This window comes from Eretmochelys imbricata, chromosome 9 (genome assembly GCF_965152235.1).
Source record: "Eretmochelys imbricata isolate rEreImb1 chromosome 9, rEreImb1.hap1, whole genome shotgun sequence".
NCBI lineage: Eukaryota > Metazoa > Chordata > Testudines > Cheloniidae > Eretmochelys > Eretmochelys imbricata.
The window spans coordinates 59,415,496-59,556,988 of record NC_135580.1 but is presented as its reverse complement, the minus strand read 5'-3'; the positions used below and the strand labels follow the sequence as shown (position 1 = coordinate 59,556,988).

General features: G+C 55.3%; 1 protein-coding gene across 2 annotated transcripts; it reads left to right on the top strand.

The window, feature by feature from the left end:
- Window positions 1-28,003: 28,003 nt before the first annotated feature.
- TSC22D3 (TSC22 domain family member 3) lies at window positions 28,004-78,013 on the top strand. 2 transcript variants are annotated; one of them, XM_077826578.1, is made up of 3 exons: window positions 28,004-28,453; window positions 75,776-75,827; window positions 76,725-78,013. In XM_077826578.1, exons 1-3 carry the CDS (start codon window positions 28,140-28,142, stop codon window positions 76,968-76,970), a joined length of 612 nt encoding a protein of 203 aa, XP_077682704.1. In that variant the 5' UTR covers window positions 28,004-28,139; the 3' UTR covers window positions 76,971-78,013. The 2 variants fall into 2 exon arrangements, with proteins under 2 accessions (XP_077682704.1, XP_077682705.1); XM_077826579.1 differs by lacking the exon at window positions 28,004-28,453 and adding an exon at window positions 75,354-75,647.
- Window positions 78,014-141,493: the final 63,480 nt, after the last annotated feature.

The following is a 141,493-nucleotide window of genomic DNA, read 5'->3' as shown; positions in this document are numbered from 1 at the left end:
TAAAGCGCTGTGGCCCAAGGAGAGGAACAACCCAGGAGACAGCCTTTCACTTGAAAGCAAGTGTCCTGTCACCATTTTGTCTCCTGTCCTGATATCACTTTCTTTAGCCACAAGCTCTCTCATGGATAAAACAGGAGAGCTTTGGTTGGGCCTGGAAGGCTGCTGGGAAGAGATGGGGTGAAGAGAGGCTGTGGGTGATGTAAGTGCCTAAGTGACATGGGAGGCCAAGTCCCTGAGCGTCAAGGGGACTTGCTCTGGACTAGGGTGGCAAAGGTTCAGGACTCAGTTAGAAACCAGGGCAGAGAGGGTCCTGGCTAGTAACACTACCCGCACTCAGACACAAAGGGTTTCAATTTTGGCTGTGTTTGGAGTGGAGCAGAGAGAGAAGCATCACAGCCAAACCCTTTTTCACTCCACATTCCTACCCAAGGGGAGACTTTGAGTCCTTTTGGGATTTCAGGAACATTGGACAGTGTCATCCCAACAGAAAGCAGAAACCCAAGAGGCGGAGGAGAGATTCATGGTCTGGTTACCACGAGTCAGCCTAACTGCACATGGAATCCAGACCAGAGAGCCACAAGGACAATGGGACCAGCCTTGGTGTGGGTACTTTATACGAACACCCCTGTTTGTTTATTTTGCTATTTTGTTTTAAACCAGCCACCAACCCATCAAAGACTAAGCCTAAATCTAGGCAGGCGTTGGGAGGTAGCACAGGGTGGAGGCAAGAGTCAGGGTCAGAGTCAGGCTGGGACCGGAGACCAGGCAAATTCTGGAGTCACAGCAGACCAAAATCTTTGTGGTTGCCCAGACACCTTCCTGGACAACCCCTAGAGTTATGTAGGATGCTAGGCCAATCAGAGGGCTGAAGAGTACTGTCACTCTTGCTCTCTGGCATGGTACTTTCTGATGCACCTACTCTTCACAGTGCTCCCTGGCTATAGCTTTGCATGATCTCCTAGTGGCACTGTGGGAGCAGCAGCTATCACAGACCCAGGTTCCAGACCACACGCTGTTCTACCACCCAGCTCTAGTCTTGATTTCAAGTCTTTAGTTACAAAAGGTCAGTTAACAGCTAAGACCTCCCACATGCTGCTGCAGATGCTCTATTGAAATGTAAAGCTATCCTCCAGACTGCCAAAAGAGGTTGAAAATGCTATAGAAGATCTGCCCTTTGAGCTTTTTTCTTCAAAGACTGATAGTGTCACACATGCCAAAGGACTCATGTACCTATTCTGGCTACCATTTACTTGCTATGTCTTTGGAATGCACCAAACAGATCATCTGAGCTTGCATTTCTCACACAACCACCAATGGTCCATAAAGGACTCAGTCATCAGATCTGTACTGCACTGATGGGGTGCCCCCCTGATTTGTTGGCAAAGAAGTCCAACAAGAAATGCAAGACCTTCTGTTCCAGGGAGGGCAGAGTCCCAGTGTTCCAGTTCTCAAGGGAACACTTTCCTAATTCCTTGCCCTATTCTAAATTTATTCACCAATCCCCTTGATCCTAAAAGTATTAAGGAAAATCAAGCAGGACAAAGCTCATGTCATTCTGGTGCTCCAGCTTGGCCCACACAGTATTGTTACCTAGCTCTTAGGAGTCTATCTGTGTCCCCTCCAATCATTTCACTTCTGCTTCTGGACCTCATCAATCAGAGGAACAGGTCCATCCTTCACCCATCATTACATCTCACAGTGAGGTGACTGTCTGGTTAACAGTCTTGGGAAGATTTTGTTCCATAGGTGTGCAGAAGATTTGAGTTCAAATTAGAAAACACTGCCCAGGTATGCTGTGAAATGGAAGCATGTTCCTGTGTGGTCATCTCAGCACAATCTTTCTCGAGCAAAAGGCTTCGATTCCTGACATCCTTGAATATTGGCATTTTTTGCAAACCTCTGGCATGCCAATACATTCACTGTAGGTTCACCTGCGTGCTAATTCGATGCATCATCCACACCACTACAAGACTACACCATTTTATTCTCATCTGCTGATGAGCAAGGTTTTAAAGGAATTTATCAGTTTTTCCTCTAATTCAAAAACCTCCTCTATCAGGGGATTTCAGTGTGGTCCTTGCCAGGTTGAAGGGTCCTCCGTTTGAACCATTGGCTTCATGTTTACTCCTTCATCTATTTCTTGTAGCAGTTACACCAGTATGCAGAGTCAATAAACTCTGATGGCTGGACCACTATACATAATCTGCCACAGGAGCTCTATCAAAGTTGGGTGATGCACCACAGAAAACTCTCTTGCTCCAGATTTGCAGCTTTGGGGGTTGGTTTTTATTTGCGTACTACTCCTGCCTCACCCTTGCAGACCGTCTGAGATAACAGAAGCCAACTGACTCCGGACTGATGGAAGGCTCGAAAGACAAGATCATCCTGAACACTGGAGGAGTCAGAGATGAGATGTACTGCAGGACCCTCCAAGCCCACCTGGGGGCCAAGCTGTGCAGCTCTAACCCCCACACTTTCACCCTGTACAATTACAGCCTTAGCACCAAAGAATTCCTTCACAGGGCGCCCAGCTCTTTGTCTAGGAGGTGAGCTATTATAGGACCAACACTCCCACTGCCCTGTAAACACCTGCAGGTCCATCTTAGAAGAGGAGCTGGCTTTCTGGGAGATGAGTGATGCGTAGCTGGCACCATGCTGCTGGGTTAAGTTGAACAACTAAGAGCCAGCCAGAGTGGTTCAGTGCCTGGCATGAGAATGAGCCTGTTGCAGTCCAGATGGAAAGAAGGGATTTTGGGTGGCAGCCAAAGATCTGGCCTACCTTTGAAAAGACCTAATCTCCCCCATAGTAATTTCCCCCTACTGTTACTCACATCTTCTTGTCAACTGTTTGAAATGGGCACTCTCATTACCACTACAAAAGTGATTTTTCCTCCCTTGGTATCCTACTGTTAATTGAATGGTCTCATTAGACTGATCTCCCACTTGGTAAGGCAACTCCCATCTTTTCATGTGCTGTGTATTTATACCTGCTACTGTATTTTCCACTCCATGCATCTGATGAAGTGGGTTTTAGCCCACGAAAACTTATGCCCAAATAAATTTGTTAGTCTCCAAGGTGCCACAAGGACTCCTCGTTGTTTTTTTTCAGTCTGTGAAAGAAGCTTATTGGAACATCTCTGAGGGTGAGATATTACCTGTAATCACTTTCTTAATTTACGAGGCTTAGACTTGCATGTTTTTGCTTTATTTTGCTTGGTGACTTACTTTGTTCTGTCTGTTATTACTTGAAACCACTTAAATCCTACTTTTTAGAATTAATAAAATCACTTTTATTTATTAATAGACCCAGAGTAAATGATTAACCGAATTTATTTGGAGTTTGGATCCCGTTGGGAACTGGGTGTCTGGGTGCTGGAGACAAGTAACCTGCTGAGCTGTTTTCAGATAAGTCTGCAGCTTTGGGGGTGTGGACCCGACCTTGGGTCTGTGTTGCAGCAGACTAGCGTGTCTGGCTCAACAAAGCAGGGTTCTGGAAGTCCCAGGCTGGCAGGGAAAACAGACTCAGAGGTAATTTCAGCACGTCAGATGACAGTCCCAAGGGAATCTCTGTAACCGAACCCGTCACAGAACATTTTAGAGGCCAATTATAATAACAACAATTTGCATTTCTGTCCTGCCTCCTTTATGGAAACTCCTCGTTTATGGAGAGAGCCTCTCTACACACCGCATATTCCCATTTTGCAGCTGGAGAATCCAAGGCACCAAGAACCACTGACTGGGCATGGTCACACAAATCTCCTGTGTCTCCCCAACAACAACCCCACCCTTCTCCCCTAAAAACCCTCCTGAGCCATGGGAGACACGCACACCCGTATTCTAGCAGAGTGCTGCACTCCCACGCTTTCATGCACGCGTACACACACACATGTAATTCTTTACCTCCAGACAAGCAGATGTCATCTTGATTCAACCTTCTACAACCTTCTAATGATGGATAGGGGGCCTGAGAAAGGCAACTAAAACAACAAATCTCTCATTACTTTTCAAATTCTTCTGCTAAAGCTGTTGATAGTCCCCAAACCCTTCCCCTCCCCCCGACCTCAGCAAATTAACCCTTCCAAAATAGACACATTCATGAGCCCAGAGATAAAGCAACAGTGCCCAGGATGTTCTTGGGGGGCTGATTTCCAAAGGAGATGGTATTTACAAGACACTGCAGGGGATCCCCTGGGTGCAGCTGGAGAACTGTGGGATGGGCACTTGGTGGGGTTGAGATGGATAAGTTGCGCCCTCCATTTTGAAAAACATGTCAGTTCTGACTCCACCATGCTACAGCCCTAGGTCCTGGGACCCCAGAGTTTAGCGGTGCTGTCAGAGGGAACAGAGCAAGCAACTAGAAAAGGGCTTGAAAGTAAGCATCTAAAACAAATACAATTAACTGGCTGTGCTTACCAAAGAGTGCAGCTGCAGGTGTGTGTTGATCTCCAGTGCCTGAAGGTGCCTGAGACAGGAATTTGTGGATGATCTGGTGGTTATTTTGTATCTAGGAAAAGAAGAGGGAAGAAATGCACAATATGAATGACACGGCACATGCCCCTTCCACAGGCAAGGGTCCAGGAAAATGAAAGCACATGGCCAGGGCTTGGAAACATCCAGTACGTGCCCACATGCGGTACCGGCACCTCTCTGAGGTTACTGCCTTGTTCCCCACAGTCTCAACTTTCATTTTTTTAAAAAAGTCTTCAGGTCTTATGGTTGTCGAGAAGAAGCTTAAAAACCCAATCTGAGTGTAACTGACACAGAAACGAGCCAGCAAACAGCCTGGAAAAACAGCTCTGTGAGATGTGAACTGCCCCATTCCTCTCCACGAGGGGTGAGTCCACGTGCCTAGAGATGATCATTTAAACATCAGCCATGTCCCTGTTTCACTGGTCATGTGTAGAAAGGGAAGCAGAAATCTCAGATCTCCACAATTTGCAGTGAGCCCTGTCTCATTTCTATGCTAGAAGCGGGTGGCGTCCGGAAGATACCATCACTTATTTTCCCCTCACTCTAGCAGGGGCCAAACTCCCAGGAGCCTAGCAGAGCCCAGGGCCTCTCCTTGGCAGACCAAGCAGCCCATGCTACCATATTACGAATAGCGGCACAAGCTACTGGAAGCAGCAATTCATTTTGGCAATTCACTTGGGTGGCACCTATTTGTGGGCGGAGCGTGGAAGGGTCCGACCACCTCCCCCCACTCTGCCCCTGACCGTGGCCCATCTATTTACTGTGGGGTATTATAATAGTCCTGTAAAGGACAGCACAGTTCTTATACCCTGAGGTCAGCTCATGAAGAGCAGCTGGCTGGGGCGGATGTGGAGTAAGACAGGTGATGCTCGTGGGCAGAGGAAAACATTTTGAAGAGTTTGCAGCTGCACTCCTGTCTCCTTTGGTGGTAGGCTCACACCCACATTTGGTCAATCGGTCTGAGTTCAAGAGGCTCCTGGATTCCTGGCTGACAGTGAGCTCTCCCGTCTCAGCAACCTCAACCTACACTTCCTCCTGCCTCTGGCTGGCTAGGAGACTCTATCCCATTCTGGCAGAGGATGACCTGGCCTCAGATTTTCATGCCTTCATCACCTCTTGGCTGGACTTCAGCAGCATGATATATTTGTCCATGAAGCCTTTTGCAGTTAAGAAACTCCAGCTAGTGAGAACACTGCAGCGTGTCTCCTCAGCAACACAGGCTACTGTGAGCACATCACACCTGTTGTCCACTCACTATCCTGGCTTCCAATAGAATACAGAATCAAGTTCAAGGTCTTGGTCTTTATCTTCAAGGTGCTCCACGGCCTGGGCCCTAGGGTGTCTAAAAGAGTCTAAAGATCCGGGATGAGACTGTGGTCAATAAAGTGGAACTCTCTGCAATAACAGTAAAGTTTGTCTGTGCAGGAGACAGAACTTTCTCTGGATTTGGTCCAAGACCATGGAATGAATTCCCCTAGGAATGAAGGACCACCCCAAACCTCCCCACCTTCGGCTCCTAGTACCTGGGGCATTTCTTTGACCTGCCTTCTCTAACGTAAATACAGAGCATCATCCGTATTATGTAGTCCTGCTTTGAGTGCAAGGGACTGGTCTAGATGACCTCTCAAGGTCATTTGCAGTCCTAGACTTCTATGATTCTATGCATATTTTTTTTAAAAAAAACTACCAAAAGAAGACACTCCACTGCACACACTTCTCTTGGGGAGAGGATGAGAGAACAAACAACATGTGACAGATGCTAGTCACACTACTTACTCATACTGCATAACTGGAAGGTGCTTGGATATTGTGGTGGTGAGAGCGGTATAAGAACCTACAGAGAATAGAATACAATAGAATCTCTAAAAAGACAGCCTGGGTTGGGGAATCAGGCCTCTGAAAGACAGAATAAACAGGAGGAGACAACAAGCCATGTTCACCCCAGAGGTAGCTCCACCAATGTCAGTGAAGTTACATGGGGGAAAGACAGTCCCCAAGACGTTCTATAGCCAAAGCAGAGGTTACCTGGTAGTGCTGGGTGAAATGAACAAGGCGAACAGGCAGTGACCAAATGGGGACAGAGCATGTCCCCTGGGTGCTCAGTGTGTGGGCTTAGAAAGGTGGTCTGGGATGGGGATGGATGACAACACCCATCAGCCCTGCAGTCGCCATGCAGTGCTAGCCAGGTACACCCAACTCATGCACAAGGCATGGCCAGACGTGCTGCAAGCACTGCCCATTGTGCCCATACAGGTTGTGGAGCATCTTCAGATGAGCCCACTGGAGAAACACTCTTCAGAGGAACAGGGACAGTTCACATCCCTGAAAAACAAGGGGAGACAAGGAGGGCTCCCCTATGAGAGCAAAGAAAGGTGCTGGGGACAGCTCATCTCCTCCTGGATGTTGTCATCCTTCATTTCCCTTCACAGGAGATGCCTAGAACTTGTTCTGCACTTGTTCTGTGGCGAAGTGGGACTATTCTTAATCTTTTCTCTGAATATTGTGGGGGTGCCTCAGTTTCTCCTATGCAGTTCTTAAGTATCTAGGTGGTAGGATAAGGGTGTATGATCATTGCAGAGCCCTAGAGGGCAGGTGTGTGCAGGGGTCTGGACACTGAGAATAGCCAACACCCTGTTTCCTGGCAACTGATGGCCTGGGCCTTTCCCCCCTGCAAGGTGAGAGCTAAAGGGTTGGAGAACAAAAGAATCAGGTGACCTGCTGGCCCGGGAAAGGGACAAAGAGGAGGAGGGGCTGGAAAAAGTTTCAGTTGGGGCTGGCTGGGGACGAGGAGTGAAGTGCAGACGTGGTTCTCTGGCTCACTGCCCCCCAAAATGGACCCGGCTGAGGGGTCCTGTTCTCTGTACCTACAAGCTCTGTTTTAGACCATGTTCCTGTCGTCTAATAAACCTCTGTTTTACTGGCTGGCTGAGAGTCACGTCTGACTGCGGAATTGGGGTGTAGGATCCACTGGCTTCCCCAGGAGCCCGCCTGGGTGGACTCGCTGTGGGAAGCGCACGGAGGCGCAGAGGATGCTGAATGCTCCGAGGTCAGACCCAGGAAGGTGGAAGCCGTGTGAGCTTTTTGCCCTGAAGACAGTCTGCTCACAGAAAGGAGACTTCACCAGAGTCCTGACTGGCTTCATAGGGAGCAGTTCCAGAGCATCGCCCAGGGACTCCGTGACAAGCTGCACATGGAGATGCAACTGAGAACTGGCTATCTCCACTGCTCAGTCCTTCTGCACAGAGAGATGGCATCAGAGGGATATTGCAAACTCTGTGGACTAAAAGGGGCCTCAGGATCATGCTGCCCTCCATGTCCCTGTTTCCCTATCAGAAGACGACAATGTCTGGCTGGGTATTGGGAGTTTGCCCAGGATCTCAAGAGAGGAAAGCAGGGCAGCCCCCCCCTATTGCCAGAAGGATGTGAAGAGAGGCCAATATCTGCTGAAGGCAGAGCTCAGGTCCCTGCAATAAGTGACAGATACAGGGCCCTGCTAGCTGTTGTTGTGAACTGTTGGGTTATGCAGCCAAACGCCAGTTGGAGGGATTGGCTCTCTGAAATAAATAGCCAGGCCTCTTTCCCAGAAGATGGTTATTTCCCATGTCTCCTGTTGTGTGGGAGAGGGAGTGTGACACTCGGCTTTTCATCCCAATTCGAGATGGGAGGAGGTTTTTATTTATTTATTTATTTATTTATGAAATCGTATCATTTTTTGTGAGTTGAAAAATCTGTTCTCCAAACAGCTCTGAAAATAACTTTTGGGAACCCTAATGGGCCAAAGTCACCCTGTGATAGCGGAGCATCTCCACACCTGGCTAATGGGAACGAGTAGCTCAGACAGGTCAGCTCCTTTCCTGGGGAGTGGCTCTGAGCCAGCAAGGACACGGGCCTCCGCACTGCTTTTCTGGCCAAAACATCAGACATGAAGCTCACTCCCACAATGTCTAGCTGGAAGAAAGCCAGGAAGTTACGCGATGGACTCTTCTATGAAGAGTTTGTTATTATGTCTCTCAGTCTGTAACAGGGAGCAGGGTTTAACCCTGGCTGGCTGGATGGCTGGAGGGATGACCCAGCCTCTTAGCAGAACCCTGCAGAACCAAAGCTGCTGAGCGAGTTCTGCTGACTCCCTGGGGCAGGGGCAGTTTGTTATCCCCAGCAGGGTATTAGAGGTGGGTGTGACTCTCTGGTACCAGGAACTAGAGGCAGGGAGGGCCTGCAGGGAACCCTAAGACCAACCGGGACTGAGGAGAAAGCTCAGATTGAGGGCCATGTTCATTTCCTATTATTAGTGTGACCAATAAAGCCCCACCCGACCCAACACAGGACTGAGCATGCACTTACACAGCAGCTGTATACTCTATTTGGAGAAGGGCAGGAATGTCATCTGCTCACACGCCTTCCCAGGGACACCAGCCAAAGCTGAAACCAGCCAAAGCTGATTCCTTTCCCTACAGAGCTTGCCTTCCTACAGCATGGATAAATCCTTCTCCCAGCTGAGAGCACCAGGGGAGGCAACGCAGTCAGACTCCCCTCAAGCTCCTGCTGCCTCTACAAGCATAGACTGAGAGCTCTGCTGTGGTCCATTGCTAACCCTGCCACTGACCCCCTGCAGCCTGGGAAAACCACTGATGCCTCTTTGTGTGTCACTTTCCCCAGCTCTACATTGGATGTCATTCGCATCACACCAGTTGGGAGAGGGGAGATCCCTGTGGGAGCTTCAGGCAAAGGGGATACATCAATGAATTCTGCTAGGGATCTCATTATGCCAACCTCATTAACATGGGTGGTTAGGATCAGGTGGGGATGGGCACCAGCATAAACCCTGAGAGAGAAATGGAGCGTGTGCACATCTCACAAAAGTAGGGTCACAGCCAGCCTGGCTGTAAAGCACTGATGGGGGTTGGGTGAACAATACTCTGCTAGACATGAGGGAGGCTTGGTAGTTTAGTCTAGGCTGGAGAATCCATATTATGATTTTATTTTACCTGTATCCATTTATGTCCAATACTTCGCCTTGAACTCTCTGATCTATTAGATGATCGTATACTTGCTTTGGCTAGAGAGGAATGAAAGTGTTGTGAGTTAAGCGGAGCAATGATCCGAGGTGTAACTGGTATTAGAGTGTGCTCCTTCCTTACGAGCAGCAAATCTGTGACTGGGGGCTGGATGCTCCAGGCAGATGCCTGCGGGAGGGAGTTGGGCCTGCGAGACCTAGAGAGGAGGGCATGTGTTGCCGTGGCCAGTGGAGTGGGGAGCTGACCCATGGCAGGTATAGACAAGGCTCCCTCTTATAAGGGCAGGTGTAGCCAGGTGCCCAACTGCCCTGGGAATTGTCACATGCTCCCACGCCGGCTCTGCTGATGCTCCTCAAACACAACCTGCTATCTCACGCCAGGACTCCCCTGCACCCTACAGGCCTGCTAATCCCTCCTCATTCCTGACCTGCTGGCCTTGTGCTTAGCAGCTTCCCCCCAGAGTTACCCCCCCCTTGACTGCGGGTGTGTGATGGGCACCAGGAACTGAGACCTCCAGCTGCACACACAACCATTTCCTCTCCAGAGGGTTTCACAGGCAATAGGGAATTCCTCTTTCTCACCTAGCCGGGAGCTGGAGCCTGGGCTGAGGAAGACAGGACCCGGTGCCATCTGCCCTTCCCCTGCCCCTGCTGGCCATCCCTCCTGCTGCAGCCCCATGTGTGCATCAGTGCCATTCAGCTCACGACTAGCACAGCACTTCACATGCTACACAGCCACCTCCCCTGGGACGGCTCTGGGGGGTGCGGGAGCAGTGTTTCAGGCAGGGTGTGCCAGGCTTGCAGAGGGAGATGCAACAATGGCACAAGGGCCTGGCACAGTGTGCTGGGTGCAGGTGCTGTGCGGTGGGTCAGGAAACCCCATGCCCATGGGCTGGGCAGCAAGCACCACGTTGAGGCGGTGGCTACGCTGCCCCAGCACAGCAGCTGTCACGACCTCCGTGGGGCAGCACCGGGGGCGGGCACCCCCTCCAGCCCCACATTCTGCTTTCCCACAGGGGGCGGAAAGGGCTCAGTTGCCATGGCAATGCCACAGTGCCCAGCGCTGGAAAGCTCCTTTCCCGGAGGAGAGAGATGGGCTCGTTCAGGGCAGTGCCCAGGGACTGGGGCTCAGCTGCCAGGCTTCCTCCTCTCATTCCCTGTGGCCCGTCATCGCCCCAGGAGTTTTCAGCGCCAGATGGGGACAGGGACCCCCAACCAGCTGCAGGGAGACACCGAATAAAGCCCGAAGAGCTCAGCCTGCACGGGGCATGACAGCTCCACACAGCCTCAGGGCGAAGGCACTCCGTGCCCTCTGAATCACAGTGAGATTTGGGCCCCGAGCTCTGCCCTGCCTCTGCTGAAACCCTCCTGAGGCTGAACATCCCGGGGGCCCTGTGCATGTGTGAGTGACCCAGGGCTTTGCAGTGTCATTCTCCCAGCTGGGGGGCCAGGCCTGCTTTCGTGGGAGTGCCTATTAATTAAAGGTGATCGCTCAATGAGATGAGTTGGGGGGTCTCAGGCCAGACCCTAGACACAAGTATCTGCCCAAATGCATCACCAAATGGCCCCCACTTGGGCCGTCCCAGCAGAGAGGCCAAGGGCTAAATGGGTCACAGAGACGGAACTCCCTTCTCCGCCCTGCAGCTACCCCTCTGGGGCAGGCCTGCGGCTCAGTGGCGGGCGATGGGCCAGGGGAAGCTGGCCCTGCCAGTGCCTGTGCTGTGTGTGAGTGATGTATGAGTACAGGATTTCAGGCTCCCAGGGAGTAGGTAGTGCCAGTGGTGGGGGAAGTTAGTGTTCCTGGACAATTTCCAGGGACGCAGACAACATTATCCAGGTCGTCACAAACATTCCAGCCCCACCTCGCCCAGACTAGCTGTGGGACAGGAGACTGGACCTCAATAATCAGCTTTGCCTGAGAACATTGCCCAGGCAAGAAGTCCAGCTCCAGCCCTCCTGCTGCTGGGGAAAGGAGGGTGCTGGGTTCTGCTCCTGTTTGGGGGCTCAGCATTTCACACCTATCTGATGAGCCAAAGTGTCACCCAGCTACTAGTAGTGTAAGGATAAGGCCTTTGTGTGCAGCCATATTGTAAGGCTTGTAGCTATATTGTGAGGCCTAAAACCTAAGACCTTTGTCTGCAGCCAGATTAAAAGTGCAGCAGCCATTAGCTGAGAAGCAGGACATCAAATCCTCACATTCCGTCTAAACTACATTAAAACAATGTAATATCAGACTGTTAAGAAGGAGACCCCATCCTAATGGCACCCACTATCACCGGATAAAGAAACAGATCTTAAGATGGTTAAAGAAAATGTAGTTTGATAGCATCCTGTCTGGCAAGAAATCACTTATCAATAGTGGTGGTTGTGAAATCCTCATTTCTTTATTGTTTTGTCATTATGGTCCCCACTTCCCTATTGTTTATCTGTATGGTCTCTGTCTGGTTCTTTGATGGTTTCTGTCTGTTACATATTAATTTTGCTAGGTGTAAATTAATTAAGGTGGTGGGGTAGGATTGGTTAGAGAGTTTTGTTACACTGTGTTAGGATTGGTTAGTAAAATTTTAGTAAAATGATTGGTTAACATATAGCTAAGCAGGACTCAAGTTTGACTATATAAACTGGGGTCCAAAAGGAAGTTCTTTGGGAACTAAGTCCAGGACACAGCCCCAAAGATCAGAGCTGCCAGACCTCAACACTCTGCCAATGACACCGTGCAGAAATTGGAGTCCCCCAGATGGACCTGATCCTGACTGGCCAGCAGGGAAAAGTTCATCTCTCTTATTGGGAGTAGTGAGCACTGTATGTGTAACATGTGCAGTCTGTTTTGGTAACTGTTAATAAATAGAGGATAAGGCTATTACTGTGTAAGGCTCTTTCACTGGTAAAGGTCTTGCAAACCCGCAGAAGGTTACGCTTGAGCCCTGGGAACAGGGTAAGGGTGTGTGCCCTAGAGTGTAAGGTTACGCCTGAGCTCTAGGAACTGGCATAGACGCCGACTTCTACTGGTGCCAGTGGGTGCTTGACCCCTGTATGCTCCCGGCCCCTCCCCGACTCCACCCCTGCCCTGCCCCTCCTGCCCCCATTCCAACCCCTTCCCCAAAGTCCCTGCCCCAACTGCGCCCCCTCCCTGCCCCTATTCCGACTCCTTCCCCAAATCCCCGGCCCTGCCTCTTCCCCTGAGCATGTCACATTCCTGCTCCTCCCCCATCCCTCCCGGAGCTTGCTACAGCTGTTTTGGCGGTGGCAAGCCCTGGGAGGTAGGCAGAGGAGCCGGGACACAGCGTGCTCAGGGGAGGGTGAGGAGGCGGAGGCGGAGGGGAGGTGGGGTGGGGAGCTTGGCTGCTGGTGGGTGTAGAGCACCCACTAATTTTTCCCTGGGGGTGCTCCAGCCCCAGAGCACCCACAGAGTCGGCGCCTATGGGAACTGGGTAAAGGTGGGTGCCCCTAGAGTGTGTGAGTATTACAGAGAATTTTGTGCGGGTAACAGTAGGCAGTGTCTTCTCTTCTCTCCTCTCCCGGGCTTCTGGCTCTGCAGGGAGGGGAGGGGAACAGTGACTCAGCTCAGCTCTGTGTGATTTTTCCATGCAGTTTCCCCAGGGCTGGCTCGGGCCCCTCATAGTCACACGTCACCCGCAGAAAGCTGGGCTAATCCTCAATCTGCTGCAACTCACCGTTTGTTTGATTTGAAACAGGATCAAGCAAATGTATTGACCTCTCTGCCTTCTCAGGAGCAGTGTCTCCAGCAAGTGGGGAGATCCAGTGCCTTGGAGGCTAGTAGGTTCTCCCCTGGCGGTGCTGGCTCCTCAGGGCTGAGACCGGTCAAGTCGCACACTGAGCATAGTGAAGCAGCTGTGGCTGAGATGCACACAGAGCCAGGCACGACTGCGAGCGTGGTGCTGGTTTCCCCACGCTCCCTTATCAAGGTGGCACAGCCCCACTGTACCCCTAAACTAAGCATTTCTCCAGCACTTCCCTTGTCTGGAGCTCAGTGCCCTTTGCAAGGGTATCTGTTACCGAAGTGAGGTGCCAGGGCTGCACAGAGAGTCAGTGGCAGGGCTTCCTTGGCTCGAGGGTTCCTACACGGAATTAATACATTTATTATGAATAGTTTGTTCCTGCTCTGTTTCTATTTTTGCCGCCTTGGGGGCCTGCTCCTCACAGGCCTCTGTGCCAAGGCATTGCTACACCACGTTATGGAGCATACAAAAGCAGCAGCTAAGGGCTCAGTGCAGGGTTGGCCCAGACCTTCAAAGTTATTTAGGCTCGTAACTTGAACCAGGTGGACATTAGGGGCCTAAATACCTTTGAGAGCCTGGCTATCTGTGCCTGGTTTCCAGCTTGCCTGAGTGATTTCCCCAGAGAGGAGTGGGTAGGAGTGTCGGGCTCTGATGGACCCTCCTCTTTGCAATGCTCCACCCCAGGGGGGTTCCGGTCACTCACAAGCAGCTGGTTGGTTGCCTCAAAGTGCTGCTGTCTGAGCAGAAACTATTGTGGGGCTCGAGGCTGGCTCAGGCCCCTACCCCAGATCTGCTCCATTTCCCAGGAAAAGAAAATCTGCCTTCACTGAGCCCGCTGTTCTCCCAGCCTGGGATCACTCTCAGTCAGAGTCTGCCCACAGAACTACCGAGCCAAGCCTGGTACCATTCCAGCCCCTGGTCGCTCACTGCCTCCTGCGGTGTGGAGTGATACAGACACTGTCACCTTATGTGTAGTACCCACATTGGCCTGTAGGAGGCAGTAGGCCGCATGCTAGAGCATGCAGGGGCCCAGATTTATAGTGGCTCTTCGATAGCTTTGCTCCCAGGCGCTGAGGAGGGTGACCGGGGGGCGGGGGAGGTGGCAGAAGCAGGTGGGTGGGGTGCTCCCTCTGGTTCCCCATGTCCATTTCCCCAGGCTGCTGATCACTACACGAGCTCCCTGCCCAACATCAGGTCACATGCAAGGTCCCTGCACTGAGCTTCAAGGGCCTCAATGGCAGGGACCCCTGAACCCCCTCTTCCACTGGAGATGGCGGAGCAGGGGCAGTTGCTGCGGGGGATGAACATGTGCTGAGCAGGGTCCCCAGCTTGCCCTGCCCACCCTCTCCATCTCTGCAACGGGGGAAGAGGTGACAGCTGCATCCGGAGCTGCTGATGGGAAGTAAGGCCCTACGAGACCTGAGCCAGGGTATTTCCTGAGGCATGGCTGGGCCAGGGCCAGTGCTGCCCTTTACATGAGCACCCCCAGCCACTGTGTGCATCTCGCTCCATTGCCAAGCCTGGGGTGTGGGGCACGCAGGGTAAAACACTGCCCTTATTGCTGTGAGCACTGGCAGTCTCTCCTGGCTGCAGCCCGGGGCCAGGGCAAGGCAGGCATCAGTGCAGTGAGCTGGGGGGCTGGGGGAAGCAGGAGCTGGGCCCTGGAAGAGCCAGGTGGGCCCTTCCCCCTGAGATGAGCATGGAGGACTCTGATTCACACAGCTACTGGTTCCCCCATACCGAGTGCCCCCAGCCGCTCCTCCTCATCTCCTGCCTCTGCCAAAGCTTCCCGGAGGTCACCCATGCCTGCCCTGGGCTCACCTTACCCAGGGCCTCCTGGAACCTGGGGCTAGCCCTGCGTACAGCCTCCCCTGCTGCCTGGGTGGGCAAGAAGGGTCACTCACTCCCCAGGGCCACTCGGTGCATGGGTCCCTGCTGAGGCTGCCAGCAGCTATTGCCTGTGGGAGGGCACCCCAGCTCCTCCCCCATGGGCTGCCCAGCAGTCCCCCAAGGTCACTGCCTCCCCTGGAGGTGGGTGGACCCCTGCCCAGTGCCCCTGTCTGCTGGCTTGACAGCTATATTGCCCTCAGGCGCGAGGCTGGGGACAGGGCTGCTGCCGCGAGGCGACAGACGAACACAAGGTCTCTGGGACCTTGCCATAAATATCAGAGGTCTCCAGGGATGGGGAAGAAGGAGCCCACTCTCCCAAAGACCCTGCAGGCCTGGTACCACCCAGGCAGGTCCCAGCCATGCACCTGGGTGGGCTCAGGCACAGGGCTGAGCGCTCTGTGCCACACTGGCTGGGATGGCCCTGAGTGAGAGCGGCAGGAGGCTGAGGGGCTGTGATGGACCCACAGGTGGGAGGCTCCCGGGGGAGGACCTGGGGGAACTTGGTGGGCTGGGCTCATCCCCGTACCACTCACCCCAAGTGAGACCCCGTTGCCGATGGCTGGGCCTGTGGAACTGGCTTAGGACAGGAGTGGGCAGCTTGCTGGGAGAGGTGGCGGGGAGCAGTCAGCGCCGTGGGAGTGTTTCGGTGGCAGGAAGTGCCGGGTACCCAGCTCCGGTGCTCCAACGTCTCGGGACAGCAGAGCTCCATCCCACCTCTGTCGCTGACCTGACTCTGTCCTGCTCCCCCCTGTGCAATGCCTTGGCCCACTGGCATCACCACAATCAGAATTGGGCCCATTGGGCAGGGACATTTGAGGGCTGATCCTGATGACATGCTCCTGGGATAAATCCAGAATGGAGCACCCCAGGTCAGTGGCATGGCCCTGGAGTGCCCCTGAGTGCAGCCTTTGGCCCTAAACTTCTATGGCTTTGACGAGCTCCAGTCTCCCTGTTGCTGATCTCCCAATATGCCCCTACTCCCAGGGACCAATGGAGCTGCCTGGGAGGACAGCCAGAGCCACTGCGGGTGCTGGGGCATCAACAGGCCCTGGGCATGAATGGCACAAAGGCTCAGGAGAGGTGAACTCGTCTTGCCAAGGCAGCAGGCCCTGGCATAATTCCAGTGCAGGGGAGAGAGCTCTCCCATTCTGCCATTTCTGGCAGCACACAAGGCCTGGGCAGTTATCCCGCCCGCTCCTGGCGGGGGCTGATGGATGACGTCAGATGCCTCCTGTGCCCAGAAGGCTGGAGGAGTAGGCAGCAGAGACAGGTGCCTCTAAATATCACGCTACTGACGGCTCCAGTTAATATTAGCAGCCAGTGCAGGCAAAGAGGGGGTTTTCCTGCTTCGCAGCATTGCTAGGATGGGCTCCCCCAGAGCAGATGGCACCATTACACAAACCACACAACAGACGCCCACTGTAAGGGGAGAGCCATGCAGTGGGGATGGGCCAGAAATGCAGTTCCCTCTTGATGCCTGGGGCTGCCGGATCCTTGTACACTCATTGCAGATGTGGGGTGGGTGGGGGTCAACTCCTCAGGCCAGTCCCAATCCCAGCCCGGCCCAGGGAGCTGCTGGGTGTGTGTGGGGGATCACTCTGGATTTACACTGAGGAAGTTGAAAGCAGGATCTGGTTCAAAGGGGATGCCTTAAACACCCCCCTTGTCCTCACAACACCTTGCCCTGCCATTCCAGAGAGGGCTCCCTGCTGATGGGTGACCCACAGTCAATGGGATGAGCCCTGTGTAGTGCCCTTCACCATAAAGAAGAGCCAGGACTGAGCTGTGATGCATAGAAAGGGGCTGTGTCCTGAGGCTGCTGAACACACACAGGCCCTGTCATTCCTCCAGCACCCAGCTCCCAGCCTGGCATCACCACACTCAGCAGGTCCGGAGCGCGCTGGGGCCTAACGCTACCAACCCGAACCAAACAGCCCTGGGCTGAATGCTTGGGGCCAGGCCTAGAGCTCACTTCTGTGGGGTGGGGGTGAAACTCTCAAGGCGCCCAGAACCCTGAGCCAATGTTACCCCCTTGCCTCAGCAAGAGAGAGCTTTGCTGGAGCTTAACCTGTGTGTCAGATCCCTGCCACGCCTGTCTCTCCACCTCCCCAGCAAACTCCTTGAGACTCTGCCAGGCTTCACCATGCCTTGCAGGGACCAGTCAGCAAAGCCCAGTGCCCGAGCTCCTCCAAGACGTCTGTCTCTCTGCAGCGCCAGCCCCATCACTGGACACTCACAGGAATTCCTATGGCCACTGCACAGCCTCTTAGTCTAGCTGCGAACCCCCGTGGTACTTTAATATACAGCACTGTGACTGTTTATAGTAAAACTAAGAACACGTTTATTAACCAAGGGCAGAGATGTCAGTGATACTGGGCTGGTTACAAACAAAAGCAACACAGCTCACTTTTTAGTAACTGACCCTTAACTCCAGCAAGCTACAGTTTGCCTCAGCAGCGTTCTCACTCATCCAGCTACCAGCAATTCCAGCCCCTCAGGTGGGAGGATCCACCATTCCCAGACCCAGGGGGCGCTGATCCCTTTGTCCCATCAGCGATCAGGAGGCCCTATCCTGCCCTGGTATTGCCTAGCAAACCTTTGAAATAGATCCTTTGAAAAGTAACCCCATACAGAGCTACTCTCCCCTACAGCTTGTTCTTTGCGGTGCAGGCGTCAAACCCCTTCTTCAGCATCTCGTCAATTGGCTTGATCACTTTGTTTATCTTAAATGCAAATGTCCCTTCACAGTCCTTTGCTTGTGATCAAGCCCTGCTGTTGTCTCATCCACCTGTCAGCTCAAGCCAGGCAGGCAAGTAAATCCATAGCCCTTTGTCTAGGCCAGGCTTGTTGATCGACTGTTGTAAGAAGATATTTCCACACATACATAACTCTTTGTACACTCCCTGTACATACACCATGCCATGCTATTCATGACCGGCGTGTGACCCGTTCATATGATACCTTACCAGGCACTGTCTGGCTACGTATTCTGACAGCAGTGTGCTGGGTGCGCCCTTTGCCCACTGGCATAAAGGGGCTTCTAGAGGGGCAGTGGATCCAGGCAGTCAGGGAGCAAAGCCTGTGAAGGGCAGGGTCTCAGGAGCTGCTGAACCAGAATGGACCCAGGCCCCACAACAGAGACACAGCCATTGTGCTGTATGGCCTCTGCCACTCCAACTGCACCCCCACCACAGCTCGGCCCTTTGCGCTGGGGCTGCACTCCTGTCGCTGGTCGGGGCGGTGGCCCCTCTAGCCAAAGTGACTTGCACCAGCACGAGACCTCAGATTTCAGGCCGAAAAAGTGTCACACTGACAGTGGTGCAGGGCATCTGCACACAGGGCGTGTGTGGGTGCAGCTACAGCAGCGTAAACACAGCCAGACCCAGAGTCTCTGTGAGTCAGGCCCAGATCCTCAAAGATATTTAGGTGCCTAACTCCCATTGGGTGAGGCACCTAAATACCTTTTTGGATCTGGCTCTTACTTCCTCCCCCCCGACAAGCTCATCAGCCTTTCACCTGCATCCTCATCCCACTGCCACAGTGGTGAGCTGGAACCGGTTCTTAAATTTAGAAGCCCTTTTAGAACCGGTTGTCCCTCGCGGGACAACCAGTTCTAAAAGGGCTTCTAAATTGAACAACCAGCCAAAAGTGGCTCCTTAGGTGCCATCTCCGTGGGTGCTCGGGGGCTGAAGCACCCACGGGGAAAATTTGGTGGTTGCAGAGCACACACCGGCAGCGCCCTGCCCCGTGCCCGGCCCCAGTTCACTTCACCTCCACTCCGCCTCCGTCTCCTCCCCTGAATGCACCGCCCCGCTCTGCTTCTCTGCCCCCCCAGGTCCTGGCTTCCCATGAATCAGCTGTTCGCGCAGGAAGCCTGGGAGGGCTGAGAAGCAGGAGGTGGCTTTGCGCTCAGGCCCAGGGAGGCGGAGGCGGAGTGGAGGTGAGCTGGGGCAGGCGCAAGGAGGGCCGCCCGCGCTGCAGCAGGTAACCTGGGGGGGCGCACAGGGGAACCACTTCCCCCCCCAGCTCACCTCCACCTCCCTGGACCTGAGTGCGAAGCCACCGCCTGCTTCTCAGCCCTCCCCGGCTTCCCGTGCGAACAGCTGATTCGCGGGAAGCCGGGGGCGGAGGGGGGTGGAGAAGCAGAGCGGGGGCGGCGCGTTCAGGGGAGGAGGCGGAGGCGGAGCGGAGGTGAGTTGGGGCCGGGCGCGGGGCGGGGAGCTGCCGGTGGGGGCTCTGCACCCACCAAATTCTCCCCGTGGGGGCTCCAGCCCCGGAGCACCCAGGGAGTCGGTGCCTAAGGTGCCACTTTTGATGTGATTGGTGGGGGGAACAGCTGCTCCCCCTGCTCCCCCCCAGCTACGCTCCCCTGCCCCTAGGAGCCAGAGGGACCTGCTGGATGCTTCCTGGGAGCTGCCCCAGGTAAGCACCGCCGGGACTCCCCACCTTGGCCCCCAGCAGGTCCCTCTGGCTCTTAGGGTGCAGTGGGCACCCACTACGGTTGCCCAGGAGACCCTCCTGCCTGGTTCTGGGGGCAGTCAGAGGACAGGGGAGGGGGGTTGATGGGGCAAGGGTCCCAGGGGGGTGTCAAGGAACACAGGGGTTGGATGTGGCAGGAGTCCCGGGGGGCAGGGCAGGACCCCTCGTGGGGTGAGGAGGGAACTGGTTGTTAAGATTTTGGCAGCTCATCACTGCACTGCCACCTAGGCCAGAGCAGGGCACCGAGTCTCTCAGCTATTCCAGGCATCAGACGTTGTGTCTCCATCACTGCAGGGAAAGCAGGGACTCCTGAACTCCAGGCGTGGCAGAGCAGGGCCGCGGCTGCAGGAACAAAGCTCTCATGCAGGCCTCACTCTCTCTTACCCACTCACACAAGAAATCAGTGCCAGGACCCAGGCCATTGCTGTAGCCACTGAACCATGCTACCTCTACCTGGTATCACGCCTCCAACACCATATCTCACAGAACACACATGCAGGTGGCTTCTAACGTGGCACTGGACCGGATCCTATTATTTGTTTGCAATTGAGCCCATTAGTCTGATTGGAAATCCCCACCAGATGTGATGGTGAGAGTCACCAAAGTGTTTGGACTAACAATTCTCAGACTACCGGTTGTTGGTGAATTCTTTGTGGGTGTTGGTGAATTCTTTATTTCCTGCACATGAGCCTGCGAAGAGTTAACAATGCTTAGAAGGGGGGCCAATTAATCTAATAGGCCACACCTGAGGGGAATTAAACTGGCTAAGCAGCCCCCCATTGGGAATAGAGCCCAGCTGAGAAGGAGCAGGCAGGGTTATAATAAAGCCAGGGTTCTGGCAGCAGATGGGGGGTTGTTGTAATGTGGAGGTTTGTAGTCACTTTCTGGGCTTTAGAGAGAATGGAAGAAACCCTGGGAGAGAGGAGAAGCTGCGGGACCCTGCGCCTGAGGGAATGGCATACTCAGTAGGAGAAAAATTTGAAGGTGCATAGGGAAATAGAAATAGGACTTGGGAACAAGCAGACCATGGGTGCAAGTTTCCCCCTTCCAGGCTATCCAAGTCCTAGGACACATCACTGAAGTTATTCCAACAGAGCCACACAGTTACTTGGGGGGAGCATAGCTGTGTTTTCTCCAGCTTGTTTCACATAGAGCTATACCTCCCTGGGCCAGGCTTGGAGGGTGACATGACAGCAAATTCACTGATGATTTAGGGCCAGATGTTCAGCTATTGTAAATCACCATAAACTCCGCTCTGCGTGTCCCTCAGGATTAATGTCTGATGATGGAGCAGAATCTAGACCTTATGATTGGGATTTTTTGAATTTCAGTTTTTCTATTAATTTTTTTCATTAAAAATAAAATGTTTATTGATCTCCCCCCCCCCCCAAAAAAATAACTTTCAATTAAAAATTTCACCAGTTTCTATGGGGTTTTGATACCCTGTAGAGCTGGTGGGAAAATTTCAAGTTTTGAAAAAAAATAATCAAAATGTTAAAAAACAGCAGCAGCAACAACAAAAAAACAGTATACTTGCTGAGCTGGGGGTGTAGAAGGGGGTATCTGAACTATTTTACTGGTTTTTGATCAGCTCTGCTTGCAAGTCCATGTTTCAGATAAGGAGGTAAGAGTAGAAGACCACAATAGTCCCTTCTGGACCTATAATCGATGAAGCAATTACTGGTGTATGGTGGTGTTACAGTGCAGTGATGTGGCCAGGGCTGCATTCATAAGGGAACAGCAGAGGCTGAGGATGCAGAAGTTGCTGGCAGTGCACTCTGACTTGCTGCCCAAGATCAGCTGTCGGAGCAAAATGGTGCTACACCTCGATCGGCTCTGTGCTTGCCACCCCATCAGCTCCAGGGCTGCAGATGCAGTGTGAGTGCCTGGGCAGTAATGGCGGCTCCTGTCTCTTCTGCCTCATGTCTGAGTGAGGGTCTGTCTACACTGCCATCAGAGATGTGACTGCAGCACGTGTAGATAGACCTAAGCTACCTTGGATCTAGGTAGCACCAGTAACACTAGCGATGAAGTCATGGCAGCATGGGCTAGCCACCCAAGTACATACTCAGGATCCCAGAAAGCCTGGGACAGCCTGTGGCTTTAGCTTCACTTCTCTTCTTGGAGCTAATGAGGTGAAAGCTAGCTCAGGAATATCCACGGGTGCTGCAGTCACCCCTCTGAGGCAGTGTAGACAGGCTCATCCCTGCTATTGCTGGAGCCTCAGGTCATTATATGTAAGTGTCCTCACATTTTGCTGAAGCATCCAAACTAGGTTCTTACTGGCCTATTTGTGACGCTAACTCCACGGCTCCAGCAAGGGACTCCTGTTGGCCTGCCAGACACAGCGTTGGGAGAGCCTAGCCCAGCTTCCCCTCCAGGCCAGCATAATGTCCCAAGTCTGCACCATCATCACAATGATGTGGCAACATGGTGTCATGGCAGCAGAAGGCAGAACATACTGTGCCTGGAGGCGATAACCCCATGTTCCAGGTATGCTGAACGTTCCTGCTATGCCCAGTCCCAGTGGGGGACTTGACTGCGTCGCTCCCACCCTGCAGATATTCTGTGCCGCTTGCCATGACCTGGAGGCTCCAGGATCATCCCATCAAAATCAGGCGTCTCCCACGTAACTCAAGGTGAGGGGCAGTCCTGGGGAGCTGCCAAGGGAGCCATGGATGTGGGGTTGCACTGGGGAGGTGATGGGGTTTGAGGCATTTCTTAAGGGGAGTGGAGAACAATAGAGACAGAAAAGAAAGGGGAACACACTGGCCACTCTCAGTAAGCCCCGTCCACCTGAGAGCAGCCGCACGGTTACAAACCCTCCCCATTGCCACCTGAACCTGTCCTACTCTCAGATCCAGGACAATGTCATATCAGCTCTCTCCCCAAGGTGGCAGCAGCCTCCCAGAACTTCTGCAGGGAATTTGCCTCTGTCCGACACTGGTAAGAACAAGGTGCTCCCTGTGGCCAGAGGGGACCATGCCAGGCTATATACATAGGACATCCCAGAGCAAGTGACCTGAGCAGCGCACAGCCCTAGCCAGGGGCAGTAAATCAGCACCTCTCTCCCCTGTTCCCCCTGCATGACTCTCACAGGCCATTTCCCCTGGTTACAGGAACTGCTTTCCAATGGGAATTAAGATAAAACCACTCGGCTGCTTGTTCTGCTTGGAAGGCCCAGTTTGCCAGCAGCAGACTGGGCAATGTGTTCTCAGCACACCCCAGCGCCACGCTCCACATGCAGAATAGGCCCAGGTGGGAGAGAGCAGGGGAGGTGACCCTGAGTTCCTCCAGCATCAGGACCTATGCAGAGACAGCCACCAGCTTCACTTTATCTAGTGGAACCAAGCTGTCACATCCTGAGTGTGAGTGATGACATGACGTTGCCTCTCATGGAGCTGAAGCACAGATGGGAATTTGTGGGGCAGTGGGCTTTATTTTTTGCAGATGCAAATTCATGTTTAGTCCAGCCTGAGATTCCAGCCTCCCATTGCTATTCCCTGAGCTCCATAGCACCTGAACAGCCCAGCAGGGGGAATGGGACACTGGGATCTGAATCTAAATAGACAAGACAGACCCAGGGATGTGGGTGTGTGTGTGTGTTCCACAGGTGCCTGACCCTGTGTGTGTATGGGAATACATAGAATCATAGAGCTGGCAGCAACCTCGAGAAGTCATCTAGTCCAGTCCCCTACGCTCATGGCAGGACTAAGTATTATCTAGACCATCCCTGACAGTGTTTGCCCTGCCTGTTCCTTCTCAGCTGAGCTCTATTCCCACTAAACATATATAGATTGATTACTTTGTGCGTGTGGGTGTAGACAACTAAGACCATGCATGCCAGGGTTCTCCTACCCATTCCGGCCAGGTTTGAGAACACCTGTTCCCCCACACACCCCAGCCTGCAGAGCAGGGAAGACAATCAGGCAGGGTTAAACTTTCATTTACTAGTGCTTTTCTCTCTCTGTGTCCCCCAAACAGTGCATCTGAGGAACATGGCAGGCAGACACCACAAGCAGAGTGTACTTGCTGTACTGGGAGTCACCACAGGAGGTGGGGGAGGGACTGCATGCAAGAATGAGTCTGTACGCGCCCCTAGACAAATGTGTGGCTGTGCATGTGAATGGGTCTTTGTACTGTGTATATATTGGGGAGGTGGGGGGTTGAAAGACTGAATATTTCTATGCTACTTAATGTGGATGGGGTTGGATATTGCTGTGAGTGTGTGAGTATATGAGGGGGCCGTGTGTGTGAATGGGTATGTAGGGTGCATGTATGGCCATGTATTTAAGTGGGTATATATGGTAAATGTATGGCAATGCATATGAATAGCTGTATAGGGTACATGGCTGGCTCTGGGTGTAGATTAATGGATTTCAAGGCCAAAAGGACCATTAGATCATCTAGTTTGACCTCCAGCATCACACAGGCCAGAGAATTGAACCCAATTGTTCCTGTGAGGCTCCCCATAACTTGTGTTTGGCTAAAGGAGATCCTGCAGAAAAGCCTCCAGGCTGGCTCTGAAGACAGCAGGAGCTGGAAAAAGCACCACTTCCCTGAGGAGTTTGTTGCAACGTTAATTACCTTCACTGTTAAAAAGTAGTGTCTTGTTTCTAATTTGAATTTGTCCGGCTTTGAATTTTAGCCATTGGTTCTTGTTCTACCTTTTCCCACTCGCTTAAAGACCCCTTTAGCATCCAGTGTATTCGCCTGACAAAGTTCTTTATACACCATAGTCAAGTGATCTTGATCTTTTTAGAATGCTAATAGATTGAGCCTTTAAGTCTCTCACTATCCAGCATTTTCTCCAACCCCTTGAATCATTTTTGTGGCTCTTCTCCGCATACCAAAACTGGACACAGCATTCCAGTTTCAGTTGCACCAGTGCCACATACAGAGGTAAAATCACCTCCCTGCTCCTACTCCCCTATTTGTATATCCCAAGATCACTTTAGGACTCTGTGCCACAGCATCACACTGGGAACTTGTGTTCAGTTTCTTCTCCTGTATGACTCCTAAATCCTGCTTTCCAGCAACACAACCACTCATCCTGTAGGAATGGTTTCCATTCTTTGGTCCTGGAGATTTGACCTTGCATTAGGCTGTATTAAGAGATATTATGTTTGAATAGGCCCTAGTTATCCAGAACGCTCTGTGCAACTGCCATGTCCTCATCATTGTTCCCTGCTCCGCCAATCTCTGGGTCAGTCACAAATGTTATTAGCAGAGATTGTACATTTACTTCCAGAATAGTCTTGGGCCTATACCTCTCCCTGCAACCCCATAGAAGCACCCTCATTTGATGATGATTCCTTATTGATAGCTACTTTTTGAGATCTGTCCATTAGCCAGCTCTTAATCAATTTTACATGTGTTTTATTGCTAGTTTTTTCATCAAAATGTCATGAAGTACTAAGTCAAATACCTTGCAAAAGTCTAAGTTCATTACATCTACTGGGTTACCTCTATCATCCAGACTTGTTATCTCATCACAGAATGAAATCAGGTTTGTCTGACAAGATGTATTCTCCATGAAACCATGCTAAGTGGCATTAATTATAGTCCCATCCTTCAATTCTTTATTGATTGGATCCCATATCAGCTCTGCCATTATTTTGCCTGGGGCTGATGTCAGGCTACAGGCTAAGTGTCCTATAGTTACCTGGGTCCTCCTGCATGCTCCTTTTTTAATATTGACACAACGTAAGCACTTTCCCAAGTCAGAATTTCCCCCATATTCTAAGTTTTATTAAAAATTAACATCAGAGACCAGAGGTCCCCTCTGGCAACCCTGTGAGGACTGCTTATCCCTAGCAGATATTGTTTAACATCCTCCTTAGTTACTAATGGACTGGAAAGTATATCATCATCCTCATGTGATATCAGTACATTGTCCTCCCTCTTTCCAAATGCAGAACAGAAATATTTATTGAACACTTCTGCCTTTTCTTTATCATTTGTACAGGTCCTAGCACAATGGCATCCTGTCCCACAACCAGGACTCCTAGCCACTATAGTAATACAAAGAATTTGTTTATTATTAACAATTTTACCATAATGATCTAATAATTGGCCTATACCATTTCTAGGATTTCTTTTGTTCATGATATTCTTTTTAAAATCCCTCTTATTGTCCTTAACCCTGACAGCCATGGATTTTTCCCTGATATCTGTAGCTTCCCTTATCAATTTTCTATACTGCATAACTTTCAGCTTATATTGATTGCTGTCTACTTTTTTTTTTCTATTTGTTGTATATAGTTTTATATTCCTAATTGCTGCCTTCACTTCCCCCCTTAACCAGGATGGGCTTTGAAACAAAAAGTCATCTTCTTTCATGATTATGAAATTATGGCTTTTTGGCCATCTAATAAGCTCCTCTTAAACAATTTGCCCTCCCATTTTCATTCATATTTTTCTGTCTAAATATTTCCCCTCAATCAATTTTGCTCCAAATTTTCCTCAGCATTGGGAAATTAGCCCTTAATAAGCACCAAGTGCTTATAGTGGTTAGGACTGTCTTCTATTTTCACATAAGAAATCTAATCACAGCATGATCAATGGTCCCTAAGTAACCACCAGTAACTTTCAGTTCAGTGATCAGTTCATGCTTATCCCTCATGGTGAGATCCTATTGAGTTACTCCATGCTGGGTGCAATGAGTTTGGTGTTAGAAAATCATCTCTAACTTTTAGAAACTCCAATTATGTTTTACTACCAGCCAAGAAACCTCCAGCATGTCTCTCAGACTGGAGTCGTCCATGATCACAAAATTTCAGGCCCACACATTACAGATTGGTGCTTAAGGAACAACACATCCTGTCCTTTAGAGTCAGTGGTCATTCCAATCCTGGCTTTTCAATAATGCCAATTATAGCTATATTCCCTCAGCAACGATAATTTCCAATTATTCTTTCCTGTTACCTAGACTCTTATCACTGTATATAAGCAATTAAAAGATGTCTATTCTTCACCTTTGCCACCTTGGTTCAGTATATTCACAACACCCTGAGTTTGGTTCCATTTGTTCCACATTTGCCCCCTTAGCCTCCTTCTATTACATCATTAGTTTAACCCCCTCCTGGTTTCTCCAGCTAGTCTCCAGCCAGATTACCAACCCCGCATTCTGAGATGCGGGCAGTCCTGTTCGTTCAATCCTGTCCCACTGGAATATGCCCCAGTGTTCCACCAAACCAGAACTTTCACCTTCACACCAGCCTCTTGGCCAGTGGTTCACCTCCAGCATGTTCTGCCTTCTGCTCCTGGGACCAGAAGAATGACCGAGATCACTTGGACTTTCCTCTTCTTCAGCTCCCCTTTGAGATCCCTGAAGTCTCTGGTATCTGTGGAGTTCCCTGTGATGCCCTCTTACTGGTTCCAATGTGCATCACCCTGGTGGAGACTTGCCAGTCACTTGCAGAAACGCACCCAATCTTACAGTGACTCTTGTGTCTTTACTCCAGGGAACATCACACCCTTCTGCTGTCCTTGTGTCTCTTGCTGAATTCTCTGTCTATTCTTCTTAACATGGTCCCCAAGGATTGCCTGTCTGCCTAGGGGGTTCCAGGACCTCTCTTGGGCATCCTTGTGGTATAACAGAAGTAGCTGCCCTCTGAGCCCCGCAGTTCTCCATTCTCGGTCGCTGTGTGGCGGTGATTTCACACTTGTAGCCAAGTTCTCTTTCCTCTGGTGATTACAAGCGGGCAGGGAGGGGCGGGGAAGTGGCTGGGGGCAGGGAGGGTGTGCCTGTTTGTATGTGAAGTGTGAATTCCCCCTCTGTACCGCGAAGGCGAGACACCCCGCTCCGCGCTGTTACAGTCACTTCCCTGCACAGGGACCAGGGTGGCATTCGCCGCCGCTGGGAGCCTGTCGGTGCCAGGCACGGGGGGGGGGGTGTCCCAGAACCCCCTCCCTGCTGCCATGCCAACCTGGCTCCATGCAGAGCAGGAGGGACCGTGTCTTCCGGCAGCACCCGGAATGTCTAGCACGCAGCCTGGGGCGGCAGAGGCTGGCGGGCAAGGGCGGGGGGGTGTTTGCCTGGAGGGAGGGGCTGCCCCGGCCAAGGGGAGGCGGGCAGACGGCAGAGCTCAGCCCCATAGATGCGCTGTGTGCCGAGGAAGCCCGGAACCGCCCTGCCTGCTGCCCACCCCTCGTGGGGGCGCTGCCCCGCTCCGCCGGCAGGGCAGGGCGTGGGGGCTCGGCGCAGGGGTTGCCCTGTGCCCCGGCGGAGCTGTCCTTCCCTGCTCCCGGGCGCCCGGCCAGCGGGACTCCCGGCGGGGTGTGCGGGGGGAGGGCTCTCCGGGTGGAGGCGCCTTCGCCAATCAGCTGCCCGGGCGCGGGAGCCGCTCCCGCGGCGAGGCTGGGCGTGTGCACTGGGCTGACTGGAGCCGGGCGCTGATCAGCCGCTGTGGCTATTTTCCTCCCGTGGCGCTCGGGGCAGCAGCGGAGCGGCGCAGGGCCACTGGGGAAGCGCAGCGGGCTCGGGCGCCCAGGGAGCCGCTCCGGGCGGCGGGTGGACGGCCGCGGCCGGCTGGGTGCCCGCGATGGCCGCAGAGGAGTGCCGCTCGCCCGTGGGGCTGGACTGCTGCAGCTGCTGCCTGGACCTGGCCAACCGCAGCGGCCTGGAGGAGGGGGCCGGGGGCGAGAACAACAACCTGGGCAGCCCCACGGTGAGCAACTTCCGGCAGCTGCGGGCGCAGCTAGTGTGCGAGAACCTGAACGCCGACAAGCTGAGCAGCATCATGCGGCAGGACTCGCTGGAGCCCGTGGTGCGGGACCCCTGCTACCTGCTCAACCAGGGCATCTGCAACAGCAACATCGACCAGACCCTGCTCTCCATCCTGCTCCTCTTCCACAGGTGAGGCCGGGCGGGGCGCGCCGGGGTCCCTTCTTTGGCTGGCTAGGACGCACCGCTCCTCCCGGGGTGGGGCCCAAGGAAGCCCTGGGCCCACCGAGATTGGGGACCGCGGGCTTTGGTACATCTCCAGGGCACGGCCTGCCTCGTTAGGCACCTGCATACCTTTCAGAAAGTGCCTCTCCGTGGCCGGTGTCCGCTGAGCTGTCTCGGATCGGGGGCAGGAGCTGATTCAGCGCCCCCAGCCTGGGCTTAGCACCGTGGAAATCACTTCGGGCGGGGGGAACCGCCCAGCAGTGGGGAGGCAGCTGTCCTGGCGAGCCCGGGTTGGGGCTGAGAGTGGCGGATCTGGGCCCAGGGGTGTGAGTTGTTCACTCCGTGTTGTTAGTCGGTCCCTGGGGTGGATGCCCGGCAGCCTGGCTGCTGGGAGCGCTGGGGCATTGCGTGTATGCAGCCTCGGGTTGAGGTTACTGTCCTGCTCCCCCCTACGCACTGGCCACCTGTGTGATTCCCAGGACATGGTGCGCCTGCCTCCAGTCATGCTGCCAGGCCCACCCTGCTCCTCCGAGCTGGGCTTGGCTCTCGGACCCGCCGCTCCATGCAGGCTGCCGCTAGCCCTATCCTAAACCTCCCCTGCGCCGCGCCTCATCACCTGCTGGGGGAGGGGGAACTGAGGCACAGGGGGCGACCGCGGGAGTGAGTGGCAGAGTTGGGGGGAGAACCCAGGAGCCCAGGCTATCCCTGGCCTGCTCTGGTAACTCGCCTGCAGCCTGTCTCTGTGCTCTCTCTGTTCTCTTCTGAAGTGGGTTATATCCCAGGAAAGCTTATGCCCAAATAAATGTGTTAGTCTTAAGGTGCTACAAGGACTCCTCCTTGTTTTCTCTGTGATCCCTGATCAAACCGCCTTGGCCAGAGTGATGTTTCTGGGGTTTGAAAGGCGAATTCCCAGGGGGCTGTGGATCCAGCTGTAGTAACTGTGTCAACCCTGAGCAAAGGTGTTTTACGGCCAGCCTGTGCGCTCCGGGGCACCGGCCTGTTGGTCTGTGATCAGGGCTTCTTGGCTGCGCAGAGATGGGGCTGACCAAGTCCCCTCCCTGTATGCGTATGGGTGCCCTGCACAACCGCATCACTGCTGCACCAGCGCAGTCACGTCACAACCCTAGGAGTTTCCTCTGGTCCCATTCACCCGAGAACTGGGTGGCACCTCTGGCCGAGATGATCCTCAGAGACTGGTGTGAGAGAGGAAAATAGCTGGGGGCCGGGGGCGACACTGGGCGGGCTGTGGCTGTTTTGCAGGCTGTGTCTGAAGCCCTAGGGAAGGTGATCTGTCGTGGGGAGGTGGGGGGCAGCATTCCCTGCTATCTCTCTCTGCCAGGGGTGGGGGGAGAGCTATCTGCCCTGACTCAGCACTTCCCTCGTGGAGCATTAGCTCTTTAACCCTCCTGTGCCGGAGTTGGTTTCCTTTATACAGTCTGAGGCACAGGTAGGGCCGGTATTTGTCCGAGGTCCCAGCTGGAGACAGAGCTGGGCTGGCTCCATCAGGCCAGGCTTCTGTAACATTCCTGGGGATCTCACCTGAAGGAAAAAGGAATCAGGGCTGAACCACCTGCTTTGCTGTGTCCCCAGGGGGTGTTTAGGGGTGGACTGGTGGTGCAAGTGTGTGACATGGTGGCGTGTGGGGGGTGTTACAGCTTCCCCTGGAACCCGACAGGCCTGCTCACACCCTCATTAGCAGCTGTGTTAAGGGGGGCCTGGCTTTGTGTTCATTATAAGGTCTGGGGGATGTTCCCCTCCCACAGCAACCTGTTGTGGGTAAGTCAGAGTTGGGCAATATGCACATCTGTGCTCCCGCACACCAGCATCTGGGTAGCAGCTCTCCCTGCCTCTGCAGCAACCTCCCCCCCACGCCTGCTTACATCTGCATGCATGTGCATTCCTGCATGCACACTTACAGGTACACACACACGCAACCTGGCATGCAGGGTTACAGGCTTGCACAAACACGTGTGTAAGCTTGTATCTTCATATGCACATGTCAATGTACATACGGGTGCACTGGGACACACGTGCCTGCACAACACACGCAAGCAGCCATGTGCAAAGCTGCACGTGCACATGCATGTTTCCACCTCAAACCAGTGTGCACGTGGCTCCTCATGCCTGCGCCAGTGCAGGACCAACATCTCGCTGCTGCCTGGTGGGGTTGACGGGGTTGGCAGCCAGTCAGAGGCTGAGGCAGGCTGCTTGTTCAGAGCCACCCTAGTGGAGTCCCTCTTCCTGGGGCTTACATAAGTGGGGCTAGCACTCAGGTGGCAAAGGCAGGAGCTGGGCTGGGAGCCAAGGCGAGAGGCATTCCTGCCCACGCCCTAATGACCATGCCTGCGGGAGGCAGGAGCTGCCTCTCCTCCATCACAAAACCAATCAAGAGGAAAACGGCAGGGAGAAGAGTGAGTTCTCTCTCCCGGGGGAAACCGCCATCCCATAAACCTGTGGGCATTCTGGCTGGGGAAGGGAAATGAGACACTGCCTGGGCCCTTGGTCCTGGCGGGGCTCAGTGTAGCCCCACCATGTAAGAAGCAGGGTCTGGGCAGTGCCAGCAGCTCCTGGCATCACCCTCCTCACACTGAATATTGCTTCTACTCACTCTGCTTCATGCTCACTGCTGTTTAGATGGGAGGATGGTTGGTGGTTACTACAGGACATGCCTAGGAGCAGGACTCCTGGGTTCCATTGCTGCTCACTTACCAGCAGCCTTGGTCCAGTCCCTTATCCTCACAATACCTCAGCTTCCTCTTCTCTAACACTGGGATGATGATCTTGACTCCTCTCCCAGGGGGCTGCGAGGCTCAGTTTGTTCCTGTGTGCAGCATGTGGATGGCAGGACAAAGCATTCCTAGTGTGCACTGCCTCTCTGACCAGGCTAACATGCCGCTAACATGCCCCTGCATCATCTGAGCCAAGAAGGCTCCCTGCTGCACGCCACCCCGTTGTTCTGTGGGCACCTGGGGGTGATGTGCTTGAACAGGACGGGAACTGCCTGCATGGAGTTGAGGCCCAGTGCCTGGTGCATCGCCCTTGGGGATCTAGAACTGTGCAGAGGCCCAATATCTTTGTTTGTGGCTGTTCTGCTTCAGCCTGAACTTTCTCCTCCTGGCTAATGAGCCCAGAGAACTGAGAGCCAGTAGCGTGGCAGGGCTGCCTCGGGGGGTGCTGGGTGAGGGCGCGTTGATAAACCACCTGCTAGGGACACACTAGAGTTGAGGCCCACCTCCGTGGCACCTTTGCTCCCTAGAAGCACTGGATGGGTTTATGGCCTTTGGTAATGAGGATTAATTCCCATCCCGGCAGGGGACAAGAAGGCCTGTCAGCAGCAGAATATCCAGGATGATCAGTAAGGTTTATGGATACACGACACCCACCCTTGGGTAAACTCGGGCAGGAGACAAGGTGGGTGGTGCTCGCCACAGGCACAGGAGTCAGTCGAAGTGGAGTGGAGGGGCTTGAGCAGTGGAGCTGGGATCCAGACCGTGGGGGAGGGGTTGGATCAGCTTGGGATGGAGAGAGCCCCTGCAACTGTGTCTGGAGTGGGGCAGTTCAGTTCTAAGTGTCTGCCCCCATCCATGCTCAGGACACACACACCCCCCACCCCACCCCGCTTTGTACAGCGCTCCCAGCCTGGCGCTGGGATGGCTCTGCGCAGGCCTCTCAGCCCAGATTCTCAAAGGGAGTCTGGCTTCTTCTGGCATTGATTTCAGTGGAAGTTAGGGCCTCAATGAAATCTCTTTGAGCATCGGGGCCTACCAGCCTGGGAGGTGCTGGCCAGGCCTCATCGCTCTGTCCTGGGAGTGTTGCTTCCAGGCGTGTTGCACAGCCTACTGCATATGCACACTTTCCTCAGCTGCATAGCCCGGCTGGGGGGAAGGCAGGCCTTCACACCTCCGCCAAGCAGATGGGAAACCCTCCTGCCTGGAGAGTAAGCAGGGAACCCTGATTTGTTTCACGCCCATGTGCACAGGTGTGTCAGTGAGGGCACGAGGCTGTTCCCTGGCCTGTGGCTCTGAGAATGCAGGAGAAGGGAGCTCAGCAGCCAGTCGCTTCCCTGGTTGTGTGGCTCACCCCAGGATCACACATCCCAGACCCAGCTGAGTCTGACTACGTAGGCAGCAGCATGGAGGAGTGGAGGGGCAGCATCACCCCTTGAGACACTTATGACCACGTGACTGGCGGTGGACAGTGGAGTCTTGGCCCAGCTCTGACCATTGGCTCTCTGTGAGTTGTTTCAGGTGTTTTGGGGTGAAGGGTTTAAGCTGGAGCCTGGGCGGCGGCATGGAGCTGGAAATGGGGTCCCCAGGCCAGCCCTAAGCCCCACACGCTCTTGTCACAAGCCAAGCTAGTGTTTAGCACTTCTTCCCCCAGCCCCTCCGCACAGCATTGGGCTGCTGTGCCCTTTTTACAGGGGTGGGCAAGTGACCTGAGACTGCCTTTGGCCCAGCGCGTGCCCCCACCAGCTCTGCACCTCTAGAGCTCAAGGACTCTGGCAGGCCTGATCGGCTTCCCCTGGCTCTCGCAGAGGCCTGGATGTGCTGTGGCTGGTTCCACTGTCTTGGCTTCTGGCTCCCACCCCAGAGCCAGGCTCTGGGCTTGGCTCTCTGAGGGCCCTGGATCCGCTCAGAGCTGTTGCGACACCCTGTTCTCGCTCCAGCTTCTTAGAGTAATTAATGCCACCTGGGCCTTTTGTAAGGAGCTAAGGGGTTGCAATGCAGCAAGAAGCAAGTGGATGCCAGTTTGGGGGCTGCGCACACACAGTCCTCCTGTCCTGGTGCAGGGAGGGGAGTCCTTGGGGAGACGTCCATCCCAGCAGGATTGTGTGATCGGCTCTGGGCAATATGGAACCCGAAGGATAATGAGAAATGTGAGGGAATTGAGAGAGGAGCAACAAGAATGATCCAGGGGACAGAGGGACTGGAGCAGAAACCTGAAAAGAGCTAAATGCCTCAAACATGTCAAATCAGCCAGGGAGCATGAGCAGGTGTAGGTGAGTGTCTTCAGAGAAGCGGAGCATGTGAAGGTAGAGGTGCTGCCTGGTGAATCCATGGGGCTGTAATAGGATAAAGCTGTGCGGAAGAAATTGAGGTGGGGGCCAGAGTTAGATTGTGGAACTGTCTCCCAAGATCAGGGGTGGAGGCCTCCTCACTGGAGACCATACACTCTGCCCTGAACAGAGCCTGGATGATAGACTGCAGGAGAGACATAACAGGGCGTTGACATCTCCTGAGCCTAGCTTGCAGCTAAGATATAATCATTGTGTGGAGCCATTAGCCCTTAGGTCACTGGCGTTTTCCAGCCCGCCAGCCCTGTGCTAGATTAGGGCGCATTCAGTGCACATCCGCAGTCTCCAAAGGGCCGAACTGTCCATTCATGCAGCAGCACATGGGGTGCCAGTGGGCTGGGGCATCAGGTGCTCCCCTGATGTGCTCACTGGGTGGCCAGCTTTTGCAGGGTAGCTGCACCACTTGCTCCCATCGCTTTTCTGCACCTTGGGTCCTACTGAGGGAAGAATGCAGGAGGAGATGGGCAGGGGTAGCAGCGTTTAAAGGGCAGCATAGAGCTGTTAGGACTGGGACAGCTACAGCAAGCACATTCCAGGAAGGCATTGGGGGGTTGGCGAACACGTGTGTGGGGATGAGCTGGAGTCTGCTGCGTTCAGTGAGCGGCGGCTGCTCCTGTTTGCTACCGAACGGCAGGAGTCTCTCCTGGCCTTGGAAAGACCCTGCGCCTCCCTACCCTGCTCCCTAAACCCAGCCCCGCCACTGCTGCGCTCCCGGTAGCCCGGCACAGCCAGCCCCGCTCCCGCCTCTGATCCGGCTCAGCGCCCGCTGGCAGCGGCAGCGCGGAGAGGATCGCGGGGAGCGGGGCTGGCTAGGGCCGTGCCCAGCCCGTGTGCAGCGCGGGCAGGGCTGGTTCGGGGCGGTGCCAGGCCGGGCTTCCAGACTCCAGAGATGCCAGCCCCGCCCCCCCGGCTCGTGCAGGGGCCTCTTCGGTAGGGCCCGGCTGCTGGGGCTGGGCGGGGCTCCGGGCACGTGGGGCGCCAGGCGCGGAGGCTTCTTATTCAACAGGGCGGCCCCTGCCGGAGCCAGGCGCTGATTGGTGGAGGTCGGGCTGCCGGCCGGGGAGGGCGGCACGTGTACAGCATGCGGGGGCGGGGGAGGGGAGCGCTGAGGGGCGGGGCCGGCCAGTGACAGGCAGCTGGTGCTGGGGGGATGTCAACCATGGTTAGCGCTGTACAGACCCCTCCAGAGCCCGCTGCACCTAACAGCACTGTGTGCATGCTGTGCACGCGCCGCCACCCGCTGCACGGAGCGGAGCACACCGAACATGAGCAGCACACGCCACACCCATGGCACACATAACACAAACCACAGTGCAAACACCCCTCCACCCAACACATTATATAGCATCATGCACTGCACATTCAACACTGCACACGACATACACACAGTTCCATGCATTGCACATGCTACCCATTACATGTGCCACGTTGCACAAAACTGCACGTTCTATGCTACACAGTGTGCCACAACGTGCAGACCCCAGTGCGCACCCAGCACAATCCACTCTGCCCATGCAACCGTACCACCTACTGTACGGTATAAAACACTGCACCAAGATACAGGAGCAACTCAGGCTATGCCAAACAACACACTGCACAGTGTAAAAACTACACATACCACATCCTGCACCCACCAGGCAACACGAAACTCTGGACAGGACTGTAGAGACATGCGTGCACACACCCAGGATTTCAGTACACACATCGCACTCTGTACAACAGACCAAAGCCAGGCCTGCATTCCACCAGCAGCCAATAGCCCTGTCATTGCAGCGATTCCATACGTATGCATCTCATGGGGCTCATCGCTGGTGGCACCTCTTCCTGGCCAAGCTCTGGTCAGGCATTGCGCCCTCCTCTGGCGACGCTGCAGCCCCTCTCGCTCCAGGAACCGCAGCCTCCTCTGTGTGACGCTGCTCACTCTGGTTGGGTCACCATACGTGTTCCCTCCTTCCAGGGTATCTTGACAAACAGGATCAGGCAGTCTTTCTGCTCACCACCCCATCAGTGCCCCTTCATCAGCAGCTGGTAGGGGGACCCAGACCCGTCCTCTACCCCCGGTCCCGGCTCAGGGGCCCTCTCATTGGCAGCCAGATTTGAGCTACTCCAGACCTTGCTGCTTTTCCCCTGAGCCTTGCCTACTACTCTGGCTCTCCTCCTTCTCTGGACTCGGCAAGCCACACTCCCTCCTCCCAGGGATCGTAGGATACTTGCCTCTAGCCCCAGGCACCCCTCCTTTCTCCCAGGGAGTGACTGGAGACTCCTTCCCTCCAGCCCCTTCTGTTGCCAGCTTCCTGGCTTGTATAGGCCCTGCCTGTTCCTGCCCAGCTGAGCCTGTTCTTCAATCCCTGCTCCCTGACTCCTTCCCCATGTGCAGTCTGGGCAGTTAATTGGCCCCCGTAGCCATCTTAGCCCCTTCAGGCCTTGCGTGGGGCGAACACCCTGTCACAATGCTCACTAAAGCAATGATGGCCCAAGGCACAGCGGGCGTGTGAGACACCTGGCTGGGGAATCTGCCACTTGTCCTTTAAATTGCCCGGGCTGCTGCAGGGGGCACCTAGTGCTCTGCTCCATAGTCCCATTTTCCTGGCCAGCGCTCTCTGGATGGAGATGCCCCTCATAGCTGGCAGAGTTGGGGCTAAGAGCCAGGCCCCTGGGTAACGGTGAAGAGCTGATCCTGGTTACCTAGAGGTGTGCACTGAGCCCGGCTGTTCCCCAGATCTGGGTTCTGATCTGGCCCATTATAGTCAGACGACTCCCTGTCCTTTTGCTTAGATGGTTCTAACAATGCGTGATTCACCCTAGGGCTGGCATACACCCCCCAAACTGCAGGCTGTATGCTAACGGCACGCTGTGTGCACAGCCCCCTGACACCTCGTGTCCGTATGCCTTCCTGGGGCACTGAACCTATCGTGCTGTGAGGGGGAGTTCCCCGGAATAACCCAACTTCCTGTAAGGAACCCCCATCCTAGCAGGACGGGAGGAGTGTTAAAGGGCCAGCACTGTATTTGTTTTATACTTGGAAACCTTACAAAGGCCATTTGTCTCCCACCCCAGCCTGGCATTTTCCTCTGCCAGGATTCAGCTGGTTAGAATGCTGCACTCCTCCCAGCGTAACCCCAACCACTGGGGGTGTGGTGCCTGGGGATCCACGCAACAGCTCCACCAGAGAACCCCACCAACCCCAGGCATGATAGTGGGCACCTAGAGCCGTAACCACTGTGGATCCCTCTGCGGAGGTGAGACCCAGGGCGTGCAGCCAGAAGGCAGAGCGGCACGGACACCTAGGGGGGAAGAGTGATGCAGCTGTGTGCCCCTCTGCACTTGAGCAAAAAAACGACCTTTGCACACCATCCAGGGGGACAAGGGGGCTGCTATAAAGCTTTTATTGGCCCAGATCACCTGGAGGAGCTGTGAGCAAGCCATGCTGGCTAAAGTCACCCTGTCTATTTATACTACCCCTATCAAGACTGTATCTGAGCACACACAGCCATTAACTAACTTATCACCACACCACCCACGCAGCTCGCCCAAGGTCCCCCAAGGAGCCAGGAATGATCACCTCACAGCCTGTGCTGGGACATAGGGACAGCCTTGTTCTCAGGTGGCCACCCTGCCTCTCCCATGCTGGGTTCCTTGTGTGCAGTTGGTCATTGTGTATTTAGATGTGTATGGGGGGCGGAGGGGGAAGGGATGAGTACACCCAGTGCGTGGGCCCAGCACATGGAGGAAATACATTGAACTAAACTAATAGCCCCTCCCTGCACCACATTGCATGGGTAACCTAGTGACGGGCGGAAGGAGAGCCTGGCACCAGACTCCACCTGGCTGCAAACTTGGGCCCTACTGTGCCCATGCCCTGCAGCTGGAAGGCTGGCCTTGGGGCTAAAGCACTGGGCTGCCATTCAAGAGCCCCAGGTGCAACTCTGGCTCTGCCACTGACTTCCCCAGTGAGTCCCTTCCCACTCTGTGCTCAGCGCCCCATGTGTTGGACATGAGAAGAAGCTGCTTCCCCTGGTGGTGGGTGCTGCGGGCTGGTCAGTGATGTCTGTGGAGAGTTCGGTCATAGAGCCATGGGGGGTTGCAGAAATGCCTAGAGGCTCATGCTGCTCTGTGGGAGCTTGGGAGGTGATGAAGCTGAGCCCTTCTGTGGGGGGCAGTGCTATGGATTCTGGTTGTATCCTCTCCGGGCACTTTGCCCGCACTAATGAACCTTGCTTTGCTGGGTGGGCGACCTGTGGCTGACATTCGGTGTCTGGAGGTCCCAGGCCGACAGCTGTCTTTGTCGCTCACTTGCTGTGAGGCCATGGCTGAGTCACATTCAGCTCCTGCGCCATGGGCACCCCAGGGTAGGGTAAGGGTGCTTTGAGATCCCTAAGTGGACAGGTGTTGGGGGGGGGGGGGACACATCATTCTACTCAGGTTTCACACAAGGAAATGGAGACCCAGAGAGGAAGTGACTGCGATGTGTATGGGGGCATACAGTTCTGTTTCCTTATCAGCTGTGGCAGAAATCCCATCACAAAACTACTGCTGTTTGCCCATTGCCATGGTCTCTGCAGGCTGCCCCTACAGCTGCAAGGACCCATGGAAGAGGGGAATGGAGCTTTGCCAGGACTTGCGCCCCGAGACAGCAGCATGCTAAGGAACTGCAGGGAGCACCGTGCAGAGTGGGGGAGTTGTCTCTGCTGCCCCAACCCACCCCTGAGCAATGAGAGGTCCTGAACTGAGCTCCTGGGGAGCACAGGTCCCCTTCAGCTGTGCCCAGAACACGCCGGACGAAAGAGCCCCCCAAGTCTGTCTGTATGTGCTGGAGACATCATGGGCCTAATTCTCCACTGCTTGCATCTCATGTGTAATGCCAGGTGGGTGTCAGTGCTGCACAGGGCTTCGTTTCCATTTTACGATGGTGCAGGGCACTGGGAAATCCGGTTCAATACATCTAGGCCCCCCTGGCTCTCAGACTCAGTGAAGATTAATAAGAACTGGTATTTCACCTTTCCATTCCGGTAGGGTCTGGTGCTCCCTCTCAGAATTGGGACCCTATGTGCCAGGCACTGTACAAACACAGATGAAGTTCTGGCAAAGACACTGCAGAGGTCCACCAGAGAGCATGCAGAGCCAAATTCCCACCCTGGCCCATTGTTCCTTTGGCCTTTCTCTGTCTAGTTTACAGGGTTGCTTGTTGCACTTAAAGAAAATGGCTCTGGGATGCAAATCCAGGTGACATTGGTGTAAAAGGAGATCTGCCCCTCCCCCAGATTTGCATGGATGGTGCAGATTTAGGACAAGCCTATGTGATTTTTGGGGAGACATTTGTATAAAGTCAAGCTCCGGCCAGTTTGCTTTAGCTCTACTGAAAATATCCCGGAGGAAAACGGCACTGCCCAGGCCTCACGCATCAGGTTCACAGCCAAAAGGGACTTCACATACAGGGGCCCTCTTGCTTTAACACTTCTTTGTCTATGCAGTCCCTTGGCAAGTCAGGGGTGGGTGGGCTAGAGCCAGGCACAATGCAGATGCCAGTAATATCAGCATCTCTGAGTCCTGGCAATACACCACAGGACTTGGCAGGTACGCTCCCTGTCCGGGTGCCCCCCACCCCAGCTCTGACCTGTAGCTTCCATGCTGTCCTAGGTGTTCCGCCCAGCTCTGCTGATGTCCCTAAATCCTCACCTGCAGCTCCCGCCCCCCACTATTCCAGCCCTGGCTCCCCACATACAGCTTGGCTTACAACCCTCAATCCTGATCTTCTGCATCCCCTGCTACTACAGTGCTGGGCTCCCCCATGAAGCTCTGCTGATGCCCCTCAGTCCCAGTTCCCTCCAAACCCTGGCCCATGCCAGTCCTCAGCAGAGGTTGCTGCCCCTGCTCAAGCATGTGGACAAACTGGCAGTTGTAAACTCAGGCGAATGGGATGACATTCGTCAGCGTTTGCAGAGGCTGCGGCCGTGCTAAGTGTTGCTATTAGTACAGGATTTCCATGCTGCTCCCCAGAGAGCTGCCACTCCTCCCAAGTCTGTCATCCTGTGTCCTGCCAACAGGGCCTGCAGCATGTTAGAGCCCTGCACTGCCTGGGACTGGTGGTGCTGTGAGAGCTTCCTAGGAGGGTGTGCCAACCCACAGCTCCACCTCCGCCCCGATGGGTCTAGAACAACACCACCACTCAGCACATCCCCTCCATAGGTGGGAGTCTGCTACAGGTCGCTGCCTCTTACAGAGGGGGAAACTGAGGTATGGGGTGGGCAAAGGAACACATGGAAGGTTGCAGATCAGTGGTGGAGCCAGGAACAGAGCCAAGTAAAGCCGGCTGCCAGCCCTGTGCTTTAACTCCTAGACCATGCCTGGAAAACTTTTACTGTGGTGCTGCAAGCTATGGCGCAGCTTGGAAATCGTAACATGTTGCCCACCCGCACAGCTGAGACCCCTCAGCGGCAGGCCAGCTTCCGGGGGATTAGGAATTGCAGTGTCACTGAGGCTATGAATAGGGTCTAGCGTGAGCAGCGAGTGAGCCGTGGCAGCAGCCGGGTGGGGGATGTGGCTATAGATGGATCACCTTGTGCTGAGGAGTGGGAAAGTGCCGCCCCATTTGGGATGGATGTGGCTGGTACAGGCGAGTGCTAGCTAATAAATGAGTGGTCGTGTGTTAGCGCAGCTTGTCACCCATGATAGCCACTGCCACCGCCCCTGGTGCTCATCTGTTATCCTGTGAAAGAACCAGGCCCCAGGCTCGCTTGGCAAGGGGAGAGGACTCTGCCCAGGAGGGCAGCGGGTGCTGGGCGTGCCGAGAACAGTTCATCTCTCTGACTTCCCGGGGACTTTGCAACTGTTTGGTTTGGCCTGTGTTGGAGGCAGGCCCCGCACAGTGGAGCTGGGCTGTGGATTGGGTACAGAGCTGCCTTCTGGGTCTAGGCATTGGCTCAGTCCCTTCTGCGTGGGCGTGGGGGTTGCTGCTAGATAGGCACAAGCTGCCCTGGTGTTGACTCCCACCTGGTACGGGGCAGGGAAGGTCCCAGACAGCATCTTTGCCTCTCCCCTCTGGGGATCCCCTCCCTGCACGTGCACCCCGGGAACGCCCTGGTCACCATGGAGGAGAGCTGGCTGCACTCCCTGGATCTGGGGCCCACTGTGCAGGGGCAAGCAGCTGCCCGGCCCTGGGAACAACAAAGGACCATTTGAACAGCGTGGGCCATGAACCAAGGATGGGGACGAGGTGGGGGAGGGAGATAGAGAAACTGAGACAGGCTGGCAAATGTCAGGGCCTAGACAGGGAGCCCAGGGTGTTCTGGAGAGCAGCGTGGGCAGGGCAAACCCTGTCAGGCACAGGAGGGGAAGGGTGGGGGGAGGGCATTGGCTGGGGGCTCTGGAGACTTGGGGTTGATTCCTGGCTCTGCCTCCAGGCTCCCTGTGTGATCTTGAGCCCATTACCTGTGTTGCTCTGGGCCCCAGTCCCATCTGTGCAAGGGGGAGAATGCGGCTTCCAATGCCCGGGGCTGGGTGACTGGGAAAGTCTCCCATGGGCATCAAGTGTCCTTCAACGGCTCGAATCCAGCCCCTGCTCGGGTCCTTCAAGGGAGGCCCAGGACTTGCACGCCCAAGGTGTCCAGGCTGGGAGCGACGCTCACTTCCCCGTTTTCAAGGAGCACTTTCTGTCAGTGGCAGTACACGTGTGTGCAAATGTGCTCTCCCCCAACTGCGCACGCACGCAGCCCTGGACACACAGTCACACGTAGGCACGCCCAGGGAGGCTCCCCAAAGGACAGCATGCAGCCTGTGGTCCGAGCTTTCCCACCCAGCCAGTAGCAGGCATGACTGCACCTGCTCGGTCCCAGACACGTCAGGTCACAGGAGGCTGCTCTGGCAGGACGCACCAGAGATCTGAACACTTTGGCAAACCCTATGTGCCTATAAGAAACCCTTCCATGTTTGTTGGGGTTCCCCCTGACTAGTCAGCAGCGGGGGTGCTAGTCAGTACAGTGCCTTCTCTGAGCAGCTCTGTAACGTCCATGAACGCTGCTGAAAGTGCCGGCCCCTGTTGTGACCATGGTCGCAAAGCGCCTGAGGGCGCCAGCTTTCCTGCCTGGGCTCTGAGCGTGGTTGTGCAAAGAGCCTTTGACTTTTGGGGGGTGTGGGTGTATGTATGCGTGCATGCACTCGCTAGTGCTCACACCTGCAGGTGGAGTCTGTGGAGGGGCTGGGGGAACCGTTCTCCGTGAACAGTTGACAGGCTGAAGGCCCCCCCGTTGCTCTGCTGAGTTATCTGCAAGCAGGTTGCATGGTTTGTAAGTTTCTCCTCTCTCCTCAGCTAGGAGAGGAACAGGCTGGGTGGGGAACTGCAGCTAGTGGCATTTCTGTGATGAGGCTGCTGGTCGTGGTTGGCCATAGGTTGTTGCTTAGGGCCGCTGGTGTGGACTAAGAAGCTCCCTTTCTCTCTTTGTGATCTACCTGCTCCTAGCCCATTGATAAACCTGTTGTAGATAAATCATTGTGTGCGGGCTTCTGATGGGGTCGCCTGCAAACTTCTCTGCCCTGCTCTGGGGAAATCTCACTGTCTTCATGTGAATGTTTGTGAATGAACAAACACCAGAGACTATGGACAACAGCGAGGGAAACTGGCAAGGTTCCTCACTTGGCAATTCACGGATACTTTGTGCTGCCTGCTCCTGGCTCTAGTGGGAGAGAGACCTGTATGCAGGGTGCATGGTGCGTGCATGTGTCATTGTAGTTGTGCTGGTGCGGGTGTGTTTATGTACATGCCATGTGAATGGTGGGTGTGTATGACGGAGATGGGTGTGCAGGGCACATGTGTATCGTTCTGGTGCTGCTCCTGCAGAAGTGTTGCTCTCCCTGAGGGGCATAGTAGGTAATAAAAGGCCCAGGAGAACAGGCAGCTGTCTAGAGAACAAATAAGACCTTCCTTTATGAGTGTGTTCTATTCTGGAGATCAGAGGAGCCTCCACAGCGTTTGTTCATTAGTCATTGTTCCATGTCCAAGCAGGCGCTTGGAAAATTGCAAATCTGACAACTTCCCGCATTCACAAATCCAGCCCCAAGGAGGAGCTATGGGTAGAAAACCAAAAGCCGGTCTCTTTCCGCCCTGTGCCCCTGCATCTCAAGCTGCTGTGCTAGTACATCTGATTGCCTTTCATTGGAGCCGTGGGGGCTCGGGTTTCTGGAGCAAGTCCTCTTTTGGCAGGATTACCCTTTAATCCTGCCTTTATACAGCTTGTGATCTGTCTGGGTCATCACCCATCCTGGAGCCTGCGGCATGGCCCAGAGCTGCATACCTCCTGGGCTGCCGCCCCGCAGGACACTCACCATGTGTGTGTACACGCGCAAGAGTTATTAAAAGGCTGCACGCTGTCCCCGGGCCGTAGCTCGCTGGTCGGCACGGAGGTATATTTGTGCGAGTAGCACGTTGCTGGACGCAGGACAGAAGTTTGTCATTCTCTCTCTCTAAATATATTTCAGGGGATTTTGCTGTCCCGGTAAATGATGACCCAGGGTGGGGCAGTTGAGGGAAATTACTCCACAGGCAGCTCTGAACAGCACAAATCCTGGGGCCGCATGCTGAGCCCCTCGCTCATTTTTTTGCTCTGGGCGGACTCCCGCTGCATTCAGTGAGTGCTTGAACCTGAGGCGGGATACAACATTTGCCCTTTGTTTGGGGGTCCCCCAGCCGTTTAAAACACTCGCCTTCGACTGGCAGCCCTGACCTGACCAGAGTCCGTCTTGCTGTCTAGCGGGAGCCTGGAAAGCCGGTTTCCCTCCTGCATTCGTGCTGGCGTGAGGGGGCGTCTATGTCATGCTCCGTGGTTTCAGTGTTAAGTGTAGCGTTCGCCCTGCAACCTTGTGAGTGGAGGGGAAGCTGTTCGTGGGGTGCTCTGACACCGGGACACCCAGGGGTCTCTTGGCAGCTGGATGTTCACCAGTGGCAGGAGGCTTAGAAATGCCAGCGCTCGTTAAACCCGTTAGTGTGATAACCCGGCAGCGAGTGCTTTAGAGCTGTTTAGGACATTGCCCAGGTTGGGGACTGGAGCTTTATGGGGCAGCAGGGATAGAGCTGCAATCCTCTCACTCCAGAAGCTTGAGCAAGGAGAGACTCCCCATTTGCAGCCAGGGCTTGACACATGGTTGTGCAGAACCGATTGTACCCAGCAGAGGGCAGCGGTGCACACACCCTTGTCCAATACAGTTGACCATTTATGGGAAGAAATGCGCCTCGCTGGGTGACATCTGGGAACACGATGCCGAGCGGCTAGACGCAGTGCAAGGCAGCGGGGGCCAGCAGCCCGCCCCATGTGGGCTGGACCGTGGCTCTTTGCCAAGCTTGGGGCTTTCCAACAGACGCTACAGGTACAAGCCCAGCAGATGGCTTGTTGTGTTGTGTTGTTAAATGTCAGCAAGGGAAGAGTTTTAACTCAGTGTCCCAGCTTAAAATACCCAGGATTCTTTGCAAAGGCCAAGCAGGATATTAATAACCGGCTCAGCCCTGGTGCATGCAAAAGGGAAGTTTGTGCGTATCCTTGGCCGACCTCTTGCAAGGAGACTCAGCTGAGCGGGCCAGGACAATGGCCTGCGGCTCTGTCGATAGATCACAGAGCCACCTCCAATTCTGGCCAAGCTCGCTGAAGTGCCTCCAGAGGCTCAGCCTGATGGAGCCCTCAGGTGCTGGGATGAATCTCTTAGCCTGGCTCAGATTGGGCTGGAGAGGTCCTGGGAACAGGCTTTCAGACAACAAGTGAGGCTTTGATGCTGCCCAGTGGCTGGTAGCTGCCATATTGAATCAGACTGTCTCCAGCCAGTGTGGAGTCGCCATGTCTTGCACGCACTGCTGCATGGGGGGAGCCAGAGCTGAGCCTCTTGCATGCTTCATTCCTTATTTGTCCCCGCTTCTCCCTGCACAAAGGGGATTGCTGGCCACGCTGGGTGACTCATCCCCATGCTGGCAGCGGTCCAGGAAGCAGTGAGCCAGACGTTATGCAACGGGAGGACTCGTTAACAACACACCACTGGAAATACACCACTTATGAAGCGGCATGCTCCGCCCTCACACCTGCCGTGAGCCCTTCCATCCTGCTGGCCACTAGGTGCCAAGATGCACCACCTGATGCCTGGAGAGCCTCCAGGATTTGGAATCAGTGTGCTTAGCCACCCAGGGGGAGGGTCTCTTCCAGCAGGCCTCTGACCAGCGAGAGCAGTGGGCATGGCAGCGGGCGCAGGGAGGCAATCCTGAGTGCCCCTGATTAGCACTCTCTCTGCTTGGTGTGCAGCCTGTGAGGGCCCTAGTGAAACACGTCTGGTACTGGGCTGATGTCCTGGTCCGAATGAGTGTCTGCTGGTTCTGGAGAGCTTGCCACTGGGTGCAGGGGGCAGTTCCCAAACTAGAGGCCCAGGCTGGGATTCAGGGGCATCAGTGGGTGTGGGGAGCCAAGGATGAAATAGTGGGGCAAGAGAGGGAGCTGTGGGGTTCAGGAACAATGACAGAGCTGTGTGTATGGGTACCCAGGGGTGGGAACTGCAGGTTGGGATTGAGAGTGTCAGCAGAACAGTGGGGGAGCCCAAGTCTGGAGGAGCAGGGGCTGTGGATCGGGATTGAGGGGCACCAGCAGAGCTGTCTGCTTTTCCGTCCCTTTCTTTGTACAGCCTGGCACTACTGCTCCTGTCTCACAGGCACCGATCTTTGCCAGACTGACTAAGAACCCCAGAGCCGCACGAAGCTGCTGCTGGTGCTTTGTGCTTGGCCATAACCTTTGAAGCATCAACAGAGGAAAGAAAGGTTTCAGAGTAGCAGCCGTGTTAGTCTGTATTCGCAAAAAGAAAAGGAGGACTTGTGGCACCTTAGAGACTAACCAATTTATTTGCGCATAAGCTTTCGTGAGCTACATCCAATGCATCCAATGAAGTGAGCTGTAGTTCATGAAAGCTTATGCTCAAATAAATTGGTTAGTCTCTAAGGTGCCACTAGTACTCCTTTTCATTTTAGAGGAAAGAAAAGAGATGGAATTTAAGGGTTTGCTTGAAAGCTGGCTGGCGTGGGCTGGGAACGCAGCAACCTGGGTTTGATCAGTGGTTTCAGTTCCCTGTTCTCTCCCCGTGCTGGCAGCTTCCTGGCCTCTCTCTTCTCATTATATAACATGCTACCCCTCAATTAATGGCACGACTGCTCCCTGCACGCTGCAGAACAGCAGCTGCCGGCGCTAAGCGTGGCTCTGTGCCTTTGGCTTACTAGTGCAAATTGCCTGGTGGTTCCTTCCTGGGGCACCAAGGGCCCTGCCTGGGGAATGGCTTCCTCTGGGGCATGTCTTCCCTCTGGGGCAAACCAAACAGCTGAGAACCGGCCCTCTGCCACAGCCAAAAGGCCTCAGGCTGCTTGGCTAGCGTCTGCTCTGTCCTAGCCCGGGGGCAACACGGGCGTTTCCCCATCACCATGCGGGGCAGGAACCTACCTAGGAATTACTGGGCCTGTAGCCTAGGGCGTGAGCAGCATGGACAGTGCTGGGAGTTTGGATTTGACCTGAGTAACAGCAGGGGGCAGTGCTCGTTCCTCATCCAAGCCTCTCCTAACATGCCACTGCCTCTCTGGATCTGACCAGGCCAGGGGGAGGCGGGTTGGACCGGCCCCCCACCTTGGCTCCCCTGCCACTGCCCCATCTGAGAACCCCTGCTCAGTGCTCCAGGAGAAGGGCCCTGCCAGTGCGGGCGAGTGACTCGCTGAGCATCTGCTCCCATTCGTGCCCCAGCATCCCACTGGGAACAAGCAAACACCCAGTTACCCCTTGGATCCTAGGCTTTCCGTGACCCCCTTGGGCTGCAGGGAGCTCAGGCCTGGGACATCCTCCGGGGAATTGCCCAGGCTTAGCTTAATTTAATTTCCTCCCCATGTTGCTGACCAGCTGTTATTTGCATAAGGCCCTGTCCCTGGTGGGTCGTGGCCAGTGGGGATTGAACCTGGGACCTCCAGATCGGAATGAAGGAGGCAGAGGGGGAGGGCTGGCGAAAGCCCCCATCTCAGCGTGTGACACTCTTGTGTGGAGCAGCTCTGACCTTCCCTGTTCTCGTTACATGAGATGACCCCGGTCCGGTGCGCCACTCTCCAGGACAGTGACCTTCGAAAGCAGCCCGTTCTGTTCCAAGAGTGAGATGCCCGGAGTGGCGAGGAGGGTTCTGGGCAGGGTGATCCCAGGAATCTAGGGCTTGCCGTGTTCCAACAGGCAGCTGGGCATTGTGGCGGGCAGCGAGGTGGGGCAGGGCATGCTGGGGGTGCCTGGCTGAACAGTCTTGGCCGTGGGATCCCATGGGTTGTGGCCATGCTGCCAGCAGGGCTGGGAGCCCCACTGCTGACTGTGGCTCGGGGGGACATGCCCCATTGTGCTCTGGCACCATCAACCAGCGCTGCAGTGCCTGGAGGGGGGCCGCCCGCATGAGACATCAGGGACCTGCTGAGTAGGGCTCACTGGCAGAGCGTGTGCCTGACCCCTGGTCCCCTCACCCGTGGCCTACCTTAGTCCCCAGGGCCCTGGAGAGGCCCCAGCAACAGGGACCCTTTCCCAAAGCTCCTGGCTCTGTCCCACTTTGCCCTCCTACGCAGTGCCAGGCCCTTTCTTGAGGCCCTGGGATGAGATTCTGATTCTGTCTGAGTTTGGGCCAAAGGATCGGGTTGGTTCTGATCAGAGCCCCAGGGGTTTGCGACGTTCTGGTCTGGGGTCCCACTGCGGCCAGTATAGAGATTTTGGTATCAAGTTGTGACCCGGATCTGAGCCGCCCTGGGGGCTGGGGTCCGGCGCTCTGCTGCAGGCTCATCTTCTGGCCGGGCCAGTCGGCCTGTCGCTAGGGCCACAGTAGGAATCAGGGCCTAGGTGTCGATGAGCCTTGGAGGATCTGGGCCTAGATGCCACACCCCTCACCCTGTGGTGCATGCCCAGGACAAACCCTCTGCCATGGGACCCAGCAGCCTCCTCCCATGTGGGATCCCTGATCCTAGGACCGGCTCTCACATGGCAGGACAGGATCCAGTCAGTTGCCTTGGGAGTCCAGTAGATGCAGGCTCAGGCTGGCAGGCGGGCGTGAAACGGCTGTGTGCTAGCAGGGCCATTAACATGCATAGCATGCCCTTCCGTCCCCACCAGGATGCTGTCGGGGGAAGGGGGGGGGAAGGAGGCTGAGGTATGGGGGGCTTCCTACACAGCACCAAGAAAAGGGAAAGAGCTGAGGAGGGGAGGGGGGGTGCTGTGGGGGGAGGGCTCTGGCTGGCACAGCCACTCACCCACACCCTCTGGAGACCTAGTCCTGGAACCTGCCACCTCTCCCAGCCACAGGGGCAGCAGGGACCCCCCCTGCCCAGCAGGGGGCAGCGCGTGCATGGGGGGGGCAGGGGGGCCACTGGGAAAGTGGAAAGCAAGAGAGCAAAGCCGCAGCTCTGTGCAGGCCTGTTCTGCGCGCACATGCCAGAAAACACAGAACTGGGAGTACTGCCAAGTGCTTTATCAAAGGAAGCAGCCTGCCCAACAGCTGGAGAGGGGAGCCTGCCAGCTGTCTCGCTCCCCCTCCCACAGCCTTTCAAACACAACAGGTTGGAGAAGCCCCGGGTCTGCGGTTGGTGCCAGCCCCTTGCGATCCGCTGAGGCCGTTGGTGAGAGCGAGGCTGCCAGACTAGCAGCCCCCGCCAGCCTTGCCTGCCACAGAGCTGCCTCTGTTCCGCCGGGCAGGCGGGGGCCCTTGGCAGCCTCCCGAAGCGCATGGATGCTCTCCAGGGAGTTGCTAGACTCCCCTTGCCTGCAGCGGTGCCTGTTGCTTCAGCCATTGCATGGGTGGGGAGGGGGTGTCATTTCTCCTCCCCCAGGCCTGTACGAAGAGCTACTGAGGGCTCCTTAGCTGGATGGGTTTGCTGGTTTGTGTGTGCCACAGCTGCTTCATCACAGCTGTAAGAGATGTTGGGTAATTAGTTAATTAATTTCAATTTGTTTCTTGAATCCCCGGGGGACAAGAGAGCATCACAACCTGGGTTACGGGCACTAGCTCTCCCCATGACTGCTCTGGGTTGGAGAGGCTCCTGGCCTCACTGCAACTCTCAGCAGGAGTGCTGGGGAGTAGGGGGCTCAGATTCCCCAGCCCTGCCCCTTTGCCTATATTCCCACTGAGCTTCCGGAGGCAGCTGAGCAGCACAGCCATGGGGAAGGCTGTCGGCCTGGGATTTGCAGAGGGGCGAGGAGCAGTTTCCAGGGTCTGGTGAGACTTGGACAGACAGCTGACCCAAGTCGCAGCCCGGAGTCTTCCCAATCACCGGAGCAGATGGGGTGCTGCGGGCCTGTGGCAAATGCAAAGCGCCCCCTTGCATCTCACCCGGCTGCTGCAGGCTCCAGAGTTGATGCCAGTCTCCAGGGGTTGTGTGGACACAAAGAGTTGGAGGCATTTTTGAAAATCCCACACCTATCTGGCCCAGACCTATCTGCAGCTTCAGGTGCGTATATCTCTTTAGAAGTGTGGCCCTAAGTGCCTTGCGTTAACAGCACCGCGTTGTGCATGGATGTCGTGCCCCGCGTGGACGCCGCACCCCGCCTGGCCTGCGTGTCTAGGCAGTTTCACTTCCCTACTCTCAGGCATTAGCACAGAGCCGCAGGTCCAGCTGCAGCACTGCCAGAGGTTTTCGTTAGCAGGGGCTCTGGGCTGGAAGTGGGGTTTGGACATGGTCGGGCTGTGCCCCACTGCAGGGATAGGAACACCTCTGGAATTCAGCTCCTGGCTGGACTTGCAGGAGGATCAGGATCAGGCCCTGAATTTGGCAGAGGCGTGAGGGACTCAGCCATGGTATACACTAGGAATTTACATCAGTGTACCTACGACTCTCAGGGGAGTGAAAAATCCACCCCCCCCCACCCACCTAGAAACAGGCTGTACCCACTTGCCCTCCAAGGACAAGTCATGCCTGACTAACCTAATTGCCTTCTATGATGAGATAACTGGCCCTGTGGATGAGGGGAAAGCAGTGGATGTGCTATTCCTTGACTTTAGCAAAGCTTTTGATATGGTCTCCCACAGTATTCTTGCCAGCAAGTTAAAGAAGTATGGGCTGGATGAATGGACTATAAAGTGGATAGAAAGTTGGCTAGATCGTCAGGCTCAACGGGTAGTGATCAATGGCTCCATGTCTAGTTGGCAGCCAGTATCAAGCGGAGTGCCCCAAGGGTCGGTCGTGGTGCCGGTTTTGTTCAATATCTTCATTAATGATCTGGAGGATGGTGTGGATTGCACCGTCAGCAGATTTGCAGATGACACTAAACTGGGAGGAGTGGTAGATACGCTGGAGGGTCGGGATAGGATACAGGGGGACCTAGACAAATTAGAGAAAATTAAAGAAATCTGACGAGGTTCAACAAGGACAAGTGCAGAGTCCTGCAGTTAGGACAGAAGAATCCCATGCACCTCTACAGACTAGGGACCAAATGACTAGGCAGCAGTTCTGCCGAAAAGGACCTAAGGGTTACAGTGGAGGAGAAGCTGGATATGAGTCAACAGTGTGCCCTTGTTGCCAAGAAGGCCAATGGCATTTTGGGCTGTATAAGTAGGGGCATTGCCAGCAGATCGAGGGACGTGATTGTTCCCCTCTATTCGGCCTTGATGAAGCCTCACCTGGAGTAGTGTGTCCAGTTTTGGGCCCCACATTACAAGAAGGATGTGGAAAAATTGGAAAGAGTCCAGCGGAGGGCAACAAAAATGATTAGGGGACTGGAACACATGACTTATGAGGAGAGGCTGAGGGAACTGGGATTGTTTAGTCTGCGGAAGAGAAGAATGAGGGGGGATTTGATAGCTGCTTTCAACTACCTGAAAGGGGGTTCCGAAGAGGATGGATCTAGACTGTTTTCAGTGGTAGCAGATGACAGAAGGAGGAGTAATGGTCTCTGGTTGCAGTAAGTGGAGGTTTAGGTTGGATATTACGAACACTATTTCACTAGGAGGGTGGTGAAACACTGGAATGCGTTACCTAGGGAGGTGGTGGAATCTCCTTCCTTAGAAAAAAGAAAAGGAGTATTTGTGCGGATACAGACTAACACGGATGCTACTCCTTCCTCAGAGGTTTTCAAGGTCAGGCTTGACAAAGCCCTGGCTGGGATGATTTAGTTGGGGATTGGTCCTGCTTTGAGCAGGGGGTTAGAATAGATGAACTCCTGAGGTCTCTTCCAACACTGATATTCTATGATTCTTCCCCCTGGTGTAAACAGTGCTAGGGCAATGGAATAATTATTCCATCAACCTGAGTACCGCCTCTTGGAGAGGTGGAATATCTACAGTGGTGGGTAAGTGTAGACGAACCCTGAGTCTCGCACGAGAATTGTCAGCTGGATCTCTAGCCTAGTGTCCTGTTCTGACAGTGCCCATCTCCAGCTGCTTCAGAGGAAGGTACCTGATGCCCGGCATCAGGCCATTGTGGGAGAAGTTGCCCCAGGCCAAGTTCCCTCTGGACCCCTGTGGGGATGGGTCTGTCTGTCTTGAGGCAGGACAATTTGATCCCTCCCCTGGCTCTTGTTGGGATCCTTCCTGTTGCAGGCAGCCCCACTGCGGGCAGGTGAGCAGGAGCCAGCCTCAGGCTGGTGCTTGCGGCTGTGGCTGAGGAGCCCTGAGGCCCATTGGCAGTGGATAACACATGGCTGATGAGTGGAGATACCAGGCCTGGCTTGGCTCCTGCACCAGCCCCTCGGATACCTGCTGGGAAGCAGTCGCAACAGGCTGAGCACCAAGCAGTGCCAAATCATCGGTAAACAGCCCCTCCAGGACACACTGGCCCTTCAGACGAGGAAACGACAGCCAGCTGGCTTGCAGCTGGCATCCCGGCGTTCTCCCAGCATCCGGCGCCATGAGGCCATGCGCCATGCTTCTCTGCTCGGGCCTGGGCACTGGGCACACAGCCCACACCTGCACTGCAGGGGAAGCCAGGCTGCTGTTGTGCTTGGGGTGAGCTCTCCTTCACACTGGCACCAAACCTGGGCCCTGTCCTGCTGGCTGCTGATGGAGGCCCAGCCTCGTGCAGGGTTGGGAGTGCTGATACTGCCGGTGGGGGGGCTCCCCCTTGCAGTCTGGGCCTGTGGGGGTCAGATGTCTGGGAAGCTGTGGGACAGGAGGCTTGTATCTGGGTGGGATGTCGTGGCCTCGGAACGGTGAGCAGATTCGCCGTTTGGAATCCCTGCCCTTCCGGATCATGTGCCCTGGGACCCTGGGGGCTGCTCTGCCCAGCTTGGGCCAGGGGAGCTCCTGCTTGCTTGGCCCTGCTCAGTCCCATCCACTGATCAGCTCTCTCAGGACACCCTTGAGGTGGGGATGGAAGAATTGTCTAGTGGTTATAACAGGGGGCTGGGAGTCAGGACTCCTGGGTTCCATTTCATGCTCTGCTGCTGCCTCAGTGTGGAGCCTTGGGCGAGTCATGAATTCAGCCCAGGTCAGCGGTGCCTGCACATGGGTCTAAGTGTGAGGGAGGCAGAAGGTGTGATGTTTGCATGGGGGGCTGGAGGGGACGGTGAAGCAGCAAAAGCAGCTGGCAGAAGGGGTCAGATGCACTCTGGAGCCTCCCACGCGTTACGGATCCTTTCTGCACATCCCTTGGCAACGTCGTCTCCCCGGGGCTCCATTAGATTCCCCAGGCAGCCTGCATGCCTCCCCTCCCCCATCCCCTCTGCCTCTCGTGGGGGTTCCCAGGGGGGCATCAATGACAGGCCGAAATCCCACTCTTTCAACGTGCTCCCCGTCCTGGTTTGAATTGTTGCAGGACTTTCTGGGTCATAGCACCCTGCAAAGAGAGCAGGGGAGTGCAGCATGGCCCGTGCAGCCAGGGGGGGATCCTGTCACATGGGGGGATCCTTCCCCGCAGTGCATTCCCCAGGGCTGTGGCAGTGCTGATGTTCCCCTCGATGGTCGGGGGATGGGATAATGGCATGACCAGTCAGGTGTTTTAACCATGGTAAGGCAGGGCCCTCGCCCCCCTGCCCCAGCCGCTACAGGGCGTAGGCTCGTTGCGGCTGGGTCAGGGTTCTGTGTGCATTTGTGGCGATTTTCTCCTACTCCAGCTGCTGGTACAGCCTGTGCTAGGGCCAGGGACCAGAGAAGGACTGGACCCACTCCAGTCCGCTCCTACATGCTTTCTAGGATTCAGCAGCAATATTCCTTAGCTCCATCTTGTCCCATTGCTCCATAGTTCCATCCCCACAGATCGCTCTGAACGGCCCTCTTTGGGCTTCCCCCCTGCCCTGCAGGGCTAGGAGCTGAGTTGTCCCCTCATCAGCACTGAATTCCAGCCACCACTGGCTCGCCCACTTTCCTGCAGCCTTTGTGGTCCTTCTCTGGGCCTGGCTCGTACCCAGCATGTTCTGGCTGCTGCAATCTTCATTCATTACTAGCTAATAATACCACCTTGTCCCCTCCGTGACTCACTGCTGGGCTGAGCTGGTCATGCTCCAGCAACTTGCTGGCAGCAAGCCCGCTTACGGGGTGTGTTACGGTCACCCACAGCCCCTAAGGTGGGGGGCATCATGCTGGGTGCTGCATAGGTCTGGGGAGAGCCACTCTCTACACAGGGAGCTTCCAATCTAATAATGAGATGGAGGAAGGTTTACTGGTCCCGTTTTACAGCCCAGGGAGCTCAAGTGACTTCCCCAGGGCCATAAAGGAAATCTGCCCCAGAGGGAGGGCCTGAACCTAAGACTCGTGGGTCCCACCCCAGTGCCCAGATCTCACCATCTTCATTGACCCCCACACTCCACTGCCATCTCGTTCTCTGCCTGCCGTGAGCTCTCCAACCCACTCTGGCCAGCCAGGCTACAGGCTGCACCATTTCAGGCCATTAAAGGGGAAGTTTTCTTTGGTGGCTTTCCACTCCCCTCCTCTGTGACCCTTTTAAGCTGAAGATTTTGCCTCACTGAGCAGCCAGCATTTGCTTGGCTTAAATTCTTTCCTTTATTGCTCTCCAGTGGCTCAGAGGAAATGCAATAAACATTTCCCATGCCTTGGCCCCTCCAGAGGACCTTCCTGCCATTGAACCGAGCCCTAGGAGGGGAACAACCCAGAGCTGCTACCATGAAGCATTTAAAAGGGCCTCAAGGCAGTGAGGATCCTGCTTAGTGCATCCTTCACCCTGTGGAAAGTTACCATGTCTCCCGGCAGATCCCCCAAAATACCCATGGATCTTGGGGGAGCTGCAGGGCTAGGGCATGGAGCCCTTGGCCTTTTCCATGGAGGGCAGAGAAGTGCTCCTGCACTTGCTGCATTAGAGGCATGCGTGCGTGTACGTGCACGTATCTGTGTACAGGCCTGTGCGTACGCCTGTGTTGGTTAACTAACTTGGCCTGAGGTTTGGGCTTTATCTGTATTATTTTCTCTTACAAGTGAAGCGCGTGGTCTCTGCAGCCGCCTCTGAGATCTGGCTCATTAGGGAGGCCTTTTCTGTTCTGGCGAGAATGACAATCGGCGTCAGGCTTGCGTTCTATTCCATCTCAGCTGGTGTTATTGTTCCCAGAATAACTACAAAGTGCCCCAAATGAGCGTGAACGGGCCTCGGCTGACAAATCCAGTCAGGTTTGACACTGCAGACGTGGGCGTGAATTTGTGTTCGCTTCACAAAGCATTTGCAAAGTGACTTCTAGCTCGTCTGTCTGTCCTGCCTCATCTAATCTGTCACCATGGCACCTCGGTGCTGATAACGCAGGCCGGGTGCGCTCTGTGGGAGGCACACCGGCAACCTGCTGCTCACCAGACAGAACCAATTCCACAGCCACTCACTTTTTAGGGAGAGGAAAGCAAGGGGTCCCCATAACCTGTGCACAGGGGCAGTGCCCCCCTGCCAGCGATTGCTGTACCCCAGGAACATGAGGTCTTTGCTGGGAAAGCTGTTTCCCTATGGGGGAAGAGAGAGGGACAGACTCTCAGGGACAGTGGGCAGCATGGGGCATGCGTGGCCAGCTGTCCCCTTGTCTGTGGCAGGAAGGAGACATCTGTGCCTCAAGGCAAGGACTTTGCCCTGGGTGTATTTCCCCGAGGGGCCTGTTTGCATGGAGCCATACAGCACTGATGCATCAGACTCACCATACAGCGTAACTACAGCAGGGTGTCCATTGGACTTGTCCTAACAAATGAGTGATGCTTAGGAATGGCATGGTTCCTCTCCCAAAATGTCACAGCTCCAGCCAGGGCACAACTCAGGCGCTGCTGCTCCCACGGGATGGCCTGCTTGCCCTGGAGCGCAAGGAAAATCGCTATTAGCTCTCGGCAGTACAGGTGCTATGACACACACTCAAACCATTCTGATTCCCTCTGGCTGAGATCAGTAGCACATCACAGTGCTGCCTCTGTCTCTGGTATTTGCCTGTGCTGGAAACTTTTGCATCTGAGCACATGCAGCCTGAGCCCCATGCTGGGAGATGGGACTTTTCTCAGGATGATACACCTGGGATGTCCATGGGGTGACTCCTGGAGCCGGAGATGGAAGCTTTGACTGCTCAGCTGCCCGGCTGAGATGGCAGCCAGGGGCCAGGCAGTGTGTGGTGTTGGCCAGGGGATCCGGGCAGGAGGCCTCCAGAGCAGCAGGTCGGAAGAAGGAGAGAGGCCTAGGAGTGGGGACAGTTCCAGGAGCAGCGAATGATGGGCTGAAGCCAAGATGTGTGTGTCCTTTAAAGCAACCATGCTGCTGTGTGCTAAGAAGCCCAGCAGGCAGGGGGAGGGCGAGTGTGCTGGAGCACACAGTGGGATGATGGTGCTGGCCCTGTGTGCCCATCTGCTGGGCAGAATGTGGGGGTGTAAGCAGCAGTGGGGTGCAGCGAGTGCAGAGCTGTGGGTGGGAAAGATGAGGGACTGGATCAGAGTTGTTCTAAGCAAAAGGGAGCCAGCAAGGGGCCCGTGGGGGGTTGGAGTGATGGGAGAGGAGCACGACGTTTGCGCAGCCCACAGGGGGCTCGGGCAGTGGCCCTCTCCACTAAGATCAGACCTCTTGGGCCATGCTGGATGTTTTCTTTTCTGGTCCCCAGTGCAAACTCCCCTCCCCGAGTCCTGCCCAGGGCTCCTTCTCTGAGCCTAGCCACAGAGGGGCCCTTCTCCCCAGGGGCTGAGCACTCTGCCTGCGCGGTGCACCCAGCAAGCGTCCAATGCTGCGTGCTGAGCTGGGCTCCAGGCCTAGCCAGGGGGCCACCAGGGCTGAGCCAGGCTTGGTTGCCAGTGAACGGAGGCTCCAAAGGGCCCTGTGCAGCTCCTCCAGCACGCAGGGGGCCGTGTTCAGAGAGCAGCCTCCAGCCCCAGCTTCCCTTTGCTCTTCTCCTTTACTGATGCCCCTGGTGCTGTCTGAGAAGCTGACAGGAGAAGGCCAGAGGAGAGTGGGAACCAGCCTTTGGCTGTCTTAGGAGCAGCAGGGTTTGATCCCAGCTGTGTCCTGGGAGGAAGGCGCTTCCAGGGTGCAGAGTAGAGACTCTCAAGGGGGGTGAGGAAGGGCCCCTAGCCTCCTTGCTCTCCTTTCTCCGTCTTTGCCCTCTTGAGGCATCAGCTGCCGTGCTGGGATGGGAGTTCTCCTAGCATCAAGGCTACCCACTCAGGGCCACACCTCCCCCTGGGCACGAGGACCCAGCAGCGCCTCAGCTCTGATCCAAGCCCTGGTTCCGTTCTCTCTGATCGCAGGGCCCCAGGCCAGGAACACTGGGAAGAAGCAGTTGGAAAGCAAGAGAGAAGGCGACTGTTCTCTTGCCCCAGGGCTGAAGCTGAGGGCCAGGAAGGGCTTCCCCTATGTGGGGGGCACAGTTGAGGGTTTCTGGGTGTTGCACACCCTCTTCTGAAGCACCCGGCACCGCCAGGGGCTGGGCTAGCTGAGCCGGCTCCTAGCTAGTGCAATCTGGCCTCTCTCCCTGGGACTGCACAGTCCTACCTGGCAGCAGCAGATGCTGTGCCCACTGCCAGGCAGGGTCTCCACATGACATGTGTCGGGGAGCAGCTGACCTCACCTGCCTCTCTCTGCTCATACCTTGCTGCACAAACACAGCCTGACACATGTCATTCTGTACCCTCTCCCCGTGCCTTTGCTGCCCTGTGCGGGTCATGGGCCAGGCTGTCCCGGCAGGGCTCGCGATCACGCTGCATTTGTCAGTTCTCAGATATCTCCCACCCCCCAGGTATCACCCTGTAGGCTCCATGAGAGGGAAGCTGGGACTGGGAAACCTCCCCATTGACTACCCCAGAAGGCTTCTGGGGGTGGGGAAAGTCAAGGGGAAGAATGAGGAGCTCTTCCCTCAGCCTACGGTAGTACGGTCCTGCCTTTCTCATCCCTCCTGCCTCAAAGCCTTCTCTGTCTTATGGAAGATTGTATTTATCCTTATTGGTGAATATGAAAGTACCCCACATAGGAAGAAATAATCAGTTGCACACATACAACATGGGAAATGACTGCATAGGAAGGAGTACTGCAGAAAGGGATCTGGGGGTCAGAGAAGATCGCAAACTAAATATGAGTCAACAGTGCAACACTTGCAAAAAAAAAAAAAAAAAAAAAAAGGGGCAATCCATTCTGGGATGTAATAGTAGGAGTGTTGTAAGCAAGACAGGGGAAGTAATTCTTCCACCTTACTCCGCAATGATTAGGCCTCAAATAGAGTAAATTGGGGATTGGCCCTGCTTTGAGCAGGGGGTTGGACTAGATGACCTCCCGAGGCCCCTTCCAACCCGGATATTCTATGATTCTATGATTCTAAGAGTATTGTGTCCAGGTCTGGGCACTGCGCTTCAGGAAAGATGTGGACAAATTGGAGAAAGTGCAGAGCAGAACAACAAAAATGACGAAAGATCTAGAAAACATGGCCTCTGAAGAAAGCTTGAAAAACTGTGTTTGTTTTGCCTGGAGAATAGAAGACTGAGGGGGGACATAACAGTCTTCAAGTCAGTGAAAAGTTATTATAGAGAGGAGGGTGATAAATTGTTCTCCTTAACCTTTGGACCGGACAAGAAGCAATGGGCTTAAATTGCAGGGAAGGAGGTTTAGGTCGGCCATTAGTTAAAACTTCCTAATTGTCAGGGTGGTTAAACACTAGAACATATTGCCTAGGGAGGTTGTGAATTTCTGTCACTGGAGGTTGTTAAGAGCAGGTTAGACAAACACCCATTAATGGTCTAGAACCTAGACGCTAGATAATACTTAGCCCTGTCTCAGTGCAGGGGCCTGGACTAGATGACCGAGCGACGTCCCTTCCAGCCCTACACTTCTGTGGTTCTATGCTGCTGCCACCCCTAGGGGAGAGTGAATCAAATACAATGTATAGTGTCATTCCTGCAAATATGGCCAGGGGTTACCCATCCAACTGCAGCCGAGCTACACACAAGACGTCAACTCCCTGCATTCCCAGGGAGAGCTCAACCCCTGCTAGGCCCCAGGCCCCACCCAACCTCTTCCTGGCCCCGCCCTGCCTCCCCGCATTGCCTCTTCCTGCCCCTGCCCCGCAGCATCTCCTGCACGCCATCTCCTGCACGCACGCCACTGAACAGCTGATCGTGGTGGATGGAAGGGCTGGGGGGAGGGGGAGGAGCTGATCCACAGGGCTGCTGGTAGGTGCTAAGCACCCACTATTTTTTTCCGGTGGGTGCTCCAGCCGCAGAGCACCCACAGAGACAGTGCCTATGCGGGGCACAGTATCATGGCAGTTAGACTGGAGGCTTGTAGTCAGGACTCCTGGGTTCTATCCCTGGCTCTAGTTGTTAGAGCCGGGGGGTGGGTGCCAAGGCTTCTGGGTTCTACTCCCAGATCTAGGAGGGAGTGGGGTGTAGTGGGTTAGAGCAGGCAGGCCTGGAAGTCAGAACTCCTGGCTTCTATTTCTGGCTCTGCCACTGAATCTGTGTGACCTCAAGGAGGTCACAGCCCCTGTCCGTGCCTCAGTTTTCCCATCAGTAACATGGAGCTAGAGACGAACCCCCTTTGCAGTATTGTTTCTGCACTCATACAGGGAGTCTCTGCTAGGGGCTGGCGGGGCCGGGGGTCTCTGGGAGCTGCAATAGGATGGATCTGGGCAGAACGACATAGAGTGGGTGCTGTGAGACTCAGAATGGGATATGGTTGTTCTTGTTGCGGGATCTGCCTGGCTTTGTGCTTTTGTTTCATCACAGGCCAGGGAGGGTTCCCAGCCATCCCGAACTCTGTGAGATCAGCCTCGCTGCCCTGCAATGCCAGGTCCTCTTGGGAGGGGGCAGGTGCTGCGTGCTGCCCACAGGAGCAGGCAGCTCATCGCTGATCATCACAGCCTCCCTGCCCTCCCCTGAGCCAGAGTGGTCAGAATCAAGAGTGGGGGGCCCCTTAGGGTGAGAGGCACAGGCTGTGTGGCCGGGTCTGTACCATAGCGCTTTGAAGTGTTCCCCTGGCATGACCTAGCTGCGAAGTGCCTGGCCTTGCAGCCTGCTCTGTGATATTCTGCCAGCCGGGGGCAGCTCTTGGGAGTTGTTTTTTGAAAGTAGTTTCCTTGGGCTGGGTTTGAGGTTAAAAATAAAAATGCAAATTGTGCCCCATACAAGATCCTGCCTGGGGGGAACAGCCAGGCATTGACCTGCCTACCCCGCCAGTTGCTGGCAGAGCTACAAGCTGCTGAAAGCCAAGGGTCATGTTGGGAGGTGCCAGGGAACCTAATACTCTGCACTGCTGTCCCAGTGTGCTGGGTGGCTGGGTGCTGAGAGCTTCTGCCATTGGCTCCAGGGGAGCTGAGAACGCTCGGTCCCGGCTGGGGAATCCAAGAGATCTCCCCACAGTCCAGGAGTTGCTCCCTGGGCCAGGCATCAAGCCAGCCCCATTGAGATCCCTGCGGAGGGGCATTCACAGAAAGCAGGGCAGCCCGGTCGAGGGCGAGGTCACCGAGCATGGGTGTGAAGCTGGTGGCCCCACGAGGGCATTTTATGTAACCTCCAGGATGTAATCCTCCATGGCTGAGGACTCCGATGTGCTCCAAGCAGCTGTGTCTTGGGAGTGTGTAACCAGGAGCGCTGCATTCCCTGCGACGGCGGCTCCGGCCCAGCAGCAGGGCTGGCCACACAATCCGCAGAGGAGAGGCTGCAGCTGGCAGAGGCAGAGTCTCCCACATGCGGCACTCGATGAATGTGGCTCAGAGGTGTGGGGGTGCTGTGGGGGATGGACTCCCCCAGCCCCCGGCTGGTATTATCCCAGCATGCCATGCTCTCACTAGCCCAAGCCAAAGCCAGACCCTCTTGTTACTGTCCATCCCTGAACACAAGAACGGCCATACTGGGTCAGACCAAAGGTCCATCTAGCCCAGTATCCTGTCTCCCTACAGCAGCCAGTTCCAGGTGCTTTAGGACAAATGAATACAACAGGCAATCAAGTGATCCATCCCCGTCCTCCACTCCCAGCTTCTGGCAGTCAGAGGCTAGGGACACCCAGAGCATGAGGCTGGATCCCTGCCAATCCTGGCTAATAGCCATTGCTGGCCCCATCCTCCAGGAATTCATCTGTTTTTTTTTTTTTTAACCCAGTTATAGTTTTGGCCTCACAATGTCCCCTGACAGTGAGTTCCACGGGGTGACTGTGCATGGGATAAAGCACTTCCTCTCACTTGTTTGAAGCCTGCTGCCTGTTAATCTCATCGGTTGACCCCTGTGGGCAGCAGTGGATCCTGGGAGTTGCTGGCTCCCTATTCAAAACTGTATCCCCGTTAGTAACAGAGGCTTGTTCTGCCTGATCCCTCTCTCCAGGGCCAATCTCACCTTCCGCAGTGCAGGGACCCTTTCCTGCAACAGCTGGGGCAGGGGAATATCTCTCTCCTCCACCAGCACTATTTGCAGGGCAGCGGTACCCGGTTTGCCTGGCGTGGGGGGGGGCAGCGGTGCCCGGGTTTGCCTGGTGTGGGGGGCAGTGGTGTCTGGGGTTTGCCTGGCTCAGGGAGGGGGGGCACGGGTGCCCTGGGTTTGTCTGGTGTGCGGGGGGCAGGTTTCTGTGCAGTGATCACTCCCTTGTTGGCTCATCAGTCATAGCCCCTGCCTGTGTCACGGCTTGATGGATAGCTGGTCCGGGATGGCCCTGCTCCCAATGGCATCAGGCCAGTGCTCATTAACGGTGATTCATTTCACTACAGTGACTGGCACTGATACTGAGGTGTTTACACTGACCCTGTCCCTGACAGCGACACCTTTACACACAACAGGAGCAGGGCAAATAAGAGGGGAATGCAGCTGGCCAGGTGACCAGCCCACTGGTGTCAGCTCCTACTGGAGCTGGGGGCATAGGACAAGGGAGACCATACCCAGCAGTGGCCAGGCTGGGCTTCTGTGACTCCTGGCGCCTATGCCTATGAGCGCCTATGAGACAGCTGCAGTCCTCTGCAAGAATTGCTGGCCTGCTTTTCCTGCACAGCCTGGGAGTGGGGTCTCGGCCTAGCAGCGGGGAGGCAGGGGGGAGATGGTGGCTCCTAGGAGCTAGGGGAGGGAGGAGGGACCTGTGGTTGAAGCGGGGGGTCGGGGAGACGTCTTAATCAAGCCCTTGGAGGGGGCTGGGATTTGGAGATGAGAGAGGGCTGAGACTGGGGTTGGTTCCCCCCATCCAGGCCCCCAGTGTCAGGCTGGGCTGGGCACCCCAAGGGCACCAGCCACAACGCCTGCCTCCCACTGGGGCAGGCCTGAAACAGTCAGATTTCTTGGGCCAGTGGAGCACATGGCTCATTCTCCGGGCAGTAGCCGGGAAGGAAAGAAATGTGCGACTGGACAAGCCCCTGGGCTTGGTAACACATCTCAGTGCCGGGGCCCCCTGAGCCCCAAGTTTCACTTCCCAGACTGCTTCTCAGGTGATGGGCTGTTTCAGTCCCCTCAGCAGCAGGGCCTAGTGGATAGAGCAGTGGACCCAAGAAGAGTGGATTCTATTTCAGCTCTGCCACTTGGAGTGAGTCGCTTTGCCTCACCCAGGGGCTCAGACGGTGCCTCAGTTTCCCCATCTGCCACATGGGGATAATGATCCTGGCCTCCTTTGTAAAGTGTGTTGAGATCTCCTGATGCCAGGGCTGATGATTACAGGTGCAGTGTCCTTGTGGGCACTGTGGATGGGTCTGGGTGAGGGGGTTTGTCTGGGGCGGTGACATTGACTCCCTCTGCTTGCTCTGGTCCCACTGTGGCAGGCAGGGAGTCCAGGGCTGGCAGTGGTACTTGCTCCCGCCCTGAAGCTTCCTGTGTGAGGAAGCTGCTACCTCGGGCTCCCCTCCTGTTCTCTGCCCTGACCACAGCACAGGGAAACCGCGCAGACCACAGGGAGAGACCGGCCGGGCAGCACTCAGCAAAGTGGAATGGCTCTATTATCCAGCCATGAATAAGCAGCTAATTAAACAGCATCACATGCTCCTTCCCAGGGTGCCCGGGCTGTGGACAGCAGCAGCCGAGCAGCTATTTAGCTATACCCCACAGAGCGGGGCCACATGAGATTCCTCCTGTTAATAAGCATACGGGAGGAATGGGCAGTTTAAAACATTTGCTGCTGAATTCCCCCATCCCTCCCCAAGCCCCAGGAGAGGGTCAGGGCAGGGCAAGCAGAACCTCCCTGCAGGGGGCTCTCTGTTTCTCAAGGGTCCCTTTGTGGGTCCCCCTGAGCCCAGCAGCACTGCCCCATACTCAGCCACAAAGGAGCTCCCAGTCTGGCTTGCAGGTCCTGTCCCTCTGTGATGGCCAGGTGTGGGGCGCAGTCAGCAGCTGCCCCAGGCTGGATCCAGAGGGAGTCTCCACAGGTGGAGGGGTGGGGTTCCCCAGCCCTCATTTGGGTTGGACCACTGACACGATGGGCTGGTGTTTACATCGTCCAGGTGTGGGGGAGACAGGCTGTAGGTAGATGGATTGTAGCTCCCTTTGGATCAGGTGGGAAAAGCCCATTGCTTAGGTGGGAATCTCAGGATCCTTATCTCCATGTTCCAGATGGGGAAACTGAGGCACAGCAAGGGGCTGCAACTGGACCAAGGTCACCCAACAGGCCAGCAGCAGGGCCGGGAATAGAACCCAGGTCTTCGGACTCCCCGTATGGTGCTCTAGGCACTACGCACTGCCACTAGTAGAGTAGACAGGATTTGCGTTTGTAACCACTCGCATACAAAGCACAACCCTTTCCACTGCTCCAAATAGCAAAAGCCCCAGACACCCATGTAGACAGGAGCAGTGACACCCCACCCCAGGTACCCCACATCCAGGAACAGTGACCCCGATGTCCTTGTGCGCACACAGCAGCCTGGTGCATACATCAGTGCAGCCTGTAGGCCAGGAGCTCTCCCTGTCTAGTGGGTGAAAGAACACCACCTCCCCCGCCCCGCCCTTTGGCAGCTCCCTGACACCCTTCCCCACCCCCCTCCCCAACACACACACACTCCACCTGGCCTCCTGGTGCTAGCTGCTGAGTGTATTGGCTCCAAACCCGGCCGCCATGTTGTGTTTGGCGTGGATAGCTGAGCCGACAGGCCAAGGATCACGCCACTAGCCTGCAGGGCGGCCCCAGCCAAAGGCCCAATAAAGCTCGTTTTAAATTAACACAAATGTTATTGACATTTTCGCTAGCGTGGCCTCATGAGACTGGACTGGAAGCCCAGCTCCCAGCAAACACCATGGCCTCCTGAGCAGCCCAGGGCTAGGCAGAGAGCCTGGGCACCTAGGGAACAGGAAGGGCTGCAGGGATCTATTTATGGAACTGTTGTCACAAAGCTCCAGTCTGCTGGGGAAAGCATTTGAGGGGGCAGCGCTCATCTGCGTTCTGCACCAGCCTCCCTGCTCTGCCCCGTCTGCGCTGGCTGCGTGGGAAACGACAGGCCGCTCACCTCCCTGCTTCCACAGGCAGCTTGTTCACGTTCCTTGCCACGTGGCCAAGCAAACAAGCCGCCAGACCTGCGGCATGGCCCAAATCCCAGAGCCGGGGAGACCTGCACGAGAGGTGCTCAGGGTAGGAAAAGGCACATGGCTTGTCTACAGGAGACTGAGTAACCTCTGCAGCTCCCCTCCCCACCTGCCCCGCTCCCCACCTGCTTTAGAAGGTAGCTCAGGATCACTATCCCCCACATTACAGGTGGGAACAGCGAGACAGAGAAAGGAAGGGACTTGGCTAAGGTCAGTGGCGGAGTCAGGAATAGAACCCAGGTGTCCTAGTTCCCAGCAGTGCCAAACACACTATCAGGAAGCAAAGGTTCTGGTCTGTTCTTACTGTGGCCAAACAGTGTCATCCGTCCTTAGCGCCTTGTGTCCAAGCGTCTTGCTTGTTACTGTGTTTGGGCCACCAGCCCGGCCTGTCGCAGCAGCACTGCTTGTGAGTCCAGTGGTGTCCGTCGCCAGCCACGCTGCTCATCTGGGCGAAGCGTTGCGCCCAGCAGACTCTATCTGGACAGTGAGGGGTGCTCAGGGGTGGAGCTAATGCTGGTGGTTTGTCTCAGGCAGAAGCAGCCATGGTCTCTGGGCTCTCGGGTAGTTTGCTGGAAACAGGCCATATCACAGCAGAGCAGGAAACTCCTCAGCAGAGGGGGAATCGGGTAATCTCCCCTGAGCCTGCCAGAGTCCTTTGCTTTGTGCAGTATGCCCCCCCCCCCCCCGAACACTGCCCCCTGCCCATGTGTCTCCACCCTGGTCTGGTGGGAAGGGAATTGAGTCCCTGGGGCCTATTCAGCCCTGGACCTCTCTGCTGGGACTGGCAGGCAGCACAGGGGCCAGCTGTGAGTTTAATTAATAGGAGCCCTGTTTCCTTTGTTGATTGAACAAGGGGGCTTAGAAACGGAGACATGAGGAATAATAAAGAAAGGGAGAGAAGAGCCCTCGATACTGGTCCCTGAGTGCTTTACAAAGGTGGCTCTCATTCCCCAAGGTATCAGTGAGGAAATTGAGGCACAGAGAGCCAGGGTCAGGAACAAAGCCCCTCTGCCAGCCTAGTGCTCTATCCGCTGCACAACCCGTGCCCACCTCTCTCTTATGGAGCAATGCTGGCTAAGGACTCATAGCCTGAAGTCTAGACACTTCTGAGTGCATGGCTGAGCGGCAGAGCTGGGAAGGAACGGAGGAGAAAATCCTGGTGCAGTGCTGGGGTTTGTTAAGGTATAAAGTGAATTACAGGGAAAATTGCTTTCAATGCTGGAAATCTTTCTCCCCTCTCCCTGCTCCAGGAGCAGCGCCCCCGCTGCTGTGCTCAGCCACGCATAGGGCATGATGATGGTCTGGGGGCCCCATCTGGCTCTTCCTAAGCACTGTTGCAGCAGGACATTATTGTCTGGACTCTCCTGCTCCTCTGCTGTCAGAATGTTTCAGGTTTACACCGTTTTCAAGCGGCCGAGGAGGAATTATGCCCTGGTGCAGACAAAAGCAGAGGGAGGCTGGCTGTGCCAGATGGGTGATCCCGGAATAAATGCCAGGACTGCAGTGAGCCCGAGCTCTGGGTTCCGGGCAGCATCGACCTCCTTGTCCCCTAGCTGCCCGCATGTGCTGTGCCATGGAAAGCGAGCTGCAAGCAGTGCTCTGGGGCGAACCCAGCGAGGCAGCCATGCCCTTAGTGCTGCTCACGGAGGAGCTGATGGTCCAGTGAGAAGCCTGGCCAGCAGTTGGTGCTGGGCATCACCCCACCCAAACCCATGCCCCAGACATGAGTCTGAACTGCATGTTCCTGCAGCGGGGCTGGGATGTCCAGAGACCACCAGTGTCCCCTGAGGCATCTGGCTGGAGCAGGAGCAGGCGGCCAGGAAACCCACTGAGAACTTATTCCAGGAAGGGGGCCAGGTCTCAGCTAGAGAAGCCAGATGGGGGGCACATCTCTAACCAGATCTCATGAACTTCCCACATCACTGGGTTACAGCAGAGACGAGCATAAACCAAACCCCAAGCTGTGGGGAGGCTCCAATCTGGGGATGGGGAAAGCAAATTGAACACCTAGCACACCTAGCAGTGCTGGGTTCCCAGCCTGTAGCACCTAGGGGTGCCCCGTTTAACTAGCGGTGTGGTTCCAGTTAACACACACTCACTCACACAAGCTGAACTGCTATGAGCCAGGTTTAACGCAACATTGGAGCAGTTACACAGGGCTTTGCTCTGGTTTTGTTAAATCGGTCTCACTGTTAGGGAAGTGCAGCGTGCGGACCGGGCCTGGGACACTTTGCCCTCCTGCCTGGTGTGGCTGGTTCTCTGGCCTGAGCCTTCCAATGAGCATAAAACAATGGGGCAAGTGAAGCAGCAGCTTTCTGAGCCTGAGGCTCTCCCAGGAGCAGGGCAGTTCGCTGTGTCCAAGAGCATGGGGCCCAGAGACCTGTAGCAGAGACAGCTGTGAAACAGACCCCTCCTGACTTCAGAGCATAGGCCGCAGTGGGCTCCTGAAATGGACGTTGATTGGATTCTTCTCAGCCACAGCCAATGTCACGATCAGGGTGTGTCGCCAGGGAAGGGTGGGGTGCAGATCCCAGAAGGGATGTGCCCATGAGGTACTTGCTGTTTGCCACCGAGGGGGTGGGCTAGTCGAGCTGGCAATGGTACATCGACGATGGTGCCTACCAAGGAACATTGCACCACGTGTGACATCTGGATACGGGGGTGAAAGACAGCAGGATGGTGACTCCAACACTGGGGACAAAAAGGGTAGGCAGTGGACAGGGTGCTTAGGTCTGGGAGGGCATCATGATGGACGTGACTCTGATCCCCGGCTGGGACTGGCTTTTCCACCACCCAGGACCCTGTGCTCCCCAGCTCTGGCCCGGGATTGTTTCTGACAGGCTGACTGCAGCCTCCCTAACCCCTCGGGTGTTAACAGAACCCGGGAGGTCGGCCTGTCTTCCACTGCTGATGTCGATCGGCTGACACAGGAGCCAGCTTAGGTTGGCTACGAAGCGTGGAAGCCAGGAGCAGAAAAGGATCAAATATTCTTGGGGGGGGGGGTGGAAAAGGCTCTGGGGCGGCACGTAAGACCCTGCCTCCCTGTGATGCCCAGGCCTGGTCACTACAGCGGGCTGCTGCAGACAGAGAGTGTCTTCTCCCTGAGCCAGTGTGGAGGCGGCCTGTGGTATTGGTGCTGGCCCGGCTGGGCAGGTGGCTCACTGCACTGGGAGGGGGGATGTGATGGCAGAGGGCCGCGTGGCCCAGAGTGATAGGGCAGCGGCAGTGGAGTTGCGCCGGTGTATGTCAGAGGTGACACCTGCCCGTGCCTTGCCCTCCCGCCGGCAAAGCTGCTTTTGCTTGGTTTCCTGGCTGCTTTCTCTCATGCTGGGGATGTTTTTCTTTTTCTCGGGTGCCGAATGATCTTGTGACAGGGGAAAGCCAAGAAACATGGCTGGTGCATGACAGCTTGGTAAACTGGGTGCCAGCAAACAGTCCACATTTTAATAGGGCTAAATGTACATGTGTATGTCTGGGAACAAAGAATGTCAGCCATACTTACAGGGGCTCCCCCAAACTCATCCTGCTCCCTCTGAACCCAGCCTGGCCCCCAAAGCAGCTCTGAGCTCCCCCAAACTCTGCCTGCTCCCCCACAGACAGAGGGCTACAGTGGCTATATTTTGGCTAGGCAGTCTGGGATTTGTGTGTGTGTGTGCGGGGGGCACTCAGGCCCACATAATGCAGTGCAGATGCTGTTGGTACCCACGGTGCAACAATTCCTAACCTGGGGTTACAAATGAGTGTAGACGCTCAAGCCTTAGGTTACCAAACCCAGGGTCTGTCAACTCGAGTTCTACTAACCCAAGGCTCACACTGCAGTGTAGATAGACCTATACATGCCCATGCATTCTCCTTGCCTCACCCCCCAGGTGCTGTGGTGGGCCCTGCCCCCACGGCAAAGCAAGGCTAAGGAGGGATCATAGAAGAGGCCTGGACCCCAGGAATACTGGAGGAGACAGTGCAGGCCGGGGTTTCAGAGGTCAGTCCCCTGTGAGGGGCAAGGGCAGTGCACAGGCTCCAGCAGCTTTACCTCTTCCCTTCTGCTTTCAGATCACATACAACCAAACCAGAACATCAGCCTGAACTAGGGTGTCCAGGTGTCCGGTTTTCGACTGGAACACCATGTCAAAAAGGGACCTTGGCAGCTCCGGTCAGCACCGCCGACTGGGCTGTTAAAAGTCTGGTCAGTGGTGCTGGGGCGCTAAGGCAGGCTAGTCCCTACCTGTCCCCGAAGTAGCCAGCAGGTCCAACTCCTAGCCATGGGGCTCCACACGCTGCCCCCACCCCAAGCACCAGCTCTAACCTGCGGGTGGTGCCTCCGGGTGAGAGAGGCACCTGGAGCCTCCTGGGCCCCCCCACCTAGGACCCAGACCTGCTGGCAGCTTCCGTGGCGTGCGCAGGATAGGTAGGCAGCCTTCCTTAGCCCCCACGCTGTGCCGCTGACCAGGAGCCGCCTGAGATAAGCCCATGCTCCAACCCCGAGCCCCAATCCCCTGCCCCAGTCCTGAGCCGAGCCCCCCCCCAACCCAGAGCACCCTCCTGCACCCCAGAGCCCTCACCCCCAGTCCAGAGCTCGTACCCCCTCTTGCACCCCAACCCCCTGCCTCAACACGCAGCCCCCTCCTGCACTCCAAATCACTCGGCACCACTCCCCAGCCTAGAGCCCCCTCCTGCACCCAAAACCCCTCATTCCCAGCCCCAGCCCAGAGCCTGCACCTCCAGCCGGAGCCCTCACCTCCTCCCACACCCCAACTCCCTGCCCCAGCCCGGAGCCCCCTACCACACCCTGAACCCCTCATTTCTGGCCCTACCCCAGAGCCAACACCCCCAGCCCAGAGGCCTCATCCTCTCCCGCACCCCAACCCCCTCCCCAGCCCAGTGAAAGTGAGTGAGGGTCGGGGACAGTGAGCCACTGAGGGAGGGGGAATGTAGTGAGTGGGGGGTGGGGCTCAGGGAAGGGCTGGGGCCAGGGTGGGGCCTTGGGGAAGGGGCAGGCCTAACCCTAGTTTTGTGTGACTAGAAAGTTGGGGACCCTACCCGGCCCGCCCTCCAGGAGCTAATGGAGCCAATTATTAACATGCCACAGTAGAGCCGACGAGGGTGGAGGGCAGCAGAGATGAGCTGATCCCCACTGATTAGAGGGGGATTCTGGGCATCTGGCAGTGATTCCCATCTCTGAACCCCAGTGGCCTCTGATCCCAAGGCCCCCTCTGATCCCTGACCATCTCCTGTGGAGGGGGATTGGCTGCCTGCAGTCTCTTTGCTGCTCGTCACTGGGTTATTTCTGCCAGCACAGGGACGCTACCAGGAACACCCTGGGCATCTCAAGGAGCAGAGAGCCAGAGTCCTGCTTGGCTTGGGTTAGCTATCTCTGTTCCTGCTGCAGGGCTCATCCTCGGGTACTTATGGCACATCCTCTGACTGTGCTATACAGGAGCTCAGTTAGTGATCACAGTGGTCCCGCCTGGCCCTAGAATTGAGGTGACCCTGGGACAGCCAGTTTTGCTGGTGCATGGGCAGGTGGCCCATCCCTGTATCTGGAATCCAGCACTCCTTCCTGGCATTCTTGTCTTGGGATTTCTTCTCTCTTGGTTTCTTGTCCTAGAGCTCCACGGTAACTCCTGCCATTGTCTTTGATTCAAGGAGCACATGCAACGTGGACATTGAATTTGTGCTCCTCTGCCTGTACATCTCTGAACAGCGTGCTGTGATCCCCTGACAGTGCTAAGGGCGGGTCACTTGAGACTCCTACCAATATTTTGTTAACATTGGTCATGCCTTTTCAGCTAACCTATTTGACTGTGCGTGGTTAGGGCTTGATTGGGCGGCGGCGGGGGAAGAGGGATAAGAGAGATGAGAACTGATATAGCAAAAGGATATGCTGTGATTGAGAGCCATTATCTGTTACAATTTACCATTTATGGTGCTAGTTGATGAAAATATCCCTGTAGAGAAGTCCTCTAATAAGTGGCAATCATTCCTGTTTAATGTGCATAGATATGCGTCAGCTCGGCACCAAGAGTGATCAGAAATTGTATGCGGTTTCACTGGTTCTTTTGCATTTGGCTTCCTGCCTTGAGTATGGCTTTCACACTTGGATACCTTATCTTCAATAGCGGCATTCTTGCCGGGCCAGCATAGGACATCTTGGGTCTGTTCTTCCACTTCCCAATTAAACGTTGTGGACTCTGATCGGCATTTCTGTGTGCTAGTCTGACACAGTGACCTCTGTGGAGAACCTCGTCACATATGGTCATTTCTGCTGGATAGTCCCAGGAAGATCCAAGTGTCTGGGTTTCTTCTGCTGACCCGGATCGTCCTGGTCCATCCAGAATTTCTCTCTCGAGCTGTCGGCAGGGTGGAGCATTTTGTGTTTCTTCTTTGAGCATGTCATATTTAGCTTGGGGAATGGATCGCACTTGAGCCAAGTCAGCGTTTCTAGATGCATGTGAAGCATGTCACCGTGAGAAGCTCCTTGCTGGGCCAGTATTTCACATGGTCCAATGAGCACTGTCTGAGTTTTGCACAATAGTTTCCGTGTCCTGGCGTCTAAAGGTTTAGGATCTTGTGGGCACACCGGCTCCACCTCCCTGCCACCTAGTGTTTAGGCCTGATACTGTATGCAAACCCTGCCTTGTTTCCCCTCACCCAGGTCTAGACAGGTGTAAACCAGCCCACCTGAGCGTTAGAGCACCCTGCAGGACCTCACGTATTGATGACAAGATTAACATATCCAGAGGCAGTCCGTGTTCAGGCCCATCTCAGGGGCAATCCAATACTGTGTGGTGCTTCAGCCATGGGTACTCCAGGCCAAGCCCCACGTCGAGGGCCAGGACCCCTAGGCTGCTCCACTCCCTTCCCCTGATGAACAGCCTCTGGTTCCTCCTTTCAGGATATTCTTGGTTCCGTCACATGTTCCTTCTCTTGGGAACCTCCTAGTTCCTTTCCCTGGCCTACTCCTGGGACCACTCTCACTCCAGGGTGGCCCCTCCTGCCCCTTCTCCTCAGAGGCCGCTTCTTCCAGGGGTCCGTCTTGACTGAGCTTGGGCAGCCTGTGTGTAGGGGGCAGGTTTCTTCTGGGCCAATCTGTTACCCCAGGATCCAGGGCGGCAGCTCGGCCCTGACCCCCCTCGGAGGGCTGCTGACCCCAGGACCACTCTGATTTTACCTTGAGCCATTTCTGCCCATGCACAGATTCCAGAAGCTGCTCCCAACAGATCCGGAGCCAGCCTTTTCTTCTCATCATGGGGCATTTCAGTCAGTTCTTTGGATGCCCCTGCCACTGGCCAGCCCCAGCACAGAGAATGCCATCTCCTTCAGGTTTTCCGCAGTGCCACTGGCTTCCAGGGAGGTCCAAGCTTGCAGCTGCCTTTCCTTGCCAGGATCCCTTCCAGGGTGACCAGAGATTCAGTAACAAAGGGCTGAGACCCAGGAACGCTGGGAAGGGACTGAGCTTGATCTCCTGGCCTCAGGCCCCTGCTGTGGGTCAGGGTCACCTGGCAAGGGTCAAGAGCTTTTACAGGTGCAGACTGAGCAAAGCCATGGGACCCCATGTGTGCTGTCAGGGTGGTGGAGGGATCTGTGACAGGGAGGCCAGACGATCCCTTCCACTCTCTCCTGCCATGATATGTCTCTGCTGCTCGGGACCTGCCAGGACGTTCCTGGGGCTGGGGTCCAAGGGCTAGATCCAGGCAGCCCCAGGTTCAAGGTGTCCACTGGGGGTTAGTAGGGACAGAATTAGTGCTCACATTTGTCTGAATGGCCTGGTAATGCATTAGCATACGGGAGTCCATCTGAGAGGGACAGGGTGGTCTAGTGGTAAGAGCAGGGGGTTCTAGGTGGCCTGGGTTCCATTCTTAGCTTTGGGAATTGACTTGGATCTAATGGTTAGAGCAGGGTGCTGTGAGTCAGGACTCCTGGGTTCTTTTCCTAGCTCTGGGAGGGGTGTGTGGTTGGGTGATGAGAGAAAGGGTTGACCTTTGGAAATCTGGCTTCTATTCCCTGTCCTGGGAGGCAGTGTTTGCCACTGCTTAGAGCAGGGCACTCAGGCTCTATTCTCAGCTTTGCTGCTTGATCGCCCCCCTGCTCTGTGCCTCAGTTTCCCCATTTATAATGTTGGGATTATGGTCCCAGTTCCACTTCGTAAGGTGTAGCATGACCCTTGGGTGGAAGGTGTTCAAGTGATTATTCCATCCCGTGTCAGTGCGCAGCTCCCCAGGGAGGAGAAGGGGCCAGTGAGACAGATCCTGGAGCCTGCTGCATCCCAGACTGCCCTCCAGAAAGGCTGCATCTTGAATGCACCATGACCAGCCACTGGGTGCCCTCAGCTCAGCTCATTCAGGGGCAGAGACCTGGGCTCCTGGAGCCTCGCTGCTCTTCCCTGGCTGCCTTTGAAGCTTTCAAGTTCATCTGGGAATGACTGCGACCAAGCGCTGGGTCTGGAGGCGCCAATGGCAGGTGCTGGCCTGTGGAGGGAGGCAGGGCACAGAAGCTGGGAATAATCCCTAGCTCTCCGGCTGTGGGTGCCCTGAGGTTAATACCTTTCATGGGGAATGGCAGACCGGGCGGTCTCAGTGCTCTGCCAGGAGGCACTAAAAATCCAGTCAGCGGCAGCAGGGCTGCTCCGGGGAGGATTAGGCTGGGGCAGGGCAGTCCGTCTGCCGTGCAGCCTGCTGCCTGTCAGAGCTTTCCAGCCTAGCCACACCCACACTGCAAAGAGCCCTGTGCTGGGCCTGGGCTCCCACACCCCCTGGCCCAGGCTTAGCTGACCCATAGGCACCTTCCCAGCTTACACAGGGCTCTGCCCTGGAGGGCAGCTGCACAGAGAGCAGAGTCAAAGGCCCTCTGAGCATACCATTTGCTGATGCTCTGGCTGTATGTCAGCTGGTGGGGGGCAGCGTTAGGGGTGGCTCTCTGGGCCATGGCAGAGCTGCATGAGTGTCAGGGGAATGCCGGGTTCTCCTTGGAGCAGCATGGGGTCTGCTCTCCGGGCCGTGGGGAAGCTGCATCAGGCCTGGTCTCCAGGCTTTGCCAGAGCCAGTTGGTTTTTGCCCCAGCTCTGCAGAGGGCGGCTGCCAAACCCCACACGGTGCTGAGGGTGCTGTGCCCCCAATCACAACCTGGTCTCCCTGGCCCACTCCAAGCAGGGTCCGAGATCAGTGTCCACACCTGCTGCCTTCACCCCGATAACTGCCCCACCCTCTGGAATCCAAACAGTGGCCAGCACCCGCACCGGCCCAGCAGGCTGTGCTCACCGGCTGAGCCACCCAGATAAGGAGTCCCCATGTCCAGGAGCTGCAGGGTTGCCCCTCCGCACGAGGGAGATAGCGCCCGGGTTCTCCATGCACTGCCCATGGGGACGCTTATCTCCCCGGGGAGCCAGCAGCACCCACCTCTGCCCACGTGAGTGTGAACTGGGGTGGGGGCTGTACTGCACTGCTGCTGGGGCGTCTGGTGCTCTACTGAACCCACGAGATGTGGCCCCGGCCCCGCTGCCTTTCCCGCTCCTCGTGACCTGCTGTGGCTGTGGGGGGCCTCTGGTGGCTGTGGTAGGGACAGGCTCTTGAGCAGCTCAGGCTTGCTGGCAGCTCTAGTTTATTAGTAGAAGGCTGGCCCTGGCTCCCTGGGTGTCTGTGAAGCGCCTGGCTCCGCGGGGCCTGCTCTGAGCTATTAGGGTAGAGTGACCAGACAGCAAGTGTGAAAAATTGGGACAGGGGGTGGGGGGTATTAGGGGCCTATATAAGAAAAAGACCCAAAAATTGGGACTGTCCCTTTAAAATCGGGACATCTTGTCACCCTATATTAGGGGGATCCCACAGACATGGGGATAGAGGCACAGCCCTCCTCTGAACTGCAGATACCCCAGCCACTCAGACCCGCTCTAGGAAAACGCACCCATGTGCTAGCACACAGAGGCCTTGCTGGAGTGCCCGAGGAGGCCGGTTCCTGTTGGCTGGGCATGCTGTGGAACAGGGAAAGCAGAGGAGCATCCCTCGGCGCCAGGAGGGCAGAGATCCAGGAGCAGAGTGCACGTTCCCGGAAGGATGGGCTGCTGCATTCGTCCATTGCTGCTCAGGTCACTCGGTGCCGCTGGGTGCCAGAGAGCAGAGAGAAGGGAGCTAACACAGCACTATGGAGTACATGAGCAAACACATCCAAGTATGCAAATGTCTGAGCCAAAAGCAGCCCTCTCTACTAGCGAAAGCTGGGCTGGAAACAGCCAGCAGGCCCAGCTCTAGGGACCTCACAGAGAATTGCTAGCTGTCTGGTGAGAGGCCGAGTACCTCAGGGCAGGGACCGTACCTTGCTTGGCATCTCTGAGCCCAGTCAGCCCATTGCTGGGAGGGTAGGGTCCCGCAAGGACACTGGGATGCAACATGTGTTATAAATATCCCCCTCTCCAGTGAGAGCTCCGATTGGGGCCTGCAGTGTAAGGAGCCCCGGGGCTGCTGACAGACTGTGTAAATGTCATGCACACGCACACCGCTGAGCCGTAACCCTGCTTCTCCGACTCCACAACCATGCCAGCTGACACGCAGGTGGTAGTAGCAGTAGTAGGCCTCTTATCCTGGGTGTGGGCCCAGTGCACTAGATAGCAGCATCGTGCTCTCAGACACAGACCCACAAAGCCAGGACATTACACACTATATCTGCACAGAGCATGCTACCCTGTGGGTCCCCCAGTTTAGCATGGCAGATGGAGGAGCTCAGGGTTTAGTAGCCCTACACCTGTGTTCAATACACACGTGCAGCCCGTGATTCACCGCCATGATGCAAGTGTCTGTTCTGCAGGAGGAGTGACCCTATCTCTCCTCTGGCACTCATGGTACCCATCTGGTCATGGTACCCACCCAGCCCTCTCGCATGTGCAGTTCAGGGACTCCTGGGGAAAACACGCCGGTGACAAGAGCATACTGTGGCCACCAAGGCTCTCGTCCGTTTATGCAGCCCAGAGCCTGCGCCGCTGGCTCGTATGGCCCAGAGCAGCCTGGCACAAAAGCTGCTGCCCACAGGAGCAATAACTCTTGTTGCATCCCCTTGGGGGAGCAGCATCTTCCTAAGGCTCGTCCTCTTAGGCAGCTTCGGCCTGCCCATGCAGCTACCAGCCGCCGGGGGTCGCTTTGCGCCCGCGAGGAAGGGAGGGAATCACCAGCAGGCGCCGTTGGAAGCTGTTGGACTCGAAAGTCAAAACATGTTTTGGTGGAAGCTTATGTAACTCTGGTTAAGAAGCGACCTACTTCTGGGGTGTAGTAGCTCCTGGGCGCAGCCTCGAGCCTGCCATTCTTCGGGCGTTATTAGCGGGAATTGTTTTGTTTCGCATGCACATTTTTACACTCGCTTTGGCCGCCGGGTTTGGCGCGCTTGCAAGCCCGGGGGGAAAGGCGAAAAGCTGTTTTATTTTCCCGATCAACAAGAGGACGGGTCGGGGCCGGGTTCGTGTGCTTTGCAGCGGGCCCCTTGAACCGGGTCTGACTGAAATATTGGAAGCTGCAGAAATCTCTGGGAGGGGGGCAGGTATTGGAATCCCGGACACTTGCGTGTCCAATGATGCAGTGGTTTTGCAACATGCAAAACGACCCTCAACATCCGTGTGTATTGGGGGTAAAACCCTCGGGGGGGGGGGTTAATAGCGCCGGGGGTCTACACACAGCAGCTTCAAGCAGAGAACGAGACTGCTAGCAAAGCCCTTGCAGCGGGCGGAGCTCTCCAGAGCTTGTGTGTAGGGAAAATTCTGCACGGCGGAGTTAACCCCCCTTTCCCGCATACCCTCTCCCGACGCACTGTTTGCAAGGGGGAAAAGCGCGGAGAGCTCCCTGAGCTCGCCCCAGGGTTCAGGGCGGGGACATGGCAGAGCCGCAGCCTCGCCCCACCCAGCCGCAGCCTGACACCATGTGACGCCAGCAGGAGCCTCCTATATAAGGTGGTGGCGCTTGGCGAGCCCCCACTGGTGGCTTCAGCCCGGCTCGCGCTTGTCGTGCGCTCGTCCGGCCCCTGCCCGCCCCTTGCCCTGCGCCCGGCCCGCGCTCGGCTCCGTCAGCCCCCCAGCGCCCTGCCGATCCCGAGCGGCGAGAGCCCGCTAGCCCTGCCCCTGTGCGCCGTGGCCATGAGCACCGAGCTCTACCAGTCCGCCATGGAGGTGGCCGTGTACCAGCTGCATAACTTCTCCATCTCCTTCTTCTCCTCGCTCCTCGGCGGGGACGTGGTCTCCGTCAAGCTGGACAACAGGTAGGGGCCGGGCTGGGGGGCTCCGCGCGGGGGGCGCCGGGCTGGGGGGTGCAGCGGAGCTCGCTGCGGATCGGGCTCTGCGGATCGGGCTCGCTGCTAACTGGCCGCCGCCTTCTTGTGTCTTTCAGCGCCTCCGGAGCCAGCGTGGTGGCGATTGACAACAAGATCGAGCAGGCGATGGTGAGCACGGGCTGGGGTCACCCCGCGGCGCTGGGGCAGGGCCCCCTGGGCTGATGCAATACGTGGTCACCCCGCGGGGCAGGGGCAGGGCTCCCTGGGCTGATGCAATAGGGCTCCCGCCTGCCCCCTTCCCCGGGATCGCTGCGGGGCGCACGCCCGCCTTTGTCTGCCGCTAGAGAAGCTCGCTGACCGCTTCAGCACGCCAGGCGGGTCGGGGATCCCAAAGCGCAGGCGGGACCCCCGGCGGCGTCCCGGAGCCCCAGGCCCGCGCCCTGCAGCCAGAGAGGCAGGACACGGCACCCTACCCCCCTTGCTCCTAGAGTGCCTGGGAGCTGGCAGGGGCCTTGCTGGAAAAGCAACAAGGTTCTTCTCCCAGCGCCGTGGCTTCACTCCAGCCATGCCAAGGGCTGTGGCACATCAGTCTCTAAAATTGTTTTTCCTCTTGCGGGGGAAAGAGCGCAGTGATCTTGCCCTGGGCTAGAGGGACGGTGTGCTTGGGAGCAGATCCCAGCCCCCGTGTGGCCGCTGAGCCCTACTGAGAAGGGCAGAGAGCTGGGCTCAGAGACCTGCAGAAGGCGCCAGGGAGTTGTTACAAAATCTGCTGCATGTTGAACGGTGTGCAGTGTCCCTGGTAGACATGCCCCTTGCTAAACTGTGCTAATAGCATCTCCTGCTTCCTGCCCGATGAGAGACCTTTAGCCAGAGCCCCATAACCACTGACCCTGCTGCAGCCAGACAGCTGGATTCAGCCGGCTTAGCTGGGAGCTCAGGCTAGCTCTGAGCATTGGTGACGGCAGCACAGAGCCCAGCTGGTCCTGGACTGCAGCCGGAGTCCATAGCTGAGCTTGGGAGTTGGGGCGGAATAGTTTGGTAACCCTGCCTTTGGTTGTCTCCTAGGATCTAGTGAAAAACCACCTGATGTATGCCGTGAGGGAGGAGGTGGAGATCCTCAAGGAGCAGATCAAAGAACTGGTGGAGAAGAACTCCCAGCTGGAGCGAGAGAACAGCCTCTTGAAAACCCTGGCCAGCCCTGAGCAGCTGGAGAAATTCCAGTCCCGGCTGCCGGCAGAGGGGCTGTCTGCAGAGGAGCAGACGGGCGGGGCAGCTGCCCCGGCCCAGCACACCGGGGGCTCTGCGGTGTAAGGTGGCTCTGTCCTCGGAGTGGGCAGAGCCACTGAACTCTTTCTACTTAATCTCCTTAAAAGTTGTTTCCTCCCTCATCTCATGTGGAGAACTTCCCAAGCTAGCGAGAGCTACGAGATGTGCCAGGGGCGCTGCCCCAGCTGCTGGGACACTGACTGGCTCTGAAGGAGCGAGGTGTCATGTTGGGACACTGCACAGCCAGACGACCCCCATGGGGGGCCTCTTTGCACGTCCGTGAGAGTGCAGGGGCTGCACATCCGGTCATGTGCCCTCGCTGCACCGTTCAGCAGGGCTCCTGCTGCACTTGACAAAGACTGATCCTTGGAGGAAGCCAGTTGTTGCTGAGGAGAGATACAAATCTGCCCCTCCTGCCACCCTGGAATGGGCCTGGGGTAGGAACCAAAAACTGACCTCGTCAGCACCTTTGTGTTGGCGGCTGTGGACAGTGCATGGCTTGTGCACACCACAGGTTGGGGATTACAAGGAAAGCTTTGTTTCGTTAGTGCAGGGATCTTTATATCCTTAGCTGCATCTAAGGAACGTATACACACAACCACTGCTGGGGATGGCTACCGAAGCCTGGGGCTCGTGGGGGGCTCTATGGATGCTGCTGCCCATAGCTATATGCCTGGGGCCCGCTGGGGATTCCAGCCAAGTGTGGAGGCGGGCCGCTTGGATGGTGTTTGGAAATGGGTGACTGGAGCTGTCTCGCTGTGGGATAGATTTTTATACATAGCTCGGTCTGTGTACAGACCCCTCCAGGAGGGAGATTCCCCGTCCCCCAGCCCGCCCAGAGCAGGGCCACAGGACACCCACAGCAGAGATTTTATAATGAAACATGCCAATGAGACCCGCCTGCCGTGGACGGGATGGCCCGGCCCCTCGGGGGCCGAGAGCCGAGGTTATTTGCTCCGTGAGCGTCCCCCCCTCGAGACGGCTCTTGCGGAGGGGACAGGGCGTCACTCTCGATTTAGACTGTCAGAGCATTAACATGACTGTGTGAATCTAGCTAGAAATGGCAATAAACTCTACTTTTGATAATACATGCAGAGAGGCGTGTCTTTGTAATGGGGGAGGGGCTGGGTAGTGGGAAGGGTCGGGGTGGAACAGTGTTGATGGGAGAGGATCAGTGCCCCGTGGGGAAGGGGAATGGATGCGGGGGGGACGGGACTCCAAAAGCTTTGGTGGGATGTGGGCTGGGGTTCAGGCTGCGCAGGGAGGGACTCCCTGGCCCCTGTGTGCAGTGACCAGATACAGGCCAGCTGGTGACATTTGTGGTGTGGTTCTGTCAGGGAGCTCCCCCTGCCCACACCCACACATTCCTGGGCTGCTCTCCAGTGGGATGCAGCATGGGATGCAGTGCCTTCAGCCGGTCACTGGAAACTCCCTTTAGCGCTGGATGCTGCTGGCTTCCAACGTGAAGCCCCTGAGTCGGGGGATGGGGGGGGGTGAGTGGGGGAGTCAGTGATCCCAGCCCCCTCTGCATTTCAGCCTAATGGGCTAAGGCTTGGAGCCTTGTAGGGGGGCCCCATCCTCACTGCAGCCTGCGAGATGAGAGCAGGGGTGAGCCGAGGGGGCCTGGAGTGTGTGGTGGGGGAGGGGACAGGTGTGCAGGGGCATTGGGTGCTGGGCTGTTACAAAAGGGAGACAAGGGGGCCTGGAAAGGGACTGAAAGTGAGAGACGAGCACGGATGCATTGGAGTCCTCATTCATGGCTCTGCTGGTGCCCCTCAATCCTGACCTGCACCCTCTAGTGTCCCAGCCCTGGGCTCCCACACAGCTTTATCAGTGCCCCTCAGTCCTGACCCGCAGCCCCTGCTGTCCCAGGCCTGGGCTCCCAAACAGCTCAAGTCCAGTTTGAGAGGGATTTTCAAGCCCACAGAAGGGGACTGGTGCCCCTGGAGGAAGATCCTTCAGACGGTGCAGTCAGAAGCCAGACGAGCACTGGGCTGGGCTGCAGGCGCTGCATGGAGCTGGCGTTGGGGAGAGGAGAGGGGGGCTGTATGAGGGCGCAATGAGAGGGTCACAGCTCCTGGGGTAAAACAACGAAGTAAAAGAAGCAGTGAGAGGCAAAAAGGGACCCTTAAAAAGTGGAAGATAAGTCCTAATGAGGAAAATAGAAAAGAACATAAACATTGGCAAATGAAGTGTAAAAATATAATTGGAAAGACAAAAAAAGAATTTGAAGAACAGCTAGCCAAAGACTCCAAAAGTAATAGCAAAATTTTTTTTAAATATATCAGAAGCAGAAAGCCTGCTAACAGCAAGTGGGGCAACTGGATGACTGAGATGCTAAAGCAGACGATAAGGCCATTGCGGAGAAACTAAGTTAATTCTTTGCATCGGTCTTCACTGTTGAGGATGTGAGAGAGATTCCCAAACCTGAGCCATTCTTTTGGGGTGATAGATCTGAGGAACTGTCCCAAATTGAGGTGTCATTAGAGGAGGTTTTGGAACAAATTGATAAACTAAACAGTAATAAGTCTCCAGGACCTGATGGTATTCACCCAAGAGTTCTGAGGGAACTCAAATGTGAAATTGCAGGACTACTGACTGTAGTCTGTAACCTATCATTTAAATCAGCTTCTGTACCAAATGACTGGAGGATAGCTAATGTGACACCATTTTTTAAAAAAGGGCTCCAGAGGTGATCCCAACAATTACAGGCCAGTAAGCCTCACTTCAGTACTGGGCAAATTGGTTGAAACTATTGTAAAGAACAAAATTGTCAGATACATAGATGAACACAATTTGTTGGGATGTAGTCAACATAGTTTTTGTAAAGGGAAATCATGCCTCACCAATCTACTAGAATTCTTTGTGGGGGTCAACAAGCATGTGAACAAAGGAGATCCAGTGGGTATAGTGTACTTAGATTTTCAGAAAGCCTTCGACAAGGTCCCTCACCAAAGGCTCTTAAGCAAAATAAGCAGTCATGGGATAAGAGAGAAGGTCCTCTCATGGATCAGTAACTAGTTAAAAGATAGGAAACAAAGGGTAGGAATAAATGGTCAGTTTTCAGAATGGAGAGAGGTAAATAGTGGTGTCCCCCAGGAATCTGTACTGGACCCAGTCCTATTTAACATTCATAAAGGATCTGGAAAAAGGGGTAAACAAAATTTGCAGATGATACAAAACTACTCAAGATAGTTAAGTCCAAAGCAGACTGAGAAGAGCTACAAAAGGATCTCTCAAAACTGGGTGACTGGGCAACAAAATGGCAGATGAAATTCAATGTTGATAAATGCAAAGTAATGCACATTGGAAAACATAATCCCAACTATACATAGAAAATGATGGGGTCTAAATTAGCTGTTACCACTCAGTAAAGAGATCTTGGAGTCATTGCGGATGGTTCTCTGAAAACATCCACTCAATGTGCAGCGGCAGTCAAAAAAGCGAACAGAATGTTGGGAATCATTAAGAAAGGGATAGATAATAAGACAGTAAATATGTTGCCTCTATATAAATCCATGGTACGCCCACCCCTTGAAGACTGCGTGCAGATGTGGTCACCCCATCTCAAAAAAGATATATTGGAATTGGAAAAGGTTCAGAAAAGGGCAACAGAAATTATTAGGGGTATAGATCAGCTTCCGTATGAAGAGAGATTAATAAGACTGGGACTTTTCAGCCTGGAAAAGAGGCGACTAAGGGGGGATATGATAGACGTCTATAAAATCATGAGTGATATAGAGAAAGTAAAAAAGGAAGTGTTATTTACGCTTTCTCATAATACAAGAACAAGGGGCCACCAAATGAAATCAGTAGGTAGCAGGTTTAAAACAAACACAAGAAAGTATTTTTTCATGCAATGCACTGTCAGCCTCTGGAACTCCTTGCCAGAGGGTGTTGTGAAGGCCAATATTATAACGGGGTTCAAAAGGGAGCTAGATAGATTCATGGAAGATAGGTCCATCAATGGCTATTAGTCAGGATGGGCAGGAATGGTGTCCCTAGCCTGTTTGCCAGAAGCTGGGATTGGGTGACAGGACATGGATCGCTTGATGATAACCTGTCGGTTTATTCCCTTTGGGGCACCTTCCACTGTCAGAGGACAGGATACTGGGCTTGATGGACCTTTGATCTGACCCTTTGTTCTTATGGGGTGAAGAATGTCCCCCTATCATCCCTTACCGGTGCTTCTCTCTAGCTGTGATCATCAGTGGATGTTGCTGGGATGAACCTGGGGGAGCCATGCCAGGATGGGTCCTGCTGGGAAGAAAGCAAAAAGACCATTGTGTGCAGGTTGGAAAGGGCTGGACTGTCCCTGTGCTGGAGCCAGGAGCCCAGGGAGGGCAGCAATCTGGGGATGCAAGGGGGTGCAGGGATCAGGATGCACTGAGACTCAGGCTGATTGGGAGGCGCACCCCTGGGCAAGTTCTGAGGGATCCTATCCGCCAGGGAACAACCCTGTCCTGGCCCCTGGGGGCCAAATGAGCAGCCAGGGCTTTGCCATTTCCAGAGCCCACCCCCCAACAGCCAAAGCACCCCTTCCCTTCAGTCCCCAGCGGGGGAAGGGCACCTGGCAAAGATGCTGACCCCACTTCTTCCGTCCCCAGCACCTCAGCCTCCAGTGCAGCCTCTGACCTACCTGGGGCGACAGTGCCCCAGGCCCTGCAGTGGGCTGGCTTAACAGTGTGGTGCCCACCCCTCCCCCTCCACCCGCTGCCCAACTTCCCAGCCCATGACCAGCTGGCACCTACCACGCTGCCCACGGAGCTGCCCAGAAAGGGGCTTTCCAGCCCCAGCCACCTTCCCCCACAGCTGCTCTCAGCTTCAGGGTCAAGACGGCTCTGCTTAGCCAGGTCTGTTCGATCCCATCCCCACCCACCCTCACTCCTGCTTAGGGGCCTGGGACTCCGCACTGGCATCACTCCAGGGCAGGACTGGGCTGCAGCATCCTGCCAGACTGTCACCCAGTTGCCCCCTTCTGCACTCTACCCCCGTCCATGCTGAGCCAAGCCCCCTGCGCCATGCACACGGGGACCTGCCAGGCTGCAGCCGCACGTGGTGCCCAGAGGCTGCAGCTGTCTGTGCAGCCAGTGGCAGCCGTCCCCGCAGGGCTGGAGGGAATGCTTTGGGCACCTTCGGGAGAGCGGCTCCAGGGTAACAAATGCAGGCACGGCCACCTCTGTGCTCAGTGGGGCTTGGCTGCGGGGACACCTGGAGCGATGGGTCATGGAAAGAGGCAAGGCATGGGGTGGTGAGGCTGGGTTGGGGTAGAGGGCGAGCTTCCCAGGGAATGACAAGCAGAAAGAACCAGGGGGTGCTCTGCTGCTCCCCGGGGGGGTCACCTCCCAATGCCTATGCGCTACTCCCCTGGGCCCTCAGTCAATGGGCGCGAGCCCTTTTCCTGCCACAGTGTTGCATTAGGAGTTTGTGTGCAGGTGCTTGTCCACTAGGTCCCCTAAATCCTTCCCCGTCACTGCTCTCCTGGTCCCCAGCCTAGGGGTGCAGCCTGCGCTCCTTGGTGCATGACTTGGCGTTGCATTTTGTTTGACTGGGCCCAGCTTCCCAGTGATCCTGCACCTGCTATGTGACTCAGTGCTCATTACTGCGCTGCCCAGCTTCATGTCAGCTGCAAATGGCCCATGTTGGCACTGAACACACAATGGAGCCCTATGTGCCCCACTTCAACACCCTAGTTCATGGTGGCTCTGCAGCAAGAACTACATGGTGAGATCTGTCAGGTCCCTAGTTCTTAATCACTACCCCACATGGGTTTAGGGCAAACTTGCAATGATCCTTTTGTAAGCTGGCCATTGTGCAGTACTAAATCAAATGCATTACAAAGGTCTAGTCCAGCTACATGGTCCGAATGCACCCTAGACAGACAGCAGGTTGGTTTGACAAGTCGCCGCAAAACCCTGGTCCAGGTCTTAAGGCTTTTTTGATTGAATTCTATATCAGCTTTGCCATGATTTTGCCCGGGTCTGATGTCCCCTCCACAACAGAGTGACTGTAAGGGTGGGAGGCGTAACGCAGGTGGAAGTCACAGCCCCATGGGGAACACCCCCTGAAATGCCCCACGAGGCTTGAACCCTGGTTGTGCTCGCCCTAGTGAGTGGCTGATGAAGAGTTGCAGGCATGTGGCTCATGTGTCCTCCTGCCCTTGGGCTCAGCACATGGGCGAGACAGGCTGTGCCTGCTGGAGCTGGGTTTGCAGGTGCCCCAGCGGAGGGGTCTCACAGACATCCCAGGTGGGTGTGTCACTGCTGATTCTCGGCCAGCCTGCATGTAGTGATGGTGGCAGGCCACACTAGCTCCCACGGCTCAGAGCGTCCCCGGCTCCAGCTGGCTTTGTCACCAGGGCCCATAGCCAGGCTGAGCCTCCCAGCTAAACTCTCCTGGCTCCCAGCTTCCCAGTCCCCTGGCTCCAGGCCTGCAGCCCCTCGAAGTGCATGGCGCTGGGAGGCAGCGCATGCTCAGCCCTGCACCTGGCAGGAGGTGCTGGACAATGCAGCTGCAAATGGGGGACCCAACACAGTGGGGATGGTGCTCCCCAAGCAGCTGGTGAGCAGCCAGCCCTGCATGTCTGGGCAGGCTCCCCTTCCCCTGCACAGGGAGGGGCTCCACCCCACTCACGGTGCGGGACAGAGGTGGCTTTGCCTTCCAGCCAATCCCATGTTCCCCTTTCCCTGTTCATGCCTGAGTGCTGTCACCCCCCATCCCGAGGTGCAGGAGCCAGCACAGCCCTGCTCAGGCTGGAGGCTGACAGCCCAGGCCCAGGTCAGGCAATTTACAGATGCCCCAAAGGTGAGGGGTCCAATGGCAGGGAACCGTAGAGCCCCTGGCTCATGAATGCCAGTCATGCGTGCTGGGCACTGCCTGAGGGCTGAGCGCAATGCAGCACAGGGGCAAGTGGGCCTAGAGAGTCCCTTGCAGACAGTTTCTAATGCAAAAACGCAGCACAGTGGGGGTGCAGAGGGTGTCAGTCATAGCTTGGGCAAGGCCCAAGGCTAGACTAGGGGTGGGCTGTGGGCCAGGACTGAGGGGCATCAGCAGAGGCTAGAGCTGTGCGTGGAGCCCAGCGCGGGGACAGCAGAGGAGTTGAGGGGCATCGGCAGAGCTCGGGGGTGCCCAGGGCTGGGTGGGCACGAGGAGTTAGAATTACATCCATTGTTATAAGCAGAGGCTGCATTTCCGAGGCTGGCTGGGGATTCACCTGTGGGGCTGGCAGTGCCCGGGCCTGGGAGCGCTGGTAGGTGGCTGGGCTCTTGCTGGCACCTGGCAGCCCCTCTCCTGTTGCTGTTGGGCTCTGATGCCACATCCAGCACAGCTGGGCCCGGGGAGGTTTCAGAGCCAGCCCTGGGGAGTCGGTGATGCCAGGAGGGGAAGTGGCAGAAGAGCCACAGAGCTCCAAGATCATTAGGTCCCTGGGCAATGCTGCGCAAACAGACAAATCCAGGCCCAGCCGCGGGCATTGGGGAGGGGAGCTGCGCGCGCTGCGGATTTGGAGGGGACACTCCCCACCCGCCACTGCTCATGGCTCTGCAGCACCCAGGTGCCACACGCCAATGCAGCCTCTCCCCTGCTTCCCCCGGGCTGGTGCATCCCCGCCCCCGCTGCTGCCAGCACACACACGCTGGTACTCGCATTGTGCACAAAGAGGGGTGCTAAGCTGGAGGTGCATTGTTTTGGGGGAGCTGTGGAAAGCCCCTGAACCAACAGGAGCATGGGCTGGGGCTCAGGCCTGGGATCTGCATCCTGGAGTCGTGCTGCTCGCTTGGCCAGCCTGGCCGGTTGGGGAACATGGCATGTTCTGGAGGGGTTGTGGCGCCCTCCCAGCCTGAGACTGTAACCAGCCTCCCCTCGTGTCTCCATGACCTCGAGATTCTCCGTCTGTCCATCCACACACTGTCCATCTGTCCATCCACCCCCACACTGTCCATCTACACACACACACACTGTCTGTCTGTCCATTCAAACACCCTCTCCACTGTCCATCTGTCCAGCCATACACATCACCACCTTCTGTTCATACACACACCCACACTGTCCATCTGTCCATCCACACACACATGCTGTCCATCTGTCCATCCATACTCTTCAACTGTCCAACTGTCCATTGCTCACCCCCCCACCTCCCGCTGTCTGTCTGTCTGTCCATCCACTCACATACAGCCCCTACAGTGAAGCCATATGGTTTGGGGGATCAGTTCAGTCACCACACTCACCCCATCAGACTTCTCTCCATCTCCCAGCACTCACTTCTTTACCCCACTGCTGCCTGTGCCCCCAACCCCTTCCTGCACCCTGTGTGTCCCTCCCACCCTCCATGCCCTCTGCACTAGCTGTTCCTCTGACTGCCGGTCCTGAGCCCCTTCCCTGCTGGGTGTTCCCAGGGCAGCAGCATCACCAGGCAGGTGCTGGCAGGACAGGACAGCCCCAGGAACGCCCTCACTGGTATTTCCAGCTGAGCCCAACCAGCTGCCTGGCCTGACACTGCCTGACCCCCCCCTGCTGCTGCCTGCGCGTGTCCCCCATGTGGCTGGCAGCTCTGCCCAGCCCCGCTGCACAGCGCTCCTGGCTCAGCCCCAGCAATGCGGCTGCTGCTTCACTGCATGGCAGGAGATGGGTAAGCGGCTGCCAGGCTCTCAGAGGCAGCAGCACTGATCCAGGGTCTAGCGTGGCCCTGCCCGCCACAGATGGAGTGCTAGCCCACAGCCCCAGGGCTGTGCGGGAGGGGGCAGAGGCTTGGCACAACATGGACTACAAGGCTGCCCAGGCTGGCCCCAGGGCTGTCAGCCTGCCCCAGATCACACTTATCTTTGAGTGGCCTCAGGGGAGCATCGGGGGCGGGGGGGGGGTGTCTGTGGGGGGATCTGCTCACCCCAGGGGATGGCTCCAGCAGAGCAGCCTGCAGGGGGCGTGTCTCTGTAGTGCTGCAAGGCTCTTCCCGCCTGTGGCTGCCCAGCCTGGCTTCCCGCCCCTTTCTGCCCTCTCCCCAGAATGTCCCCTGGAGACCCTGGGCTCTGGTGGTTTAGTGCTGCTCTCCACAGAGGCTGGGATATCAGCAGGCCACGAAGGGTTTACCTGCCGGCTTGGGGATGCTCAGAAGTGGCTTGATTTAGAAAACACAAGATACCCAGAGCCTGGGCAATGTTCTCCAGCCTGGCATGATGTGGCTCCAGCCAATGGTGCATGGCCCACGGAGCAGATGGCCCTCCTGCTGGCTGCACGTGTGCCCACGTGCGGGTGTGTGTAGCTGAGCATGGCAGCTAGCCCCGGCTCAGCCGTCGGCTCTGGCTCACCACAGCAGGCCACGGGCAAAACGGATGGGTTTTCAGAGCTGAGCAGTGGCCAAAGCGCAGGGGCCAGGCAGGGCAGCCCTCCACGCCATGAGCAGTGCCCTCTGCCCTGAGCATCGCCCCCTGGCCCGGGCGGCACTGCCCAGCTCCCAGCTTGCGCTCTGGGCATTGGCCTTACCAGCCTGCAGGGGGCCAGGACTGCCTACATGTGTCAGGGACTTTGCGTTCTGCTCCCGCCCCCCACTGTCCCATTCACAGAGCCATTGGAGACATCTGTCTGTAGTCCCCAAAATGACATCTGCCCTGTTGCCAAGGGACCGCGCTGTCCTGGCACACTAGGCTAGGTAGGGTTAATGGCTGTCCCTGTGTCATTCACCAGCCCAGGCTGCAGCCACCTGTCCCTCCCAGTACCCAGGCAGCGTCCAGGCCCCGAAGGGTTAATCTGCCGTATCTGGATTCTCAGAAACGGCTTGTTTGTGAGAACACATACTTGCAGCTTGGTTGCTATTTTCCAGGCGTGGCATGGCTCGGTGCCAGCCAATGGCCCGTGGCGCAGCAATCCCGTCACTCTCCTGCTGGCTGCACATGTCCCCACATGAGGGTGCCGCCTGTGTGTAGCCTAGCGCTGGCCGCTGGCCCAGGAACACCACCAGGGCTGGCAACAGGAAACGAGTTCACTAAGGCGGATGCCTAAGCCAGTGCAGCCTGCGGCTGCGCTCCCAGCCCCGCTGCACAGCTCCTGCTGGGGACCCGGCCTGTGCTCAGTGTCCTGGCTGTGTCCAGGCCCCCAGGGGTGAAGCAGCTGCATCTGATGTGGCTTGTTTGTGGAAACAAGAAGTACCCGCAGCATTGGCGTGAGATTTTCCAGGCGTGACGTAACATGGCACCAGGCGTGGCGCCTGGCATATCAACCACCCTTCCTGCTGGTTGCACATGTCTCCCCATGAGGGTGCCACCCACGTGGAACACCAGGCTGGCTGCTCTGCCTGGCTCAAGGCATGGGCGAGGGAGCTGGAAGGAGCTAGGTTGGGTTGTTGGGACACCCTCCCACTCCCCCAGCCCCTGCACCCGCAGACATCCGTCCCTGTCTTGCCAATTTACAATGCTCCAAGTGCTGGATTCTCCCTGCAGGCACTCCCCCAGTGCTCCCATGCCAGCATGTCCTGCTCACCCCAGGGCCAGCATGTCACACCCACCTCGCACGGGTGTGAATGACAACAAAGGGCAGGGCAAGGGTCAAGACCAGTGGGGATCAGGCCCATGATGTACAGGGCATCTCCTCTGCCACCAGTGAAATGCAGCCACCTCTAGAGGAGGGCTGCGGGCTGGGCACACAGTTGGCACGTTTGGGGTGGAATGCTGGCACAAGCTCCATGCCTGCTCTCCAGACAGCTTCCTTGATGGGGACTCGAAGGGCTGTGTTTCCAGCCAAACCCAGCTCTGCCCCTGCTCCGGGGATTCTGGCTCAGGGTTGGCTCCATGATGGGAAAGGGCCCATTCCTCTACCCCTCAGCCTGAGCAGGAGGAGAGCTCCTTGGACAGACTGATGCCCTGAGAGCTCTTGAAAGGCAGTAGCCAAGCTCAGCCCCTCACCACCCCCCGCAACTCCCCCAGCCGGAGCTAGGGCAGGACCCTGGGCCAGCGCTCAGGCACTTTGGAAGGGCAGGTGCTAGTGTAGGGGGAGGGGTGGGGCCAGGACTGGCATAGCAGGGGAGCTGTGGGTCAGGAGTGAGGGGCAGTGCTGAGGGAGCCCAGGGCTAGAATAGCAGTGAGGCTGCAGGTCGGGCTGGACGGGCACAGACAGAGCTGGGGGGGCCGTTGGTGCTGAGCAGGACTTGGCTGCGCCCTAAGGAATGCTTGAAGAGAGCCCAGGGGTTCGTGAACATAGGAGCCAGAGCAGGACCCCAGCCAGGCTAGCAGCTACAGACCCTATCGTACCGTGTGGGCAGGAGAACAACAGGGAGGGGCCTGGGACATGCTAGGGGTTCTGCCCATCCCAGGGCCCTGGATATAGCCCCTTCCCCACCCGGGTACCCCAGGCTGTGAGGCCCAGCAGCCCACAGAACATCCCCAGGACCAGGGGGCAGGTTCAGCAGCAACCAGTGGCAGGAGCAGGGAGCAGCTCGGCCTGAACCTGCTCCTGGCACACTGTGATATTTAACAGGGTGGGGGAGACCCTGGCAGCATGGGTGGCGAGTTCTATGGGCCCGTGGTGCCCGGGCACCAGGAATATTTCTGGTCCAGGGGTCCGCCTGACCCCCCACCCACATGCACGTCCCCTGGCCCCGCCTGCCACCCCTGGGCTATTTAAAAGAGCCCGGGGGTTCCCGCCCCCCCCGGCAGTGCAGCGGGGCTGAGCGGCTTCCTGCATGCATGTTCCACGTTATTGCCGGCACGTCCTTGCAGCCCAGGGGGGGCTGTGCCGCTGCACGCTGCCCCCACCCTGAACACCCCTGCAGGAGCACTGCTCGGGGGGGGTGCTCCAGGTCAGCACCGAACTCCCAATCACTTCCAGAGCCTGCACCCACAGCCCCTCCCCCCACACACCCTCCGACCCCCAAATTTCCTCCTGCACCTCCACCCCCCGCACCTTCTCTCACCCCCAAACTCCCTCCCACAGCTTGCACCCCTCAACCCTCTTCCACTCCCACCCCCTGCCCCAGCCCAGAGCCTGCACCCAGCACCCAAACTACCTCCCAGAGTAGAGGTGGGCAAACTACGGTCCGCAGGACCGTCCTGCCCAGCCCTTGAGCTCCCATCCGGGGAGGTTAGCCCCTGGCCCCTCCCCTGCTGCCCCCCCTGCCCTGCAGCCTCACCTTGCCACGCCACCAGCGCTCTGGCCTGCCACTCCTGCCATGAAGCATGGCAGAGTGGCTGCCTCCAGACAGGCAGCGGGGCTGTGAACTCCTGCTGCTCTGAGCGGCTTGGTAAGTGGGTGAGGGGGGAGTGAGCGAGAGAGTGAGCAAGTGGGAGGGTAGGTGGGGGTTGCATAAGGGACAGGGAGTTCCAGGGGGCAGTCAGGGGACAGGGAGCAGGGGGCGGTTGGATGGGGCAGAGGTTCTGGGGCTGGGGGGCAGTCAGGGGACAGGGAACAGAGGGGGTTGGATAGGCGTGGGAGTCCTGGGGGGTGCTGTCAGGGGAATGGGGGTGTGGATAGGGGTCAGGGCAGTCAGGGGACAGGGAGCAGGGGGGTTGGATAGAGGGTGTGGTCCTGCGGGGGCAGATGGGGTGGAGGTCCTGGGAGGGGGCAGTCAGTGGACAGGGAGCAGGGGGGTTGGATGGGTCAGGAGTTCTGAGGGGGGCAGTCAGGTGGTGGGAAGTGGAAGGGGGTGGATAGGGGGCAGAGGCCAGGCTGTTTGGGGAGGCACAGCCTTTCCTACCTGGCCCTCCATACAGTTTTGCAACCCCAATGTGGCCCTCGGACCAAAAGGTTTTTCCACCCCTGTCCCAGACCCTGCACCCCAATCCCCTGCCCCAGCCCAGAGCCTGCACACAAACTCCATCCCAGAGCCTGCACCCCTCATGCCCCTGGCACCCAAACTCCCTCCCAGAGCCTTACCTCTCACCCCTCCTGCACCCAAACTCCCTCTCAGAGCCTGCACCCTACACCCCTCCTGCACCCCAATCCCCTGCCCCAGCCCAGAGCCTCTACCCAAACTCCGTCCCAGAGTCTGAAACCCAGACCCCCTCCTCCACCCAAACTCCCTCCCAGAGCCTTAGGTAGGTGCTGGGGAAGTTTTTGGGGCTGGGTTCTGGGTGTTCTGGGCACCACCAAAATTTTTACAAACCTGCCACCCCTGCCTGGCAACACACCAGCACTTAGAATGGCACCGGTCCAGCTCTGCCTCCTGAGATAGGACCCAGCCCAGACACAAACGCGCTGGCTTAGGCCATTAGAGAGAAGAGCCGAATCTCCTGCTGCCCAGGGATTCTGACCTGCAGGGCCAGCCCCCATCTGCCCCTAGTTCCCCTCAGAGCTGCGGGCACATATGGGAGGCAGCTGGTTGGCCCAGCGCTCACCTGACATGCCCTCTGAGTGCATATGTTCTGGCATGCCAATGGAACGGGAGGCACCACTGCCAGGGCCGGGGGATGGGCTAATGGAGACACACACCCCCCTATCCCCCATCTCTGCTCCCAGGTCCTGGTCTGCCATAGCAGCTGCTCAGTGAATCTGAGATGGGTGCTCCTAGGGGCAGCAGCTGCCTCTGCTCTAGTCTCTGCTGCACTGAGCATCACCTGGACTGGACCTGGATGCAGCCCCATGAATACACCTGGCAGGGCTCGCTCAGGGCATTGCAGCCTGGCCCAATGGGATCCATACATGGCAGGGGACAGTTATACCTAGGACACACCTGTGGGATCAATACCTGTGGGTCAATACATGGCAGGGGGCTATTATACCTGGGACACGCCCCTGGGATCAACACACAGCATGGGGGGTGGTTATACCTGGGGTACACTGTGACATTATTGACATGAACTGTGACCGTATAGATCATTGTTGCAACCAAGGTCCTATAGCTGCACCAAATCTTATACAAAGGATGTCAAGTAAGGTGTCTACAGAAAAGTTGTAATTTGCTGGTTATGATTATGCTGACTGTATGTGTGTATCATTTTTGTATTTGAAGTTATTACTATTGGCTAGGTACTTGTATCTCAATGTGTTTGATACTAAGTAGCCTCAGTGAAACATTTGGTCAGTGTCTTGGGAAAGGACTATTCTCAGCAAGTGCCCAACCAAGAAACACTTAACTGACAGGTTTCAGAGTAACAGCCGTGTTAGTCTGTATTCGCAAAAAGAAAAGGAGTACTTGTGGCACCTTAGAGACTAACGAATTTATTTGAGCATGAGCTTTCGTGAGCTACAGCTCACTTCATCAGATGCATTAACTGACAATGGACTTTGGGAGACGCCAATCAATGGGAGCTTTCCTGGGAATGTTCAAACTAACATGTAAACAATGGCGTCAGCTTGCAAAAAGCTGAATAATTCATGGACATGTAACTTGTGCAGGTGGCTAAAAACTCCATCTTGTTGCTGTGATTTTGCACAGAAGAGCAAAGGGTTTTCCACCCACGAGAGAGAATATAAAAGGCCCTGGAAGTCCCTCCATTTTGTCTTCAGCTGACTCAAGAGATGGCCTCTCCACCCCAAAGAGATGCCTGAAATAAACTGGGGCAAAGGACTGTAACTACGGGGGTGTGAGTCATTGCTGGACCCAGGCCATAAACCACAACATTGGTCCAAAAAGGATTGGGCCCAGACTAGGAAGGGGGTCTACTCTGTGAAAGACACTTATTGGAACATCTCTGAGGGTGAGATTTACCTGTATTCAGTTTCTTACTGTATTAGGCTTAGACTTGAGTGTTTTGTTTTATTTTCCTTGGTAACTTACTTGGTTCTGTCTGTTATTACTTGGAACCACTTAAATCCTACTTTTTATACTTAATAAAATACCTTTTTTGCTTATTAATTAACCCAGAGTAAGTAATTAATACCTGGGGGAGCAAACAGCTGTGCATATCTCTCTATCAGTATTATAGAGGGCAGACAATTTATGAGTTTACCCTTCATACAGGGTAAAATGGATTTATTTGGGGTTTGGATCCCATTGGGAGCTGGGTGTCTGGGTGCTGGAGACAGGAGCACTTGCTAAGCCGTTTTCAGTTAAGTTTTCGGTGTGGGTCAGACTCTGGGTCTGTGTTGCAACAGATTAGTGTATCTGGCTCAACAAGGCAGGGTTCTGGAGGCCCAAACTGGCAGAGAAAACAGGCTCAGAGGTAATCTCAGCACATCAGGTAACAGTCCCAAGGGGGACTCATCACACACCCCCCTGGGATCAATACACGGCGGGGGCGGTTATACCTGGGACACGCCCCTGGGACTAACACACAGCATGGGGGGGCGGTTACACCTGGGACACGCCTGCAGGATCAATATCTGGCAGGGGGCCTGGGACCTCCAGACCCCGGGATCAGTACATGGCGGGGTGCAGTTATACCTGGGACATGCCCCCAGGATCAATGCATGGTGGGGGGTGGTTATACCTGGCACACAAACACCCCAGGATCAATACACAGAGGGGGTTTACCCCAGTCCCCTGCACACCTGAGGTGCTGGAACGTGCGGCTGATCCAGGTGCCACCAGCTCCCAGGTGCCAGTGTTTGGAGCCGCAAGCTGTGCCGCTCGCCAGGTACACGCAGTCCTTGCAGTGAGCTGTTGCTTTCATAACACTTTTTGTGTCCCTGGTTTATAATCGCTGGTAACCAGCCCGGGCCTGTGCACTGGCTGCCTCACATCCCTGCACTGCAGGAACCTTCTCCTAGCCCGCCCTGCCAGTGAGAGCGCTGAGAATGCCACCAGCAGGCAGCCGTGCCACCAGAAGGGCTAATCCTGAATGAGGAGCTCCCAGAGGGAGTCTGGGCAGCATAATGAACAATGCCCTGGCAGAGCATCACCCTCAATCGATCAACCGTCCCCACCCCGCTCTGAGCTAGATCATGTCCTTATCACCGTACTACAGGGGAAACTGAGGCAGGAGACAGGTATAAACATTGTTGGCTGGTCAGGGAGCTAGCCTGGGACTTGTGAGATCCAGGTTCAGATCCCTGCCCTGACAGCAATTTCCTGAGTGAGCTTGGGCAAGTCCTTTAAGCTCAGCTACCCTAAGGTATTTAGGCTCCTATTGAAATCAGTGGGAGTTTTAGGAGTCTTAATACCTTTGTGGATCTGGGCCTTAGCCTCTCTGTTCCCCACCTGTGCAATAGGCCAGATTAAACCCTGCAGACTGCCGGTGCTCAGATGGGGCCAGAGACGTACTTGTGAAAGGGGCAGCCTGGGAGAAAGGACTTGCTCACGAGCACATGGCAGCAGAGCTTGGCAGAGGCATCTTGGCTCCCAGCCCAATGCTCTAACTACTAGTGACTCTGTCCCTGCTTAGAGTATGTGTTGTCCGGTCAGGTTTCCAGGCCAGCTGCTCTCCGCAGGCAGAGCGCAGGGGCGCTATGGATGATGCGAATGGTCTCACCCCTGCAAGCACAGGCTGCGTCACTGAGTTTACTGTTATCTCGCCTGGCTCCTATGCTGCTGGCGCTGGGATCCCCGCCTCTGCAGATGTGTTTGGCTAAAGCCAGAGCTGATCTTGTGGGGGAGGGGCGAGCCCTGTTCCAGCAGGGTGGGGGACTCCCCATGCCGGGGCGGAGCATTCACCGCATACATTGTGTGCCTGCTGGCTGAGCAGTTTGAGGTCCCCGGTGTTGTGCCTCACACCCAGGCCACAGAGTCTGCCTCCCTCAGGAAGTGAAAAAAACCCATGGTTGCTATGCAGCGCGCCCGCAGGCAGAGCCTGGCTCCCAGCACTGTACAGAGCTGGGGTGACCAGCAGCTCTGTTGTCACAACACGGCGACCAGGCGTTTCAGGGCATCCTCACTCTCAGAAGCAGTAGTTTTCAGTGGGCAGGGTGCCAAGCTGAGAGGCAGGAGGCCTGGGTGACAGTCCTGATGGTGATGTTTGGCGAGTCCCTTCACTGCTCTGTGCCTCAGTTTCTCCATCTGAACCATGAAGCTGATGCTACTGACCTACCTTGGTAAGTGCCTGTGGCTGGAGAGCGCTACCCCTCTCTCTCTCTCCTTAGGAACTCCCACTCTGCTCCAGTTTCTCCTGCTGGGTGCTGGGCTGATCTCCGGTGTTGGTCTTTAGCCTAGATTCTCAAGGGGACTTGGGGGCCTAACTCTGGCTGATTCCATTCTCCCTGTGGAAAAAAAAGGCACAGGTAGAGACCGTCGAATCGTGGAAGTCAACGAATGGCTACACAGGTGGTGTCGGAGAGAAGGCTTTGGATTCTTTGACCATGGGATGGTGTTCCAAGAAGGAGGAGTGCTAGGCAGAGACGGGCTCCACCTAACGAAGAGAGGGAAGAGCATCTTCGCAAGCAGGCTGGGTAACCTAGTGAGGAGGGCTTTAAACTAGGTTCACCGGGGGAAGGAGACCAAAGCCCTGAGGTAAGTGGGGACATGTGGGATACCGGGAGGAAGCACAAGCAGGAAAGCGTAAGAGAGGAGGACTCCTGACTCATATTGAGAAAGCAGGAGAATCAGCGAGTTATCTTACGTGCAAGAAATGCACAAATGCAAGAAGCCTGGGAAACAAGCAGGGAGAACTGGAAGTCTTGGCACAGTCAAGGAATTATGATGTGATTGGAATAACAGAGTCTTGGTGGGATAACTCCCATGACTGGAGTACTGTCATGGATGGATACAAACTGTTCAGGAAGGACAGGCAGGGGAGAAAAGGTGGGGGAGTTGCACTGTATGTAAGGGAGCAGTATGACTGCTCAGAGCTCCAGTATGAAACTGCAGAAAAACCTGAGAGTCTCTGGATTAAGTTTAGAAGTGTGAGCAACAAGGGTGATGTCATGGTGGGAGTCTGCTATAGACCACCGGACCAGGGGGATGAGGTGGATGAGGCTTTCTTCAGGCAACTAACAGAATTACAGGCCCTGGTTCTCATGGGGGACTTCAATCACCCTGATATCTGCTGGGAGAGCAATACAGCAGTGCACAGACAATTCAAGATGTTTTTAGAAAGTGTAGGGGACAATTTCCTGGTGCAAGTGCTGGAGGAACCAACTAGGGGCAGAGCTCTTCTTGACCTGCTGCTCACAAACTGGGAAGAATTAGTAGGGGAAGCAAAAGTGGGTGGGAACCTGGGAGGCAGTGACCATGAGATGGTCAAGTTCAGGATCCTGACACAGGGAAGAAAGGAGAGCAGCAGAATATGGACCCTGGACTTCCGAAAGCAGACTTTGACTCCCTCAGGGAACTGATGGGCAGGATCCCCTGGGAGAATAACATGAGGGGGAAAGGAGTCCAGGAGAGCTGACTGTATTTTAAAGAATCCTTACTGAGGTTGCAGGAACAAACCATCCTGATGTGTAGAAAGAACAGTAAATATGGCAGGCGACCAGCTTGGCTTAACAGTGAAATCCTTACTGATCTTAAACACAAAAAAGAAGCTTACAAGAAGTGGAAGATTGAACAAATGACCAGGGAAGAGTATAAAACTATTGCTCGGGCATGCAGGCGTGAAATCAGGAAGGCCAAATCACACTTGTAGTTGCAGTTAGCAAGGGATGTTAACAGTAACAAGAAAGGTGTCTACAGGTATGTTAGCAACAAGAAGAAGGTCAAGGAAAGTGCGGGCCCCTTACTGAATGAGGGAGGCAACCTAGTGACAGAGAATGTGAAAAGAACTAATGTACTCAATGCTTTTTTTGCCTCTGTATTAATGAACAGAGGATACTGTGGGCAGCACAACATGGGGAAGAGGTGACCAGCCCTCTGTAGAGAAAGAAGTGGTTCGGGACTATTTAGAAAAGCTGGACGAGCACAAGTCCATGGGGCTGGATGCGCTGCATCCAAGGGTGCTAAAGGAGTTGGCGGATGTGATTGCAGAGCCATTGGCCATTATCTTTGAAAACTCATGGAGATCGGGGGAGGTCCCGGATGATTGGAAAAAGGCTAATGTAGTGCCCAACTTTAAAAAAGGGAAGGAGGATCCGGGGAACTACAGTCAGCCTTACCTCAGTCCCTGGAAAAATCATGGAGCATGTCCTCAAGGAATCAATTCTGAAGCACTTAGAGGAGAAGAAAGTGATCAGGAACAGTCAGCATGGATTCAGCAAGGGCAAGTCATGCCTGACTAACCTAATAGCCTTCTATGACGAGATAACTGGCTCTGTGGATGAGGGGAAAGCAGTGAACATGTTTATACAGACAAAACTGCACAGGATCGTTTCAGGGGACAAGACAAGATGTCACATTTATATAATAACACAATTTGATTTAAAACTAATAACTAATATTTAATACCTATGTATACACACAAACATCAAATGTTCTGCAGCTGCTAGATAGTTAGCAGTCCTGAATGTAGCTTGAGTTTGTGGCTTGGGTTTGCAGCTTGTGGCGGCTAACTGGCCAGGAAAGTCGGGCACAAGGAAGAATTGGGTCTCTGTTGGGCATGCACCGATGCCCTTCTATGTTGGCAGCAGAATGTTACCCTCCAAAGTCTTCCATCTCACCCATCCTTTTTGTAGGCTTTAGTTTGAATCCAGAGTCTATAGGTCTTGCTGTGTCACGCTGCCTCTGGGTCCGGTGTGACTGATCACCCGTCAATTGCAGACATGACTTTCAGCCTAGGACCTGGCTTTGATGTTTCTTCAGTTGTACTTTTGTTCTTTTCTTTTGAGGGTGGACTCCTCTTACTTTGTCAGGTCTGTTGTCTGCATCTTCAGCCGTTGGTGTTTACACTTTATTTCATCCCGACAGGCTGGTGCTGGAGGTTGAGTCCATTATCCATACATACTTCCTTCACACATCTAAACTACACTAATCAGATTACAGCAGGGTTTTGCAAAAATGAAGTGAGCATTTTAAAATGGAGTTTGAGACAAGTTAAAATGAAGTTTGGGTTACAACATGGACAAGTGTAAGGAATGGCAAACAGTGAACAGAAGTTACAATGTTGAAGCAGTGCAAGTTTCAGTGATTTAAGCAGCAATTGGATTGAAAGCGAAACTCAATTAGCCAGTTATTGGGGTACCTGGTTTTATGAATGAATGTAGTTTCATTCATAATACTTTGCTTATGAAGTTATATTAATAAAGTGAACAATTAAAAACAATTTCATTGATCAGTTCTACACGTGTTATTCCTTGACTTTAGCAAAGCTTTTGATATGGTCTCCCACAGTATTCTTGCCAGCAAGTTAAAGAAGTATGGACTGGATGAATGGACTATAAGGTGGATAGAAAGCTGGCTAGATTGTCAGGCTCAACGGGTAGTGATCAATGGCTCCATGTCTACTTGGCAGCCGGTAGCTTTTGTTCAATATCTTCATTAATGATCTGGAGGATGGCATGGATTGCACCCTCAGCAAGTTTGCAGATGACACTAAACTGGGAGGAGAGGTAGATACACTGGAGGGTAAGGATAGGATACTGAGGAACCTAGACAAATTAGAGGATTGGGCCAAAAGAAATCTGATGAGGTTCAACAAGGACAAGTGCAGAGTCCTGCACTTAGGATGGAAGAATCCCATGCGCTGCTACAGACTAGGGACTGAGTGGCTAGGCAGCAGTTCTGCCGAAAAGGACGTAGGAGTTACAGTGGACTAGAAGCTGGATATGAGTCAGCAGTGTGTCCTTGTTGCCAAGAAGGCTAATGGCATTTTGGGCTGTATAAGTAGGGGCATTGCCAGCAGATCGAGGGACATGATCATTCCCCTCAATTCGACATTGGTGAGGCCTCATCTGGAGTACTGTGTCCAGTTTTGGGTCCCACATTACAAGAAGGATGTGGAAAAATTGGAAAGAGTCCAGCAGAGGGCAACAAAAATGATTAGGGGGCTGGAGCACATGAGGAGAAGCTGAGGGAACTGGGATTGTTTAGTCTGCAGAAGAGAAGAATGAGGAGGGATTTGATAGCTGCTTTCAACTACCTGAAAGGGGGTTCCAAAGATGATGGATCTAGACTGTTCTCAGTGGTACCAGATGACAGAACGAGGAGTAATGGTCTCAAGTTGCAGTGAGGGAGGTTTAAGTTGGATATTAGGAAAAACTTTTTCATTAGGAGGGTGGTGAAGCACTGGAATGGGTTATTTAAGGAGGTGGTGGAATCTCCTTCCTTAGAGGTTTTTAAGGTCAGGCTTGACAAAGCCCTGGCGGGGATGATTTAGTTGGGGATTGGTCCTGCTTTGAGCAGGGGGTTGGACTAGAAGACCTCCTGCGGTCCCTTACAACCCTGATATTCTATGATTCTATGATATAGCACTCACGGTTCAGGTACCTGCTGGGGGCCCTCCTGCCAGATGGTCAAAGGTATTTAGGTGCCTTAAGACGTAACTAGGCACATAACTCCGTTTGACTTCAATAGCACCAGGCTGCACATAAAGATGCTGTGCCAAAAGAACCAAAGTATTGGTTACTACTGTGCCCGGGCTTTGCCTACCAGCGTATGCCTCCCCCATCCCGGGCACATTAGACGTGACCTTTGCATGTGGAGGACATTTCTCATCTCACTAGTCGCACTGTTTTCGTTGCTGCTTCATACCCAATACACCTGCCTGCTCAGGAAGCATTGCATGCTGGGACCTGTGGGATGTGAATCTGCCCTGCCCCTTGTGCCAGGGCTTGTGTCGACCACCCTGTGACAGACCAGGCTGCAGGGCATCAGCCACACACTGGCCATCTCTGCTCCATGTCCTCATTTGTTAGCCTTGCTCCTGCTGGTGCATTCTGAATCCCCACAGCTGCCTGGATCACAGGAGGGGGACATGATGGGCTCTTTGCAGATACAGAGCCAAAGCCTTTGGAAAACACACAGTGCCAGGGCAGGGCCAGCTGGTTAGATCTAAATTCTACACCCACTTCTCACTGCTGCCGGGGGACAAAAATCAGGGCCGCTCATCCCTCTGTCCCCCATTTGAGCACTGGGCTGAATTAGATGGGAACTCCTATGCCCCGAATGAGCTGGGAGGATGGCTACCTCTCTCTTACCCAGAGATCTTGCTGCAGCTTTATCCTCATCTCCAGCCAGTCCTTCAACAGAGGGTGACTGCTTCCCACCCTTCTCTGGGTGGAGAAGGAGAGATGGATGACTGCATGAATTCAGATCCTCAATGGAGTGAAGAGCTCCAGGGAAGCATGGATCTGTGGGTCTGTCTCTTCCACTGAGTACTGTCTGTGTCCTGCCAGTGTTAGGGGCTGGCAGAGCCGTGCAGGCATAGATACGTTTCTATGTGTCCCAGAGATGAATGGCGAAGGACCCAGGCCGAGGGGGATGTAAGAATGTCAGACCGTTCAACAGCCATCTCTCAGCTCATCAGAGAGGGTGGGTAGCAAGAGCCAGCAGAGCTGGGAAGCCCAGAGATTAGCCATGGCAGAGAGGCAGAGAGTGTGTTTGTGTGCCAGTGGGGGGCGGGGGGGGGGCAAAGAGTTATTCTCAGTGCAACACTGGCCAGTGCCAAGCTGCTACAAACCGACTCCAGTTGGGCTTGTTTCACAAAGGTCCTGATTTGGCCAGGCTAAGCCGAGTCCATCCCTGCAGTCAGTGCAGTCACATCGCAGTGGCTCTGGCCCATGGCTCTGGAGAACCATGGGGTTAGAAGGCACTGCAAACCCCCTGCCCAGATGCAGGATTTCATTTCAGCCCATGCCGGCTCCGACTGAGGACAGTGGATCTCTCCGATCCGACAGCCCAGGCACAGCCAGCTGGGCACAGCCCACACGCAGCCTAGCAGCCCCTCTGGGATGAGCAGTTCCCCCGCTGCAAGAGGCTGCTCTGAGTACATGCCAGTCTCAGCCCCGCGACTTGGGATGTACCGACTGTGTCCAGCTGGTCTGAGGAATAATCCCGCCGGGGGACAGAGAGAAGGTGGCTGGGATTCTAGCGCTGTAGTGCAATGGAGGTTTCCTGACAATATCACCCTAAACCGCAGGAATAAGTCCTGAGCTGCTTAGGGGCGGAAGTGATCGTTCAGTCACAGCCTCAGGAACCTCCATCGACCCTTCACTCTCCATCTCTCTTTCTCCTTCTCTTCATTAAAACTCTCTTTCTTTCTTGCTCTCCACCGTGTCCCAGAGCAGGCAGAGCCCTGCCAAAAAAAGCCAGTGGGCTGCATGCCTCTGTGCAGACAGCCCTGCCTCACACTGCATTCGTCTGCCCCCGCGAGGGATGTGCATGGAGAGAGATTCTTCTCTGGGGCCCGCTTTGCATTTGAGGCCCACGATAATCACACACGTCTGGGAGCCTTATCTGTGACGGCTGCCAAAATAACAACAAAAACTGCTGCCAAGTTTGGCAAAACAAATCTTTGGGATTTTGGCCCAGGCTGGTCTACAGACCAGTGGGGCCAGGCCCAGGGAGAATCTCTGTGCTCCAGCTGCAGCATCATCACTCCCAGGCACAGGGAGCCCCGCTCTCTGCCCCCAGTCGCTGGCCCCCTCCTGGCCTGATGCTGTGTGTGTATGCGCGGGGGAGAGGCATGGAAGGTCTCTGTGACCCCCCTCCCCCCCACACACACCCAGGGGTGTCCATTCCAAGACAGAAGCTTCCTCCCCCTGAGAATCATCCATGGGCCCCATTGCTGCACAGCCTCATGGAGGTGGGTCTGCAAGGGGTGGAGCCTGTTGTGTCGTCTCCACCCCCGCTATGTCCCACCCCCACTCTCTTTGTTTAATAACACCACAATCAATTTCCCTAGTTCCAAAGCAAGCAAACAAACAGGTCAGCATCCGGCCGCAGGGCTAACCCCACCGCCCCACCCTCTGCCCCAATGGTTGCTGGCCAGGAGCCTGGCACAAGCCAGCAGGGGCTACTGAACCCACCAGGGGGAACGGGAGCAATTCAGAGCCAGCGGGCAGGGTGTATATTGCCGTTTGTCTCCTGGTCTCTCCAAGTCTCAGCTCCAGGCACTGGCAGGGGCTGGGTTTGAGCCCAGGGCTGGGTTAGATGCCGGCTGACCGGATGGGTGTTTTTTCCTGTATGTGTCTGGCAGGACTTTGTTTTGCCCAGTGATTAGTAAACAGATAAGAAGCAGGTGCCTGCGTCACTGGTCCTGGCCGAATGACGCCAGCCTGCCCTCCCACCCACCTCTTGCCTGGTCCCCGGATCCTGGGCTGGCACCCTGTGCTCAGCAGGCCGAGCTCCTGGGGTACCTGGGGAACAAGGAGCAGGGGAGGGCAGGAGGGAGCGGGGGTCCACCTTGTACACACATAAGCAATGGGATGAGTCAAATCCGAGCCCCAGAGCCAACCCCCAGCAGGGCAGGGATGTTTGGACCCAAATCTGGGCCAGAAGTTCACAGCACGCTCTTGGTTCCGTACAAGGCGGAGCCCCACACAGACTCTGGCTTGTGTGGGGATGCAGTGAACTCTGGGGCTTGCTCTCATCCCAAGTGTGTTCAACTGTGTGCCAGGCCAGGCCCATCCCTGCTCTGGAGCCCTGTGCCAGGCTGGGCCCATCTCTGCTCTGGTGCCCTGTGCCTGCCTGGGCCCATCCCTGCTCTGATGCCCTGTGCCAGGCCAGGCCATCCCTGTGAGGTAGTGCAGCCCTGACTATATCCTGGGGAGGAGAACTTGCCTCTATAAAGAGGAGGCATCAAAGCAAAGGGACCTTTGAAGACCTCGTGCATGTCAGCCAGCTGCGAGGTGCCCATGTGTGGCAGGGGCCAGGCAGTGACACTGCCCGCATGCCAGCCTGAGTACTGTGTGCTGTGTGTTCCCCCTGGCTCTGGAAGCTGGCCCCAGGCCGAGGTTTGGAGGGAGCAGGAAGTTCGCGCTGTTCCCTGCCGGCAGACAGGAAGCCGGTGTGAGAGCAGAGCTGTACAGAGCAGGGCCGGGAGTGGCTCCTTGGTGCCAGGTGAGAGCCCTGTTGGCCCTGCAGCCTGAGCCTCGCTGGAGGGACAGCGCTCCCAGCGTGGGGGGACCCCAATCACTCAGCCCTGCTGGGAACAACAGCGCCCAGGCAGGGATCGCTGGGATTGCAGGAGTGACACCCAGGAGACAGAACAGGGGCGGCTGATGGGGCCTGTCTGGGGCACTGCCTCAGGTTACCCTGTAGTGACCCATGCTGAGTGGGGCATGGTGAGGAGTAGATGGGATTCTCAGGGGCCCATCTCCATCTATGCTGTCCAGACTCCAGGGATGGCCCCTGTTTCTTTGCAGCCCGGAGCAGGGTTTTCAGCTCTGTGCAGAATCATTTGTTCCAGTTTAGAACTCCAGACCCTGGCAGGGCGGCTGTTCTCAGAAATGGCCCAGGTACAAGCTATCTGCAGCCAGCCCAGTCCCTTTCAAAAACCACCGTGATTCATCTGTGTTCCCTGCTGCCAGCCCGAGGCAGCTCCCATGCAGTACCAGCCTCTGGCAGGGCCCATGTCAGATCTGCCAGTGAGTCCTGACCTTGCCCAGCATCCCAGCATGTGCTGTGCTCTCCAGGTGGAGAGGAGAACTTGGCTGAGCCCTGCGTGGTCCCACCCCAGAGCAGCTGCTTCTTCAGCATCACTGTTTAGTAACACTCTTCACATTGCACCTCCAGAGCCTCTTCCCCTCCAGGACATTAAGGATCTGAGCCACGCCATGTGAGTAGGGCAGGAGAGGGAGTCGAACTGAGCCACGCAGTGCAAGTAGGGCAGTAGAGGAGGTCGAATTGAGCCACATCATGTGAGCAGGGCAGGAGCTGGGGTGGAACTGAGCTGCACCATCCGAGTGGGGCAGGAGCTGGGGTGGAACAGCCTCACTGTGCGAGTGGGGCAAGAGCTGGGGTGGAACGGAGCCTCGCCATGCGAGTGGGGCAGAAGCTGGGGTGGAACTGAGCCTCGCTGTGCAAGTGGTGCAGGAGCTGGGCTGGAACTGAGCTGCACCGTCCAAGTGGGCAGGAGCTGGGGTGGACCGGAGCCTCGCCGTGCGAGTGGGGCAGGAGCTGGGGTGGACCAGAGCCTCGCCGTGCGAGTGGGGCAGGAGCTGGGGTGGAACGGAGCCTCGCCGTGCGAGTGGGGCAGGAGGTCGGGTGGACCGGAGCCTCGCCGTGCGAGTGGGGCAGGAGCTGGGGTGGACCGGAGCCTCGCCGTGCGAGTGGGGCAGGAGCTGGGGTGGACCGGAGCCTCGCCGTGCGAGTGGGGCAGGAGCTGGGGTGGACCGGAGCCTCGCCGTGCGAGTGGGGCAGGAGCTGGGGTGGACCGGAGCCTCGCCGTGCGAGTGGGGCAGGAGCTGGGGTGGAACGGAGCCTCGCCGTGCGAGTGGGGCAGGAGCTGGGGTGGAACGGAGCCTCGCTGTGCGAGTGGGGCAGGAGCTGGGGTGGAACGGAGCCTCGCCGTGCGAGTGGGGCAGGAGCTGGGGTGGACCGGAGCCTCGCCCTGTGAGTGGGGCAGGAGCTGGGGTGGAACGGAGCCTCGCCGTGCGAGTGGGGCAGGAGCTGGGGTGGACCGGAGCCTCGCCGTGCGAGTGGGGCAGGAGCTGGAGTGGACTGGAGCCTCGCCGTGCGAGTGGGGCAGGAGCTGGGGTGGACCGGAGCCTCGCCGTGCGAGTGGGGCAGGAGCTGGGGTAGAACTGAGCCTCACCCTGCGAGTGGGGCAGGAGGTCGGGTGGAACTGAGCCTCGCTGTGCAAGTAGGGCAGGCACTGGGGTGGAACTGAGCCGTGCCGTGCCGTGCGTGCAGGGCAAGAGGTCAGGTGGAAATGAACTGTGCCGTGCGAGCGGGGCAGGAGGTGGGGTGGAACTGAACCGTACCGTGCAAGCGGGGCAGGAGAGGGGGTTGCCGGCCTGGTGGAAGTTCTGAGATTTGGGAATCCGGTTTCTTCCTGAATCAGGATGAAAAGATGAAATCTCAGAAGTTTTTGCAAAATAAAATATTTGCTGTAGCCTCCTGGGAAGGTTTTGGTTCCCCAGCTTCCCACTGGGGACTTAACTAAATGGCTACATTCCTGCCAACTGATTTAGTTTTGTTGCATTAGAATTTTCCACTGGAAAACTCTGCTCTTGGACATTTTTTAATGAGTTCTACACACAGCTTGCTGGGAGGTGCTGCTGTCCCCCATTTGTACGTGGTGGAAGGGGGGGGCAAGGTCACAGTTCAATAGCATAGCTGGGAGTAGCATCCAGGAGTCCTGGAGCCCAGCCCCCTGCTCTAACAACTAACCCACGCTCCCTCCCAGAGCCAGGAATAGAACCCAGGAGTCCGGACTCCCAGCCCCCTGCTGTAGCCACTAGTCAGTACTTCCCTTCAAGCACCAAGTTCCACACACATGTTGTGACAAGGACACATGGATATTGAAGTCATGCCACATCCCCTGTTCTGGGACACCTCTAAGCACTGTCAGGGGGCTCCGCGTGGTACAGGACTCAGGAAATCATGCCCTTGTCGTCTCCCCTTCTCCCCCTCTCCCCCCCCCGCCCCTCTGAAAACCCACACTAGAGAATTCTGCGTAACAAATGGGGGTGTTGTGCCCAGGCATGACCCCTCTAGGTTCAGGCCAATAACACCTCCCTTGTGGTGGGGGATGGGGCTGCAAGGATTAACTGATTCAGGTTAGTAAAGTTGGGGGACTTCAACTCCCTACGTATAAACTGATCCAATGAGACAATGGTGAGAGATGCACATTCTCGATCTGGTCTGTGAGTGCTTCTGGGGACCACTCACTCTCAAACAGCCCAGAGGAGAGGCACCTTGGGACTCAGTCTTAAGTAACATACAGGAGCTAACTCAAAGGTATTTCAGTGCCTAACTCCATTGGTATTCAGACACCCAACTCCCATGGTGCCTAACCCCTTTGAGGACATGGGCCATGGTGACAATGAACTTTAGGAAGGGAGATGTCAATGCGATGAGGAGATAGAATCATAGAAGATTAGGGTTGGAAGAGACCTCAGGAGGTCATCTAGTCCAACCCCCTGCTCAAAGCAGGACCAACACCAACTAAATCATCCCAGCCAGGGCTTTGTCAAGCCAGGCCTTAAAAACCTCTAAGAATGGAGATTCCACCACCTCTCTAGGTAATCCATTCCAGTGGTTCACCACCCTCATAGTGAAATAGTGTTTCTTAATATCCAACCTAGACCTCTCCCACTGCAACTTGAGACTATTGCTCCTTGTTCTGTCATCTGCCACCATGAGAACAGCCGAGCTCCATCCTCTTTGGAACCCCCCTTCAGGTAGTTGAAGGCTGCTATCAAATCCCCCCTCATTCTTCTCTTCTGCAGATTAAATAACCCCAGTTCCCTAGGTCTCTCCTCGTAAGTCATGTGCCCCAGCCCCCTAATCATTTTCATTGCCCTCCGCTGGACTCTCTCCAATTAGTCCACATCCCTTCTGTAGTGGGGGGCCCAAAACTGGACACAATACTCCAGGTGTGGCCTCACCAATGCCGAATAGAGGGGAATAATCACTTCCCTCAATCTGCTGGCAATGCTCCTACTAATACAGCCCAATATGCCGTTGGATTTCTTGGCAACAAGAGCACACTGCTGACTCATATCCAGCTTCTCGTCCACTGTAATCCCCATGTCCTTTTCTGCAGAACTGCTGCTTAGCCAGTTAGTCCCCAGCTTGTAGCAGTGCATGGGATTCTTCTGTCCTAAGTGCAGGACTCTGCACTTGTCCTTGTTGAACCTCATCAGATTTCTTTTGGCCCAATCCTCCAATTTGTTTAGGTTATTCTGGACCCTACCCCTACCCTCCCGTGTATCAAACACTCCCCCCAGTTTAGTGTCATCTGTGAACTTGCTGAGGGTGCAATTAATTCCATCATCCAGATCATTAATAAAGATGGTGAACAAAACCAGTCCCAGGACCGATCCCTGGGGCACTCTGCTTGATACGGACTACCAGTTAGACATCGAGCCATTGATCACTAACCATTGAGCCCGACAATCTAGCCAGCTTTCTATCCACCTTATAGTACATTCATCCAATCCATACTTCTTTAACTTGCTGGCAAGAATACTGTGGGAGATCATATCAAAAGCTTTGCTAATGTCAAGATATATCACATCCGCCACTTTCCCCATATCCACAGAGCCAGCTATTTCATCATAGAAGGCAATCAGGTTGGTCAGGCGTGACTTGCCCCTGGTGAATCCATGTTGACTGTTCCCGATCACCTTCCTGTCCTCCAAGTGCTTCAAAATGGACTCCTTGAGGACCTACTCCATGATTTTGCCGGGGACTGAAGTGAGGCTGATTGGTCTGTAGTTTCCTAGGTTCTCTTTCTTCCCTTTTTAAAATATGGGCACCATATTTGCCTTTTTCCAGTGGTCCGGGACATCCCCTGATCACCACAAATTTTCAAAGATAATGGCCAATGGCTCTGCAATCACATCAGCCAACTCCTTCAGCACCCTTGGATGGATTAGATCTGGACCCATGGACTTGTGCATGTCCAGCTTGGGTCAAAGCTGGGTCAAAAAGGCCCTGGTGTTAAAAGCAGAGGAAGTAAAATCTTTGCAGGGTTCTAAGAGAAACACTTGAGTCCCTGAAGACACGCGTACTGCCGAACAAAAAGGAACCAGGAGGAAAGGGAGGGAACCATTCTGGCTAAGTGGTGGATGGCAGAGGCTTTGGGAACCAAAGAAAAACCTTTCCATAAATGGATATCTGACCCCGGTGAAGCCAACAAATAACCATACACAACAGGGGATGATATGTAAAATGGAACTCAAAAGGGCCAAATAGAGTTTGAAGAGCAAATAGCTACAGGTGTAAAAACGAAGAAGAGATTCTTTCCATGTTTTGGAAGCAGGAAGCCTGGGAAAGAATTGCTGAGTCTGTGGGATGAGCAGACTCACCAAAGGGCCCAGCTAAGGATATGGATATTTCTGGGATGATAAATGATTTCTTTGCGTCAGTCTTCACTGTTGGGAAGACTGATGCAAAGACATCACTGTTGGAAAGATCCGTACCCTGGATCTGCTCTTTCCTGGTAAGAGGTTCTCTCTGAGCTGAGGTGGCAGAAGAAGAGATGCTGGAGCAAACTGATTATTTAAAAAGCACAAATCACCACCAGGTCCACAGGGGCTACACCCAAAGGTTGTAAAGGAGCTTATGGATGGAACAGCTGAGCTGCTAGCAATAATATGCCATCACTAAAAACCGTCACTCTTCCAGGAGGATTGAAGGGTAGCTAATGCTTTAAAAAGGTTCTAGGGGTAATCTGTAAACCTTATATCTGTACCTGGAAAAATGGTTAAATCAACCATTAAAAACAATAATAAAGCACCTGGAAGATAATGATCTCCTAGGCTTTCTGCAAAGGAAAACTGTCTCACTCATCTCCTAGAATCTTTTGAATGTGTCAGTAAAGTGTGGATAAAAGAGACCCAGGAGATGTAGTTTATTTAGGCTCAAGGTCTGGCACAAAAGGCTACTAAAGAAGCTAAGTTGTCATGGGGTGAGAGGCAAAGTATTGTCATAAATCAAAACCTGGCTAGAAGACAGAAAGCAGAGAGCAGGATTAAATGGTTTGCCTCAAGGTTCCAAAGGAGCTCCTGCGTGTTTTATGTATTTATTAATGAACTGGAAAGGTGGGGAGACGTGAAGCAGCAAAATCTGCAGATGACACAAAGTGATTTAGGTTACTCAGCACTGGAGAGGGCCGTGAAGAACTTCAGAGTGACCCAGACGTGCCTGGGGAATGGGCAACATGCTGGCAGATGAAGTTCAATGTTGACAAATGCAAAGTAATGCACATTGGAGGGGAAAAAATAAACTGCTCGCCCATCAGGGTTCTAAATTAACTGTATGGACTCAAGAAAGGGATCTGGCCAGGCATCACTGTAAACAGCTCAGTGGAGACCTCTGCTCTATACCCAGCTGCAGGTACAAAGGCAACCAAGACGTTAGGATGCATGAGGAATGGGGTGGAGAATAATACAGGAAATATTATAATGCTTTATATGAGTCAGTCGTGCAGGGACGGGTCACCCAATCTTAAGCAGGATAGTGCAGAACTGGATGGGGATCAGAGAAGAGTGATGATCAAGGGCCTGGAAAAACTCTCCTATGATGAGAGATTGAACAGACTGTGGTTGTTACCTTAGAGAGGAGATGGATAAGAGGAGACATGATAAAAGTATATAAATAATGACTGGGCTAGAGAAGGGAGGTGGGAAGCATCTGTTCTCCCCAGCTCCCAACACTAGAACAAGGAGGCATTCAATTAAATTACAAGGGGGGAAATACACAGCTGATCAGAGGAAATACATTTCCACACTGTGTGATTAAACTGTGGAACTCACTGCCACAGGACATTGCTGAGGTCAAAAACGTACAAGATTCAAAAGAGGATTGGCATTTCTATGGACAAGAACACCCAGAAATACCCACATTGATGACAACAAAAATGTCAGAAGGGGAGAATGACCCTTTTGCTTCAGGGTTTAATCCAGTCTCAGACTATTAGAAACCTGGGTGAGATCGGGGGAAGGGAGGGGCAGATGACCCACACTTGCTAAAGCAGGGTTCTTATACCTTCCTCTGAAGCATTTGGTACTGGGCTCTGGCAGAGACGGGTGACTGGACTGGATGGAGCTTGGGTCTGATCCAGCCTAGCAGCTCCTGTGTTCCTGTGCTGAACTGCTGGGAGCTGGCTGCCTGGATGATGTGGGAGGTTGCCCCAGGAATTGTTCACATCTCTGTCTCTCTACTCCCATGAGCCCTCAGGGGAGTCACACATGCCCTGTGGTAGGGGAGCTACAAAGTCCCAGCTGTTCTGCAGCATGGGCACATGTTAGAGCTGTTCTAACAGCCTCCCGAGCTGGGCAACGGACCCAGAGCCAGTCCAGTGCTTTACTCCCAAGACCCTCCATCCCTGGCTTTTGCCTTATGAATGTTCTGGGGCTCACAGCCCTGGCCTCCCCTCTTCTTTGGAGTGACGGGCTGACATCACAACAAGCTCCTCCAAACGCCATAACAATTTCCCAAGCTCAGTTCCCAGAATTCACACCCCATTGCTCGCAATACCAAACATGAGCTGCAGCCTTCCCGAGAAGCAGTCAATAATTAACAGAGAACATGTTACCTAACCCGCAATCAAGATTCAAGACAAATCAGAAGGAAACTTCCCCTTATGCAAACACAACAGCCTTGGCCCCTGGAGCAGCTCCAGCTGGCCTTAGGGACTCTTTATGACTTTGTGAGAAGCCTGAGCCATGAGGAAGGTATATTACAACTCCCCCACCATGTACCTTCCAGGATTTGACATTTTCTTCACAGCTGAAGGGCAATAAATGAAGATGATTCTGCAAACTATGGAAACCCAACATACAACTCAAGCTGCAAGGGGCACTGGCATGATTATGCCAGGGAGGAATTTGGCCTGCGCATTACAGCCTTGACATTAAGAAGAACCTTCTATTGGATGCTGCTGTACACAGGTTCCTGGGAAATGGCCCCTTCGGGCAGCTGCCTAGTGCCTGTTTGAATTTTGGATGGAAATGCCTGTCAAATTTCACCTGGGGATTGGAAAATTCCCCTGGCCTGGAGGAGGTGTTTCCCACATGGGGTGGCACACGTTTGCTCTTGTTTTTTGTCAGTACTATTTATTATCAGCATTTCAATGGCACTAGAGACCCCTGCTCTGAAGTGGTGCCTGACTCACCCCTCCAGCACAGCAGCCACGGCATCATCTGAGGGAGAGTTTGTTCTGCGGAGGTTTTTGTACAGCGCTGATTCCTGCTGCAGCTGAGCACCTTGTTGTGACCATCATTGACCATGTTCTTGTTCTCTTAGCCTCTCCTCGGAGGAGAAGTGCTTTGTTTGGGCTTTCTGTAGCCTGTATATTCCTGTGTCTATGTTAGAGGAGTGTGACGTTATTGACATAATCTGGGACCGTATAGATCATCGTTGCAACCAAGGTCCTGTAGTGGCACCAAATCTTATATAAAGGGGGTCAAATGAGGTGTCTAAGACAAGGTTATGGTTTGCTCATTATGATTATGCTGTCGATATGTATCATTTTTGTAGCTGAAGTTATGAATATTGTCTCTATACTGTCTGTATTTCAAACATATGCTATGCTTCTGGGTGACACCCCAGATAAGTTGGTGTCAGCTCTGCCTAGCCTGCTTGATGGCCCATTAAGGACCATCAGCTATACAAGTGACCCACTGAGAGAAGGCAGACACGTCTTGCGACTCAGCAAGGTATGCAGGGACCTGCCTATGGAGAGAACTCTGAGGTTTTTCCAGGCCATGTGATGGAGAGCTTGTCTTTGGAACAAAGAAAGAAAGACCACATGGCAAGAGACTATAAAAAGCTGCTGCAGCTCCTCCATCTTGTCTTCAGTCCTGCTTCATACCTCTGGAGGGAATTTGCTACTGTCGAGGACTCGAACCCCAGACGGCACGGTTCGTTGTCTGACCGGAGAGAGACAGGCAACACCAGCAAGGTCCGAACACAAAGCTCTTTACTGAAGAGTGCACACAACAATAGAGAGCAGCCCGTCTCCAAAGAGAACCAGCAGCCTCTAAGTAAAACTCATAGGTTTTTATAGACAGTCCCGTCGCGTCACAGATTTATTCATAAAGCAGCCCCCCCATATTAGTTAAAATCCTCTTTCTCTATATGCATGCACATCTACACCCCTTATTGTAGATAACTTTTAGCAAATCGTAGCGCTTCACTAACTTTCTTATCGGTATGGGTGTCAACCAGGAGACGAGGAGTTAAAACAGACATAACACAAGAGCAGGGAGTGGAAAACAGTGCCTCCTATCTCAACAAACTGTTCCCAGCAAATCTGGTACAAAAATGCAGGCCTCTCTTTTTTTCTCACTCTCTGTAACTTAAACAAATATTCCTTCATTCTACTTTCAGAGACTTTCCCAGCAGCCTCTCTTAGCCTGACTTTGGTTTGGTTGGCATAACTGCCTCCTATTTAACTTTTCTCACCTAACACTACACTGAAGCTTTGAACCAAGGACTGAATGACCCATCCCAGCTGTGGATGTACTCCAGAGACTTGATTTGAACCTGCAGTTTATTCCATCACTGCTGCAAGCCTGAACCAAGAACTTTGCCATTACTGTATGTCATTGATTCCATTTAACCAATCCTAGCTCTCATCTATATCTTTTTCCTTTTATGAATAAACCTTTAGATTTTAGATTCTAAAGGATTGGCAACAGCGTGATTTGTGGATAAGATCTGATTTGTATATTGACCTGGGTCTGGGGCCTGGTCCTTTGGGATTGAGAGAACCTTTTTTCTTTTACTGAGGTATTGGTTTTCATAACCATTTATCCCCATAACAAGTGGCACTGGTGGAGATACTGGGAAACTGGAGTGTCTAAGGGAATTGCTTGTGTGACTTGTGGTTAGCCAGTGGGGTGAGACCAAAGTCTGCTCTGTTTGGCTGGTTTGGTTTGCCTTAGAGACGGAAAAACCCCAGCCTTGGGCTTAACTGCCCTGCTTGAAGCAATTTGTCCTGAATTGGCACTCTCAGTTGGGTCCCGCCAGAACCAGCATCGTTACAAGGAGGCACGGCAAAGACACGCTTTGCACTGTGTGTGGAAGTTGGGGAGGCGTGTGATGGCCAGTAGCTCCTGGGGGAGTTCGTTCCACAGTGTCAGACCAGCCCCCAAGAAAGCTCTAACTGCATCCTGACTTGGAAGGAGTTAGGCATGTTAGCGGTAGGGCCTACACATGGGCATAGCACTGGGGAGACTGCATAGAATCATAGAATATCAGGTTTGGGAGGGACCTCAGGAGGTCATCTAGTCCAACCCCTTGCTCAAAGCAGGACCAATCCCCAACTAAGTCTACGAGGGTTTCCCATGCTAATTTCCCCATACTGTTATTCACCTCTAGTATTTAATGATCCCATTATCCTTTGCAGCTTATTGTGATGGACTGAACCATCTAGAGGTAGACACACTCAGCAGACCTTGGAGAGCTTCCACCAAATCCCCATGCCAAGTTGGTGCACTCCTTGCCCCACTGTGAGATCAGGCAACACAGTCTCATGATGGGGCCAATCTGGCTCTGTGTAATGGGCCTGGGAAGACTGTCAAGGTGCCTAGCTAGTGCATTATCTGCATTCCTGCCGGCTGTTTGTTTATGTAGGTGTGGCCAGGGTTGGGTGAGGCTCAGGGCCACATTTCAGTGTAGACCTACTGCCATACAAGGAGTGAAACCCATGCACCAGGGAGACACTCCCAGCCTGCTCTGTCTGCCCAGGTTCTGATGAAGCTGCCCAGCACATGGTGTCTGAGTGGCTTCCACAACAAGCACACACCTTGCTCCATCCCCGCCCCCTCCAGGGCTGTGCGGAGGTGGTGGCGCTATCGGTATGTGTTTGAGGGCAGTGGGGAGAGCCACGCCAGAGAGATGGGTTCTGCCTTTAGCGGGGCACTCCAGGCCCAGGATCTGGCCACTCGGGAAAGCCCATCTCCTGCGGATACGCCTCTCCCCTTGTTTGTCCACAGCCTCAGTCATTTCCCAGGGGCCGTGCTGGTGAAAGGAGGGCGTCCCTCTGGGAGCTGGGGACAGGGCAAACCAGAGCAGTGCTCGATGTGGGTGTGGGGAACGGAGGGTCCCAGTAACCCATGTCAGTGAGCAGGCAAGCACTCTCCACACGCCGCAGCGCCCCGGGGCGCTGGGCTCCGTTTTGTTGGCAGGGGATGCTTCAGGATGCAGGGAGAGGCCTCCGGGGAGTCCCTGGGCTGGGAATGGGAGATGCTTGCAGGCTGACTCTGGAACGAGCAGCAACCCAGACTGGAAGACGACCTTTATCCTTGTCCGGGAGCCCAGAAAGCTGAATTGGCTGGCATTGCTCCTAAGGAGGCTGGGAGAGACTGTTCCGTGGAGTCAGGTGGGTGACTTGCCTTGTCTAGATCACAGTGATTAGGGCTGGGCGAGAGCTCGGCAGCCCCATGGAGCCGTGTCCCTCCAGTCTGGTCCTGAGTGCCCCACCTGCCAGCAGCAGGATCTGAGCTTCCCACTGTCCTCAGTGGTGGGGGCAGTGTCCTGAAAGCTTTGCGCAGCCTCGTTATAAAGGACCCAGCAATGGGGCAGCTACCACTGAAAGGGGCAGCCTGGCCCAGCTGCTAGGGGCTGTGGTGGACCTTAGGACACACCGGCTCTAGGCCCAGCCGTGCCGCTGCCTGCTGGCCACACTTGGACGAGTCCCATCCCCCCTGTGCCTCACTTTATCCCTCCTGCTCAGGTCTAGTTAGACTCAGAACAGCCTCTCCCCATGAGGCAGGTCTCCGAGTGCTGTCTCTAGTGTGACTGGGCAGCCGAGGAGGGGGTGGTGTTCATGGGACTAGCTGGGACGTCAGTGTTTTCCCACCCGTGCTGTGGCTTTTAGCTGCTTTGGCATATTTCAGGTACGGCCCCGGGGCCTGGCTCATCAGGCTGTGGGGACAGGGGTTACTCAGTCCTGTTAGCTCTCCCCAGCAGAGGGGATGTAATGCATCAGTCCCCGGCCGGTTGCCAATTGCGGGTGACCAGCAGCACAGAGAGGGAACACGGGGGGCAGAGGGGAACGGCGGCTTGAGCTTTGCCAGCTCTGGTTATTTACCTTCGTTATCTGGCCTCCCACAGCAAAGGGCTGGGACCTTTGGACTTGCTCTGAGTCCTTCTGCTGGGCGAGCCAGCTGCGTGCCCAGAGCCCTGGTGGGAGTGGAGACACCTGGGAGTGTAGGGAAGGATCTCAGGGTCTGACAATTCGGGGCAGTCGGGCCTGGCCTGACAGCTCTGGGGACTGGAGGTCTCCACTCACCCCAGGGCAGGGACAACACAAGCAGCTCAGGTTTCAGAGTGGTATCTGTGTTAGCCTGTATCAGCAAAAACAACGAGGAGTCCTTGTGGCACCTTAGAGACTAACAAATTTATTTGGGCATAAGCTTTCGTGGGCTAAAACCCACTTCATCAGATGCATGGAGTGGAAAATACAGGAGCAGGTATATACACAGTACATGAAAAGAGGGGAGTTGCCATACCAAGTGGTGGGTCGGTGCTAACGAGACAATTCAATTCACAGTAGAATACCAAGGGAGGAAAAATCACTTTTGTAGTGGTAATGAATATGGCCCATTTCAAACAGTTGACAAGACGGTGTGAGTAACAGCAGGGGGAAATTAGTTTTTGTAATGACCCATCCACTCCCAGTCTTTATTCAGGCCTAATTTGATGGTGTCCAGTTTGCAAATTAATTCCAGTTCTGCAGTTTCTCGTTGGAGTCTGCTTTTGAAGGTTTTTTTGTTAAAGAATGGCCACTTTTAAGTCTGTTATTGAGTGACCAGGGAGATTGAAGTGTTCTCCTACTGGTTTTTGAATGTTATAATTCCTGATGTCAGATTTTTGTCCGTTTATTCTTTTGCATAGACACTGTCCTGTTTGGCCAATGCACATGGCAGAGAGGCATTGCTGGCACATGATGGCATATATTACATTGGTAGATGTGCAGTTGAATGAGCTCCTGATGGTCTGGCTGATGTGGTTAAGTCCTAAGATGGTGTCCCATGCATAGATATGTGGACAGAGTTGGCACCAGGGTTTGTTGCAGGGTTTGGTTCCCGGTTAGTGTTTTTGTTGTGTGGTGTGTAGGTGCTGGTGAGTATTTGCTTCAGGTTGGGGGCTGTCTGTAAGAGAGGACTGGCCTGTCTCCCAGAGTCTGTGAGAGTGAGGGATCGTCCTTCAGTTTAGGTTGTAGATCCTTGATGATGCGCTGGAGAGGTTTTAGTTGGGGGCTGTAGGTGGTGGCTAGTGGCGTTCTGTTACTTTCTTTGTTGGGCCTGTCTTATAGTAGGTAACTTCTGGGTATCCTTCTGGCTCTGTCAATCTGTTTCTTCACTTCACCAGGTGGGTATTGTAGTTTTAAGAACACTTGATAGAGATCCTGTAGGTGTTTGTCTCTGTCTGAGAGATTGGAGCAAATGTGGTTGTATCGTAGAACTTGGCTGTAGACAATGGATCGTGTGGTGTGGTCTGGATGGAAGCTGGAGGCAATGTAGGTAAGTATAGCGGTCAGTACGTTTCCGGTATAGGGTGGTGTTTATGTGACCATCACATATTAGCACTGTAGTGTCTAGGAAGTGGATTTCTTGTGTGGACTGGTCCAGGCTGAGGTTGATGGTGGGATGGAAATTGTTGAAATCCTGGTGGAATTCCTCAAGGGCCTCCTTCCCATGGGTCCAGATGATGAAGATGTCATCAATATAGCACAAGTAGAGTAAGGGTGTTAGGGGACGGGAGCTGAGGAACCGTTGTTCTAAGTCAGCCATAAAAATGTTGGCATACTCTGGGGCCATGCGGGTACCCAAAGCGGTGTTGCTGACTTGAAGGTATACATTGTCCCCAAATCTGAAATAGTTATGGGTGAGGACAAAGTCACAAAGTTCAGCCACCAGGTTTGCCGTGACATTATTGAGGATAGTGTTCCTGACGGCTTGTAGTCCATCTTTGTGTGGAGTGTTGGTGTAGAGGGCTTCTACATCCATAATGGCTAGGATGGTGTTTTCAGGAAGATCACCAAAGGATTGTGGTTTCCTCAGGAAGTCAGTGGTGTCTCGAAGATAGCTGGGAGTGCTGGTAGTGTAGGGCCTGAGGAGGGAGTCTACATAGCCAGACAATCCTGCTCTCAGGGTGCCAATGCCTGAGATGATGGGGTGTCTAGGATTTCCAGGTTTATGAATTTTGGGTAGCAGATAGAATACCCCTGGTTGGGGCTCTAGGGCATAGTACAGGCTCCCTAAGCTGCCCTGCCTGGCGCACCTGTCCTGAGTGGCACGGGCTATGTCTAGGGCAGGAGGAGATCCATCTACTGGACTTTAGCAATTACAAACGGGCTGTGCAAACGGGGACATGACATCCCAGCAGCTCTGGCTTCGAGCGAAACCCAGGGCCACAGAACAACTGGGGATTGCTCAGTGCAAGCCGGAGAAACCCACCGGCATGGGGCCATGGTTTCCCAGCATGCACTGCAGACAGTGGAGGCCTGGCCACAAGCAAGGCAGAGAGCATGGTGTGCAACTCACCATGTGCGTGCTGGCTGGCCAGCTCTGGCCTGAGGGCACAGGGCCACTGCCGTGCTACCCAAAAGGTAAGCAGTCAGTCGGGGCTGTTACCGCACACAAACTCAGCACAGCCACCTGGCTGTGTGGAAGCGGGGTCAGCGCTTGTCAAGGGAAGGGCTCAGAGCCCGGCTGAGCCTGGCCAGCACCCTGGGTTGTCATCTACACCTGGGCACAGTGGCAGTAAAACGTCACAACCCAGGATGAGAACTTCCTGCATTGCTGGGCTCAGTGGAAATGATGGTGCCAGGTGCCAGGCAGGGGTGGGTCAGGCACAGTTTGGCCATTTGTCACCTCCGCCAATTCTGCTGACACTCCTTAATCCTGACCTGCAGCCCCTGCTATCCCAGTCCTGGGCTCCCCAGATCTAGCTCTGCAGATGCCCTGTTATCCGGAACCCCTCCCGCACTGCTCCATTCTGGGATTTTCCCAACTGACAGTTGCCTAGAACCATGTGATCACATACCAGACACGGTCTAGGATGGGACTTGGAGACATCCCAGGAACTGCCTGTCCCTCTGCCCCCAGCATGGTGCCTGCCTGCCTGGGGCACTGCCTAGTGCCAGGAACACGCCCCGCTGGCAGCTGACCTCAGCTCACCCCCTCGGAAGTCCCTCAGACCACCTCACCAGTGGCTGTGCAGGCCAACCCATCCTTCCTGCAGGCTCATGTATTAATATGCAGGCTTCCAACCCCTCTGCCCCTGCCTTAGAGTCCAGTGTCATAGTCTCCCTTCCCTGTCCTCATCTGCCAGCCCAGCCTCCTCATTCTGCAGAGTGGAGTGCCCCAGGCTGCCCCACGGCCCCTCATAGGACTCAACGGCCCCAGAAGAAGGAGCCAAGCAGATGGTAGCCACCCACCCTGGAGCTAACTCAAAATATCTGCACTCAGGGTGCACTCTCCTGGCTTATCCCCCTAGCCCACTCTGGGCTCTTCCCCAGAATCCTGGCCTTGGACACAACAGCTGGCTCCAGGATCGATCCCCTGAGCCTTCCCTCTCCCATGAGCACCTGAACACCCTTGGCTCCCCAGGCTGCCTCCAGCTCCTCTCCGTTCCCAGCTACTAGAGAACAGCCAGGGACACCCTCATTGGGAGGCAGCCTGTTAATCGCAGGTGAACAAGGCTGGTTCCTGGTAAAGGAGCCAGCCTCCCAGGGCACCCACCGTGCCTGGTAATATTACAGCCCGCAGTCAAGCTCTCTGGTGTCCAGGCCCCTCCTGTTCTCCTGGGAGTTGCACAGATTCTGGAGCTCACTCCGCTGGGCTCTGAAAGCCAGCCGCCCTTGGTGAGAGGATGGCCACAGCCAGAAAGCCAGCGCTGCTACTGAGCTGGCTGCATGGCCCAGGCAGCTCACAGCAGGCTCCTGAGAGGGTGGGACGGGTATCACCCCCACACCTGCCACACTGGCTGCAGTAGGGCCTTTAGCAGCAGGTCTGTATGGACAGTGTCAGATGACTGGAAACAGGTGTGATTAGTGTCATGGGCCAGCAGCTCAAGGCAAGTCACAGGCGGGTGTAGTTTGCCAACCCCCTGCCCAGCCTGGGAGCTGAGAGGGGAGCAGCTGGGAATCCCGAGTGGGAGGAACGCAACAGTGCTGCAGCATGAGCGGTCAGAACAGTCGGAACCAAGCCTGGCCACCCAAAGCTATCCCTCACCTTGCTCCTCAACAGGGGCAGCCCCTCGTCAGGTGGACACAGCGGGCGTTTAACAGGAGACAGTCCACAGCAGTGCAAGACAGCTCCAACAAACCAGGGCCCAGAAAGGTTAGGACGGAAAGTGTGTTATGAGGCCAGATAATGCCCAGAGATGAAAATGCCCGCCCCCCTCCCCCCCCCCCCCCGCCCGAGCCAGTGACTGGCAACATAAGGAGAGAGGCACTGCCAGACTGGATCAGACATGGGGCCATCCAGCCCCGGATTCTGTCTCCAGCAGGACCCCCAGCATGTGCTGCAGAGGGCGGTGTGAGAACCCAGCACTAGCAGCTGTGGGATGATCCACTCCCCATGACGTTCTCATTCAAACCCCTTAAACTCTGCTACTGGAGGGTTAACATCCCGTCTGCACTCTGGGAACCAAGCACTAAGGAATCCAGCCTGTTCTGTAGAATCCCTCACCACCACCAGAACCCCTGCTCTGTTCTGAATGGAGATGCGCTCTGTTGCTGTCATAGCTTGTGTGACGAAGTGGGACTGTTCTTAATGTTTCCTCTGAAGACTGTAGGGGTGCATCAGTTTCCCCTATGGATTTCTTAAGTCTGTAGGTGGTGGGATAAGGGAGTGTAATTGTAGCAGAGCAAAGGGCCAGTGTACATAAATGACTGACACTCTGTCTCCTGGCAACTGATGGCCTGGGCCCTTCCCCCTTGCAAGGTGAGAGCTAAAGGGTTGGAGAACAAAGGAATCAGGTGACCTCCTGGCTCGCAAAAGGGACAAAGCCCAGAAGAGGAGGGGGTGGAGAGTGAGTCAGTTTGGGCTGGCTGGGACATGGAGTGAAGTGCAGACCCGGTTCTCTGGCTCACTGCCCCCCATAATGGACCCGGCTGAGGGGTCCAGTTCTCTGCACCTACAAGCTCTGTTTTAGACCATGTTCCTGTCATCTAATAAACCTCTGTTTTACTGTCTCGCTAAGAGTCACGTCTGACTGCGAAGTTGGGGAGCAGGACCCTCTGGCTTCCCAGGACCCCGCCTGAGCGGACTCGCTGTGGGAAGCGCACGGAGGGGCAGAGGATGCTGAATGCTCCGAGGTCAGACCCAGGAAGGTGGAAGCTGTGTGAGCTTTTTGCCCTGAAGACAGTCTGCTCACAGAGAGGAGACTTCCCCAGAGTCCTGACTGGCTTCGTAGGGAGCAATTCCATAGCATCGCCCAGGGACTCCGTGACAGCTTGTTTATGAAACGTGGAGCAAAGATTTGGTAAGGAACCTGCTCCTTGGGACAGGTCGAGCACTACACCTTTTCTCACAGTGTAATGTCTCAGTGGAGCAGAACAGTTTCAGGACTACCATTGGAAAGGTGGATCTGTTTGTTGTGATGGATTCTATGGTATGTACTGAGGGGTAGATTTGGGTATGTGTGTGTACACCTGCCACACGTGTATTTTGAAGTCTATTAACAATATTGTCAGGTTTCAGAGTAACAGCCGTGTTAGTCTGTATTCGCAAAAAGAAAAGGAGTACTTGTGGCACCTTAGAGACTAACCAATTCATTTGAGCATGAGCATCCGATGAAGTGAGCTGTAGCTCACGAAAGCTCATGCTCAAATAAATTTTCTTTTAACAATATTGTGTAGCAACAAACCCGTGGTTGTTTTGTAGTGAGTCCTGCGGTAACCTGTTGTAGTGCTATTGGAAAGGGAGCCATTGACCGGTGTAATGGGGTGCAGTCATCAACGGGGCGCCTCCTTGTGACCACATCTAGGGATTAGTTCCATTCAGGTCCGACTCCCCACTCTGGACAGTTTCTCACACCATGTCCCTACTTGCTATCCGTGACTCATGGTGCTCTCTCTTTGCGACTCAGCGCTCCAGCCAGGTCACTAATGAGTTGTCCCCTCCCAGGGTATCCAAGTCTAACTGGATCCACTGTCCACATGCTGCTCCAGACAGCCTTCTGCTCCCAGGCCATGTCCTGTGCCACTTGCCCAGCAGCTGGTAGGGAACCGGGCCTGCCCACTACTCCAGGTTCCTGCCCAGGAACCTTATGTCGAGCAGTGACAATCTGCTTGTGTAACCCACACACGCCCTGGGTGTGGTGTTCTGTCCCATCTAATGGCACCGAGACCACTTAGAGAGAAAGTTAAATGAATCTGCTCTACAGCCTTAGCTAACAGTGAGCTGACCTTTAGCTCATGCACTAAGCTCCAGAGATCCCAGGTTCGATACCGCCTGCCGACAACCGGGGTCTGTTGGTGTTACACGTGCTCCCAGACCCTGTGGCTAATTCCCTGGACTTCTTCCTACTCCCCTTATCCGTCTGCTGGCTCAGCCCCCAGGTTCACCAACTCAAACTCTGTCCTCCGGGGAGTAACTATAGACCACTTCCCTTCTGTGACTTCTTGGCAGACTCTGGTGTCCCAACACCCCTCTCTTCTCCCAGGGAGGGACTGCAGCCTACTTCTCCATACCGCAGCCCCACTGATCCTTCCCATCTGAACCTCATCTTCCACTGGGATGCGTAGCACCCTGACTCTCCTCCAGGTGCAGCAGCTGAGGTTAATTGACCTAATTTAACCTGCTCCACCCCATCACAGCTTGGAGATGGGCTTTCATGACCCACCACTGGTTGCTTTGATCTATATATGTATGTTTGCAAATGTGAGGGGTCAGAGTTAAGATTGGACAGTGCCGGGAGTCAGAGGAGGTGACGGATTGATCACTCCTTTACATCTTTGTTTTCAGATGTGCATGGTTCAATGCCCAGCTAAAGATGGTGTCATTTTGGGGGCAGGGGAGGGGTTGGTGGCTGGCTGGACTCCATTGACAACTTGCAGCCCTAGTTCGTTCTTCACACAGTTTTTCTTTGAGGATTTCCCGGCTGTTAGAGGGTGTAAACAGGCGTGGCATGTATGGGAAATGGCCTTCCCAGAGCTTATGAAGCCATGGGAGCAGGCCTCCCCTTCTATGGACCTGAGCAGGTCCACCGCAGGGGTGTGGCTGGGAGCTGACATGGGTGGGACATCAAAGGAGGGGAATGGAGCTTTTGCCCACACGGAAAACCTTACGGGCAGCGAAGTAACAGGCCCAATTCTTCCTTCCTTCCCCTCACGTGAGGAGCCACTCATGCCAGGGCAGAGGGAGCATGAACAGTGCCATGCTGATGTCGTTTCCTCACTGGGCCGAGAGAGAGACGCCCTCTACCTGCTTATCTTATAGAGGATAACCCCCCACCCCCACCCCAAACTCTTGATAGGAAAGAGCCTTAATTTCTCCATTGATCTCCATTCCCACACAATCCCCTCTGCACAAGACAAAACTCGTCTGGAGAGGACTGGCCAAGGACTAGCAAGCGCTACGGACGCCAATGACCTTTCCAAACAGCCAGCCCCACCTGGAGAAGTGTTTCAACCCTGTAACTTTCAGGCGCCGCTTTTTGATTTTTTTCCAAACTTCCCAGAAAAATTCCACCCTGGGCTGAGCTTTGGGGTGTGATGGCTCAGGGGATCTGGCTCCTTTCGGAGCCATGGGGGTTCAACCTTCACTGTGCAGAGGCTCCTGCCGCTCCATAATCCTGGAGTTACCTCCAGGGTGGATTTGGCCCGATAAATTTTACAAGGAGTCATTTCTCCAGCGGAACCCGGGGAGTCTGAATATTGCTAGCCACCATGGAATTTGCTTGTGAAAAGCTACCCGGGATCCCAGGGGTGGGGCTTAGGGGGTGGGGCTGCTTTCTGTCTGGTCTGAAAGCAACACCTCCAGCAGCCCAGTGGGGAATAGCTGGAAGTGGGTGCCCGGGACTGACGCTGGTTGTAGAGTGGGGCACGCCACCTCGTGATGGGGAGGGACCTGCCCTTGCCCCCGGTCACTAACAACATCCCAAAGGAATGTTCTGTATCAAATATTAGCTTGGGTGTGACGCAGTTTCTGCCCCTGGCTGTGTGGGTCAATCAGTGCCATGGGAAAACTCCCAGTGAGTTGCCTGCCAGCCCTGGGGGGGTGGCATGTGGATGGTGGGATGGGATAGATATATCAGTACAGCAGAGGGGGAAGTTTGGGTGGCCCTTTGCCAGCTCTTGTTTGTTCTCTCTCCAGCGGCCAAGACCTCTGGACCGTGGAGCCCTTGTGCCAATGCACCTGTGCTCGGAGGTTGGGGCTTTAACGTCACCAGCTGTTTCACTAAGGCAAATGGCAAGGGACGCTGGGGACATGCTCTGAGTCCAGCCCCCAGGGCAGATGGAGCCAGAGTGGATAAGCTGCAATGAACAGGATGGGCAAGTACAACATAACACACACGGAACGACTTCCCAGATCCCGGCTCTCTCTGGGTTTGCACACTGCAGGCTGGGAGCCCCTTGCATGGACTACACACCCAGAGGCCAACGCGCTGGCTTTGAGACTGTTGGCTGCTGGAAGTCAAGTGACTGCAGAGTTTGCACTGGTCTGTCAGCAAGGGGGTGGTATTTACTGATTGAATTGTACCATGCGAGCCCTAGCATGGATGCAGGGATGCTGGGGTCAGGGTGCCGTATTCTGGTACCACTTATTCCCTTTCCTGTGTGGAGACAGCTGTCCCAGGATAAGGTGCCTTGAAATCACTGTGACTGATGCCACTCTAGGCATCTGTACCACGTTAGCCGTCCCGGCACTGCTTGGGAGGGCACACAAGGCCGAACCGTGAGCAGCTGTGATGGGCCCATGGGCCACATGATGTGTTTCTGCTCCGGGATCGGAGGATGGTCTGGTTGCTGGGCAAATGCTCATGAGTGTGGATCTGAGGCTTGCTTGTCACAGAGAGTCTGGACTCGGAGTACGTGGGGAGCACTGGCTGTGCCCAGCACACCCTGCCTGGGGCCTGAGAACTGGGACCTTTTTGCAGGGGGACAGGATAATCAAAACAGTTCAGAGGCGTGTTCAGGCCACGTGTTCACAGGGTTTCCAGAGCCCAGCTGCACTGGAGCCTTTGGGGTGGGGAGAGGCCCAGTCATGGGTGGCGGGTGGACCCTCACTTCAGAGGGGCTAGCCCCTGGCCCTGCCCCTTCTGCACGGGGCACCGCCCCCGCCACAGCCAGAGCCCTGAGCCCCCCCTGCTCGCGGCCGGAGAAACCCTGAGCTGGCCCAAGCAGCCCTGTCCGGAGAATGAGAAATGCAGCGCACCTCCCCTCCTGAGACCCCCAGCTGCTCCACAGAAGAACACTGAGCTTTTTGCATGCGCTGTGCAGCTTCCCCAGTGGCTGAGGAGATGATATCGGCTACTCAGCTTTCCTGAGTCCAGGGAGGTTACTTATGAACCCTGGAAGCTGAATAGCACATACTGCCTCCCCAGCTCCCCAGAACCTACCCAGCGCACAATACTAAGTAAAAACATGCAACCCAGCATCCCGTGGCAGCAGCTGTGCTAGGGAAGGCTGAGCCTTCCCTGGCCTATTATACCTGCGCCTATGGGCTCAGTCACCCAAGTCCCCCATTTTATCCTTGCCGTGACACCCCTGCAGGCAGTGCCGTGCTCTGGAAATTCTCCAGGGACTCCCCCAAGCCCTGGGAGCAGCTCAGTGATGGAACTGAGAGGTGGCCAAACATTCACATCCATCCTTCCTCCTATCCCCGCCATTGAGCAGCTCCGATCCTGACTGGTGGCGATTTCATACGGGCACCGCTCGATGCCAGAAGCTGGCGCAGTGGGAAGCGTTTGTGGTGCTCCCCCGGCATCCTTCGTCACTAGGAAACGGGTCCCTGCACCTGCATTGCTACAGGTGACAGTCCCCCCTGTGCCCAGAGCCAGAACCACCCGCCCCATGCCAGCCATGGATTCCTCCCGCACTCCCACAGCACAGGGGGCTGGGCCGCTGGCCCCCCAGAGACCTGGCTGCTGCTGCCCTCCTCAGAGCTGGCACAGCTCCTGCAGTGCTGCTCCTCCACCCACTCCCCACAGTTAGGAGCACTAGGCTGGGGTGGACTCAGAGCCCCGCACTCTGTATCTGCCCCAGGCTGCCTCTGGGGTGGGATCCCTGTGTGTGAAGCCATCCCAGTCCGTGCTGGAGGCTGCCCTGGTCTACCCAGGGACGGGAGCTGAGAGCAGGGCCTTCCCCTGGATCGCTGTGTGCCAGGGCCTCACTCTCATCCTTCTGCACACATTTATAAAGTCTGGCAGCTGAGAGCTCCTTCCAGCCAGCAGCCGTTTCCTCCCTAGGAGGCTCCCAATTAAACCAATTTCTTGGACGGCTCCAGCGATGCAGGACTGCCCAGCTCATCGCCTTGTTGTTCTCATGCTCTGTGCTGGAAGGAGAGCAGCACTTCAGGACTCCCTGCTCCCCCCACACAGGGCAGCACCTGCCTTCTTATGTAACCCCATGGCCCGATGCCCCCGGGGGAGCCCTGCTGGCTATCCTGCTGCTCTGGCTGGCTGAGGATTGCCTGCTCAGAACAGATTGCAGCAGGGCCTGGAGTACCGAGGGACTATCCCGCCCTGTAAGACAAAAACAAGCTGCCGCCATGCTGTGATCTGAGCCGGAGGTGCCTTTGAACACACTAGGCAGGCAGCCCGCTGGTGCCAGACCGCTGTGCCCAGGAGATGTGGCTGCAGAGCAAACTGGCATATCAAAGCCCCTCTGACATCAGCTTCCCCCTACCACCCTCCGGGCGCAAATGGAGGGGATTTGGCTGGGTAAAGTTCTGAGAGAGGCTGCCAGGCCCCCCTTTCCGCCCCCGGGAATGCTGGGCAAACACAGAGTGACCCTGCTCCCCAGAGCTCGCTGCTCCGGGACTGCACAGCCTGGCTACTCCACGCTGAGAGAGCAGCATTGTCAGTGCTCTGACACAGGGGTTGGATGTTTGCTGTGGTTCTCTGGCACTGTGAGCAGCTGTCTCTTCTGCGGCTGTTTGACCCAACACTTCAGCTGTCCTGGGTGGTGACTAGCACAGGCTGGGAGCTCGAGCCAGCGGGAGCCACAGGGTCTCTGTGTCCAGCAGCTTCAGTAAACAACCCCCTTTCTATTCATTACTGCCTGATCCCATGTCATCCCTGTGCTGAGGGCTGAGGGGGTTAACTGTGGCTGCTGGGTTTAGTGTGCAGGTGCTGGGTGATACTGGTGACCTGTGATGTCCAGGAGATATGACTAGATCATAGAACCATAGTAGGGCTGGAAGGGACCTTGAGAGGTCTTTGAGTCCAGCCCCCAGCACTGGGGAAGGACAAAGTGAACCTAGACCAGCCCAGGCAGTGTTTGTCCAACCTGCTCTTAAAAACATCCAGTGATGGGGATCCCACAGCCTCCCTTGGAAGCCTGTTCCAGAGCGGTTCTTCTGGCCTTAACCTCTATGACCCCAGGAGAGAGGCTGCTCCCTTTGCAGGCTGGCAGCTGTGTAACTGATACAGGGTGCACCCCCGACTAATGAGATACACCGCAGCCCCAGGGGCCTCACAGTCCCAGGGATCTCTTTTTGCACGAAACACATCATGTGATATTTGCCTGGTGAGACTGGACAGGGCCATTCATGTGCTGGACTGCACTGATGCTTTCTGGGGCCTCCAGGCATGACTGAGTTTCCCAGAATGCCGTGCCTGCAGCCAGACATTCCCAAAGAGCCTGTCGATTGCATCCTGCTGTACATAGTGGACATGGGCTCTGGACTGATGGGGTGTTTCCAAGGGATGGACTGGAAAAACCCAGGGTCTGGTAGAGGAAAAATACTGCTGAAAGGGCATGGACAGCATTTTCTAGGTGCCCTTCTCCCCTCTCTGAATGCACCGGCCCTGTCCCTCCACTCCCTGCTAAACAATGCCATGGGAGCAGCCTGGGTGCACAGCACTCCTGGGCTTTTGGCAGCGGGGCAGGCTGACATAGTCTGACACTCATGCCAGGGTATTGGCTCTAGGTAATGCCCTCTGTTGTTTACACTTGAGCTGGGCCACCCCACAAGGTCTGCCTGCCTCTGGCAGCTCCAGATCTGCTCACTGGAGCTGGCTCCATGGTTGCTGTTTTGAATCACACTCCCTTCTGCCCATCATGGGAGCAGATCATCTCCCCGGGCCCTTGCTGAAAAGAACACAGGATACAGTCTCCCTATGGATGAGCCCCATGCAGGTCTGGCTGCACAGCCACCTCCCTGTGTGGGCTTCACTGACTGCTGGTAAAAGGGCTTGGAGACTCCAGGGGACACCTGCCAGGCAGCAAACTAACTTTACCAAAAAGGTGAAGGTGGGCTCCCACCAGCCTGGCCCTAGGGCAGCTCCCTGCGGGAGCCAAGGCTTCCTCCATGGGACTGGGGTGTGGCCCTGGACAGGGCTTTCCTCCACGCCGTCCTAGAAGGGGCAAAGAGAATGAGCTTTCTCTCTCTTGTGCCCTTTCCAGAGCCTACTGGCTGCTGTGAGGAGTGCAGATCTCTTCTGGTTGGCCCATTCCTGCTCATCTTCTTTTAGGTCCTCCTTCTCCGTGACTAACTCCTCCTGGCCCTTCAGAGCTCTCCCAATTTAGCAGCAGCATAAAATGGACCCAGTTCTTGTCAGTTTCATACTGCTCCCCCCCCCCCTTCTGATTATGAATAAGAAACTGGCAAGTAGCTTGTTAATTTCAGTCTGCTGAGTCTCCTTAGCAAAGCCCTGAGCAGCAGCAGGGGCAGGTTAGCTGCCTGCTGCAGGCTCTGGAAGATGCTGCTGCCCTGGCCACATTAAGATCACAACTGGAAACCACAACCCAAAGGGCTAGGAATGCCCTTTGCTGAAAAAATGAAAGTCTCTTCGACAGAAATTGATCGAGTCCCTCCCCTCCCTCATTTGATCCTCTCATCTACCCAGAGGGAGTGGGTAAGCAGAATTCTTATGCCCTGTCTTATAGTATGATACCTGCTAGAGAGCTTAGATTCAGCAGTGATAGATAGATAGATAGATAGATAGATAGATTCCTGGATGAAAGACGCAATAGACATTACTCTGCTGTTGAGTGTCATGCCCCGGTACCCATCACATGCCTGGAGCCCTGGCATTAGAAGCTAGGCAGAAAGTGCCCTGTTTTCAGACTGCCAAGCTCCGCTCAGTTCTCTGCAGCCTTGATCCCTCCAGCTCTGTTGTTCTGCAGCCTGTAACTTTTTAAGGAAGAGGGAAGCGATGTTAATGTCAATGTAGGATTTGGCTTTATAGCCAGAGAAATTCCTTTTTTTTCACCCAACGAAAATATCCAAAAAGTGTTGACTGGCAGATGCTGGTGCTGATGGACAGATTATTAGGGAATTATCAGTCTGAGAGATAATCAGGTCTCTTCTGGGAGTTGATGAATGATGGTGATTACTCCCAATGGCTGATTAGCATGAGAGCTTTTCCAAGGCGGTGTTTCTCATTCTGCTGCTGATCTGACTATGACGGAATGGATGTGGGTTGCTGGGGGAGAAGGGGTTCGCTGGCAGTGAGTTACACTTCATCTCTGCCAGGGATGGCTCAAGCCAGCAAGGGACAGCGGAGTAAAGGACACATATTGTTTCCACCCCACTGGCTCATTTTCACTCTGTGCCAACAGCGCAGTCCCCTGTGCATGGAACGTTTTACAGGCAGTTTGGCGTTTGCTGAGTCCTTAGTGGAAATGAGCCAACAAGCGACCGACACTCAGAGGTGGCCCTGGGCTCAGCACCCCAGCGCGCTGCACACTCAGAGCTATGGTGGCAGGCACTGGCCCAGCTGGCAGTGACTGAGCGCCACTCCCTGGCTGAGGCTGGCAGGACTATAATGCCCGTGGCTGTATCATGCTGCCCAGCCTCAGCAGAATATGGCCAGCCCAAGGCAGGATTCACTCTTTTCTCAGAGGAGGAAAGGTTCAGCAGCATCAGAGAGAGGTGGAGAAGCTGCCCCAGGCCACCCCTCCCTGGGCTCCCTGGGATGTGGGGCTAGTTGGGACCCCTCTGCCCCCCTCCCCCGCCCCATGGCTGGCCCACAAGCCATAGTCAGCAGGGCTCCGTGACCCTGGGAGTTGTTTGCATGTGGCTTTATGGCTGCAATGGAGTCTTTTATTGCTAAGTTTAGAGTCTGATTATGGCCTGGGGAAGGGAATCCTTTCCACCTCCGCCCTGAGCTAGACTCAGGAGCTACCCCTGGCTGTACCGATGGAATCACACCTGCCGCAGGCTGGGGGGAGAGCCTCGTCCCTCAGCAGCTCCGTGGCCCTGGGGGCTCCTGGAGAGGCCAGATGAGGAGAGGGAGCTGTGTTTGGTGGTGCCTCATCCCCTCCTTAGTGGGTATATAATCGATCACCCCTACTTGGAGCCATCAGCAGGGCAGGGCAGGCAAACCGCTGCCCTGAGGCCCTCCCAGGAGGCTGTGGAGCTTAGCTGGGGAGGCAGGGCCTGGGGCAGGTCTGTGGAGCAAAGGGAGCCCGCTGTGGAGATAGGTGTCTGGCCCTAGGGAGGGCACCCACGGGAGAAGTAGAGTGCGGGTGGCGAAGGCTGAATCAATGAGGAAACCTGTCTCCAGCAGGAAGGGGCCCACAGGGCATTGGGCAGGGCTGCATGACCTGGTCTCACCGGGAGCCAACAGCCAGAGCGCTGGCATGGCATTAGTGGTTTGCTGCCAGGTAGCCCGGGAGGCCAGACTCAAGCCAGCCTGTGCAGCATGACTGCAGGGAGTGGGCAGGACCTGCAGGCCAGGGAAGAGACCAGTATCCAGAGTACCCCATCCGGCTGCAAGGCCGTTCTCACCCCAGCCTCCACGCAGGCTGGGAACCAGGATCCTCACACAGGGCCAGGGCTGGGTTGGGGATGCACAGTAGGCAGCAGCCCAGCAGGGTCTGTGGAGTGGGTTTCATACCCACCCCCAGCTCAGAGCAGGCAGTGCTCAGCCCCTGAGGTGCGGGAGAAATAGTGGGGGGGGTCTAACTCCCTCCCAGAAGGAGGTGGGGCAGTGCAGGCAGCATGCTGTGTCCCTAGGCAGTGAGGACCGTCACCCACAACTCCAACTGGCTGGAGGGACCAGGACTGAGGGAGCTGGGGGGACCCTCCTGAGCCAGGAAAGGGTCACAGCTACCACAAGGCCAGGGGGGAGGGGGAAAGGTTAGATCTTGTCTCCTCCCCCCGCATGTTCCCATGCCCATAGGGGGCAGCCCCAGTGCACCTCCTCCCAGCTAGGCCAGGCCACGCAGAGCTGCAGCATCAACAAGGCTCTGGTTAGAAGCCCGTTGGGCCCTGCTCTGAGCGAGACCAACACACAGCATGGTGCTCCTCACTCTGCCCCGGGGCCGGGGTGTTGTGGTGTGCCTGGCTGAGTGTCTGTGCTCCGCATGGTTGTTCTATGGGGCCTGTTCTATGGGTATTGCATGGTATGTAGCACATGTGTGTGCTGTGTATGGGCTTGTCAGCAAGTATTTCAGTGTGATGTGTGTGTCTGTGGTGTGCATTGTGTCTAACTCGTGTGTGGATGTGTGTCTGTGGTGCACGTTGTGGCTGGGCGGTGTGTGGATGTGTGCGTGTGAGGTGTGTGGTGTGCATTGTGTCTAACTCGTGTGTGGATGTGTGTCTGTGGTGTGTGTGGTGCACGTTGTGGGTGGGTGGTGTGTGGATGTGTGCGTGTGAGGTGTGTGGTGTGCATTGTGTCTATCTCATGTGTGGATGTGTGTCTGTGGTGTGTGTGGTGCACGTTGTGGCTGGGCGGTGTGTGGATGTGTGCGTGTGAGGTGTGTGGTGTGCATTGTGTCTAACTCGTGTGTGGATGTGTGTCTGTGGTGTGTGTGGTGCACGTTGTGGCTGGGCGGTGTGTGGATGTGTGCGTGTGAGGTGTGTGGTGTGCATTGTGTCTAACTCGTGTGTGGATGTGTGTCTGTGGTGTGTGTGGTGCACGTTGTGGCTGGGCGGTGTGTGGATGTGTGCGTGTGAGGTGTGTGGTGTGCATTGTGTCTAACTCGTGTGTGGATGTGTGTCTGTGGTGTGTGTGGTGCACGTTGTGGCTGGGTGGTGTGTGGATGTGTGCGTGTGAGGTGTGTGGTGTGCATTGTGTCTAACTCGTGTGTGGATGTGTGTCTGTGGTGTGTGTGATGCACGTTGTGGGTGGGTGGTGTGTGGATGTGTGCGTGTGAGGTGTGTGGTGTGCATTGTGTCTAACTCATGTGTGGATGTGTGTCTGTGGTGTGTGTGGTGCACGTTGTGGCTGGGTGGTGTGTGGATGTGTGCGTGTGAGGTGTGTGGTGTGCATTGTGTCTAACTCGTGTGTGGATGTGTGTCTGTGGTGTGTGTGGTGCACGTTGTGGCTGGGCGGTGTGTGGATGTGTGCGTGTGAGGTGTGTGGTGTGCATTGTGTCTAACTCGTGTGTGGATGTGTGTCTGTGGTGTGTGTGGTGCACGTTGTGGCTGGGCGGTGTGTGGATGTGTGCGTGTGAGGTGTGTGGTGTGCATTGTGTCTAACTCGTGTGTGGATGTGTGTCTGTGGTGTGTGTGGTGCACGTTGTGGCTGGGCGGTGTGTGGATGTGTGTCTGTGGTGTGTGTGGTGCACGTTGTGGCTGGCCTGGCTGGTGTGTGGACGTGTGTGTAGCAGCTGGTGAATACACTGTGGGTGTGAGTCTCCTTCCCAGTCCCGTTCCCCAGGCCCCATGCAGGGGGAGGAGTGTTTCCCATGACTCTGACAGCCCAGCTGCAGCCACATATGTGGGGTTCTAACCCCTGCTCCTGCCGCGCAGCCCCTGCCACCACTAACAGGGCTTCTGGTCGAAAAGTCCCAGGTGTGTGGGGCAGCCGCAGCAGGACCAGTTGAACTGTTTGAGCTTGTTCAGAATGCTTCCACCCTGCCTATGATCCGGATTAGACGAAGCTGGGGTTTAGTGCTGCCGCAGTTTGCTCTTGTTCCAAACCCCTGTGCAGCATCCAGGAGCCGGCCTGGGCCCAGGTGGGGTGAGGGGCTGAGCATGCTGGGAGACAGGAGCCCTGTGGAGCAGTACAGCTCTCGAGTGCAGGCAAGGCTCCAGGTGTGTGTGGGCCACTCCTGGTCTGACCTGCTTGTGTCTGGCCCTCACGTGACCCACCCTCGCCTCCTTTGGCCTCCAGCTCTGTAGGTGGCTGGCTGATCCCAGCTTACAGGGCTCAGGAAAGCGCCTGGATGGGCCTGACAGCATGAGGGGCTTTATTGGATTCCCAGTCTCCCCCTGACCACAGGGGATGTGCAGCGAGTAGAAGGGGCTGCACATCTCAGTGCCAACCACCCAGCCATTATTCCGGCCCTGCTGCAGCTATTGACTCTTATCTCAAAAGTCAGCATCAGTGGAGAGTTTACAAACAGCCCCAGGTGAGCGAAGGCAGCACCTGACTGCAGCTAATCACTGCTTTACCCTAATTGCCTCAGCTGCAAACACAGCTCCTGGCAAACCTCACAGGTTCTTCCTGCTCTGGATCTGCCCTGACCTCTTTCTCCACGAGCCTAGGTGCCTTCCTGGGGCAAACACCGAAACACCCAGAGCACAGTGCCAAGCACCCTCAGCTCCCCCTGAACTCCCTAGTGGGGGAGAGAGGGAGTGCTCAGCACCTTCCAGGGGCACTTCAGACCTCCCAGGACCAGGCCCATGTCGGATTCTGTGGCTCGTGGACCATTATCAGCCCCCTACACACACTTGCTGTGCCCCTGGCTGGCTGGGCTGGGGAGAGAATTCACCCTAAATGGGAAAGTCCTCTGGGCCACTGGTGGGGATGGGATCCAGCCACAACAGCGAGGCCCAGCCACACATCCCAGCTTGGAACCCCCCTAAACTCAGATGCAGGGTTTGGTTCAGCTCCACCCTGGTCATATCTCATCAACCCACTTTGCCCCCTCTGGCCCAGGTGCAGATAACTGCAGCCACTCTGGAGAGGCTGGAAGGCTCAGAGGGCGGCCTCTGTCCAACAAGCGCATGGTATCAAAGCGGAGGGAAGGAAGAGCCCCTATCAGTCTGTGACGCTCCTGCACAGAGTCCAAATCCCTTCATGCCAACTCTGGATCAGACTCTGTTTGGCAGCAGCACCATCAGGTTTGCGGGGGCTGCTCGCAGAGACCCCCTAGTGTCCTGGATCATACTCGGAGCAGCTAGCCCTTCCCACCAGTCCCGTGGCAGCAGCCGCACTTCTGTTTTTGGTGCTCTACCTTGATCCCAGCTAGCACGGGTGTGTCTCAGCTCAAAAGTAGGGACACACCCTAAATGTGCAAAACACCAGCAGCAAGTCCTGATCGCAGGAAGGGGGAGGGAGGCACACGGCGAGGACCCAGCCAGAAGCCTGTGTGCTTGGACAGAATTCCCTCTAAATAGAGCACGTTGAAAACTGGAGCCTCCTCTGGGATGGAAATGCCCATATTCCAACACTTGTTTCCATCACAAATCAGGATGAAAAGCCAAAATAGCCATTTTTTTTCACCCAATGAAAATATCTGAAAAATGTTGACTCAGGAATGTTGAAATGGTTCATTTGGGTCAGTCTGACATTAACAGTTGCAGCTGTGGTGCCTTATGCCCCCATTATGCTCTGTGGGCTGAACTCCCTGACCAAACTACATCTCCTATGATACACTGCAGACCCCTATCACTCCCCCACCCCAGCAGTGGAACCACTGTGGTGCATCACAGGAGGGTCATGACCACTGTGCATCATGGGAGATGTGGTCCAGCCAGGGATCCTGTCCCATACAGGAGAATGGCCATGAGGCAACAGAGCTACCACTCCCATGAAGCACTGCAACAGCTCAGGCAGAGGCCAATGAACATAAGACGGATCAGTAATGAAATATTTTATTTCAATTTTCCTGAGGCAAAATGGAAAAAAATTAGCAAAACTGGAATTTTCCAATGGCAAATTTTGATTTAGCAGAAACTGCATTTTCAGTCAGAAATAGTTAGATGGGGGAAAATTCTCTCATAGCTGTTCCCCAGCATCCTCATGCCCTGAGTCCCAGCTGACTCATGTGGCTGCCTTGAAATGTAGCCACATGCTGGAGCCTTTTCAGTTCCCTTCTGGCCTTCCCTCTCCTTTGCAGAGCCCTCCATCTGCCTGGTGTTAATTATAGAGCTTCCTTCATCAGCATTGGTAAGACCAACAGGAGAGCCCTGAACCAACTGGAAGAGATGTGGGTGCAGCTGTTGGGCTTCCTTGAAGATGAGGGATGCTGACAACCAACATCTGGAAGAAGCCTTGAACAAGAGGGATGGGGTCGCTCGGCCTGGGAGATTTTCACTGTGGTGACTTTCACAAGTAAATGACATGAGGACAACAGAGATCCTGGCATAGGTACTGCAGATTTCACCTCGTGTTTCTTTATGAGCATGAGCTAAGCAGCAGCAGTGGGTGTTGGCTAAGCAGGGGGGATGGCCAAGGTCTGGGCATTGGTTAAGCAGTGGCTATTGACTATAAAGCTACATTTAGCTGCTCACAGCCAGTCCTCAGATGCGTCCCAGAAGCTTTGCTTCTCTTTTCCTGGAGCTTAGTTGAAAATGGTGTAATGATCCCAAGGGGGTCCTGGCTTCAAAGGAGGCCCTGGAGACTGAAGGAATGGGAGCGTGGCTGGAATGGGAGCATGGCTGTGACTAGAATGGAATAGGATTTTTTGACCAAAACTTTTTTCATGCTGAATTTGCCAAATCGTTTCAGTTAAAAAAAAAGCGGTTTGATGTTTTATTTGAAATGACTGGGGTTTGAAATGCCCAGTATCACATTATTTTTAAAATTTAAAAACCACCTTTAAAAAAGCTCAAAATTGAAACAAAATGCTTAATCCAACCTGAAACTGATTTTTTCCTGGAACTGCTAGTGACCCAAGAAGCCAGTTCTTGGCCCAGCTCTAAGCCTGTTCCGCCCACCATGGCCCACGGCTGCACAGCTGGCATTGGGTACAGAGAGGGCATCAGGGACCGAGCTCTGCTCCTGTGCAGAAGCTAGACATGATTAGACAGCAGGAGGTTGGAGAGATGGCTCAGAATAGCCTGGCTGTAATGCTAATTAATCTAGATCTCAGCTCCCCGGTCAGCACAGAACATCCCTCAGGACCGGAGGCTCTCAGAGGTGAGTACGTCCATGCCTGTGCAATGTGACGGGTTGTGGGGGAGTGGGCAAGGCAGGGCTAGGGAAAACTGATGCCAATCTGCTCCCCAGCATCACCTGACCTCCTCAGTAGCCAATCAGTGCACAGATGTCCAAAGTTTATCTATCTATCTATCTATCTATCTATCTATCTATCTATCTATCTATCTATCTATCACTATGGTGTATCAGGGCCCCCTGGAGGAATGGGCTGTTCTAGTGGGACTATTTTCTCTCCTCCACCGCTGCCCCCCAGTTGCTTGCACATGCCCTGGGAGTGGGGTAAGGCGAGATGGGGTCACTGCTTATAGCATCTCCTGGGCAATGAGGGTGCCATATCCTCCCCTCAGCTTCCCAGGGCACTTCTCTTGCCCTCCTGAGATGGCACCCTTATACCTAGCCATGCTCCTCACTTGCCCTGCGGGGAGAAAATAGCCATGTCACGGTGCTGCGGTTTTTCACCATTGCGCTGCATTGAGACGCTGCTTTTTTGTGTCACCACGGCATGCTGCAACAGTGTCATGTACGATGCAGCAGTCTCACACAGCTACCCCCAGATGCAGCCACGGCCCTGCAGAGAGGCCTGCAGTTCTCGGGGCTGGCTGAGAATACCAGGATGGCCCATGTTCTGCACGGGGGAGGCAGGATGTACATGGCTGCAGCAGCAGAGCAGTGATAGTGAGGCACTAATCACCCCCTCCTGGGCAGGACCCTCCCCCCCTTTGTGCCTTCAGACGCCTATGGCAGCTGCCATGTTGGCGGGGACGGGGAGACATGAGAACAGCTTAGGATTCGCAGGGAAGGGCTTAGCGGAGCAGGGAGCTGAATATGGCAGGGGTGGGGAGTAGAGGGGCTGGGGAAAGCCAGCGACTGGGTTTACTGGGGAGTAGATGGAGTAATAACAGCCGGGAAGACAGCGAGGGGCAGTGGTGCCCAGCTAGCCTGGGCTGGGCCAGGGACTGGCATGGCTTGGGTCGGTGACCTACTTCTGCCTGGCTCTGAGTTGCTCCAAGAGGTGCAGATCCTTGTTAACCCTGCGGGCACAATCACTGCTGGACAAGTTGCTGCTGCTGCTGCTGCACACCCTCCCTCCCCACTGCTGCCCTAATCCCATGCCAGATTGCGGAGCCAGCCCTTCGTGCTTGTGTACACTCAGTGTATACAAAGGGAGCTGGGACTCCTGGGCCCTGTTCCCAGCTCTGCCACTAGCTCAAGCCAGTCGCTTGGCCTCAGCTTACCCCAGTGTGCAATGGAGCTAAGAATAGCTGCCTGCCCCTTGGGTAGGGGCTGTGAAGGTCAATGAATGAATATCAGGATAGTGCTTTGAGATTCTTGGATCCTCTAATCTAAACCTATCGACCCCCCCTAAGAATGTGCTCATCACCATGGCATTGTTGTGGGTGCCAGGATGAAAAGCACAGAGCTCTATATAAGTCCAAAGGCTTAGCTTTATAGCTGACGCACCCGCCACAGCAGCAGGCCTGCTCCGTGTCAAGAGGGCGTTTCCATTGCCGCCTCCCCGGTGGGGAACAGGGTTTAAAATAAAATCATGATCACAATGACAGGGACTCAAGTGAATGCACCTGAAATATAAGTGCGAGTGTAGGACGCCTTGCTGCCATGGGGCTCAGCCCCCACTCTGCTGCCAGCGTATCCCAGAGATCCTTCCCAGGCAGCACGTTCCATGGTGTCGGTGAGCATGTCCTTCTCTGGCCCTTCCACCCATGGGCCACACAGAGTTTTGCCAGTGTTAATCAGTGAAGCCTCACAAGCCCTGGGAGGAAACTGCTTTGCAGAGAGTGAAACTGAGACACAGGGCTGCCTATCGGGGATGACGCTCTGATACCACAGTGGTGAGCACGGCATAGGCAATCAGACAGTGTGAGTTCCTCTGTCGGCGCCCTCTCAGCCTCTGTTGGTGCTCCTCAGCCTCATGCTCACCCTCGAATCCCGGCCAGCTCTGCCCCAGCCTATAGCTCAGATCCCATTGAACATTACTTCCCTCTCCTCCTCTTCACAACCACAAGGACACCTTGGTGCAGACAACATCCACAGCCCAGCCTGCAAAGCACCCCCCCTTCTCATGCAGAACCCCCTGCACTCCAAGGCTCAGGGTCCTCTGTGAACAGTGAGAGCGCCCTCGCTGGGTCATGGCCATGACTGGATGGAAGGTCTGCACGGCAGGAGGCTCGGCTCTGGTTTGGTAGGTGTATAGTGTCCAGCCCACTTGACAACAAAGCACAGTAATGGGTGGACAACAGACGGACAGAGACATGCCTGAGGGACCAATGATTTTGGGTGCCCAAACTGAGATCTCTTAAATGGCCCACATTTCCCAGGGGCAAATACTCAGCTTGGCTGAAAAGCAGGACCCTGGCAGGTGTTGCAAGCTCATTACTCTGGAAAACTGTGGGCAGACTGTTGGCTGGCTGGCGGACATCCTGGGGTGACTGGCCCCGCTCCCTCTGAGGTCAGCTCCTTGCCAGTTGGGATTAAGTGAAAGTGAAGGGGGAAAACAGGTGAGAGCTGCCTAGGGGGGAAAGCCAAGTCCAGAGAGAGACAAGAAGCAGCAGGGGACAGGGGCACGAGACAAGAGGGGCAACACAGCTGGCAAGAGAACCAGGCGAGAGCTATGGGAGACAGGGCGAGAGAGTGAACAGTACGGCGGGCTAGGATGGGGAGCTGCTGGGAAGAAGGGGAGCTGAAGAAGGCTGCTGGGGAGTGCCTGCCAGCGCTGGAGAACTTGGCCCTGCTGCAGGACGGCTTGTGCAGAAGCCCCTGGACAAAGCCCTTGGTCAGGGGAAGCTGATCCTGGAACCAAGAAGGCGGATGCTGAAGTGTGGGTTCAGGAGCCGGGGGGGGGGGGGGCTCCCAAGTCTGGGCAGAGGCACTGTGGGAGCAATCTTGGCTGTGGGAGGGGAGAGAAGAGACTCAGATACCTCTCAGGTGGACAGCCTGGAGCGCAGGGCCTTGGAATAGGGGCAAAGAACATGGGAGCAGACCGAGGGCTGACTCTCGCGTGGGTGACCTGGGAACAATGGCATGGGAAAGTGCCGTGATTGTACCTGTGGTAATCTGGGATTTGGGAGCATAGTTTTAACACAAGGGCTCTTCAGACGTCTCCCAGAGATGGGCCTTTGAATTGGACATGGAGAGATCCTGTGTTCTTGTCCTGGCCAGACCTAGGGGAACTGAGGCAGATGCACCTGTCATGCCACAGCCTGTCGCAGTAGGGGGCTGGAAGCAGGGGCTGTCCTACAGGTGGCTGGCTGGCTGGCTGGCTGTGTGCAGCTTCATGGATTGGCCGGAAGGGACCATGAGATCATGGAGTCTGACCCCCTACATAGCACAGGCCCGAGAATGTTATCCTAGCTAGAGCAGAGCTTCCAGAGAAGTATCTAGGCTTCATGTGACAACATCACATGCTGGAAAACCCACCGCTTCCCTCGGCCGTTTGTTCCAACAGTGAACAGCCCACCCTGGGTTTCTCATAGTGCCAGGGGGAGGGTCTGGGAACTGGGTGCAGCCTGATGCAGAGGGAGGCTCCAGATGTGTAGTCTGGGCATGCTCAGGCCTGGGGATTTGGGCCAGGCATATGTCTGGCCTGGTGTCACCCTGTCACGCTCTCGCACTTCTCAATGAATAAAGCAAAGGCCAGGGAGATCCATGATGTCTCTTGGGCAGGGTGGAGGGACCCACGAGGCGCCAGGGCAGCAGCACTGTCTTAGTGTGATGGCCACTGGCTAATCGTGAGTCTGTACGGCTGGGTTTGCCCAGCTCCTGGCAAGGTGGGGTCCAGGGCTGGTGGGTGCTTTGGTAACACCACTGAATAATAACACAGGCCTGATCCCCATCCCCGACCACTGCTCTGAAAACAGGCCCCTGACAACCCCATTGTGTTACCTGGGAGCCAGTGTCACCAAAGCTGCTGGTTTCCTGCCACAAGTTCCTGGGCCGCACGGCAGCTTGGACCGTCCAGCAGTGGGCAGGATCTCCTGCTGAGCCTCCCGGGGCGGTCCTGGCCTGGCCTGGCCTAGCTTATCCCTTGTCGCACCACTGTGAACTGTCAGCGGGAGAGGGAACCTCCCCAGGCCAGTCCTATAGAACCTGGTGCCATAGTTTTGTGTAGTCCCAGCGGCAGGAAAGCCCTCCAGCGCCATTTCCCCCCAGCCCCTTCTCCAGTTGGAGCCCAAGGTGCATGACGGGGGGACTCCCCATCTGTGTTGTGTTTGTGGTTGCTAAGTATATGGTGCAGGGCTGCAGTGGGTGGACAAATATGGCACACTGTGTCCTGCTGGCCCCGCCAACTCCAGTGCTGCCTGGAAACCAGCCATCAGCTCTCATTAGCGAAACGCCTTCCCCACCCATGGAGGGTCCTCCAGCAGCACCTTGTGTGTGCGTCTATCTATGCGTATGCACCCCCAACAGAACTCCATCGCTACATGGCCAGTGGAAACAAGGGAGAGTCTAGAAATTAACAACCACGTTTAATGGCCAGAATTAATTCACCAGGTTCATCCTTGTCAAGCAATTAATGCCAGAGGGGAGAGGCCATGGAAACCAGGTGGGGACACTCAGAAAGTCGGAGTTGGGTATTAATGGCCCTGCTCCAACAAAGCACATGCCAGGCCGTTGCTGGGACTCCCCCCATAGGAGTCAGAGGAGGGGTTTCATCACCACAGTCATGTTTATTCTCTCTGTCCATAACCATTCATGAGCCAGCATTAAAATAATTAGCTCCTGGGCCCAGATCCCCAAAGGGGTTTGGGATCCCAGTTCCCAACAGAAGTCACATCACTCCCCAAGCAGGGCTAGGCTCCAAAATACTTCTGAGGATCTGGGCTCTGAGACAGTGGTGGTGAGCGGACCGGCAATGTCAATTGATGGATGGATGGATGGATGGATGGATGGATGGATGGATGAGACCAGATGCCCATTGACTTCAGCGGGAGTTGGCTGGTGCAGTGATCTCACACTGGGCCCTAAAGCACACACAGCAAGGCTTTGTCGGCAGTGGCACGAACACAAAAGTGCTTTTCCCAGCGTGATGACAAACCTGCAAGAGTCTCTCGCTCTGCAAGAAAAGGCACGTGGGGTTTACCGCGAGGTGGCTGGGCAAGGGCAGGGCTCTGTCCTCATCTCATTTACCTTGTGGTAAACCAAATCTCGTCTCCACTCTCTTTTTATGGCAGGAGAGCTCCTGCAGGCTCGTGATCCCATGGTAAAGCCGCACCTTCGCTGGCCAACTAAACTCTAGAGCCGCTCTCTGGCCCCAGCTTCTCAGCTGTGGGGGTACATGGAGGGGAGTTGCAATGGCTCAGCAGAGTCTGTGAAGTTCCACTGACACGCACTTATCTCCGGAGGGGTTTGGGCCCCCCCAGTCCTTTATCCCCCAGTCCATCACAAAGCTATTTCCCTGTTTGCCTGGCTTGCTGTTGGAGGCCCTGAATTGCACAGGCCCTTGCTTGGGGAGCACTGGGCAACCGTATCAGATGATCTGAGCCCTCTCATAGCCCCTCTACCCAGTACAGTGCCAGCTAAATAATCCCATCTGCCCCCTCCCCATCCCAGCTCTGAGTGTCTGGTGGCCTATTGTGAGGGGCCCGTGAACTGTCCCTGGATGGGACTGGGCCCACAGCCCGAGGAGGTGTTTCACAGTCAGCAAGGCAGGTAATCAGGGCATGCCACTACCAGCTGGGCTGATGTCACCCACCATCATCCAGCCGTTTTAACCCCTTGAGAGCAGCGAGGCCCAAACCTGGCCCAGCTTGGGACTGTGCTGGCAACCATACAAACAGCATTAGTCTGCAGGTCCGTCCATGGAGACTGCCAGGCAACTTGGACCGAGATGGCGCACAGTACACGGGGATGCATAGTCCTTGCACAGCACTGGGCAGAGCAGGCCGCAGGATACCCCCAGGACAAGCTGTGGCTAGTCCTGCTGCATCCTTGGCCAGGTGACGTTGAGCAGGCAGGTAGCCCATTGCTCAGAGTGGCTGCAGTAGGTTAGTAGGAAGCACCAGAGCCAGTGCCAGGAGTTACAGTCTGACCATGTCTCTGCTCCTGCCTGCCCCATGACAGGAGGCTGGGGAACGCCCCATCCCCCCACTGGATTCTCCCCAGGCTGCTGGCTCCAGTGCTGCCCCCAACTGGGACTGGCAGGGGCAGGATGTTTAGGTGTGGAGCAGCTGGGCACGAGGGCAGCCTGGAAGCACAGGCACAGGCTTGGGTGGCTGCCGAAGCGCAGTCTTGTTACGCTGTGCAGCCAGGGGGCCTTGGATAAGGGCAGGCCGGCTCACAGAGAGCAGAAGTGGCGCCTGGGGTCAGTGTATGGCATGCCATGGTGCCTGGTGTGCCAGGGAGCTACTGGGGACGTGCGGGGGACCAGCGCCTGAGCACAGCTAGCAGAGGACAGTTTTAGGTGGAACTTGCGAAACTCTGGAGCAGAGGATGAGAGACTGGGTGGGTGAGGGAAGGTGGTGCTAACACTGCCGGCAGGGCCCCAGGCTGCATGCAGAGAGCTGCCCAAGTACCCGCTCCATCAGCCCCCAGGCCCGGCCTGGGACCCCAGCCACCTCCTGTGGTGACTCCTCACCCTTTTCTAGCCTTTTGCACTGCTCCCCATCCCCTGCCCCGTCTCCACAGAAGCAGCCCATGACGGGTTCCCCCGAGAGAGCCACCTGGAACTGGGGTACCACTGAGCCCTCTGATCCACCAGCCTAGGCTCCCACTCAGCACTGTGCTGCTCTGACAAGCTGCAGACCCGCTCCCGCTCCTACCACCAGCATTCACGCAGGCAGGGACACACCCAGCTGCAGTTACATGCCCGCTGGCCAGCCACTGCATGAACCAACAATAGAGAGGCAACAGCCAAGATAACCCCCAGCTTCCCAGCCTAGGTTCCCACTGCTGTACCATCCTGCCTGCTCAAAATCCCGACCAGTGTGAATTTATTACTCAGTTTGCCTTTCCCGAAATGTGGAGAGGAAATGCAACAAGCTTGTTGACCAAGCTGAGATTTTTCCCCAGACACTTCACTCAAAGTCACACTGGTTTAGGTTAAAACATAAACCAAGTTTATTAACTACAAAAAGATAGATTATAAGTGATAGCAACCAGATCAAAGTAGATCACCTAGCAAATAAACAAAACCTCAAACTAAGCCTAAGATACCAGGAAGATTGAATATGAATCATCAATTTCTCAGCCTGACTGATGATACAAGCAGGCTTGCAGATTCTCAAGGCACAAGCTGCACTTGCTTTGCAGGTTGGGATCCCCACCCCGTTCTATGTTCTTTTCTTTCCGAGCTTCTCTTAGGTGTTGAGTTGTGGGGGAGTGAAGAACAACAGATGAGTCACTCCCTGCCTTATATAGCTTTTCTATATAGCAGGAACCCTTTGTTCCAAAACCAGTTCCCAGCCCAGTTTGTGGAAATATACAGGCACCCAAAATGGAGACCAGAGTCATGTGGCCTGGTCACATGTCCTTGTAGAGTCATAGCAGCCATTACTTACAGGCTGTTCTCAGGAAGGCTCACTAGGTAGGGGATAAGCTTCTCCTAAAGCCTGTTGTTTTCCCTAATGACTCATTGCCCTGAATAGGCCCTTCCCAACCATCTATCTAGACTGGAAGCATCTTGTCTAGTGGGTGTTGCCCCAATGTAACTGCATTTGAAGTACAGATACATAGTCAATATTCATAACTTTAGATACAAAAATGATACATGCATATAAATAGGATAATCGTATTCAACAAGCCATAACTTTTCCAATGACACCCTACATGACCCACCTTGTACAAATTGCATCATAATTATGTCATAATTATATCATAATCATACCCCCAGGATGAATATGGGGTGTAGTGTCACACAGCCATGGCCCCACTCTGGGCAATATTTGTGGTGAGGTTGATGTGACTGCTTACAGGCCCCTGGCATGGCTTCGCTGCCTTCAGCCTGTCTGCTGGGGATGAGGTACTGGGCTAACCAGAGAGACGTGGGTTCAGCACTGGGCTCAGCTCATTATGCTCCAGCTCC

Bases quoted from the DNA above. Each gene is read 5' to 3' on its own strand.
- TSC22D3 (XM_077826578.1), top strand. From the start codon at position 28,140: ATGGCCGCAGAGGAGTGCCGCTCGCCCGTGGGGCTGGACTGCTGCAGC. The intron at 28,454-75,775 runs GTGAGGCCGGGC...TGTGTCTTTCAG, and splicing joins ATCCTGCTCCTCTTCCACAG to CGCCTCCGGAGCCAGCGTGG. The intron at 75,828-76,724 runs GTGAGCACGGGC...GTTGTCTCCTAG, and splicing joins ACAAGATCGAGCAGGCGATG to GATCTAGTGAAAAACCACCT.